The sequence below is a fragment of the Felis catus genome, chromosome D4 (assembly GCF_018350175.1).
Source record: "Felis catus isolate Fca126 chromosome D4, F.catus_Fca126_mat1.0, whole genome shotgun sequence".
In the NCBI taxonomy this organism is placed as follows: domain Eukaryota; kingdom Metazoa; phylum Chordata; class Mammalia; order Carnivora; family Felidae; genus Felis; species Felis catus.
In genome coordinates this window covers 47,295,928-47,440,106 of record NC_058380.1, presented here as the reverse complement: position 1 = coordinate 47,440,106, position 144,179 = coordinate 47,295,928, and the positions used below count along the sequence as shown (strand labels likewise).

The window sequence follows — 144,179 nt, the reverse complement described above, 5'->3', positions numbered from 1 at the left end:
CCCACGGATGTCACTGGTCTTTTTGGAGAGACACAGGAGCCATGTGGCAGAAGACAAAACACCCAGGTGAAATTGGCTTAATGAAAAGTGAAACTGGTCACCCAGGTGAAATTGGCTTAATGAAAAGTGAAACTGGTCACAAAACTGAAAGTACACAGCACTTCAGGCCCATGTGGACTCAGGGACTCAGTACTGCTCCATTTCTCCTCTCTGTTGGCTCCATTTTAGGTAGGCTTCCCCTTGGTGAGGCCAGATGTCTGCCTCCAGTTCATGTTTGCTTTCTCACCACTCAGGTCTTCACAGTCTGGAGAAAAGTTTTAGCCTAGGACTCCTAGCTATTCGTCAGAGGGAAACGAAGATGCTGTTAGCAGAAGTTCCTAATACTTATGTAAAGAAAAGAAATATGGGACAGAGGAAAAAGAAACAGTCATAGAAGAAAAGGTGGCACAGTGAAGACAGAAATCAGAAACTACCATAGAGACTAATGCAGAGCAAGTATCCAGATCCTTTAATTGTAGCATATAGAATATGGCTCTATGTACATGTATGGGACACATAACAGCACTTGCAGAATAATAGGGTATGGGTAGGCAGTCTTCCCATGAGAGTTCATTTATTCAACATTCTGGGAGCATCTCTTTGCTAGGCACTGTGACAGTTCATACCACAGTCTCATTTTTTTGTCTTTATATTTAATTGAAGAACAATAAGCTGCATATGTTTAAAGGGTACGATTTAGATCTGACATACGTGTACACCTGTGAACCCATCACCACATCTAGAAGATGAACCTTTCCATCACATCCAGAAATTTCCTAGTGCCTATTTGTAATGGTACCCAGCACCCTCCCTTTGCTCCCCCACCAGGGAACCTCTCTGATCTGCTTTTAGTTATTAGAGATTAGTGATGTGTGTTTTTCTAGAATTTTATGTAAGTAGGAGCATATGGTATGTGCTTTTTTTTGTAGAACTTCTTTCACACAGTGTTTTGAACTCTTTGTGAACTCCTTGTGCACAGAAGGTATTATTTCTATGTGGAATAATGACATATTCCACATAGACACGGAATGTGGGATATGTCATTATATTTAGTCATATAGCATCTTCCTTGACTTATTATATCCATGAAACTCTCTAAAGAAACTAGTTGCTATTGTACCCTCTCAAAATTATTTGACTCTTGAAACCATTGCTTGGAACCAGTGTAGTTGAAGATCATGTAATTTTAGTGAACTGTACCTAGCTCTACTTTTTTTTTAATGTGACTCAAAATTTGCATATAAAAATTTATTAGGGGGGGTGCCTGGGTGGCTCGGTAGGTTGAGCGACTAACTTCGGCTCAGGTCATGATCTCATGGTTTGTGAGTTCAAGCCCCACCTCAGGCTCTGTGCTGACTGCTCAGAGCCTGGAGCCTGCTTCTGATTCTGTGTCTCCCTCTCTCTCTGCCCTTCCCCCACTCATGCCCTGTCTCTGTTTCTGTCTCAGAAATAAATAAACATTTAAAAAAAAATTTAGGAAGTATATCTTTCTATTAGAAATAGTTATCCCTTCTTGGCCTTTTGGCTAAAATCATAAAGTAGTCTAGGGAAAATCTTACTGAGTGTGTCTTCTCTCTGGAAAATTCTGACCTCACAGCTGGAAATGAAGTGACATAGGGAGAGAAAATTTGCATTACTGTCAGATAGTGTAATTACCTTTCCTTCTAGAATTGCTTATATCCACACATCAGCAATATTGAACATTGTCACGAGGTTGGATTTTTTTTTTTTAGAAATAACCACTTGATTACTGTGTGTCCCATAGTTCTGACACTGTATTTTACTTTTTCTAATCTTAATTGAATGCTTCTGATTAAGTCAGTATTTTCCGGTGCACACAAAGCTTTAATTTGAAGGAGGAAATCGGATTATTTATCTTTGTTTTCTGGTTTCCAACCTTTTGGCCTCAAGTCAAAGGCATGCCTTTGAATGGGGTTCCTGGGTTTCTGAGGAAATTATCACTGAATATTCTACCAGCAATCACTCTGCTAACCTCAAAAAATCAATGGTAGTTTTTTTTGTGCTAAGTTGTGGAATGGAAGAGAAAGAGAAAGGGTGAGTGAAGTAAGGGTTTTTAAAAAGATGTCAGGGCTGTGCTAGCAGCACATTTGAAAGACCTCTCAGTTGTAATAATCACTTATTACCTATATTATTTGAGCTAGGCTATTTACTGGCATCCTCTGATTTAATGAGGACAAGCCGTGTCATCCCCATGTTCACAGATGTGGGCGTTGAGGTTCAAAGAATTAAATAATTTGCCGAAGGTCATCGTGTATGTCTTGGCAGAGCCTGGGTTTGAATCTGGGCCTGTGTGTCTGAAACACATTTTAATCACTACAACGTACAGACGTAACTTCGACCAAATGCTTATTGGCTCAGCAGAAAATATGGAAGCAGCTCAGTTTTTATGGCCTTGGTGATATTTGCTCTTCATGTCTCTAAGAAGCTTGTTTTATGCTGGATGGATGATGGGGACTTAACTACAAAACCGCGCCATACCTGGATGTTACGCTGGATATTCCTTGTTAGAAACCTTAGCCCACGGCAAGATTAGGCACAAGCCTTAACAAATCCTACCACTGCCTTTTCTTCTTTTTCAAGTTCCCAAAGCCTTATGCCCTCCCTGATAATTCACCCCTGGGATCTAAGATTTGGAAATGGCCTTAAAATGTCATTTCATCAAAATCTTGTGTTGGTTAATTTTGTGTGTCTACTTGACTTGGTGACAGGGGTGCCAAGATATTTGTCAGATATTACTCAAGGCGTGTCTATCAGTATTCTGTATGACACTAATGTTTCATTAGGTTGACTGCAAACCTTTGGACTGGAACTATCCTCACTCTGCAAATGTTGGGACTTGTCAGTCTCCACAATCGTACGAACCATTTCTTTATGACAAATATTTATAGTACACACATACATACACACACCCTCTCTGTGTCTCTCCTCTCTCGTGCTGTGCTGACTCTGTTTCTCTAGAGAACCCTAATAAAGGGCATCTCCTCAGGAGGAGATGCCTTCTACATACCTCTGTGCCAAGTGACCATTCAGGTCTGTGCGTAATCACGAAGTCTTTTCGACTCTCCTGGGTCAGAGGGAGGTGGGGCTGGGCCTGTTCAGCACTACCAAAGTACAGTGGTTAGACCTTGCCTTTTAGCACAGATCGTCTTGCTAGGTGTTCAGGGTTCCACCTTCTACCCTTAAATCTCTGGAGTTTACAACATGTAGGACCTTGTAAATTTGCAGTGGGGGCTGGGCAAAGTCTGTGGACGTGTGCGTGTGCGAGCTCTTCTCCTGGGCAGCAATGTGACTTCAGGGGCTGGTGCTGTCAGGGTCGGTGAATCAGGCCCCTGGCAGCACCCCGAGGCACAGGCTGTGCGTGCACCTTTTCCGGGGCAACTTGGACCATCTGCAAAGGTAGACTCAGTTCTTGCCTACAGGGTCTCTCCGGGTAAGGGATGCATAAACTCTCTCCAGTGTCAGTGTCTATCTCTAATTTCTACCCCAGAAGAGGGATTTGTTGTCTTGTGTGGTAGGTGATTTTTGTTCGTTTGTAACCCCTTCTCATTCCCTGAAGATTCTGGGCTTTTGGAATGGAAATGCAAGATAAGGCTCCATTTTTCTCTGTGTTTGTCCATTCCCTGAGGCAGTGAGCACAGGCATCCTGGCTAAGAAGGAAACATAGAAGGAAGGGGATAAGAGGGAAAAGAAAACTCCTGGGGATTGGTGAAAGGAGTCAATTGACATTTCAAAAGTAATATCTGTTGCATTTACTTTAATGTTTCCAGGGGTAAATAAGTAACTCTCTTAACCCAACCCAAGGAAGACCCATTCAGTTTTTGGTCTGTGGTGTTAGCATGAAGTTGGTTTCTCCAGGTCCTTTCTTCATTCGTTCTTCAACTATTCATACCCATGGGACATTTTTTGAGTGTGCCTCATGTCCTGCTGACTTTCTTTAAATGCACTTCATGCCTTTTTAAAGGTTTGTGACTGAGACTGGGTATCACCTGTGGTCTGACCAGGACACTTGCGTAGCTGAATGTCTCTGTTTTAAGTGATCAAAATCACCCAGCCGCTAGAGCAAAAGTTAGTTGCAGGATATCTTCCGGGGGGGGGGGGGGTGCAACCAGTAACATTGTCTGCTTAAAGTCATGTCTCGCAGGATCCAAGAAGCTTAATTTTGTGCTGGGCCAGAGTCGCTTTATATTATGTCTTTCATCGCCATTCAGAAATAATTTACACAATCAGTAAAATCTCTCTGCTTAATTCTTCTATTTTAAAACAAAGTCTCTCTGCTTGATTCTTCTATTTTAAGAGGATCCATGCAAACTTTAGGCTCTGCTGGTTATTGAACTAAGCTCGTGCCAGAGGGTTCCATCCTCATCTGGGGAGGAAGGCAGGCAGAGAGTAGGCCTTTCTAAGCTGTCTCCTTTTGCCCTCAGCTCTCCAGCCTCATAGAAAGCCCATTTATTCACAGCACATTATGTAGAGCTGTATAGCACATTATCACACGGTAACAGTGGCTTCACCTGGTTGCGGAGAGGTTTGCTCTGTGCAGGGTAGTGCTAGACCTGGCTTTGGCTGAGAGCACAGAACATAAAGCTGTTTTCCTGTATTTTCCCCATCCCTTATCCCATAGTGCCCAGAGTTTAAGAGTATAAAATTTCTGATTTTCAGGGCGCCTGGGTAGCTCAGTCAGTTAAGCGTCCGACTTCGGCTCAGGTCATGATCTCACAGTTCGTGAGTTTGAGCCCCGCGTCAGGCTCTGTGCTGACCGCTTAGAGCCTGGAGCCTGTTTCAGATTCTGTGTCTCCCTCTTTCTCTGCCCCTCCTTCACTTGCACTCTTTTTCTCAAAAATAAATAAACGTTAAAAAAATTTTTTTTTTTAGTTAAAAAAACTTGATTTTCTGGAGGAGTGACAACGTACCTGGGCAGAGTATCTCTGTTTGTGTGGAAAAAAGAGTAGGCCCACCTCCCGCTCTGGAATAGTAACAGCTGATGAGAGATTAAATGCAAAAAGAGACAGTGCCCAGACCATACATAACGATGGATCCCTGACACACAGCCTCCCCAGCAACTGGCCCTCTAAAGTCAGCACTTGGTCAGTGACTGCCAGATCCCCTATTTTTGCCCCCTCTTTCAATTCCAGTTCACCCATAGAAAGTCCAATGTGCTTCTCAAACCAATCGTTAAGATGCTCTGCTTCTAGTTAGTTCACCTCCAGCCTCCCCATGCCAGCAACCACCAGTCAAATCTACCTGCAGCCTTCCCTTTTTCTCATGATAAACATCTCTCACTCTCTGCCTGTCTTTGAGTCTCTACCAAACATAAGTGATGGTTGTCTGACTCCTTGTTATAGTAAACCTCTCTTTGTTCTCATTCAGATGGTCTTTATGTATATACAGTCCACCATTTAATCCCCATGCCAACCCTATGAATGAATTATCTCCACAAGGTCACACCGCTGCCAAGGGATGGGCCCGGATTTGAATCTAGGTCTTTCTGCTTCCTAAGCACATGCTTTTAAGCTGGTACCTCTTGCCGGTCTCAGGTCTCACTGGGATCCCAAACTTAGTACCCGTGCATTGATATCTGCTATAGTATCAGTAGGAGCTGAGATTTGGTATGAGATCACATGGACTTTTTATATACATATGTCTGCTTTGATCCGCAGGCTGGAGATGCCTAGCTGATCACCAGCCTGTGCTCCCCTTCCACCACGTAGACTATAAAGTGCCATTCGACTAGGTTTACGTTTATTTCTCAAGGCTCTGTGTCTAGCTGGAGACTGTGCGGCTACTTCTGGTTAATGGAATGTGAGTCTAAATCATGTGTGTAATTTTGGAAGAAATCGGTAAGTTTATGATAGGCCATGCCCACATTCTCTTACTTGTCCATGGAAATTGTGGAGGGTCATGTTGCAGGCTCATGTTGGAAGGAAACTGAATCCCTAAATTTGTACTTAAAGGAGCACCACCCAAGAGGGCTGCCAGATCAGGATATCCCTGCTGGACTTTGCATAAAAGAGAAAGGAATGTTCATTATGTTAAGTCATTGACCACTTCTCCTGTCCTGACTAATATACTTCTATTTAAAAATACTTTCGAGGTGGGGAGGGGGGGTGGTGGTAGGCCCCAGATCATCTTCTGGTAAAAATTAGTTTTCACCTGGGTAACTAAGATGTACATGCTAATGTTTTTTTAAAAGTATTTGTGGACCTTTTGGCTTGTAGAGCTAGAAATGCAGGCACAGTAGACTGTTGTACGAGGAGTTGACATTGAACGCAATTGATTGCTGCCACACTGGGAGCAGGACAGACAAGGTAAATAAATTATGAATTCCGGGGGAAAGGAGCTTTGCAGTAGCTGCTGTTTCATTTCCCTCTTAACCCCCTGTGACTATAAACACGCTTATAGATATATTTTATTAATCATTGTTTTGATGTATTTGGATTTTGCAAGTGGCTATTGTTGCTGAGGGATTTCTGGACACCCTTCTAGCTAATCAGATTAGGGTCATGAGTGCTACGGTGACAAACCGGTGTATGTAGGAAAAGACAAATGGAAAAGCTCTCCCTTACCAGCACTTGTAACTAGCTGTTTGTTTAAAATAACAGCTTTAGACCTCTTTCCAACTGTGCTGGCCTCACTTCTGTCTACAGATGATGGACGTTAGCCTGAAAATGACACGAGAGATGCTTAATAAATGGATATCTTTGAAGGGACAGCATCCGAATATAACACTTCAAAATTCACTCCATGCTGCTTGAGGAAAGATAGTATTGATATGATATATTGCAAGAACGGTAGCTGCCAGAACTCTGAAGCACCTGTTCATTTCATAAAGAAGGCAAGGCAACATATGTATATCATTAACAGTGTAGCAGGCTACATCTTAAGAGGACAAGATAGTCTTTGCATGAGCTCCAAACTTACCCAGTCGTGCACGTGCGCGCGCGCGCGTGTGTGTGTGTGTGTGTGTGTGTGTGTGTGTGTGAGAGAGAGAGAGAGAGAGAGAGAGAGAGAGAGAGAGAGAACTCCTGGTTCTTTTCAAGGACAGCTTACAGTGAAGCGTGACGAATCCTGCATCACCCTGAGATCTCAGGGAACCTGGGGAGATCATTTTTCGTTGTGATAGTCCTCCCTTAATAGTAATCTTGAAATAGTACCTTTTGCTATGGAAATATCTTTTTTAGTTTTGTAAGCTTTTTTACTTTCTTCTTTACCACTTGTCTGTTTTGTTCACTGCTGTAACTCTAGTGTGTAGCACCCTTCCTGGCAGATAGAATACATTCAGTATTTGTGGAATATATACAAGTATGAGCTTGGGGACTGGAGATGGCAGGAATTGGGGAAGTCTTAACATTTAGACATAAGATGGGACTTGGGATAAAATGTGAAGATTGGGTGACTTGTGATTACATGAAGACGAGGAAAAGTATTCCAGGTGGGGAATAGAGCAAGCGTGGGCTAAATCTAGGAGTCAGGAATGAGTTCAATATGTTTTTAGAACTGTAAGAAAACAGTTGGGGGAGACAGTGTAGTGAAATGGAAGATGTGTTTCATGGCTGAGTACTGCTTTAGAATGCCAAACGTGAATATAAGTGTGGAGAAATTCTTCATTGGAAGTTTTAGGATAGCCTTGTTCTAACTCAAAAGTTATTGTAAAACGTCTTTTATGGGCTGGTTATACAAGTTAAAGCCACACGCTGTAGTTCCTATTAGCCTGTGTGGTGCTTCTGTGTTAAACTGTCTTTAATACCACACGTATAAAACCCGAATGTGAGACCATTTACTGGTTTTATGTTCCCAAGTAGAAATCCATTTGTCACTCAGCCATTGCCCTGTCCCATCCCCAGCCCCAGGATTGAAGATTCTTAGGCGTTAGGGAAGAATTCCCGGGTGGATTTGGTTACATCAGTGTTGGTGCTTCCTCATGGACCAGAGTTCAGTGGCTGGGTTCCTGTGTGTCCAGCCAGGGCAGAGCTGGAGGAACAGAACTGGATCTGGGATCCATTCCAGTGGGTGTAAAGCCAGCTGTAGCAACTCTAATCTGTCTGGGGACTCTCATGCTTTATGGTCTCCTGTGCCTCCTGCCCATAGACTCCAAGTTGTCAGAGTCACGCGTGTCATTGGTCACTCTCCCATAAAGTGCTTACATAGAAAGCAAAGGTCTTCTCTCTCTGACTCAATTTCCTTCTTATACAGAAGCATAGGAGTTAGGTGGTCTAACTACCTTTGGCTTGGCTGTCTTTTATCATTTAGGGAGACTAATCAGTCAGATCATTCCTCTGGCTCACACCTGTTTTCCGGCGACAGTAATAACGGAAATTACTAATACTTTAGTTGTTAGTCGTTACTCAATGCTTAGAACCACACTAAATACTTTGCCTATGTTGTTTAATTTATTGTCCAAGAACACAAGTATTTTTACAATCCTCGTTTTACGGGTCAGGGCACTATGCCCTGAGAACTTACAGAATGTCCCCAACATTAGATAGCCCCAACTGTGAGTGACACAGTTATCTGTGGATTCATGATATATTTTGATCAAAAATGTAGTCACTATCTAATGCTGGCTTTTGCCTCCATTTATTTAAAGGGAATGATTCTCCTATTTAGGCTGAGGTCTTCCCAGTTTTCTGTCAGACCTCGAGATTAGATCATTGCAAACATAACCTTAGGAGAGATCCTTTGCAGGAGTCATTCAGGTGGAGCTAGGAACACTACAAGAATGCAGTCATCTCAATACCTGCTTACCCAGTGGCCTGGGCTGAAATCCCAGTGTACCATTTACAAGCTGCATGTCGTAAGCCTGTTTTCTCATCTGTAAAAATGGGGATATTGCTTGCTTCTCAAGGGGGGTGAGGCTTAATTAAGATACTACATGTAAACTACTTAGCACTGTGCCTGGCACGTGTGAGGGCTCTGTAGATGCTATTAATAATTTCTTCCGAAATGTACATGGTGTGAATTGATAACGGCAGGACCATCTTCCTAGCTCACAGATGTGCCCTGCCTCACCTTCTTCACTTCTTTCAGAGAGTGTGTGTAGGAGGACCTGGTGTTCTAGGCAATGAAGGAAGGAAACAGAGTGGACAGGGGCGTCTAAGCTGTACAGAAGACTGTAGAACTGGCTAAGTGTATTTATTGTCATATATACTTGGGTGAGGAAGTTAAAAATAAAGTATACTTGGGAACTGAGATGAAAAGACAGATCACCAGTGCTGAAAGGACCCCTGTTTGAATCCTGACATTCTCTGGCAATACTCTTGAACTTTTAGGGTCACAGAGCATTTGATAATTGTAGGAAAGCCAGGAAGCCTCTACCCTCCAAATGCCCAGACACACAAAATTACACACATGGTTTTGGGGTTCACAGAAAACATCCTGGAAATCTGGGAGTCTGCCCTCAGGCTAAGAGCACATGTCCTGTTATAAAGGCCTCAGAGGCATTGATGATGCTTTTCCATCAGGCGCTTGCTTCAGTGATGATGACAGGGTTGGAGGTTGAAGGTTGAGGAGGAGTCTTATTGACAGGAAAGAGGGAAGGACACCACAGTGAAGGGAATTCATGGAGAAGTTTACAAAGAGTGAAAGTGAGTGGCTGGCAGGGGCCCTCTCTGGGGAGGAGCAGACAGGCTGGGACTAGATGAAGGGGTTTTTGTGACACCGTGCTAAGGGTTTTGTTTTATCTTTCGAGACTGACAATGTCAGAGCATCAGGACTGGGATGGGGCACTTGGGGGGTGGAGGTCTCAATGCTCAGCTGGCACAGGTACATTTTATGATTTAAATATAAGATTTAGTTTGAATTAAGGATTTTATAGCTTTAAAATGTTGAAAAAGGTCCATTACATGCAACGGAGACCAAAGAAAATTCTAAAGCAGGAAATGGCTGTGAGCCGGTCTGTATTTGGAAGGAGAATCCCGGCCGCCAGCGCTCCACCAGGCCAGGACAAATCTTGCCTCTGGATCTGTACCATCCAGTAGTGCTTCCAGCAGCGATGGGAATGTTTCATGTCTTTGCTGTCCAGTAAAGAAGCCACTAGCCACATGTGCCTGTTGAACACTGGAAATGTATCTAGAGCGATGGAACTGGATTTGTAATATTATTCCATTTCGATTAATTGGGATTTGAATAGTCCTATACAGCTAACAGCTGCGACATCAGACAGTGTGAGTCTAGATCAGTGGTCTCTGATGTCCTGAATGGAGCACAGCCCTGTCCGCACCTTGAATCTAGCACAGCGAGATCCATGTGGGACGTCAGACCTGTGCGGCTGTAAGAGAACAGACGTATGGTGTCTTAAGCCACTAAGGTTTTGGCAGTTTCTTACACCAGCAGTAGAAGAGTAACAGTTATGAACCTCAAATGGCATTATTAAAGGGGCTTTTGAACAAACGTGATTTCAGGATAAGAGTCACCAACTAAGACCATCTTGTTTGTTTGTTTGCATTTCGAAAGCTTATTCTCTTTTTTTGATCACTTGAGTAGTCTGTGGTCATTGTACAGAATTTGGAGAGAACAAAGGGCATTATAAAACGGAAGAAAGCAGGTATCCATGTCTCACTTGCCAGAGGCAGACACTAATAAAATTTGGCTCTCTTCCCTTCTGGTTTTTTGGAATATTTTAATGGTGGAGAGAATAATGAGCTTGGAGGTGTTAAGTGATTAGTATGTGCCAGGCCCTGTTCTATATACTTTATTAATACGAACTCATTTAATCCTCATTATAATCTATAAGATAGGCAGTCCCATCTCACAGACAAAGCAACTGAGGCAAGAAGATACATTGCCTGTATAGCTATTATGGGACATGGCAGAGGAGTGTCTCTCAGCTCAGGCACTGAGTTTCTGAGCACAGCTCAGTCCTGTGCTATACTGTCTATATTCTCAATACATTATTTTTAAGCTTGCTTTTTTTCACTTACCCTTTAAACTGAAGATTTTCTCATGTTATTGATGGACTCCTCAGTGCCAATATGGGGAGCACAAGTATCACCTGTTTGGGGCCACATTTATGCCAAAATAATTGCAGTGAGCTCCTTTGTCATTGAAAAGAAGCATGTTGGACTAGAAGTCCCTTTCCTCAAAAGTGAAATTAGCTTGGTGCTACGTTATGAATGGAGGCAAGAGGTGAGGGCAGGTGCCAAATAAATTTGTAAAGTCATTTATTTGGAACTTGGGAATTAGTTTTCCTTGAAAATAATGTGATACATTATTGGATCTTCAACATCACTCCGCCTCCCACATGCCTATTTTTCACGTAATATAATGGAGCTACTGAATGTTGTCAGTATGTTGAGGCTTATCCTAAAAGCTTGTACATGAGAGAAAGAAAAGGTCCCCGAGCGAGGGCAGCTGCAACATTAGTGTAAAATTGATCAGAGTCAGATACGCGAAGTTATCTTTAAAAAGCGGTATAGAGCCTGGGCCTCTCAGATTTTAGCAAGAAAGAAAGAAGACAGAAATAGCCCTAGAAGAACTAAGAAAGGGGTGCCCCAAAGAGCCAAGGGGCAGAGTCCATGCTGGCTCTGAGCTTAGCTAATGACAAAGAGAGGTACACCAGGTTATTTCCCGTGATCCAGTTAACATAAAATTAAGTCTCTTGTTTTTGTCTGTTTTTGCATATCCAAACTTTTGTTTAAAAGGTAGCATCTCATATAGGTCCGCCTCCAGGGAGAGGCTTCTCCGGTCATGCCAGCACTAGTATTCTAACCCTGCCACACTTCTATTTATCTTTGTAAATTAAAAGCTAGTTTCTGGAGTTTGATTAATTCCAATATACCCCACAGCTATGGCTCCATTCTGGGCAAGCTGACCAAAATCAGGTCTTCTAAAGAGCCTGTGAGGCTGATGGTCAGTCACTGAACCAAGGACTCACCAGGGAGCCTGGGTCACCCCCTCGCTCACCTCCTTTGACATTATCATTGGCCAAGCTTAGGCTCCCATCGTTAATTTAAGCAATCCCAGTGTATGCTTGTAATAAAACAATAGGAAAAATACAGTTGCCATCTTAGTAATTACTACCAGCAGGATGGGAAGGTCAAATAAGAACAGTTTAATTAGAGAAAAATGTAGGTGCTGCTAATAATGACAAATAACATTAATTGGGACTTAAAAATGTGTCAGGCATTACGTTATGCGCTTTAAATGAATCCTTTCATTTAATCCCAACAACCCCGTGAGGAAGGCACATTATTATGTACAATTTACCATGGAGGAAATTGAAGGCTCTAGAGGTCAAATGCCTCACCCAGCCATCCGGTAAGCATAGAGCCAGGATTACAGTCCAAGCAGCGCGAGTCTTTTGCCAAACCCTTAACCACAATGCTACGTGAAGGAGCTGAAAGCTGGCTCTGGGGAGACACTAAGGAGGACTTGTGTTACAGCTTCAGGAGTCAGGGCCACCGATTCATGGTTACACTTGCCTCTTTTTGATCCAGGCATGTCATTAACTTTTCATACTGACAACTCAGGGTTCAGCTCCATTCTTGGCTCACCACTTAAACAGGAGAGGAGAGAATCTTCTAAGAAAACTAGATACGAATTGGAAGCGGCTAGGGCACAGTGATGAGGGAGGGGTCAAAGATGATGTATGTGTATGGAAAAGATGGCCAGATAAAAAGAATTAAGCCGTGAACATTAACAGAAAAAAAGAGAGAAGGTTTGATGCCCTATCATCTTTTTGAGGGAGGGGGGAAAAAAAAGAGCATCAGATACCAGTTACTAGAAGAGTCTTTGTTTCTGTCTGGAGAGGAGGTGAGGGGTAAGGGAAGAATACTCAGCTGGACATCAGGCTGCATGTTCCCTGGTTTGTAACTGGAAGTCCTTGCTCTTGCCTTTGAGCTCTGGAACTGTTTTATTGCTTTTATAAACTACTAAGCTATCTTCTTTTAGGGGGAAATAACAGATGGTCATGCTGGAACTGAGCTTTTTATCTGAATCTTCAAAACCTTTTTGTGCACAATTTATGAGGTTCAGTTCTTTGCAAATTCAGTGCTTTCTTGTAGCTTTTCCTTTTGAGATGAGCCACAAGAGCCTCATTTTCGCTGGGCATTGCCTATTAGTGGCAAAACTCCTTTCTTATTTAATCAGCTTCTCCAAAGGAATAAGGCTGAGTCCAGATACGTTCTATTTATGAGGGTGAAGAGATTTTGGCGGTTCTGACTAAAAATAACACATGGAATCTGCCACCTGGGTCTCCCTTCCATATTCATCTTGTATTTTTATGCGTTTTGCTCATGGAGTTCAAGCTAATAGGTCAGCCCCTGTGAGCATGGAAGAAATTTGACGGGGTCAAGTGTTTGTGGCTGGGTACCAACACTGATGCAGTGCTGTGGAGACGCTGACCCTGAACCTGGCTGCGTGTTTGTTTGGTGAGGCTCGTGCAGCTCTGCATCCTGACCCCTCTTGGACTCCGTGTAAAAGGATTCTTGCACACACCCTGTGTTGAGTGAAGAAAAGAAAACAAGTAAAATAATATTGCCGATGAAAAAAAACCCTAGGAAATGATATATTTTTTCATAATTAGTAAAAATCTGCAAAATAGTTGCATGCACGCTAGGCTCAGAAGACAAACAACCATACCAAAACGGAATCAACTTTGCAGAGTTAAGCATATTCATAGTTCATTTTGTTCTACAGGCTTATTTCCCAAATCACTTGGAATTAATACTGTTCTGATTTATTATTCAAATCCCCAGGTCTACCGGAGAGACTCTTAGAGCCAGCTTTTGTGCAATCTCTGAATACTGCCTAAATTTCAGGACAGCAGTGTAGCTTAGTGGCTATGAACACGGGCTCTGGAGTCAAAGTCTGCGTGTAAGTCTAGAGTCTGCCACTTACAAGCTGCATGACTTTGGGCTAATAAGATTCTTTAAGCCCTTCAGTTTTCCTCAACTACAAAATAGAGACAACAACTATTTTCCAGGGTGGTTCTGAAGATGAAATCATATACATGTATATATGCATCTATACCCACATAATGCATTAATGTTATGCACCAACCCTAGTCTTAGTGTTGGTTATTGTTTAATTATATTGGCTTAAGGGAGAAAGCTTAATCTATGGTAAAAAAAAAAAAAAAATTCTTTTGGAAATTCTGTATACCATATTTCTATTCTGGGAAGTCAGGAAGGCTCTGAAAAGTCCTGCAATAAAGAAACATGTTAATATTTTTATATACTGAATGTTCACAAAACTTATTTGATTGCTAAAGCCATTTTTTCCAGTTACACCTATTAATATCCCATGGATTTACTACTCTGCAGATGCAGTTTAGGAAATTCTGATCAGGTAGATAACCACAGCCTTGAATGTAGAAATGTGTACTCAAATCCTTGTTCTGCACTTCCTGGTTCTATGACTCTGGAAAAGCACTGAACTTGGCCATCTGCTGCTATTGGTTAAGACTCACCTCAGATTTTCTCAATACCAGGACCATCAGATAACTGGGTATGAAACAAGTGCTCATAATTGGTGCCACGCAGAGCAGTACTAGAACCAGGCAAAAGGAGAAGTCAAGTATACTGATACCGTCTTCATTTAAAATGAAGTTCTTCTCTTGCTTCACCCCATTCCTGACCCTGCTCATAATGCCCTGACCATGTATCTATTGTTCTAAAATAATTTATTTACTACGTCTGCACAAATAGACTGAAAGCTCGTGGTGGGTCAAGACCTTCCATATTAATCCTTATATCTATGGTACTTAGCTCAAAGTACTGTCACAAAATTGGTTTCCAATAAATACATCTCAGACTGGAATGTGCATCCTCTAGTGATCCACTTCTTCACTTCCTTCATGTTTCTGCCTAAGTAGCATAATAAGGGAAGGCTTTCCCCTAAAACTCCGTCACCCTCACCACCACCTCAGTATTTATCCCTGTGTTGTGTCATTTTTCTTCATGGTACTTAGCATGGTCTGTGCATCTCTCTTGACTTAACCCTTGGTTGAGCGGAGTCATGGTCCCTTGTTTCCTTGCTGCATCCCCAGTGCCTGGCTTGGCACCAGGTACATACAGTAGATACTCGGTAGATATTGGCTGAGTAAATTAATTATTGGATGGATATATATTTTTCTTCATTGCCTCTTTAGGCAAATGGCAATAATGCAGTCTACCTCCTCTAATAGGAGTAAATAAGAATGTGTATGTAGTGGTACTTAATTCTATGCTTTTCCCATTGGTGGTGTTCCATAAATGTTTGTTAAACAAATCTCAATCTAGCTGAATCTGAGTGGAAAAAATGGTAACTCATTTGAGGGTGTTCTGGGATTAATGATAACTTCTGTGCTGGAGTTTTCTAATACCATGAAGAGAATGCTAGATGCCATGGATGTCTTTTACTGAGTGGTATTTTTACAAGCAAAATATTAATGAAGCAACAGTCACATTCCTTTTTTTTTTTTTTTTTTTTAAACAGAGTGTCTGTTTTTCATCTTAGGATTCTACACATTGGAGGAGAATCAAGGGAAGACCTGGGGTACTACAGTCCTAGTGTGTGGGCTTGAATTCTGACTCTGCCCTTCACTGATTGTGGGTGATTTCAGACAGATCACTTAACCCCACCCCTCTTTTTTGAGCCTTTACTTCTTTGTAGAAAATGATTGTAAATAGCTGTATCTCAGACTTGATACAAGAATCTCATGTGCTCATTTTATAAAATAGAAAAAGGTGCTGCTGTCCTTCTCACTACTGTTACTTCTCCAGCCACGACTGCTGCTGCGGGCACCACTACTCTGACCAGGTCACACCTCCTGGGAATTTCCAATCCAAGCTGTAAGGAAAAATGCTACCACTATTTATTTCTCTCATAAACTCTTAGCAGATCTCAAAGTCCAAAGGGAAGCTGGGACCTGGGCGAATTGAAGGAACTGATTCTATGCAGTGATAGAATCTAGAAGCTGCTGTCCCCATCAGTAAGCTGTCTGTTGGGTCCTAGAATTCTGTCTTCCACATCCCCTTAGACTTCTCTAACACCTCACGGAGGTTCCAACACAGTCTGACAAATCTTTAGGACAGTGGCCCCTAGCTAACAAGAAGGTCATGGACTTCCACATGAAGAAATGGAAATGATGTACGTTGTTGGTCTGTTAATATGCCATTTCTGTTTCCTGTCTATGTGTTTTTCAGAAGGTCAGCAGCAGTTTTACACAGATTACTCTTTGAGCTGGGACCATGGCCAGAAAAAGTCTAAGGGTGCCTGGGTGGCTTAGTCAGTTGAGTGTCTGACTCTTGATTTTGCCTCAGGTCACCATCTCATGGTTTGTGGGGTTGAGCCCTGCTTGGGATTCTCTCTCGCCCCTTCTCTCTCTGTGCCTCATCCTTTCTCTCTCTCTCTCTCTCTCTCTCTCTCTCTCTCTCTCTCTCTCTCTCTCTAAGTAAATAAACTTAAAAAAAAAATAAAGTCTAAAGGTGTGACCACCTCAGTCCTCCTTGGGCATAGGAGTCCATAAGGCAGTGGCCCCCTGGCCACAAAGTAGAGTATAAGGAGCTGTTCTTGAAAGTGAATTGTGAATGTTTCCGATTATTTAAAGATTACAGTCCTAAAAAAGTGTATTTGTTTATGCTGTGTTTTCCCGAGGACTTGAGAAGAGCTAGCAGCCTCCCTTGGGTGTGCTTCCTTATCCAACTCCCTTTCTTTTACTATTCATTTCTTTTTGGAGAGATCACAGCAAACTCTGTGTGTGTGTGTGTGTGTGTGTGTGTGTGTGTGTGTGTGTGTGTGTGTGTTCTCTGTAAGCACTAGAAAGAAAAGATAGCCTTCCTTAAAATAGAATCACTGGGAACATATCTTCTGAAAAGAAGCTGAGATAACAGATTTCATTAAAACTGTGCTTTAATGGAATTGAAGGGAACTCTATCATTAAGATGTGTTTGCAGAAGGTAAGTAGAAAGTGATTTTAATTATTGAATGTTTCTAAATATATCCACCCACTCCTCCCCAACCAAGTAATGCACATCTGTAGTCCCAGCAGAAACAGTATAATATTGAAGGGTGACTGGAGATACCCAAACTGACCATGATTTCACCAGGCTTCCTCTTTTTTTTTTTTTTTTCCTTAAGTTTATTTATTTTGAGAGACAGAGAGAGCAGAGGAGGGGCAGAGAGAGAGAGAGGGAGAGAGAGAATCCCAGGCAGGCTCCGTGTTGTCAGCTCGGAGCCCAAGGTGGGGCTTGAACTCAGCGAACCGTGAGATCATGACCCAAGCCGAAACCAAGATTTGGACGCTTAACCTACTGAGCCACCCAGGCACCCCAACCAGGCCTTTTCTTAATTTACCAAGGCAGAAACAAACACAGAATTTTCTACTTGTTTTGTGGAATAATATTTTGAAATATTACAACTATGTTTCATATTTTCTACTGATTTTACCATGTTCCCTTTCCGGCAGTAGTGAAATTTTCATGTTCCCACTCCTCAGGGTAGGTTTGCTACAGCCTATACGTAGAACTATAGAAGAGGCAATGTTCCAATTTGGGGTTTCCTGACTGAATTTTGAAACTTTGAGACACAGACCTCCATACAGCCTTGGGGATTTTCCTTTATGGGAATCCTGCTTTCCAGGAAGTAGGAAATCTTACAGAGAAGCTATGGCCAGTATGGGTTGGGGTTGTAGGCTAGAGGAGCTGCAGGAAGGGCCACCTCAGAGTTCCCTACCCCCTCATAGTCTGGGTTTCAGGGCAATGGAGTGTTTGCCTGAGTGGCTGCAGTGGTGCAGAGGTGGCCCAAGAGCTTGGAGCTGGAGAACCTTTCCAGTTGAGTAAGAAAGAGGGTGGTAGATACCAGATGGGAACATCCAAGTCTTAGCAAGAGGGATGGCCATAGCATAATCTTGGGTATTTAAAGCTCCCTTTAAAAAAAAAAAAAATCATCATCACATGAATATGTGACAGTTGTAGCATTATTTCGGAAATAATGGAAGATGATTAGTTAAGTTAATATGATAGAACTTTGAGCGCTTGACATGAGATTTTGACTTGATCCATGTAGCAACTAGGAATGATTGCAGCTTTTCTGGAGGGGAATGGCAAGGCGAAAATTCTATTACATTGGAAGAATGCAAAAAATATTAGGTGGAACAAAGACATTTCAATATTTAAGGGTAAGGTCTGGGTCTTACTCATTTTTAAACCCCTACTGCCTACGAGTACAAGGTTTGGAACACAATTGGTATTCAATAAATGCTTGTTGAATGAGAGAAAGGACAGTTCTCTCTTGTTTTCTCATAGAACTCCAAGTGGATTCCACCAAGTTAGGGTAGATACAAAGAAGGGGTGGTTTGGTTTTGGTTTTGGTGGGAAGTTATTACCCCTTGAACTAGAAACTGAGGGGAATGTGTAGCATCTTGAGAGGTTTCTGTGGTTTAGACTTGTTTTAGCCTAAATGTCAGAGGCAACTGTGCCAGCTTTTCAACACTAACATGTACATGACTTAGTCAACTCTGTCATGCATATGAAGAGTGCTAAAAACCCCACAACTAGCCATGAGAAGGCATGGAGGAAACTTAAATGCTTAAACTAAGTCAAAGGAGCCAGTCTACATCTGCTGTAGAATTCCAGCTATATGACATTATGGAAAAGACAAATCTCAAAAGATCTTAAAAAATATCAGGGTTTAGGGGGAAGGAAAGAGTGTTAAATATTTGGGCACCGAGGGTTTTGAGGGCGGCTAAAGTATCTGTATGACACTGTGATGGTGCTATGTGATAATACGTATTTGTCAAAATGCACAGTACTGCACAGCTCAGAGTGAACTCTGATGTACACTCTGGACTTCATGTAATAATCTGTCCATTGGCTCATCGGTTGTAACAAATGTATCGCATTAATGCCAGATATTAATGATAGGGGAGGCTCTGGGGTGGGGCGAGAGGAGGTATCGGAGAATTCTCTGTACTTTCTGCTCAATTCATAAACTTAAAACCACTTTAAAAAATAGTCAATTAGTAGTTTTTTAAAAACCCCATAAATCATCAAGACTTAGAGAAATGAGAATTCTTTTAATTTGGGGGACTATTTTTTCTTTACTGAAATGTCAGAACTGGTATACCTCTCTTTTCCTAGTTAGAAAGGACTCGGAGGAATTGAGAAAAGAACCATTATTCTCCTCTATCAGGCAAAAATAAAAGTGAATTGTAGCAATCAGTTCCTTTCTGCATACTCCAAACTGGAAGATAGGAGAAAAAAAGATCCTTCTTTGACTTTTCTCCCTGGCAATTGATGGCTTATGTTCTTGGCAGTTAAAAGCAGCAGACATGTGAGCAGGCATATGGAAATCAAAGGGTAGAATGTAGTTGAGTCCAGTCCTCATTCAACATTTTATAAAAGCAGGGGCCAGTATTCAAAAGGAAGTGGCAAATCCCATTCCTATAACTCTGATCGTGCCTCCTACTCCAGCGTTTCCCTGGGGTTTGTGTCAGGTTACCCTCATTTCTGGGCACACGTTGGCTCTCTGGGTGTCACCCTAGCCTGCATTAGGATGCCAAATGGTATTTCCAGTTTGTATTTAATTCTTATCCAGCTATTAAAGCGGACCTAGCCTTCTGTTGAATTTTTTTTAACTTTCTCGGAAATTGAGCAGATGGATTTGAATTCCTAATTTTCTTAAAAAAATGTGCCAAGCACTTGTTCCTTTGTTCTTATTTTCCCCTTGACCAATTCCTTGTGGCTTTGCATTTTTCCTCTTTACAGACATCCCACTGGTTAGTCTTGTCTGCCTTTGTTTGGGGCATCTCACTGGTAGCTAAGTTCTCTAGACTCCATTCCCTTCTGTTTTGATAACGTTATCCACCTCGTTCCACACACCTAGTGTATGTTACCACCAAAATATTACCACTGAAACTATTGAAAATCATATTAAATTGCTAAAATATAACTCATACTTCTTGTGATTGCTTGAGAAAAAGAAAGAAAAAACATTCATCTAGTGTTTCATAGAGTACTGTGAACCAGTTAATTTGCAAATTGTTCACATTATCTTAATTTAATCTCCATGCATGCCCCCCCCCCAACCCATTCCCTCCTCAAGAAGTAGGCTAATAGTCCCATTTGGCAGAATAGGGTCGTGTGACCACAGAAATGGATTGGCCCAAGATCAGATAGCTGGTAAACAGTACGGTCAGGAGGCAAATTCAGATTTATTTTACTGTATTGTCTCCCTTTCTTTTGATTTAAAAAAGCATTGGCTTTGTAATCTGAAGAATTCAGGTTTGAGCTTTTCCTTTTGGGGAGTGGGGACATGCAGGACTGTTAACATAGGTTACTTCAACTTTAGTTTGTCTGTAAAATGGGAATGAGATTCATTTACTTTCGGTGTTGCTCTGAGAATTCAAAGAGATAATGAAAGGAAGTTCCTTGCGTCAAGCCCGGTGTGCAGTAATTTGCAGTGTCAATTATTTTTTTATATGAAAGATACTATTTTTTTGTTGATGCCATTCATCTTGGGACAGAAAAGTAAACTGTGCTAAGCTGACATGTATAAATGATGTGTTACTGGATCTGTGCCCTTTAACCACGCCACATGAGCCCAGTGACTGAAGCCAGTTCTTGGAAATGTAGTTCTCTGCTGACGTCTGCAATCCCATTCCCCAGCCCTGTGGCTGGAAAGTTATTTGTAGACCTGATTGTTTTGCTCCCTTTTCGTAGAGGCTGTGTTTTTCCGGTGTGCAGCTACCTACACAATTTAATGCCAGCCTTTTTTCTTCCATCAGCACACCTGCCTGAAACCTTCCTGCTAGACTGAAGTGATGTATTTTCCATCCTTAGTGTGACTCTTTTTGGACTAAAGGTCAGACGTCCACATCTGTACCTCTCGCCTTCCTTTCTCAGCTACCTGTGCAAATAGCAGTGCTACACTGACTTGTTTTTTGCCATTCTCCTCCTCTTTTTCTTGCTACCACTCAGATATTAAAGGCTTGCCTCGGCTGGGTGCTTCCTTGCCTTTGCCACAAGTTTTCAGACTTGAAATGCAGACCCCTGGATTCTCAAAATGAAACAAAAGTAATAGCGAACACAACACAAAGCAACCAGTGACCTTTCCCTGTATAACAAATGGCATATATGTTGTTTTAAATTAAACACATCTTGAAATTGCTTTTTGTTGCTATAGTGTGGGGTTGCCTTCTCTTTTTGTTTTCTTCAAAACATCCATTTCAACCTTGGAGAGTCTGCCTCGTTTCCAGGAAACAGAATCCAAGTTGGCCTATGACAGTTTACCGGTATGAGTAGGGGGGAGTGGGCTGATAGTGTCCTATATCTTGGTACTTTGTTGGTACAGTGTCTGCGGTGAACCAAATTAAACTTGCATGGCACTGGGCACAAATAAGCCAAATAGAAAAGGTCTAGGAGTATAGGTGGCTGGGGAGTTTAGAGCATGAAAAAGGAAACAAGGACCCTACACTTCAGCCCGATGGGAGACCAGCTTCTAGTTCTGATCAGCCAGGAAGCTTAGTACCCACCAAAGAGCTAGCAAGTGAAGACCTCCCTCCCAGCAACCGCTGTGGCACAAATAACACAGGGTAGCTGAGTAAAGAATGCCTAGACAGGGGGATGAAACAGAGTGCCATTTTTCAAATGGGTTTGGTGGAAAGCAAAGTGTCCTTAGTGGTATAATTGGCGTGTTGTTGATTTAAAACCAGAACTTTGGTTCCTTGCAAACAGAGACAGAAATAGTTTTTGCAATTAGAACTCTGAGCTCTGATACAGTGAAACAACATCGGAGTGTGCTCTGTGGTGGGATGAGGACAGACTGGGAGTGCAAAAGACCGTCAGCCATCCCAACTGGACCAGGCTGATGCTACTTTTACATATACTGGTCCAAGTTCGACGACTTCTCACTAAGAAGTTGGAAGTTGATACCAGAATCTTACTAAATGGAAATTGAATTTTTGCTCTCCCCTAACTATGTATAAGCTAGCTATAGTGAATGGCAAATAAAAATCCCTCAGTGGAAACACTCCTCGACTTTTGGGTTGGATGGCCATTTGGACCGGGTGGTTCTACCTGACCATTGAAGTCAAGGGCTCACAGAGGGCGGTAACAGATACATGGAAATGTTTATGGCACGTGGCTTATCAGAGTGGGCTTCTATTTTCAAGACCTTTTATCACAACAGCATTGTGAAGAATATGAAAGACAAAAATCTCTTCGTTGGAAGAATTTATAATCTAGGGGAAAGGCAGGATATATTAGAATATAACAAATACACAAAAGGATTTATATTTCATTATCAAAGTACTGTGTGCATGGTAAAAGCAAGACAAACACGAAAGACTATAATTGTAAAATACAGTCCGCTGACCTGCCAGGCCTTCCTTCCAGTCTCACTGCCCGGAGTCACCTTCCTTTAACTGCTTTTATTTTTAGACCTTCTGGTAGTTATGATCTCAGCACTAAAAAATATGTTTACTACTTTATCTTTATTGATAAACATTATATATTATTTATTGCTCCATATGGACATAAGATTTAGCTCACTTCCCCACTTCCTCCTATCTAAATTTATAATTGTACTGCTGTGTTTATTTCTTCTATTGATTACTTCTATAATTAATTAAATCTGTATTTTTTTATTCTGTCCACTTTTGATGGAATCTCCTTTCATTCATTTTCTCTCCTTCAAGCCTGCTTCGTTTCCTTGCTCAGCTCCATTGTCAGAGCCTAAATTTTACAGTGTAAAGGCCGATAATTTTACCTTCTGTTCTGTAAGGACACTTAAGTTTATCTTGCTTCGTATGCAAATTCTTTAAATAGCAACATAAACTTCTTTACAATGAAATGCAATATTCATGTTCCATGTTATTTTAGTTCCTTTAGCAGTTCAGAGACCTGAGACGTGAGTAAAGGTAAAATAGGTGGAGAATGATCCATGGAGGCATTAGGCATGAGTCTTGGAAAATGCAGAAGACTCACACGGGCAGGGAGGTCAGAGGTGTGGAGGGGACGAGGAAGCGGGATGTGTAAATTGCGTCCCGTGTGGTCAGGTGATAGACAAGTGACAAGGCTATATGGAGAAAATTATTTCTTGGAGCAAAATGGTAGATAAAGTTGGAAAGGTAGTTTAGAACCAGATGGTTGGCTATGAGCCTCAGGCTGTCTGCTTCCCAAAAGTTGTAGCCTACACTTTCCCTGCCTCCACTTCCTGCTTGCTCTCTCTCTCTGCAACCTCTTTCAATCTGGTGTAAGCCCACACAGCTCTATTAAAACTGCTCTCAAAGACCACCAGAAACTTCTCTAATAGTTTAGCCTCCTTTATGTCTATGGGAACGGTTATGATGGGCCATCACCTGCTTCTTGATACTTCTCATTCTTTTTATCCTGTGGCATTGAATTCTTCAAATTCTTCTCCTTTCCCTCTTAGTGTTATTCCATTATCTCTTTCAACATGTTCTCTTTAAGGGTCTGTTGGGTTTCTGCATTTGACTCTTGTCTCTCTCCATTGGCTGTTCTGTCTACTTCTGTCTACCCTATGCTTTGACTCTCTTCCCACGTTCTAGACCTACCTCACATCTCAATCTGAATAATCAGTTAAAACTGTTTACACTCAGCTTGAACAAAACTTAACCATATTCCCTTCCACAGCAGTGTATTCCTCCTGTTTTCCTTGTCTTCCTTAGTTTTGCGTTATCCTTTGTATCAGCTGGTTTCAGGCCATCATGGTAACTCTTGATATCAACCCCCCACCTCACCTTCATACCTAGTCACTCACCGGGTTCTGTTGGTTTTCTACCTATGTCCCTTCTTTGGCATTTCTCCCGACCTGTACATGCCCAGTGTGGCACCCCTGCCAGGGCTCCCTTTTTCTCTTATCTGTATTGAAGCAAATGTTTCCTAAATACTAACGTCTCCCCATTTCAACCAGCCCGTTGTAAGAATCCCAGACTTGGACAGGTCAGACCATTTGATCCCTTGCTCAGAATCTTCGCTGGTTCCACATCACCGGCAGAGTAAAGGCCTAATGCTTTTTATCCAGCTTGGCCATTCAGGACCATCTAGTCAACCTTGCCAGGCTATCATCCACTCTTTGCTCTCATGCAACCTGTAGTCCAACAGATTTCTGATTTCCCCCAACCTGCCTTTTCCACAAATCTGCCTGATTCCTGATTTGAACTCTTGATGTCTTTTGCACAGAACTCAGTTCAGTTGCAACCTATGTCACACTGTCTGTGTAGTACCACTTCCTTTCTTGCCTTTTCTTCCTTTGGGGTAAAAGGATTTGTATCTTTTTCCTCCATTTTACCTCATCGGACTGAAATCTCAGGGTAAGACAATGGCTTACCTTTATATCACTTCCCCCCTTCATGTAGAGCTGGTAGGAGTTTTTTATCTAACATAATTAGAGAGTGGTATTTTAATGAGAAAGAATGGTGTTTTGAAGTCAGAATATCTAGCAAAGCATGGTTTCTATACCATTTTATCTTGAGCAAGTCACTGAACCTCTTGGGCTTCTGTGAAATGGGGATAAATTTGTATCTCCAATTCTGTGAGAACAAGAGTTCTGTAAGTTGATATCTTTGGAAGCTGCAGGGTTCTGTGTTTCTTTTCGTTTTCAAAGAGTTTATAGTTCTTTCATTGAAACACTGTCCACCAGCATGGTTACTATTGTAAGATGGATGTTACCACTAATTCTGTTTTATGGAGAAGACTATGAGAAAAGAAGGAAGACTTACATTTATCTAAATAGATATTCTTTTTATCTTGAAAGGATTTGTGTTCTTAAAGAATAGGAATTTTGGGGGCACCTGGGTGGCTCAGTCGGTTGACCATCTGACCTTGGCTCAGGTCATGATCTCACGGTTTTTGAGTTTGAGCCCCACATCGGGCTCTGTGTTGACAGCTTGGAGCCTGGAGCCTATTTAGGATTCTGTGTCTCCCTCTCTCTCTCTCTCTGACTCTCCCCCACTGATGTTATCTCTCTCTCTCTCTCTCTCTCTCTCTCTCTCTCAAAAATAAACATTAAAAAAAAAAAAAGAATAGAATTTTTGCCCAGTGTACTAGAGTACTTAGAACCACTGAGGCTGGTCCAGAAATCCTCAGCTACCTCAATGTGCCTTTGAAACCCAGGCACATTTAAGGTGGGTTATTAAACCCTGGCCTATTTAAGGTGGGACAGGTCTTTTCAGGGTCTCTAGAGAAAAGGGTCTAGAGAAGGCATTCAGGTTAGCTGTCCCCCTGACCACCAGAGGGCACTCTATGCAGTGTCAGTGAACCATAGTAATGGAAAGACTTGGAGTAGACTTTGGAGCCCTAGCTGTCGATCTCAGCTTAATTTTTACTTTAGCCAAGTTACCCAGAATTTCGTAACAGGAAAATGTATAATGCCTCCATACATAGTTGCTAAGATTAAATGAGGTCATGTAGGTAAGAGCGCAAAGCTCTAGTATTGGCATGGTGTTGAGAATGTATGAGGTGACTCTTTCCCTTCCTTCTTCCCATCTTCCCATCCCTATACCCCAACATTGAGTTTACTCTCTTGGCCTGTGTCTAGACAGGCTTCCTCTAAGGTGACTGTTGATCACAGGAATACAATATCTCTTGACCCATCTCAGGGTCCCCCAAGTCTCCCAGGGTTGTCACTCTAAATATAGCTTTTGGATGAACAAGGAAATGCAGCCAGTCAGCAGCTCCTAGTGGCTTCACAAAAGCAGTTATTGGCAGGGAGCCCACAGTTAGAGAGCGTGGAGACAAGAATAGTACTCAAGGCTAGTTCAGGGCTCTTTCTGCCGGTTTCTGCTGCCACTGCACATGTGGGCACAATCGGGGATTAACTCTTCCCTTCTTTCTGCAGCACGGCTAAGTAGGAGCTGAATTCCAGCTCCTTCCAGAAAAATCATTTTCCTATGCTTAAAAAAGTGGCACGTTGAACTCATCTCATATACAATACCTTTGTTTACCATTCCCGAATTACAAATACTGATTTCAGGCTCTTCACGTTGATTACCAGGCTGACCTTGTGTATCCACTCAAGTGGGTTTTGTATAAATCACCACCAGACTGAGACTTAGGCCTCTTGAAAAAGCACAGACTCTATTTTGGCAGACACTTAGTCAGTCATTCTTCTGGTTACTTTTAGGCATGATGACTGCCTTGCCATGTTTTCCCTAACCACTTAGTTTTATTGTAGCTGATTGCACAGACCTAAGATATCAGATTGCATTTGGTCTGTTTCAGTGCCTAATTCATTAGTGTGCCCTTGACAGAACAGGGAAGATACCTGTTCACTTACCCTGATGGCCAGTGGCAGGTGATATAGGTCATTGACTTTCTGTATCCATGTCTGGCCTGTGCATCCCAGAATAATACCTGCTTTCTGGAATAGTGTCAGAGTGTTAGGAAAGAGAAATCTGTCCATGAATCTTATGGAAAAATATGAATCCGAAGCACATACATAAAAGATCGAGTGTTCTTTTCTTCATTCAGTAAAGTGGAAGTTTGGTTCCAGATGTTAGCTGGTTCCTCTTCAGCAGGCTTGAGGAAAATGAACAACACTGAGGTCAAGATAGCTTGGAAGTCAGGCCGTTAGATGGTCCACGTGCCAGCAGCAAAGACCAGAAGAGGGATTCGTGAATGGCTGTCATAATTAAAAGCTTCGAGTCAAAGAGCGTTTGCCATGTTCCAGGCACCGGGCCAGATGCTTTATGTACGTCATTCTACACTGATCCACAAAACAACCCTGTGAGGCAGGTATTATAAACCCTGTTTCACAGATGAGAAAATTGGAAGTTGAGAGAGAGAGAGAGAGACTAAGTGACTTGACCAAGGTCATTCAGTAATAAATTCAAGGCTCCATTAAGGTCATTGTAGAGATCATTTTTACTAGTTAAGAATGTAAGAGTATATTTTGCTTGATTGTCACTTCTTAGATGTAGAATCAGTCAGTCACACTGATTCAGCATTCACTACTCTGCCCTAGTCTCTGACCAGGTTCAGTACTGGATTTGCTTCAAGAAAGACTTTTCTTAAGCCCTAAGGCTGGTCTGCCGCCATATCCCCTCCACCCTACACCATATGCACCACATCCCCTTGTACTTTAGTCTTGCCCACATGGTACTATGATTGCCTGTGTGTGTGTGACAACCCCATTAGATTGTGAACAGCCTAATGGTGGGGTGGGATCTGGGTCCTGTTCATCTGTCTGTCCTAACACTGGGCACAAGGCCTACTTTATAGTAGCTGCTCAGTAAATGTTTGTTGGATGAAAACAAAGTACACAGAGAGCCAGCCAGCTAAGTCTGATGATGAATGAATTCTAGATGATTTAAGTACAGAGGGGGCCAATAGGAATCTGGCACAGAGTATTAGGAGAAGGAAATTTCTCCTTGAGTTTTGTGAAACTGTATGGACCTACACGCGCCCATACAGAAAAGATCATTTAGTGTTTTAAGAATGGACTTTCATGGAAGTATATGAAGGCAAAGTTCACATTGTGTCGTTCTTTATCTGACACCTTCTCTAAGGGAATGTTGCTCTGTAGCCCCAATCAGGAAGCATTCACTGTATGCTAGGAGATCCAGGACACTGAGGGGATTACTGGTCCTCCTTGAGATGCGTACTAGGTTGCTATCTTAGCCTGGTCTGGCTGCAATGACAGAATACCATAGATCAGATGGCTTATAAACAGCAGAAAGTTACGGCGCATGGTTCTGGAGGCCGGAAGTCCGAGATCAGGGGGCCAGCATGGTCAGGTTCTGGGGAGGAGGGCCCAGTTCTGGGTTGCAGACCGCCAACTTTTCCTTATATCCTCACATGGCATTGGAGGCAAGGGAGCTCTCTAGGCCTCTTTCATAAGGACACTAATCCCTTTCATGAGGGCTTTCTTTACTCCTTTCTTTACTCCTTATGACCTACTAATCATCTCCCAAAGACCCACCTCCTAATACTCACCTTGGGTGTTAGAATGTCAACATACGAATGTTGGAGGGATACAAACATTCAGACCATAGCAGTATTTTTCAAAGCAGTCTAAAATGGCTAAAATCATTTGTGTCTGTCCGAAAGGGACCTGAACAAAAGATGTCCTTCTGTGGGTTTGCACAACTGTTCTTAGAATTGGGGTTTTAAAGATCAACGTAAACCTTGCTAGATTCAGCTCTTGTGTGGGTTTGTTCCTGTCAGCTGCAAAACCATGTGGAAGACCTTCTCGGGATGGTAATTGGAGCCTTTTTGTGGTGCTCTGCTCCAGACCCATGGGGAGGTTTCAGTTCAGCCATTTCCCATGTGAGTGTCTGCATCCTGTCACCTTGTTTTAGAAACAGATATGGAGGCCTCAGGAATTGGAATATCAAGAAATCATTTATGGTAATGAAGTGTGACTTTATCGTCAATATCGTTTTTGCCAGGTGCCTGCTACTGTGCTGTGGGAACAGAAGCAGACATTAATCCACTCTTTGGCCCCTGATCTGGATATATATCCAGTTATATATCTGATAAATCTTAAGATACATACATATATAGTGCACATACATATATAAGTGCAGAGGACTGTACCTAGAATGTTTCATTATCAGCAAGGGATTCAGGGTTTGAAGTGAGAGTAACATGTTTAGGACCAAGATCAACTACCTTGCTAAGAGGCCACAGGAAGAACTTCTCGTTATTCTTAATGGTGTCGAAGTGGAGTCCACCATGTCTGTGTGTAGATGAGCACCATGTAAAATAAAGAACATTCAGTGTTTATTATTCTTTTTGCTCTCTTTGCAAATGCAGATTGGTTAGCAAAGAAGACTCTGTCTTCTGGATGAGTCTGTCCAACTCATGCACTCCTGTTTTCTGGCTTCGTAGCTGGGGTTAGAGGCGTCTGTCCTTTAGGCATTATGGGGAAGTCTCCTACTACTCCATGCAGATTGTGAGTTCCATAAGGGAGACAGCTTATCTTCGATTACTTATATATTTTCCCCACCTATTATGATATTTGAATACGGAGAAGTGCTCGATAAATGTGGTGACCAAATAAGCAAGATATTTGGAAACGCTATTTGAGTAGAGATGCAATGTCAATATGACCTTTGTTGTGTAGTGAGGAACAGATGAGAAATGTAGCTATTTCTCCAGATGTTCTGGTTTAGAGTAGTTGTTTTGCCCTGTCCTGCCCTGCCTTCCATTCCCTTCTCTTTCTAATATTTCCCTTCCCTCCACTCACTTCCCCTCCCTTTCCTTTCCCTGGTCTTTCTTCACCTTCCCTTCCCTTTCTCTCCTTTCCTTTCCTTTTTAAGAAAATATATTTGAAGTGATTGGGGAAGATTTTTTTTTAAGTTTATTTATTTATTTTTGAGAGAGACAGAGCAAGCGGGGGAGGGGTATGTCAGCACAGAGCCTGAAGCGGGGCATAAACCCACGAACCGTGAGAGATCATGACCTGAGCTGAAATCAAGAGTCAGACACTCAATGGACCGAGCCACCCAGGCGCCCTGGGGAAGATTTCTTAAGGATCTGAGTATTGAGAGTATAGAATACAAGATGCAGTAAAAAGACACCGATTCCGTGTTGTTTGCCTCTCAACCTTTGAGTCTGCTTTCTTATTTGTAAAAATGTGGATATGACCTCTGTCATGGGGAGTTGGTAGCAAGAATTAAAGATTTGCAAAGGGCCTGCCTCATTAGTAATTGGCATCAAAGGAACTCAACAAATGGCATAAATTACATTGTTGCTGAAAAACTTGGAAATTTATAACCCATTTTTATTGCCCAACTGGATACTATGTTAGTCCTTCTACCAAACTCTTAGAAAACGGGAGTACCATAAAAAGGCTCTAATTCCCATCTCAAGAATATCTTCCACACAGTTTTACAGCTAACAGGAGCAGACCCACATCAAGCTCTTTGTATTTTTTGGTACTCAAGTAATGCAATCTCTAACCATCTGTTTCCCCACATTATTCATTAAGTGTTTAAATTTGTGTGTGTGTGTGTGAGAAACGTATTTCCTTTTTGCTTTTAAATAAATGTTTGTGGGACACCTGGGTGGCAGAGTCGGCTAAGTGTCCGACTTCAGCCAGGTCACGATCTCGCGGTCCGTGGGTTCGAGCCCCGCGTCAGGCTCTGGGCTGATGGCTCAGAGCCTGGAGCCTGTTTCCGATTCTGTGTCTCCCTCTCTCTCTGCCCCTCCCCCGTTCATGCTCTGTCTCTCTCTGTCCCAAAAATAAATAAACGTTGAAAAAAAAAATTTTTTTTTTTTTTAAATAAATGTTTGCAAGGCACAGTATTTAAACCTCCGATATGGAGTGTCTGTGCTTGGATCAGTGGGTGAATGATAAATCTGAAAATTAATGTGAAATATTAGCTGGATCCTCAACCTACAGTTACAAACAAACAATTGGTGAAGAACAAAGGCCTTACCTGTTTGGCATGCTTCAGCCACCAAAGGGTAAACATGACAATGAAAATGCTGAGCATGATTATTCAGAATAAGAAAAACAAATTTCTCAAGCCTCATTTTCTTGATTACCATTTTTCAGATGATGTGACTTTGACACAGGATATTTCTACTTGGTGCACATCCTAAAATATCTCGCACTAATATAGCCTTTCATTCAAATTTTTTTAAAAATTTGATTCATCAGAAGGAAGTTTGTTGTAAGAGAAGGATATGGAATTCAGCGATAGGCAGACCTGAGTCTGTCTGTCTATATATATATATATATATATATATATATATATATATATACACACACACACACACACACACACACACACACCCATACATATACACATACATATATATTTATATATGCACACACATACATATATATATATATATATATATGTGGGTTTTGTCCACTGTTTCTAACCAGAGCTCCTAAAACCCTTGGAATTTACTGTCTTTTGTATGCTAATGAGGTGACTCTGCAGGAAGGGAGGCTGTAGACAGTCTTATGATTGGAGGGCTAAAACTTTCATCCACACCCCCTTGACTTCCTGGACAGGGAGAGGGGCTAGAGGTTGGGTTCAGTTGTAAATGGCTAGTGATTTAATCAGTCAATGCACACATAATGAAACCTCCATAAAAATCCCTAGATAATGGGGTTCAGGGAGCTTCTGGGTTGGTAAGCACATTGATGTCCTAGGAAGATAGCACACCCGGAGAGGGCATGGAAGCTTGGCACCGCCCTCCCCTGGCACTCCATTCCTTGTCTCATGCATCCCTTCCATTTGGCTGTCCTTGAGTGGTATCCTTTTAGTGTTTTCCTGAGTTCTGTGAGTTGTTCTAGGGAGTTATCAAACTTGATGAAGAAGTGATGAGGACTCTTGCATCTGTAATTGGCCTGCCAGAAATGTGGGTAGCCTGAGTACCCCATTTGTTGGCTGGCTTCTGAAGCGGGGGCAGTGGGACTGAGCCCTTAAGCTGTGGGGGCTGTGCTAACTCTGGGTATTTCGTGTCAAAACTGAATTGTTGGACACCTAATTGATGTGGGAGGATTGGAGAAGTGGGGTGGAAAAATCACATGTGTTTGGTTAGAAAAAAAAAAAAAAAAACAACCCACAGAGATCTTAAGGAAGTTTTAACTACAATGAACTTTGTTTTGTAATCTGTCTAGAAAATGGAGGGAAGGGGCATTATAAAACCTCAAAGGGTAATTAGGAGGAATGAAGAAAATGATGTATAATAGATCTGAATAACATACATGTTAAGGCCCCTCCCTCGTCTTTCCAGCTAATTTTTAAAGAAGTGCCAGCCATCTGTGCGGTAGTGTTTAGAATGTGATGGAAAACATGGCAAATCACTGACTTAATGATGGCTTTAAATTACCTGGTGAAGATATGGAAACTCTTATCTTCCAGGAACTCTGCATGAAATGGAAAAATGTGGAGCTATCTTTTGGAGCATATTAACAGTTTAACAACAGATTCATCCAAATATTAATAGCTTGATTACCTGAAGGGAAAGCTCCCATAGCATATTATCCCAGTGTTGTTGAACCTTCTCTTTCTTTTTCTAAAGACTTGAAGAGGACTTGCCTAGCAAAAATAGTGGGAGAGAAAACTTGTGTGCTTGATCAGTGAGGGTCTCAAGTAGTTTTCCTTAGGCTTAGGGCTGTGGACCAGAACCAAAAGGGTAAATTTTCCCAGCAAAAAATTTAATGCATGTCTTGACAACGAGGTTGGTTGCAGACTCCCACTCAGGAATGGCCAGAGCCCATCCCAACTAATTCTCATCGCAGGGACTATACTCCAAGTCATAGTGCCCAGAGAAGGACAGCTAGGTTCTCCACCAGAGAAGAAGAGGTGGAGGAGGAGGGCTATGGCAGGTAGGCCAACTTAGGAGTAGTGTGAGGGCCTGTGTTTTTTCACTAAGAGAACAGGTGTCGTAGCTTTGTTGATATATGTAAAGTTCTGTCATGTGTGAGGAGAGACAGGCTAATTCTAGTCACTGTAGAAAATTGTATTAGAACCAATGGGTTTGTAACACCAAGAGGTAAAATACAGTTCGAATTAGGAAAGACGTTTCTGTTAATTAGAGGAATTCAAGAGTTGAATAGGCCACCTTATGGAGTAGAAGAGTCCTCTTTGCTAAAAATTTCAAGCACAGGCTGCATGATACAGTGAAAAGGGGTTAAACAGTGGCTCCTCCAATTCCCACTCAACAAATCCTCTAGATTATTTTTAAAATCTCGAATCACAGGGCACCTGAATGGCTCAGTCGGTTAAGCATATGACTCTTGATTTTTGCTCTGGTCATGAGCTCACAGTTTGGTGAGTTTGAGCCCCATGTCAAGCTCTGTGATGACAGTGTGAAACCTGCTTGGGATTCTCTCTCTCTCCCTCTCTCTCTCTGCCCCTCCCCCACTCTTACTGTCTCAATAAATAAGTAATACATAAATACTTAAAAAAATAAAAAAAATATCGAATCCCATCAAAACCAAAGAAATACATTCATAATTCAGCTAACTTAGACAAATCAAACTTAAGTTTTATTCTGTTTTAGGTCCCCTTCCAAAGAGAAGAAATGCTGACATATTATGGGATTGATTGTACCCCTAGAGACCTGCACATTCTTGGGTTTCTCCATTGACCTCTCCATTGAACTACCCACTAGCTCGGGTTCACCGAATCACAGTCATCAAAAGTGCCGGTCACTGAGGTCACTTTCTTTCTTACCTAAAGAAATTTGCAGTGAAAAGTGTGTTTTCTTGAATATCTTACACTGTTTTCAGTGTATACTTCTCTTATCATTTAGACGTTAAGAAGATGGGGGAACAGTATTTGTTGAGACAGACGCTGCTAGATGCCTAGCCAGTATTTATTTCTCCCTTCTTCCTTGCTAACAGAATCCAGACTGTATGCCCAGCTCAAGGAAAAAGGATCACCTTGCCAGGCTCTCTTGCAAGTAGGGGCAGTCAGGTGATACTGCTAATGATGTTTAACTGGAAGTCAGCCAGGGGCTTTTCAAGCCCCATTCATGCCTTCTACATGGATTCAGGACTGGAGCAAATACAGTTGTCTTGGGACTATTAAGAGAAGGCCTAGAGAATTTTAGAGACATCAAGCTTGGCATTGGTGAGCCATTGAACAAACACCGACAGCTGCCTTGCCCTGGACTTCTTGCTGTATCAGTGGACTTCTTGCTTCATTTATCATCGATTGATGGATGGATGGATAGATAGATAAAATACCTATTTGTTTGTTTAAAGCACTGCATTTGTGTTGTCTGCTACTTGGAATTGAGAGTATTCCTAATTGGTCATTTGCCCACGGCCTTGATTTACCAGTCAACAAATACCGATAGAGCTTTGGCCATGTACCATGTGAAGTTTTAGTCACAGGATACAAAGGTAAGTGAGGCATGGGTCCTTCCTTCAGAGAGATCACCTCAGTCCTGAAGCCCAAAAGAATCTTAGGCAGCAGCCTAACAGGAAAAGTTAGATGCTCTGTTTCTTCTTTTCATTTCTTTTCCTGGAGGCTAGAACGGCAAGACGCTTCCACTGGAATGATGGGAGGACAGCTGTGTTGGGAAGCGTGGCCGGGGATGACCTAACGCCTGAGCTCCGCTCTCATCATGTGCTTCTCTGAGGCTGAGGTGCTGACGTGGTGGTGGCATCTGTGTTTGGTGATTTAGCTGTTGAGAGAGAAGAGGTGTGAGTATAGTGTTTACATCGATTTGATAGGAATGTTAAATGGCATTAATTTCCTGAGTACTTTATTTAGCTTTATTTGTTGAAGAGGTACATTACCACTGTAAACTGGGAATAAGGTATTTACAGACTTTTGTTGAAAAACCTTGTGAATGCTCTCTGTAAGAGGTGTTTTTGAAGTGACAGTTTATCCCCAAATACCTTTAGGATCACGTATTAATATTCTCCGGGAAGAGGATACATGTGTTCTTCTTAAAAACTACATATAAACTATATGCTTAAATAATGTCTGTAAAACAAAAAACTTTAAGAGAATTGCTGAAAAGGAAATACACCGAAGTGATCATCTAATGCCACTGAATGTTGGGACTCGGTGTGATAAAGATCTTCTTTCTACTTCTCTGACTTTATTCTAATGTTATTTTAATTAGGAAGTATTATTTTTATATTCTAAAAAGAATGAGTGTAGGGAATTATGTACTGAGCCATGACAAATGAATTGACATAGAAACAGCAGAACCATCTTTAATGTGTTTATATAAATAGATCTGCATAATTATCATTAAGCATCATAAGCAGATACTGCTAAAAAGAACAGTTCTATTTACTCAAATTGAAGTTGGATTTTATTACAGTATAAAGCATAATAAGTTAGATCGCATTCTAGAGAGAATGAGATAATGGCAACACCAAAGCCGATCCATTTATCATCTATGTAATGTGTATCTGTGCATTAATACCTATCTCTTTATGAAGGAGACGGTGTTACATACACAAAGCTTTGGTATCAGTAACCCAAAACTGCAGATGCCTTGCTTTGGGGACCTTGGTAAGAGAGAGAAGACAATATTCTCACTTATCCTTTTCATGTAACAGATTCTAGAATCTTCTGCCGAGTGAGTCTTTTCCCCTAATGAGGATATTTGATTCTTGAGTCCACCAAGCCACTGTGAGAAGATCACACAGCCATATGTTTTAGAGTTTGAAAAGATGAAGAAATAGAGACTTAGTGATAAAGGTATTTTATTCAATTATTTTTTTTTAAGGGTCATGATTCTCTTGAGGTCCACAGATGATTACTGATGGATCCTACCTCACCAGCATTTAGTTCTGGTGGTGGTTCCAGTGGAGGAGAAGCAGTAAACTGGGTTCATGGGAAACCGAGGGATGAAGAGAATGCCTTGCTAAGACTGAAAGTATCCACCTGTGTCAGGACAGAGTCATGGGTGACCTTCGCTTGAGTAGATTTGTCAGAAGGGTGGGGGCAGAGATCAGCTTGTGGAGGGGAGGCAAGGTGATTCCAGGAAGGCAAGTGTTGACTTTGACAGTTTTCTCCTTCAAGGGTGAGTAGGGGTGCTGGGACCAGAATTCACATCTCCGAACTTTTGGATTATTACTCATTCGACTAAAGCACACTGAGAGCTCAGTGAATGGCAGAATTCCATCAGTGTCAAAAGCTTAGTAATACACCATTCTGTACTCCTCAGCAGGAGCAGCACACTTGATCTCTCTAAGCCCTTGTTAGAGCTCGTTGACCTGATTGCCCGACCTGGGCCAGGCCCCAGTGGGGCAGGCTCCTGTTCTTTGGCATGGAAGGGCTCAGTGGAAGCAGGGAATCTGGCCTTATGTACATACAGTAAAAAAAAAAAAAAAAATTAACACTTATCTCTGAGAGTGAGAGAGACAGAGCGTAAGCAGGGGAGGGGCAGAGAGAGAGAGGTAGACACAGAATCCGAAGCAGGCTCCAGGCTCTGAGCTGTCAGCACAGAACCCGATGGGGCTGGAACTCACGAACCGCGAGACCATGACCTGAGCTGAAGCCAGACGCATAACTGACTGAGCCACCCAGGCGTCCCTGTACATACATGTTTATGGGCATAATCCTCTCCTTCCAACCCCAACTAGTGTTTTATTTTCTAAAAATAAACCAGAGACATCTTTGCTGCCTTGCCAGTGGCATGGTGGTGCTACCTCCGTCTCTGTTGAACTTTAGAAAGTTCAGCTAATTAGTCAGGCCAGTTACAGCTAGTCACTTCCAAGAAAGCTCTGCTCCTCCATTTCTGTCAAATTGTCTGTCTCTCTGAAGTCCAAATTCCTTGATTATTTCACAATTCTTTTACTCTGGTTCCGCCAACAATTAGTGCTGCTCCAGATCCTTTCCATTGTGCACACAAAAGCATTCTTTGTTTTGTTAACAATTTCCATACACCCTCAACTGTTCATCAAAATGCTCTTCAGCCAGAATTTAACACCTTCCTCTTCCTCAGGATATTGTTTCCCCAAATTGTTCTTCATCGAAGGCCGATCTTCCCCTAAACTCCACATTTCTGTGAGACCAGGAAGGAAGCTTGCCATTCTCCCAAATTCCCAAAGAATTCCCAGCCCATTAGCCATCCCCCTCATTTAAAACATCTCCTGCTTTGAAAGCCTCCCGGTTCTAGCCCCTCAACCCTTCTCCTCCACCGTTGTCCACCAGCTTCCCTCTCTCTTCCATGGGTACAGAGTTTCCTTCTTTGTGCTAACTCCCTGTGTATCAGTGTGTCCCTTGCTACTGAATAAACCTAACTCATGAACGTGCTCATTTCACTTGGCCTCTTTGGCATTTTCCTTCCCATTTTGAGCAGGACTGTGAGGAGGAAAGCCAATTCTGGGCAAGCAGTGTGTGCTTTCAAAAGCAAACCGTATGCCGAGTGGCAGGTCCCAGGTCACTGTCTCTCTAAAACAGCTCTGGGGCGCCAGGGAAACAGGAGACTTTTTAAATAATTCCAGTGCTATTCCTGCAGGATCTTAAACTCCTGGACCACAATGAGAAAAAGAAGCTGTTTGTTTCAGGTTGCCCCCAGGGCTCAGGTAGAATGCTATAGTATGACAGCAGGTTTTAAAGACAGCCAGAATATTCCAGCTAATCAGGGAATAGCTTGTCGGCAAGTGGAAAAAAAAAAATCTTTCAATAACAATAATATTAATAAAGAGAAGCCAGAGAGTTCCGGGAGGCTCGGATAACAAAGCACAAATATGTTACAATTTTTGGTGAAAGGAACTCAGAATAGTTTCCTCCCTAGTTTCCTTTGCTTGTGAGTCTGCCTTTTCTCCTGTAGCTTAGCTTTATCTGTGTTGTGTCAGTTAGACTTGACCTGTGAGGGAAGATCTTTGCTTTTCATTTCTGCCAGCTACACGAGTTTCTTGCTGGGCAGTGCTTTTGCTTCATCCCTTTTAATGGTTGACCAAAGAGATAAGTGCTGGGGGTGAAGGAGGGAATCGTCTAATTCAGAAACCGGAATAATTCTGAGAGTCCATTGAATGGAGAGGCTGGTCTAAGTGTCTGCCTTGGGCCTACCCTATCTTGGCCTTTATTAGGGATTGAGGTGGGGGACTGAAGACTGAGGCAGGGGTCAGGGGGAGGGAGAGTGGCAAAGCAAGGAAGAGACAGAATGTTATTTTCTTGGGTATTGAATTGATCTCTCAGGTACATAAAACTATTGCAGAGAAAACAGCTATTTAGAATGTCCTAAGCAGGGGCACCTGGATGGCTCGGTCAGTTAAGTGTCCGACTTTGGCTCAGGTCATGATCTCGCGGTTCAAGAGTTTGTGCCCCACATCAGGCTCTGTGCTGACAGCCTGGAGCCTGGTCCGGGTTCTGTGTCTCCCTCTCTCTGCCCCTTTCTCTCTCTCTCTCTCTCTCTCTCTCTCTCTCTCTCTCTCTCCCTCTCCCTCTCCCTCTCCCTCTCCCTCTCTCTCTGTCTCTCAAAAATAAACATTAAAAAAATTTTTTTAATTACACAAAAATGTCCTAAGCAGACAACTAAAAATCTTAAACTCTGAGTTCTAAATTTGATTCTGATTTAATTCATGAATGTTATGGCCAGAAAGAGACTTAGGGATATTTACAAAGCTGTACCCCTCTATTTTACAGATGAGCAGATTGAGGCCCTAGGAGAATATATCTACTTGCTCAAGGCAATGTAGCCATGCTCTTATCAGTATCATCTTTACAGCATTTTCCCCCCAAAAACAAACTCCAGTGCCCTAAGATCCGTCCCTCTTAAACGGTAAAATTTTTTTATTGCTACTAAAACCCTTAAAAATTTTATAGACTAATTTTTTCTGAGAAGTCAGTACACCTTATAGCCCTGATCTCTCATTTCACATCACTCTTATTAAATAAGGGACATGGGTTCCTGGGGACGGTTAATACTCAGAAGGTGTGTAGGACTTGTTCTAGATAAAAAGGAATTGAGAACAAAAGCTGGAAGTGACTTAGAAACCAAATCTATATTTAACAGAAGAAGTGACTTTCCAGAGTATACTCAGCAGGAAGGAGGCTTTAGATGTGGGGAATCACTATTATTAATCACACTGTCATGTAGGGCATTGAAGGTCATGACCTATTTGACTCGATGGAACCCTGAGCCAGTTTATTTCCTTACCCTAATCTTCCTGCTTCCTGGTCAAATCAAGGCTAAGCCACACCATGCATCTTTTTGCTTGTATTTTTTTTTTTCCTTTTCAGATTTTTATGTAAATTCTGGTTAGGTAACATACAGTGCAATATTAGTTTCAGGAGTAGAATTCAGTGATTCATCACATACATATAACACCCAGTGCTCATCACAAGTGCCCTCTTTAATACCCATCACCCATATAGCTCATCCCCCACCTACCTCCCTCCATCAACCTTCAATTTGTTCTCTAAGAGTCTCCCATGGTTTGTTTCCCTCTTTCCCCCCCTCCCATATGTTTATATGTTTTGTTTCTTAAATTCCACATACGAATGAAATCATATGGTATTTGTCTTTTTCTGACTGACTTATTTTCCACTTTGGCTCCATCCATGTTCTGCAAATGACAAGATTTCATTCTTTTTGATAGCTGAGTAATATATCAATACTGTATATATCATCCTTTTGCTTTTAAATGATTTCAGTGTTCTGACTTAATACTTCTTTTTTTTAAAATTGTTTTTATGTTTATTTGTTTTTGAGGAAGAGAGAGAGCATGAACGGGGGAAGGCAGAGAGAGAGGGAGATACAGAAGCTGAAGTAGGCTCTAGGCTCTGAGCTGTCAGCACAGAGGCCCGACTTGGGGCTCATACTCATGAACCACGAGATCATGACCTTAGCCGAAGTTGGACGCTTACCTGACTGAGCCACCCAGGTGCCCTTGACTTAATACTTCTATTTGCCATCTTGTATCATACAAACAAACAGAAAGGCCAGTCTCTAACTCATGTCTTTTGCTATGATGTCAGTCCCTTCTTCTGTTATGTCTTCAGTTGAACAGGTAATAGGGTCTCCATAAACCATTTAGTCTTGGCTGGACATGGCCAGGACAGAGTGCAGGTTCCCTTGTTAGAGAAAGAACATTACTTTGTACTTTTATTGACAATTCCTTGATGGACTACATTTCTTTATTCTTTCTATTTTACCCCATATCTTAGCGTTGGACCACAAGAGCCAGTGTTTTCTGGTCTTTGCTTTATGATTCCTCTTAACAGCTTCCTCTTGGTCCGAATGGAGAATGTCATGGGATTAAAACCAGTGGGGGTTGAGATGAAAACATCAGTTATGGGACCTGGAAGAATTCATAATTGTAGGTAGAAAGCAACATGAAAACCTTGCTGTGAAGAAAAAATAACAACAACAATCCGAGAAAAGTCATACAATGATTTAATATTTGTGAAACCACAGCAATGTGAGTAGACATTCCACTTGAAGAGAAGGTTATTGACTGGCAAATCTGAGTGGTACCCACTCAGTGGATATGATATATCAAATAATGCTTTGCTTTTCACTGAAATTGTAATTTCTGGGGCATCTGGTTGGCTCAAGTCAGTTAACATATGACTTTGGCTCAGGTCATGATCTTGTGGTTCGTGAGTTTGAGCCCCATGTTGGACTCTGTGCTGTCAGCTCAGAGCCTGGAGACAGCTTAAGATTCTGTGTCTCCCTCTCTCTCTGCCCCTCCCTGCTCACACTCTGTCTCTGTCTCTGTCTCTCTCTCAAAAATAAATAAACATTAAAAAAAATTTAAATTGTAATTTCCTCTAGCACACCCGTCCAAGTAGTAATATGCTGGTGGTGGTTTCTGTTGAGAGAGCAGTTTGGGTTTTTCCCTACCTCACTCTTGTATGAAAAGGTCACTTCCTACCACTAGAGGTGAAAATATTTAAATGGCAGTCTCTTGTTTTCAATAGTGTATCTATGAGCTTTCCAAACGATTCATGAAAAGTAAAACATCAACATGACGGGATGGGGAATTTTCTTTCTTTCCTTTTTGAAGAGTTTTAAGTAGCAGCGGCTCTCAATTCTGCAGTGTGACTTTGGGTGGATAATTACTGTAGAATACTGCAGACCTTTCTTCCCCCTGTAGGGTGATTGATTTTAACCTTTCTCCTCTGCCAAACCTTTGTTCTGTGCATGACATTTCAACCCCCACCACTTCCTATGTTCTATTTTGCTAAAGAAAATTGCATTTTCTATTTCTGGATAAAGCATGGTTGTTTGTGTCAGTCAATTTAACACAATACACCAGTTCTTATTTGTACAGAGGAAGCATTAATAAGATTCTAGCAGGAGATGGGTCCTGAGCCCATGGCCAAGCCTCCTGTTGGTCCCGGAAGACAGAAACCGCAATAATCCATTACTGACGAAGCTACTTAATGGTGATATAGCACCTTTTTGTCGCCAAGACCTCCAGGTAGTATGAAGTCCCATTTCCTGCCCTACCTACTCATCCTGCAAATGATACATGAATGGATAAGAAAATGGTTGTGTGGCATAGTGGAAAGGACAAGCATTTCGGAGAGTCTGACCCAACTTTTGATCCCTGCTTTGCCATTTGCCAGCTCTGAGCTGTGAAATGTACTACATATCCTTTCTGAGCCTCTGGTTCCTCACCAAAAATGGGGATAAAGATGTAGTTTCTAACTCACAGGGTTGGTGGGGGAACGAACTAAGATAATGAACACAAAGCTCTTAGCACAGTGCATGTTCCATGGGAGGCACTCAGTAAGTAGCTATTATAATGAGATAGCTCCTATAGGGAAGAACATATTGCATTTTGATGAAGTAAGCTGTTGTTATTATACGCTGTCTTCTGGTTAAAAACATGGGTATAGGCCTCCCACCTTTTTGTTTCATAGAATAGATCAGCTATGGGAAAAGTTTAAAATGTTTGATTTCACTGCTGTTTATGCCTTAAGTTCATTTGGGATTTAATGATTGCCTGCTGGATGCTCTGCCCTGTTCTAGGTGCCTGAGTCTAGAAGTAAAAACAAAGAGCAAAGAGGCGGTGTGATGGAAAGGAGAGAGCACAGGGTCTGGCTTTGGGAGACATAGCTTCACATTCTGGCTCTGTTAGTTACTATGTGATTTAGGCGGGTTCTTTAGCTTCTGTGATAATACATACCAATGGTGATAATCAGGGATGGTACTCAAAATGTTGACTAACCAGTAAGGTAAGGGCATTAAGTCAGAAAGCACCAGCTTTCTGGTGGTCTACCAGCACAGTAGGAAACTGGTAAACTAGTACATTATCAGCTTCTCAGTGTAATATGAGCCCTGCTCTGAGTCTTGCCAGAACAGGGTCAAGAATGGAGCAGGGAAGAGCCCAGGCTTTAGTTTGGTGGTTGGGAGTTGTTTATATTTTTATTTTTTTCTGTGTGTTGTGATATTTTGACATCTTAAAATCTTCCTGGCTTTTTTACTGACTGGCCCTTCAGGGACTGGCCAACTCTTAAGAGTTGACAAAGGGCTCAGCCTCTGGGAGCATGCCTTTGAGCAGCAGACTAACCAATCCAGAGCCTGCACGCTCCAGGATGCAATACTCCTCTTCCCTAACCAGCTCAGAGTCCAGGACAGGTAGCTAGGGACCACCTAAATAGCCTAAAGTGTAAAGAGATAATCCAAACTAGCCAATCCTGAAATGTTTACCGTGCCCCACCTTGCCTTATCCAAGGGTCTGTCCTAGACTTTCCCCTGCCCATCTTCTGCCTCCTGACTAAAACCTGGCACGTCCCCTGGCACCGCGTGTGACGTGCAGTGCCTCCTGCTTCTAGGACCTGTGGGTAAAGGACACGTTGTTTTCCTGAGCCTCTCCTGTGTCTCTTCTTATGGCCGCATTTACATCACATAAAGCACAGTGAACAGGAGTGGACAGGGAGACAGGGAGATGATTGCCATGTAGTACGAAACACGCTATGATGAGAGTCCACGCAAGAACAGAGAACACAGTGTAGGGAGCCGCTGAGGCTAGCTAGGGGTGGGAGGGATCCAGGAAGGATAAGGAAAGAAGAGAGAACATCTGCACAGAGTGCTGAAGTGTGCATACAAGGGTTTACAGGGCTGAGGTAGCCCTATGCAGAGGGAAAAGCACGTCTCACAGCGTGACAACACACACATGCATGACATGGTGGGCTGGGAGGGAGCTTCAGGGGCTGCGCAAAGGATAAAACTAGAATGCGTGTAGGGTCTTGATCTTCAAGGACCTTGCAAGCTGTGCTGTGCTATGTGGGAAGTGGTTGGAAAGGGGAAAACATGAGATAGACAAGAGCCAGTGAGCATTGTGGCTGTGTTGGTCACTGAGAGATAGGAGGACCTGAGCTGCAGAGGGGTGTCCCAGGCAAGGAGACATGTCAGATATGGAATAGATGAAACGACATCAGTGACTGGTTATGGGGGTGAGGGGAGGAAGCAGCTGAAGACAACTCCTGGGTCTTTAACTCGAATGACAGGTGCATAGAGGGATCCCAGAACAGGGAATGGTTTAGGGTGAAGTGCTTCTCTGTTGTTTATGTAACTGAATCAGTCCCTTGCCTCCCAGGTCAAGTAAGGCTTTCTTGCTTTTCTTTCTTTCTCTTTCTTTCTTTCTTTCTTTCTTTCTTTCTTTCTTTCTTTCTTTCTTCTTCTTCTTCATTTTTTTTTTGGGGGGGTCTCACAGCTGTAAATATTTCATGCCAGTGGCCACGTTTCTGTTTTATTTTGGGAATGGTACTTTAACTGGTTTTTCAGTTTAAACGACTCAGGAACTGAAGGGCCATTTTTGTCTTCAGGGATATGTTTGGTGCCGAAGATGGTAGACAGTTGGGTGTGGGTGAGGACAGATAGCGCCTGAGGTCTTGCAGCTTAGAAGTAACATCTTGTCTTTTGAGGATAACACTGCCAAAGGTGCGTGGGTGTATCTTTGAAGAAACAAAACAAAAAAAGCATGACCAGCAATCTGATCTGTGCTAGGTGTCTATAATAAAGTCATTACTTTAGTTATTGCTTTAACTCTTACGGAGCTGCCTGACTGGCCTCGCTGATGGCCCCATTGTTCAAAGTGAAACGCTCCCCCCACCCATTGCTTTCAGGGGGTGGCTGGCCAGCCTGTCAGTTGACTTTTTTTTTTTTTTTTTTTTTTTTTTTTTTTTGGCACTGTCCCGTTATACCGATTCATTTAGATTTTGCTTTTGTGTTTCCTCTCCCCACCATTTTTGGCAGTAACTAGTAATCGCCCACCCCCAGGGCTGTGGAGCACAACAAGCCCCTGGTCCATGTGTTCCAGCAGGCATCATTTCAGAACCAGGAAGGCTGTGTGTGAGCCAGGCCTCACAGTCTCCATACTGCTCTGCAGCACTGAAACAATTTCAGTGCGAGGCTGGATTTAGAAGATGACTCCTTTCTTATCGAAACAGGTGCCTTTCCAACTTCCTGATTCTAAAGAGGTTTGCAGTGTCTGGAATTTTCTAGACAGCACACTTTTCAGGTGGTTTAAGTTTCCAGTTTTTTAAAAAACCTGAGAACCAGGCTCTTTAGATCCATCATCTCATTTACTACTATAAACACCACTATGGGCTACATTTATCAAGCTCTCTTTCATGTGTTAGGCCCTATGCTAAGCACTTTACATAGATAATCTGAGCTCATCTTGGCAACAGCCCCATAAAGTAGGACGTGGGCATCTCCAGTTCTCAGATGAGGAAACTGGGGCTTTGAGAGGCCATGTCACTGGTTCCCGGCTCACCCATTTCTAAGTGGTGAGATCAAGAGTCCAACCCAGACACTTATAACTGTAGGATTTGCACTCTTGGCTATCACATTCTATAACCCTGCATGGTAAATAAATACACCTTACCCATTTTAAAGCAAACAAGACGTAGTCTTAAAAAGGCTTTGGATCCAGAACCTAGATCTCTCTGTCTTTAAAGCCATGTTGCTCTCCGAGGCCCCAGGTGCCTCTGGTCATACCTTGTGAACAAAGCATTACCTTCAATGAATTACTTTATCGTCATCTGACCCTGAAACCTGGGATCTTCAGAGTGAGCTCGCGAAAGTGGTATTGCTTTACAGTGTGGTAGCTCTTCTGGGCTCACACCTGGCTGTGCCATTCTTTCTCACCCTCGAGGGTGAAAAGTACATAAAATGAGAATATTTGCATCATAAATTATTACTATTAAATCCCAGAGTCAGTTTGGGCTGGCGACATTGCTGACTCTTCACTGTGTACCAAGCTCCATGCTGTTAAGGCCAGTATGTGGGAAGGTTTCTACCTCTTTCGTTGGAGTTTACAATCTTCAGAGAAATACAGGACAGCTATTTATTTTTGTATTTATGCAAATTATATATACATATACAATGTTAAAACATAAAAACAACATATGGTTTAGAAAATTTCCATCAGTGCTCCAGGCACCTCCCGATACAGAAATAGCATGGTTGCTAATAACATGGGTTCATCAGCGAGTAGATCTCATAGCCTCAGCCACACTCAGAACATGGGAAGTGAGGGCCTCTTCTGGGGATGGGTCCAATTTCTGTACTCACACTCTAGTTTCCAGCTTCATTCATGATAAACAATTGGATTTTAAAGAAGGTTGATCGGTGGTCAAGGAGAGAAACCTAGTCAGAGGAAAACTCACTTGTAGGACCCAGCCTGGCCTTTTGGGTTGAAACCAGCCAAAAGCACTGATCTATTTCATACAGCAGATTTGACACACCTAGCAAAAATTTGGGCTCAAGCTCCTAAACCAGAAACAGAGGACAGCATAGAGTCCTCTAATGAGCCTAATCACCTCTCTTGCTAATCAGGCAGAAAGGAGAAGGCATTAAAGAAAACTGAAGAGGGAAGATAAGAAGGAAGAAAGGAACAGAGTTCTCTTTGTGCCAGGGTTGTGGTTTCCTACAGTCTTCGCAACAACTAGGTGGAGCAGATACTGTGCTTAATTCCATGTTTGTTGGTGGGGAAACCGAGGTTTCAGAGTTCAAGGGATTTGCCCAAGACCATGCAGCCAGGAGATGGTATACTCAGAATCTGTATCCAGCTCTTTCTGACGCAAGGAAAAGCTTGTTCTTTTTCCACCCTGGCGAAAAGCTTTCCTGAAAAACTCCAAATCACTGCCAAATGGCATTTGCAGTCTTTGGGTACATCCTGCATTGATACTTGGCAGAAAGCGCGGAAAGCAAAGGTGAGCAGTGTGGCGAGAGCACAGCTGGGGACTCTTCAGTTGTCTCTCCTCCCAGGCTGCTGGACAGTAAGCACAGTCCTCGCTTTACACACCAGTCTTCATTTGTTCTTTGTGCCACAGTGCGGTCCTAGGGCCTATAGTGCAGGAGACAATTAATTTTCCCAATATCCTCTAATTTTTGGCCTGTACTGAATGCATCCAGAGAGGCTAAGCCAGGATCGTATCAAGGACTTCTGCCTGTGTCTATGCAGAGGGATGTGCAGTTGCCATAGCAGCAATCAATCTGCTAAATAACTGGTAACATAAACTGATTCAAAGGCAAAGACTGATTTGGGTCAGAGAATCGCACTCTGTAAAAGACAACTTCTCTGTGACTTCTGAGGACTTTTTTTTTTTTTTTTTAGCTTTTATGGATGACCGTAGAAATGCCTAGTGAGGGACCACTCAGATGCAAGAGGGGTGTGTGCACCTCAAGAGATGAGCGATATGCTGTTCCCAGGCAGTTGGAATGGGAAATTGCAGGGAACATGCCGTAACACTGCCCTGGCACATCAGTTCCCAGAGGCTTAGGATCAGTAGCAGAAATAATAGTATCCATTGATTGAGTTCGGTCCGTGTCCTGGGATGCTTCTCTTTCTTGGTCTTTCATGAAAGGAAAGGATATTTCTGCTTGGCCACCTACATGGAAGGGATTGTGGTGTTCTGATTCTGTTTTATAAATTGTGGAATGCTGCTAATTATTTTTAACCCAACATCAAAACTAGGTATTCAGTCGAGTGGACTTGGCATTCCCAGAAGTAGCACTGACCAGTTTGTGATTCAGGTTGTCGTGCTGAAAGAGGAAAAAACCCAAAAGCTGTTTTTTCTTTTAGAACTGTACGAGGTAATCTATTGTCTCCATTTTGGTCTAGCCTAGTTTTTGAGTAAACTTGGCTAGGGAAAAAGCAATTCTGGTCTATAGTAAGAGGTAGCATGTTGTAAAGCAGAAGCATTCGCTCGATAATCTGTGTTCATTTATGGGCCCTGCCACTTTCTAGCTGTGTGATCTTGAGCATTTTACTTCTGTCCTTTTGGCCTCTGTTGTCAATACTATAAAATGGGAATGGTGATGGTGGTGGTGGTGATGATGGTGGTGGTGACACCACTTAACTTTGAGTTGCCTGAAATAGTTTCTGGAGTGAGACAGAGGTAAAACTTGCCTCGCAAGCTTAAAAAGTAAAGATGCCTGCAGATTCCTTTGCATAAGGGGGTGTATTCTCTAATTCATGTATCTTGATTTTTTATTTTGGTGATTACCCTTAGTGGCTCTGAATTCAATGTGTAACAGAGTACTTGGCATGTGGCTGTGGTTTAGTGACTATTAGTTTCCTGTTTAAACAAAGCCTGGAAATTATTAGATGATCCTTCACCTTTAGATCTTGTTTTCAGTCACCAGACTTGGTGCTGCAAAGGGGTTTAGGCCCCAGCAGCCTAAAAGAAGGAGATTCAGACTCCCCTCTATGTTTTCTGTTCCCTCTTTCTGACCCTGTGACTGAAAGTCAGGAGGCAAGGCAAGCACTGTGGGCTGAATTCCTGTCTAGAAGCCTCAACTTGCCAAAGTGCTCAGCCACAGAGCTGGGTCAGGAAGCTGGAAATGAACTGTATGCAGTGTGCAATTTGACTCAGCCGTGCCAGCTGGAACACACCTCTAGGAGCTGAGTAGGTGAGTTCATTTGGGGGATCCTACTGTTTTTCAGCCTTTCAGCGGAAAGGATGGTGATTTCTGATGAAAATGTAGTCTTCAAGCCAGCTCTTTTCGCATGGACTGTCAGTGGGTTATAAACATCATACAGGCAGGACTGGGCTGCATTTTGAGCTTGTGACCTGGAGGTGAAAGTTCTGCCCATCCCTTCCAATCATCCTTCCCCATGAGGTGGTATTTTTGCATTGACCTAGAGCCCCTCTACTGGTTTTCTGTGCATGGCACTGCTGTAATTTGTGGCTTCGAAATAAGTGCTCAATTTTTTCCTGTGTGTAGACATTGATTTTTCTTTTTAAACCTAGAATGCAGAGGGAACGGGTGCCTACTATCTGAATATCTCTAATTAGACTACTTGTGCAAATCTACCAATTGACTTTAATAGGTTGAATCCAGGTCTGCAACTGTTGGAGGGGAAAGGATTTTTCTTTGCCTCCCTAGTTATCTTCAGTACTTTGTCTAAATACAGACAGATTTCCCAAATTCGAGATACTATGGTAGGCAAGAGTTGCCGAGAGCCTGGAAGCAGGATTTAATCATAACACAGGTAAATTATCTCTGCCATGAGAGAATCAGAGCGGTAAATAAAACATTAGTCTACTTCACTAGGAGGTCATGTATGTTACAGTGCCACACCAACCTGCTTCCCTGATTATAGTTACAGTCAAGTCTGACATTCAAGCCATCCTTTTTTTTTCTTTTCCTCTTTATATTCTGCTGAGCTTTGTTTACTTCAGCTTCTCTGCGTTCTACCAATTAAGCCCAAAATTGCCAGTGAAGACAAAATACATATGAAAGAGAGGAGGCGGTGAGAAAATGGACAAAAGCAATGGAGAATAAAGTTGAAAATTGCTCATTTCTTCCTCTATACCTCATTCTCCTGGCAGCTGTGTTAGTAAAGGAGAGACTGAGGGTTGCACGGTGGAGAACCAGTAATTTACCAGGCTTGAATCCCTGGGCAGTCTTAAGTACAGTAGCATCCCCCGTATCTGTGGTGCCACTGTCCATGGTTCTGTTTTCCTTTGTTCTGCTTTCCTTGGTTTCAGGCACCCCATCAACCACGGTCAGGAAGCAGATGATCCTCCTTCTGAGATATCGCCAGAAGGTCAGTAGTAGCCTAATGCTGTGTCACAGTGCTTATGTCATTCTCCTCGCTTCATCTCATCATGTTAGGCATTTTATCATCTCACATCAACCTCAGAGGGAGGGTGAGTGCAGTACAATAAGATATTTTGTGAGACTGCACTCACATGACTTAGTATATTGTAATTGTTGTATTTTTTTATTAGCTGTTGTTTTTAATCTCTTACTGTGCCTAATTTATAAATTTGACTTTATCATAGGTATGTGAATCTAGGAAAAAACATGGTGAATATAAGGTTCTGTAGTATCCTTGATTTGAGGCACCCACCAGGGGTCTTAAGAAATATACCTCGTAGATCAGTGGGTGGAGGGGGGCTCTTGTAAAAGAATGTGGGAGGCAAAGTTTATTGTTTGAGCCTATCCTCTTTCCATCTTTTTTTATTTTTTTTAATTTTTTTTTTCAACATTTATTTATTTTTGGGACAGAGAGAGACAGAGCATGAACGGGGGAGGGGCAGAGAGAGAGGGAGACACAGAATCGGAAACAGGCTCCAGGCTCCGAGCCATCAGCCCAGAGCCCGACGCGGGGCTCGAACTCACGGACCGCGAGATCGTGACCTGGCTGAAGTCGGACGCTTAACCGACTGCGCCACCCAGGCGCCCCTATCCTCTTGCCATCTTACCTCAGTGCCCGCTTCTCAAATTCTGGAGCACACCTGGGCTCCTCCTCGTGTAATATCACTGGATAATGGTTATCAGAGTTTACACCAGCCACTGTTCTAAGCTCTTTAGATGGATCATCTCATGATTATCTTGCAAAAACCCTAAAAGGAAACTCCTACCATTGTCATTTACAGGTGAGTAAGCTGAAGCAACAGGAAAGTGTAATGCTTGTCTGAAGGTCACACGGTTTCCATAGGGAATAGGATTCAAATCTAGGCAGTCTGACTTGCGAGCATTCTTGCATTACTTTCTAATTATAAAAGTATTCTGTGCTCATTGTAGAAGACCTGGAAAATATTTTAGAAACCTAGAGAAGAAAATGAAACCATCCCTTTTTTCAACTAGTCTGATAAAACCACAATTACAACATTTTGTTGCATTTCATCCCATTGTTTCATCTAAGTGTTAAACTGTGCTTTATATACATCGCTGAGATCAGACTTCAGGTAAACAGCATCTTACTCTTTTTTTTTTTTTTTTTTTTTTTTGCAGTCAACATTCTAGTGAATGTTTTCCCATGCTATTGTTGTAAGTTCTTCTCTTAGAATTAACCCTGATGTAATTAACCATTCTTCTATTGTTGGACACAAATAGAATCTCTAATATTTACATTTTAATGTTGGGATAAAGGCCTGTGTTGCTTAAGGGGAAAAATGTATCTTTTTAAAGTACCAAGGCAGGAAGGAGTGGCATTTGGCAGGGTCAACGAAGTCCTTTGATCCAGATTTATTTTCCTATTTCAGATGGTCATTTTCCATTTTTATTTGTATACATTTTCTAAAGCTTCTATTCAAGTCTGCTTTCCTTTTACACCTGTACTTATGGACAAGTGTAATTCAGCCTTAAGATGGACTGACTGACCGTCTGTATAGCAAATCTTAATTCAAGGGCTGCAGTGGGCTTCTTTTGATGGCATATTTCTTGCTTTTCTGGAAAACCTTTAGGGTTCCACTGTATTTGTGCTGCACACCCCAGGAAGCTCCTTATTTTCAACTAATCATGCACCTATTGTTTGATGTATGTGGGGGGTGCGGGACACCAGGTACTCGACTGGCCACAGGGAGTGAACCAAGTCACACATGGTTCTCATCACTGAGGACCTGTGAGTCTAGCCAAGGATGAGAATGAAGAGCCAGGATTATAACTTTGATGATTAAGTGCTGTGATACATACAGTCAGTGGTCATAAAGGGTTATGGGAACCTAGCTTAAGAAGCGGGCTTCCTAAGGAGAACAGATTTCAGCAAAAGCCATGAATGAACAAGATGTCTTTAAGCTTAACCTGGAAGAATGATTATGAATTTTGGAGGCAGATGAGGCAGGCAAAGGGCATACCTTATAGAGGAACAATTATGCATAAAGCCATGGAGGTGGGGCTTGTTTAGGATACACATATAATGCAGGATGGGTCAGCAGAAGATGGATAGTGGTTGAAGATGAAGAGGGAGGCAGAAATGAATCATGGAGAGTTAAGTGCCAGCTTTAGAAGTTTTGATTGTATTCTGTAGATGCTGGTACGTGAATGAAACATTTAAGCTGAGGGCGTGATCTCAACTCTCGCGAACTCACAAGCTTGGAAGGGGCATCTTAGGTACCAGTTGGGCTACCCATGCTCATATTTCCTTCTGTCCTCCTCCTGTTTTATAACCTGATTGCTTTTAAATGCCCTGGCCTCTGGAAGGTCATTTGAAAACTTTACAATATCAGAACATGAAGCTTCTCAACTCTCAGTGGCTGGTGGAACCATTTAGGACACCTGCAGTTAACCCATTCATGGTCTGCAACATTGTAGTCTAGTCTAGAGGACCATTTCATTTCTGCCTTTGGTGTGTATTAGGTTCGATCAGCTGCTGTTAAAACAACACCCAAAGCTCAGTCACTTAATGCACTTGCTCCCATTTTAGTCTCAAGCAGATCAGGGCAGATGTGTGTGGAAGAGTAGCATGACTATGTTCCATGCAGTTGTTCATGGTCCCAGGCTTCCCTAGAAATTCCACTCATGTTGCATTGGCCAAAACTCTGTTGTAAGGCCAAGCCTGCTCTAGGGGAGGCTGGGAATGTGGAGAGGGAAGGTGGCCCCCAGGAGAAAAGAAATGTGGTTTGGCGAACACCCAGTTACAGTGAACATGGATAGGACTATAGTACGAAAAGGTTTTGCTTTGAAAGAAGGCGTCACCAGTACTACAAGTGGGGCTTTCTGGTTTGGGGAAAGCCTATGGTTACAGCTATTTAATCATTTATGAAATTTAGCTAATTCGGTTTGGGCTTATAGTCTGGCTTATGTGCCCAGATTTTCTATTTCTGCTTTTTATCTAGAATTTGTTTTTCGTCTTTGTCTCTACTTGGTAAAGCTCTTACAGAGTAAAAGTGTTTTTACCTTTTACTTTCCCTCTAATGTAGAACTGGTGATTGTGAATCAGCCTTCAAGTTGTAAATGCAAAATTGAATATTCTATCAAAATAGTTTTCTCTATTAATTTAGTGCTACCTTAGAAGGTAAATCAGAAGCCTCTGAAAGCCTGAAAAACAGTAAGACAGTGTGCTCAGGCGACATTTATAACAGAAGAAACTTAAAATTATTTTCAGTTTGATTTTATTTATCTTTATAAAAGTGTGACTCTGTTGTACTTTTTGTCCTAATCTCCATATATAACATTTGCTGTTTTCACCCTGTCCCCCACCAGACGGATCAGTCTGTCATATAAGTCATACTCTGTTTTGTTCCGTCACCTCCACACCTGCCTTATTTAATTCTATGCAATCAGGAATGTGTTATAGAGAACATAATTAGCACTGCCAACAGACCAGCAATGAGGCTGCACGTGTGTGTGTGTGTGTGTGTGTGTGTGTGTGTGTGTGTGTGTGTGTAAGACAGAAGAGATGCTGCTGGGTAAGGAAGTACATTTTAGTTTCAAATTACACAGGAACTGTTCTAAGCCCCAAGGATAGGAGTTAGAACACAAAATATGTTTTGATAATATCATTGACGATTAATAGATTTTTTTTGGTTTCTCCCTTTATCCCTTCCACCTCACCTCTCTCTTGTTCCCTGACAGCCCGCCCATCAGTCTAGGACAGAGTGAGAGATGAGGCTCTGGGCAGCCCCCTTGCCATCAGGTTAACTTCCTCAATAACTTCCCCAACTTCAGGTCTCAACTCAAATGACATTGCCCTAAGGAAGGCTTCCTTGACCAGTGAGGCTAGGCTTGGGACTCCTACAGTCTGCTTCCTTAGCATTCACATGCCTTGTCCAACACTTATCATGCTTCACTGTATCATAGTTCTCTTAAAATTCTCTTCTGGTAAATTATCCACTGTAATCCTGACACTGTAGCACAATTCCTGGCACATAGTTGATACTCAACGACTATCTGTTTGGAGGGAGGGAGGGAGGGATGGATGGATGGGTGGGTGGGTGGGTGGATGGATGGATGGATGGATGGATGGTATAAACAGGAGAGACTGTAGAAACAGGCACACCTGGATTTCTACTTTGACTCTGCTAGTTCCTAGCTTTAGGTTTGTGGGTAATTTATTTAATCTTTTTATGACCCAATTCCCATAGCTGCAAAATAAAGATGGTAGGTCCTAATTGCATGGTTGTTCTGAGGATTAAGCAAGACAACGTACATACAGCCCCAGGAGAATTCCCGTCACGTAGATGCAAACGCAGTGTCAGTTCTGTCATCCATTGGGAACAGCGGAGGACTTGAAACAGGGCAGTGACAGACTTGTGCGTTAGGAAAGATGAATCTGGCGGTGTGGCACAGAAGAGCTGAGGAAGAGAGTAGAGAAACTGCTCATGACCCTTGGTGTGAGATGACAAGGTCTGAACTTGGTGCAGAGTATACTTACAGTCCCAGATGCTGGGTCTGGGTGGAGTGGAACACTTTGTGGCACTATTTCAGTGGTGTACAAATGTGGCAACTACTCACTCTTGGCCATTTTGCCAGCAGGTGCTGGCTTGGGTTAGTCAGGCTCCCAACCAAGTAAGGAACAGTGACTCATTTAGACCCTCTAAAAAATGAGTTTATTTTAAGGATATCCTTCAAATGAAACAGGACGGCTGTGGGGATCCAAGACAGTTCTCCTCTCCTTAATGCTCACCACTTCACTGTTGTGATTTGCTTTTTCTTTCTCCCTGATGACTTTCTAAACTCCTCTAGTCCAAATCCCACAGGGCAGCTCTGTGTTTGTCTTAGTCACCACAACCCCATGTAGAGTGTGTTTCGCGCTAGACCAGCTCATGGGTCCTCAGCCTTGCTGGAAAAGAACATCCTTTGGGCCTTTTCCCTCCCTGAAAATGAAGGCCACTGGGGGGGTAAACTAGAAAGGGGCTCAGGGATGGTAGATATCTTGACTGGCATGCCCAGGGTGGAGCAGTTGAGAGGGCAGCACACCTTCTCTAGTGCTAGTGGAAAAACCCATCCTATCTGTTGGCATAAACAGGCGCCTGGTGTAATGACAGGGGCCCCGTGACATGAGCAAGAAGAGAAACACGGCTTCAGGATCACCTGAAAGAGGAGGTAATAGATCATTGGACAGAATACTCCATGAAAAGTGCATTTAGCAATTCAGGAAGTAATGGGTGGTGACTTCCATGTGCCGAGCACTGTGTCAGGTGGTAAAGATGCAGTGGTGGACAAGACAGAGTTCCTGCCCTTGGGAAGCTTATATTCTGGGATGGGAAGATAATGAAAAGGCAAGCAAATGAATATGTGATGTAATTTGAGGTGGGGATAAACCTATGAAGACACATGTAGTAGTGTAAGGGGCCACTGGATATAGTGGATCACCAATCCCGTTTACTCTTCCACGTGAATGCAGAGATAGACTGTATTTTCCAACCTCCCTTGCACTTCAGCTGTGACTATTTGACTACGTTCTGGGAAGAAACGAAACATTGAAATGTGGGAAGAAGTGATATGTGCCCCTTCCAGGCCTGACCCATAAACACTTCCCGCATGCGGTCCTTTGAGCTTTTCCCATTTTGGCTTTGGACCAGGCTGGCTTGGAAGAAGACCACTCCTGACTTGAAAATAACAGAGCTGTGCATAGGATGGGGTACCTGAATCGCTGCATGGAGGAAAGCTGCCTGCTAGGAATGCCTAGCTGCCTGCTAGGAACAACATTTGTTGTTATATGAGTGAGAAACCAACTTTATTTTGTTAAGCCAGGGATTCCCTTAACCGGCAGTTTCGGCGTCACATGAGATCTTGTTATAGGGGTGCCTGGGTGGCTCAGTCGGTTAAGCAACTGAGATCTTGTTGTAAATGTAAATTCTTGGGCCATACCCCAGACATACTGAATCAGAAACTTGGAGATATCTGTGTTTTAATAAGTCCTCCAGATGACTCTGATGAATGCTCAAGTTTAGAACTGTTCTAAGCTGGGGAGATTCTGGGGTTTATGTGTTACATCTGCTAGCATTATCTTAACTAATTTGAGTGATGTAATTTGAGTGATGGGGTGGGGTTAGCAATTGGAAGTTTATTCATTTTCTTATTTTCTGCACTGTTACCACAGAGCCTGATGTGGGGCTCGAACTCAGGAACCATGAAATCATGACCTGAGCAAAATCTGACCAAAATCAAGAGTTGGACGCTTAACCGACTGAGCCACCCAGGCACCCCAGGGTTAGCAATTTGAAATGGAGTGACCCTGGAAAGCAATTCTGTGAGCATGCCATTTTAATTAAAGGGAGGAGGGAGCCACATGAAGATGTGGGGAAGATTCTTTAAAGCACAGGAAAGCAATTGAAGTGAACTGGAGGAGGGAACAAGTCTAGTGTAGTCACGTAATGAAAAGGAGACCAATCTGGTCAGGGAAGAATGACTATGGGAAAAAGGCAGGAGATGAGATTAGAAGAGAAAACTGGGACCAGATCACGTTGGGTCCAAGAGACCATGGATAGCTTTGGATCTCTTCTAAGTGCAATGCGATTTATTTATTCAAGCTTTTTTTATTGTCGTACAATATACGTAACATAAAGTTCACTACTTTAAGCCATTTTACGTGTACGAGTTAGTATAAGCATTAAGTGCATCCACAGTGCTGGGCAACCATCATCACTATTCATTTCCAAAACTTTTTCATCGTCCCAAATAGAAACTGTACCCATTAAGCAGTACTTCCCCATTCCCCGCTCCCTTCCAGCCCCTGTCATCTCTTTCCTACTTTCTGACTCTATAAATTTGCCTATATGAAGTTCCTCATATAAGTAGAATCTTGTAACATTTGTCCTTTTGTGTCTGCTTATTTCACTTAACACTAGTGTTTTCTTCTCTTTTTTTTTAATTTTTTTTAATGTTTTTATTTATTTTTGAGAGAGAGAGAAAGAGAACTAGCAAGGGAAGGGCAGAGAGAGAGGGAGACACAGGATCCAAGGCAGGCTCCAGGCTCCGAGCTTGTCAGCACAAAGCCCAATGTGGGGCTCAAACTCACAAACTGTGAGATCATGACCTGAGCTGAAGTCGGACGCTTAATCGACTGAGCCACCCAGGTGCCCCAACACTAGTGTTTTCAAGGTTTCTCCGTGTTGTAGCATGTGTCAGAATTTCCTTCCTTAAGGCCAAATAACATTCCACTGTATGGCTATAGCACATTCTGTTAATCCATTCATCTAGCGGTGGACACTTGGCTTCCCCCCTCCCTTTTGGCGATTATGAATAATGCCGCGGTGAACATCAATGCACAGGTATCTCTGTGAGACTGTGCTTTCAGTTGTTCCAGGCCAACAAACTTTGTGAGTGTTCTGCTATTTTGTACTGGGGGTGAGGAGACACAGAGGGGTCTGACCTGGGCAAGGCACTCATTCCAGTCAATGGGAGTCAAGCAAAGATCAGTTGTGATCTGTTGGAGTGATAAAGTCGGCTCAGCAGCACACTGAAGAGGATCACCACATAGTGTCTGGGAAGGTTTCCTAGAGGAGGCGGTGCTGACTCAGTCTGAACGAAAAAAATAGAAATTAGGCAGGTGCAGAAGAGAGGGAGGGGTGTTGTAGGTAGAGGGCTGAGCCCGGAAGCAGGGGCCAAGAGAGTGTATCCCACTAGAGCAGCCCAAACTGGGGCAGAGTGGATGACTGGTGGAGGTGATAGGAGATGAGGCTAAAGAGGTAAGCAGGGGCCTGCCCGCCAAGCACCTGGCAAGAGATGTTAAGGAGCCTGACGCTCATCCCTCAGGGCAGTGGTTCTTTATCTTCACTGCACTTGAGAATCGCTCACCAGCTTTCAAAAGCCTCCAGTGTGGAGCTTGAGTTCCACCCCCATACATTCTGGCTTAATTGGTCTGGGCTGGGGCCAGGGCATTGGCATTTCTGAAATTTCCCCAGGTATTTCCAGTGTGCAGCCAGGGTTGAGAAGTATCGCCTCAGGCAGTGGGAAAGCTCGCGGAAGGTTTTGAGCAAGGGAGTAGCAAGATCAGATTCTTTCTTAGCCACCTGCACATATTTCAGCGTAAAGTGAATTTTCTGGCTGATGAGGCCTCCTTGGGGAAAGAGGCCCTTCTCTGTTCTCCGAGACTCAGTTTGTTCCACTAAACTTCACAAAAATGAAGATACTACTCACATACCTCAAGGGCTGTTGTAAAGATTGCGTTTCATCCCTGCTCAGAGTGGACGGAGGAGACCACGTTTTCTGCTCAGAGGCGAAGGCAGCTGAGGAACCGGAGGCAGGGGCCCCTGGTTCGCAGGGTTCTGAGTGGCCACGGCTGCGGCCTTGGCATTCACCTGAGAAAGGCAAAGGCAGCCTCCCATGTGCGCGGCTGTCTCCTCCCGGGGCCGAGAGAGCTGGCTGGGGGTGCATAGCCTCTCTGGCCTTGGCGCTCTGCTGGGATCAGCCAGAGTCTCATTTCCTTAACGGGAGACTTCCTGATGAGTGCGATGAATTTACAGTTTGTTTGACTGGAATGAAAAGTAAAAGCTGATGCAGCTGTGCGTGGTACGGATGAGGGAGAGAGCGCGGGGCACCTGCCTGCTGACTTCATCGCCGGCTCCGTGCTGTGGCAGCAGAGTCCTGTGGTGTTTGCTTGTTTCCATCTCTGCCTGGAGCAAAAAATCCTATAGCAGAGCCCTTCACCTGCTCCCTTCCACCCCTTCCCAGGAGGGAGGTGTGTGACTGGGTTCAGACAACAAAGAATAAGAAACCGGATTCTGAGCGGTATCTTTTCTTAGGGCACAACAAGCCCTTAATTTTCAGGAGCGGGGGTTGTCTTTTCCTTCGCCTTTACCATCCCTGAGGGCCTGAACCATGCCTTTGGTCATTTGGAGCCTTGAGCACATTAGGTGGACAAAAAAAAAAAAAAAAAAAAAAAAAAATGTGTGTTCAGTTGCCTGAGGGTCAGTTAGGATGGATTGTGCTAGGAAGTGGGGGAATGAGGGTGACTTGTGTAGCCTTGAGACCTAGAGAGAAATGCAAGGGGCAGTGGGTCTCTGTGTATCTCTTTTCTTCTAATGCAAGTAAGCAGAAAGATCTGACCACTGTCCTATGTGCGTGACCATTATATGAAAGTTGCTCCCAGAGAAGTGAAATCCCAAGCCTCTCCTACCCCATTGATAGTAGAGCCACATCTGATGTGAGGTGGGGCCCCCAGGAACCCCCGCACATTGGGAAGAGTACACCAAAGTCTTGTTTGCATATCCTTGACGCTCTGCATTGTGATGTGACATGTAGAATTGAAGTCATTGCACATCTCTGCTCTCTTCCATTCTTGTCGGTAATTTGAGTAGTTGATGTCAATTTTGGGGGATTCTAGATCCAATGGCCTGAATGTTAAAGGCTGCGGTGTTTTTGTTCTCCCCTGATGGGAAGCCTCACCTTCTTAGCTGGATTTATTTTTTGGTTTGGTACTACTCTTTCCCAATAAGCTGGTCCTCTGTTATTTTAAAATAACACCATGGGGTTAATAGTGCATTCAGGGCAAGTGTTCCAGCCTATGGCTGTCTGTGGGACTGTCCTGGAGCCTGGGCCCAGCAGGGGGCCCTGTGATTCCTAACCTCGGTAACAGGGCCTGGCCATGCATGCATGCTCAGATGACGGGCCATCTGTGCCCTGCCTTGCGCCAGCTCGTAAAGGACCTCACTTGACAAATTAAAGGTGAGGAAGCCTTAGGCTTCCTCCCTCCTTGTGAATGTGGAAATCATCCCCTTTTAAGTCAGGAGAGGGTGAAAAATAAAAGAAAGGACCCTCCTGAAAATGTACTGACGTGTCTCACAAATTACTTTATTGAACGCTCACTAACCTTGTGAGGCAGGTATTTGTATCTTTATTTTATAGATGGAGAAATTAAAACTTCAAATGACTGAGCGACCTGCCCAAGATCACACAGCTAGACTGGTGGCACCCAGAATTCAAAGCCAGGCATGATGTGCTGGGCTGTATGCCCGGGTTTCTCAAAATGTCAACTATTAACATTTTGGGATGATAATTCTTCATTATCTGCTCTGTGCCTTGTAGGGTGTCTAGCAGTATTCCTGGCTACTATTCTAGGTGACAGTAATACCCCATTCCCCCCCCCACCCCAAATGTAACAGCCAAAAATGTCCCTAGACATTGCCTTTTGTGAGAAGTTGATGGGCAAAATCATCCCATCCCTAGGTGAGAGCCACTGTTTGATATCAATTTGTATGTTTTCTCAATTCTTACAACAACCCTATATATAATGTATCATTTCCTCCTTGTCTTGCAGATAAATATTCAGAACCTAGAGAAAGCATGAGTTGAACAAGGTCATACAGGTTGTATGAATAGGTTGGAAATATAGCATCTCTGAGTCTCTCATTTTTTTCCTGGTACAGAATGGTGGATCCTGTATTAAGACCAGGCAAGTGTAACGCTAAAGTCGTTTTTCTTTGCCACTTTACCAGACATTTGGAAAGTTTAGTGTTTTTGAAAATAAACCAGAGAGCTTGTTAAAATTCATATTCACAATAGATTCAAATCTAGAGGATCTGTGGGGGGCACAGGAGTGTGTATTATAAAACACACCCACCATGACTTGAGGGCGCCATGGTTTAGAGAACCTGAATTGAGATACACTGAACACTGTACTTTGCTGTGTTTGAAGGGACTCTAAGATAAAAATTTAGGAAAAAGAATGGAGGTGATGACCTAATGTGTGAGTACTTTGCAGAATGCGGTTGAATTGCCAGACGTAGAGGGTGATGAATGTGCATGGTACCAAGTGACCAGCGATGCTGGCTGGGATAAGGGATATCTTCTAGCCCTTGGGATGATACGTCCAATGCTTCGAATCATATCCACCCCCTCATGTTGAATCCTAAGGTTGAGTGGGCTGCCTCGTTTGGAAGCAGTGCATCCTGAAATTCTAAAAATGGTTACAGTTAAACAAAAACAGCTGTGTCAATTTCCAATTTCCGCTCTATTCAGATTCACACCCTGCCTCCTCTCTTCTCTCAGAGGCTCCGGGAGGGACACAGGCTCACATGCACACGCACACGCATGTGCATGCACACACACACACACACACACACACACACACACACACACATACATTCTGTCGCCCTTCTCTCACTCACCCTCAACTTCATTTCTCCATGGTGAGAGAACGTTTCTAGTTTTCCAAAAAGGAATCACAATCAAGAGAAGCCACAAGAGCCCAGACTACAATAAAATGCTACAATATGCTTTCAAGCTGGAGCAGCTACAAAGCTGGGAAGGGAAGGCGGCAGTATAATGCCTATTTTTATCTTCAACTATAATCTACCCACTTGTGGTTTCATAGCTGTCAGGAGCCAGGGAAGGACACGTAATCAGCCCACCGTTCTCCGCTCGCATCCTCCAGCCGTGTGACACAGATGTGGGTGTGTGTGCACATACACAGACATTTTAAAACAACTGTCAGAGGGCTCGATTGAACTCATACCTGAGGCCAGTCTGGGTTTTGGTTTTTTTTTTTTAGAACCTGTCTTTTTGTCCATTATTTCTTGCCAACCAGAAGGTGAAAAGAAGGTGATTAAAACCCATGTTCTAGATGTCAAGGAATAGTGGTTACTAATAGAAGGAACTAATAGAATAGAAGAAAAGATCTCTCTAGTCTTTTTCAGCCTTGGCCAGACTGGGTTATGGGCATGTCCTAATCTCCTGGACACTACACACTAATCTGGAGATTGCCTGTCTCCTTTAGAGAAGGTGAATATGGACCGGAGGAAGTAGACTTGGAATCAAGAGAATGCCATGTATAAGCTCTGTGACCTCCAGCAAGTTACTCAACCTCTGTGGACCTCAGAATCTTTATCTGTACAAATAGGATCAAAACACCTATAGGATGGGTTGTTGAGAGAATCCAGAAATGAATGTAAACACCAAGTGTTAGTTATCACATGGCAGCGGCTAAGAAAATGGTACCTATTAATAGTATTATTTGTGTTACTTCTGTCTTATTTGTATTATTGCCTTAGTCGTTGTAGAAGAAGAGGTCATAGTTTAGGGGTTGGTTTCTGTGTCCCTTCTGTATTCTTTGATGTTTTCAGGGGCTACTCTCCTGTATCACTAGCATAGGGTATTGATGAGGCTACACAGTGTTCCTGCAGCAACGTCACAGTAGGGCCCTCCTTTATGGTGTGATGGTAAGACTTTTTGCAAGTCTGTGATGCCCTAGCATTTTCCCTTTACTTCCTGGCAGATAAGAGACTTAAAATCCTCATGGAGAAGCCCAGTCCCTCGATAGCTCCTTCTCTCAGAGGCTTCCTCTTTAGCTGTTGCAGTGACATCTGTGTGGAAATAGAGGAGCTGGGAGTAAGTTTGGTGATGATTCCTCAGTGAGTCGTGACACCGGCAGTCACAGAGAGCCCGATTCGCGTGCTGCCCTGCCTTTTATTAGCCTCGCGAACTTGTGATTGTTGTTCAGCCTTTCAAGGACTCCATTTCGTCATCTGTGAAATAATAACTTTATTGGGTCAGGGTAAGGTTGAAGGTGTGGAAACAGTCTATAAGCTCTATGGGGCAGAGAACCGCTAGCTAGTGATGGTCATCATTAAAGGCGGCAGAGAGATGATCCCGCCTTTCTAAGAGCTGAAGTCTCAAGGATCATATTAGCTCATTTGGGCGCCAGACCGATTTTTGTAAATTAAGCCCTGTGATTTTCGAGTGTGGTCTTTGCTCTGTGCTTTTACCCACAGCCTGCACGCCGAATCCAAGCCATACGCCACATAGTCAGTTCTTTGTCTGGAAGCTCATTAATGCAGCCACAGCTTCCACAGGAGAGCAGCTGTTTGGTGGCGTCTAGCTCACTGAGAGGGACACACAGGTACTGCTGCTGCTATTAAGCGCTTGCGGGATGACAGATTGCCTCAGTGAAGTGTCCATGTGCTTCTCCATTATAATGCCTCAGGTTGAGGAAAAAAAAAAAAAAAGCCTGGACCCTCCAAAAAGCTTTCACAGATTGGAAAGTGCACAGTTTGGGGGTGTTTAGCACTTCAGCACATGCTCTGTGACTGTGCATTCAAGGCAGCATGTCAGAAGAAATTAGTCTGCAGCAGGCCACATATGTCAGCCAGCCGGTGGGAGCATGTGCCCGACACCCGGGCGAGGGACTCCGAAGAAAAGGCTGCTTACCTTAAAACGCCCTCGAGTTTAGCATGTTGGAGAGATGGGCCAGACTCTCCAGCTCCAGTCAGGTATTGCTGAGAAGCGTGAGTTTGGGCATGGGAGAACCAGGCAGTACCAAGAAAGAAAAAAGGAATCTCTTGTCATTTACTGTGAGCTAGGCAGAGAGAGATTGCACCTGCTAACACGCTTAATACGACAATGCTGCCAGGTGGGCAGTACTGATACCTGAATTTATCGATGGGCGGATCAAAGCTCCAGGAGGTCACGTGGCCTAAGAGTCATCTAATCAGAGAGTCTCCAAGAAGATGTCTTAGCCTCGCACACTCCTCCCCTTATATGGAGCATGTGCCTGGAAGGGCCATGAGGTTGATTTTCTTTTTGAACACACACACTAGCACTTACGTATTTGACTGTCGTGTTCAAAGCAAGAACTCTGGCAAGCCCTACTCTATATCCGGTGCTCATGTGCAGACCTTGTTGTATTCCTGTTTGGGAATCTCCTTCATTCTTTTCAAGAGACTTAAGAACAGTGAGTTATAGCCTCTTGCAGGTGGGTTTGACCAGTGGTCCAGAGAATGATTAGGATTCTGTTGTTAAAGTGTAGTCAGGAGATGAGCAAAAGTCAAGGGCAGCGGCGGTAGAGGCAAGGGCAGGCATGAGAGAGAGCTGAAAAGGTGCGGTGAGCAATTTAATACGAGAGGTGTGGGGAGCAGCGTTTCCAGCTTGGGATGTTGAAAAGACAGTGGTGCAGGTTCCTAACCGATTTCCTTGAGGGAGTTGGGCAGTCAGACTGGGAAGGGATCAGGCAGAATGTGATCCCTTAAGACTTCAGGCATGCAGCTCTAGGTTTGGAAGTCAGCTGTTAGGGTTTTTGCAGTTGGCAAATGAGTGATCAGAGGAACCATGTGTGATGGTTAATTTTATGTGTCCATTTGACTGGGCAGAGGGATGCCTAGATTGCTGGTAAAGCAGAATTTCTGGGTTGCTCTGTGAAGGTGTTTCTGGTAGAGATTAGCGTTTGAATCAGTAGCCTGAGTAATGCTCACCCTCACCAGTGTGGGTGGGCCTCATCTAATCTGTTCAGGGCCTGAATGGAACAAAAAGGTGGAGAAAGGGCAAATTCTCTCTCTCTTTCCCTCTCCCTCTCTCTCTCCCTTTACTTCCTGACCTCGGATGTGCATCTTCTCCTGTTCCCAGGCATTGGAGCCCCTGGTTTTCTGGCCTTCAGATTCCAGAACTTATACCAGCTGCTTGTACCCCCACCATGCACAGTCCTCCTGTGCAGGTTCTAGGTTTGTAGCCTCAGACTGGGAGTAACGTATTAGCAATCTAGTTCATGGGCCTTTGGACTCAGAATGAATTACACCACCGGCTTTCCTGGCTCTCCAGCTTGCAGACGGCAGAACGTGGGTCTTCTCAGCCTCTGTAATCACATGAGGCAATTCCTAGAATAAATCTCCTCTTACCCATATCTATATCTATATCTATATCTATATCTATATCTATATCTATATCTATATATCTACATCTACATCTATATCTATATCTATATCATATCTATATCTATCCTGTTGCTCTGATAGAGTGAAAAGTGAAGAGGAAAGACCACTGGAACTTAATGATGTATAAAGGGTGTGAAGAAGCGGAAGGATGTTAGGGACTCCTGAAGTAGCATCACCTCTGTTTCACCCGTATCCTTGCTGATAGCCAGATTCAAATTGACTTAAATGTGTGAGAAGAGGAAGAAGAACGTGATCATATTGTTTAGGGCGATTATCTCCTCCAGGCTTGACCTAAGACTGTCAAAGGAGGCAGGCTGATACTAAGTGACAAGTCAGATGCTGACAGGCCTGTGTGCACAACACAGGCACATGCACAGTGCACCCCTCAGCCACACTAGATGACTTGGGCTACACTGGATGAACTTTGCTTTGAAGGATAAATTTGGGAGAGAAAAATTCAAGCAAATATTCCATCCTGCTTTGCCTGGTTCCTGACTAGCCTCAAAGTGTGGAAGGAAGGAAGGGTGTGGTATAGGGCAACAGGAATAAGAGACCAGCCCTTGCAGATGGTCCTCCTCTTCGGTTCCCTGGTACCAAGGCAACAGCTCAAAGAGTTCTTCCTCATGCTGAATTAACTGTCTCTTCCTTGGATGGGGATGTCATTTGCCTAGACTATGTGGATTGTTTATGTTCTCAGGGGCCAGTGCTGAAGGAGCTCAGATGGGGGAAGACAAAGACAGAACAAGACCTCTACTCTTAACCACCTTTGCACACTTAGTCCCGAAGTGACTTTGCTTCTCTGCGCCCTAGTTTCCTCCATGTAAAATGAAGGCTCTGGTGTAGATTCCACATTTGTTCCATCTGAGGTGTCAGAAAATACCTGTGAGGCTTACCAGAGTGTGTCCACACGTGCACACATACACACCTGGTCATATATCTATTTCACAGATAACCAGTTCTCACTGATCTGAGGTGACCTACACAAGGTCACAATAAGGCTGTGGTTTCTTTAGTCCCGGAGTCACACAGCATATTACCTCCACCTGTCTTCTTTCCCAGATTTCCACGGGGTTTCCCCAGGCTTGCAACTTTTGTAGAAGGAGTTCTTCTCCTTGACTATTTACTGCCTCTTCCCAGGAGAATGAAAAACTTGATGCAGCCCTTAAGGCTGCCCGCCATATCTGTGGTCGTCTGGGCAAGTAATGAGACTCAGGCCAAACCCCAGAAAGTACCAGAGATTGAGGTTAGCCAGGCTTCATGCCCCTGGTATCCCAGGGCCTTGCTTGAGTCCCCAGAGACCTAAGCATAAGCCTCCACAGCTTCTCTCTGGGATTCTGGCCCTTTTAACCATCCCGCCTCATTTCCAACCTCTGACCCATTCACTGTACCTTAGCTACCCTGGCCTCCTCTTGCTGTTCCTTGACCATGCCAAGCATACTCTCACTGCAGGCCCTTTGGACTTCCTATATATTCTACGTGGAGCATTAACTATTCTTGTCTGGTATCACATAGTAGCTCCTTGATTTCTTTTAGGTCTCGGCTTAAATGTCACTTCCTTAGAGAAGCTTTTGCTGAACACCCCATATACAATACCAACTTAAGTATCTTTTTTGCATACCTGGCTTTATTTTCTTCATCGTATACCTGACGTTATATTTGCTTATTGGCTATGTCTGCATACTGGAATATAAGCTCCAGGAGTTCAGGGATTCTCTTCATTGCTCTGTCCTCAGCACCTAGAATGGTACCTGGCCCAGGGCAGGTGATTAATAAAAGTTTTTCGAATGAATGAGAGAATAAATGAACCAATAGTTGAGGGTGCATGTGTGGCTCCAAGAGTCCTCTTGGTGGTACGTTCTTCCAACTGATTCATGTCATACTTGAGAAAGAAAACATTGCCATTTTCTTTTTGTTTTTTAAACTTTTTTAATGTTTATTCATTTTTGAGAGAGGGAGAGACAGAGCGTGAGCAGAGGAGGAGCAGAGAGAGAGGGAGACACAGAATCTGAAGCAGGCTCCAGGCTATAATTTGTCAGCACAGAGCCTGAGGCAGGGCTTGAACTCAGGAACTGTGAGATCATGACCTGAGCCGAAGTTGGACATTTAACCGACTGAGTGACTCAGGTGCCCTGAAAAGATACCCATTTTCATGGAGTTTATATTCTAGTGGTAGAGGCAGATTTTAAAAGTGTGTACATTCTTTAATTTCAGATGTTGGTAAGTGCTTTGAAGGAAATGAAAGAGAGAAATGGGAAAGAGTGGTTGCGTTAGGATGACCAAAATACTTTCACATAAATTGGTGGGAAACGGTCTCTGGACAGGTGAAAAACTGAGGAAATAGCAGGTGTCAAACTGCTGATATTGGAATGAAGCTGGTGTATATGAGCAACAAGAAGCCAGTGTGGCTGGAGCTTAGTGAGTAGGAAGGAAAACAGTAGGAGCCTGGACTAGTGGGTGGAGGTCCAATCGCGTAAGATCTTGCAGGCCATGGTCAGGGAAATGAGAAGGCAACCCTGGACCCAGGTTGTCAGGTCACAGATGGCTCCCCTTTCAGTATGCACAGTATATACCTTGCCTGGAGCTCCACTCAACTCCACATAATCAAGAGCCCTGCCCCCTGGAGAGTTTCCTTTTTGAGGATGCATGATGTCCTTCTCCATCGTCTGCTTTTGGTTACTAACAAGATAATCCACACAGGTTTTTTTGTTTTTTGTTTTTTGTTTTAATTTTTTTTTTAACGTTTATTTATTTTTGAGACAGAGAGAGACAGAGCATGAATGGGGGAGGGTCAGAGAGAGGGAGACACAGAATCTGAAACAGGCTCCAGGCTCTGAGCTGTCAGCACAGAGCCCGACGCGGGGCTCGAACTCACGGACCGGGAGATCATGACCTGAGCCGAAGTCGGCTGCTTAACCGACAGAGCCACCCAGGCGCCCCTCCACACAGGTTTTTAAATGTGTATTTTTGACATTCACCTGAGAAGAGTCAAGGTCCCATTCCTCCTTGCCGCTTTAATGCCAGTAGATAAGGAAGGGGATGATACTTGAGTGTCTTCACTCCAGACCACGCCCTTGAACTGCTAAAAATGTTAGTGCATGCTCGTATAAAATGTTCTGTCTCTCTGTCTCTCTCTTGCTCTCTCAGCTCTAAATGTCTGTACTTTTTCTGCTTTCCTGGTAGAAGATCCTTTTTGTTTCCTGCATTGGGTTTCTAGTGTAGGATGGCTTACATTTGTCTACTAGTTCAGCAATTTTCTGCGATTTCGAACCACTGATAAGAACTTTCTGGCACAGGAATTCTAGAGAGGCACAGTTTATGGAATCGCAGGTTTAAAAAAAACTCCATAAAGATTTCCACCTTTAAATGTTGTTTTTAGTAGGAACAGGTTATTGGGATAACTGGGCGGCAAGCTATTACCATTTTGCTTACTTCTTAAAATCTTGTTAGGCCTGTGCTCTAATACTCTTTCGCACCGTTGATCCAAATCCATTGCGTATTAGCCGACTGCTCAGTGGATCATTGGGCTGAGGTGGCCTGGCGTTAATCCAGAATAGCCGCAACTCATCCAAAATCTGCAGGGGAACAATTGTCATTTTGAAGAAAATAATTTCCTCCCAGAATTCCTTCTTAAACTTTGATGCCCCCCACCACGGATCTCGTAGCAAGCTCTAGCAGATGACCAAAGAAACGAACAAACAGCAAATGAATATTAATGGGGAGATTCTGAAACAGTTGATCTTGCCTGCTTTGACAGCTTGTTTTTTTTTGCGGACATGTGGGCTCCCAGTTCCACATATAGAATTTTTCTCCTAGTAAAATTGTGCGTGCTTCCTCTGATGGAGCTCTCACTACGGTGATATTTTAAGGTGGTTGGCAGAGCACGGCATTTTGCAAAGAGCATTCTTTATTCCGGGTTCTTCCCTTTCATAACTTTGAGAGCCATTCAGTTTCAGGGATCAGCTGAGGTCTTTTAGGATGTCCCCAAATAGGATTCTGTCCCTTTGCCACCAGAACTTTAGAATGTTCCTGCCTGGTTTGTAAAAAGCTGTATGTGTGAAGATGTAGCCACTTGACAGTAGTCAGGGGTGGAAGTCCATGTTCGTTTATTCAGCAAGCATGACCTCCACTGTGTTGTGCTGAGCCTTCGGTTGTCAGCTTGAAATCACCTCCATCCACATCTGCCGTCTTGCAGAGGAGACGCTAGGAGCCGTAAGTCCCAGGATCCCCTTCCTTACCCGGTTCCAAGTTGGAGTCTGCCAGTGAGAACTACTCATGTGAGATTTAGGAGGTGGATAGAAAAAGAGGCCATTACACTCCAGAGGCAGTTTAGGCAGATGTGTGGACAGATGGTAGACTCAAGGCTTACAGAAGCTTCTGGCAAGCTCCTGTGAGTTACCTGCTTTGTGCTCTAGGCGGTGGAAATAGTCAGTGCGGCTCTTTCTGAGTCCTCAATCGAGTGTTGCCAGCTGATCTAGGCAGCGGGGGCTTCCAAGAGGTTCTTGACTTTTGCAACAGCTTCTTGGGAACCACCTGTTTTCACTGCTGCAGGCAGAGATCTTCAGCGATGCTTATCTGTTCTTTGCCAGTCGTTCCAATGACTGTGCAAGCCTTTGAACCTCTGTGTTCAAACCCTGCATATTTGGAAGACTTAGAAGTTGGAAGTTTAGAAACTGGAGTGTGGGGTTGGTCCTGTCAGCCACTTTGACTGCAGCTGACCTCCACAATCCCATAGGGTATCATCAGATGGGTCAGATTCATCCCTCAGCCAGCCTAATAATCCCCTTTGACAGCACCATCTTTGTGAAAGACCGTTTCTCTCTATCACATAAATCTCAGAGGACTTGAGAAGACACTAATCTGTTCAGATTTGACATCCTTGGACTTACCAGACCCTCCTTGAACCTGTTTACATCTTCAGTGTTACCAGCGCTTGGGAAATAGTTCCACTTGCCTTGTTTTTCCTTATAACTATCAGCTTTAATATAAAACATGGCGGGTATCACTCTAACGGTCCTTCTGAGACTCCAAGTTAAATATACAAGGCATGGGCGAATCAAACTTTTTCCTAAGAACATACTCTTGCCCAATATCTGGGTCAATTATGGGACTTAAACCTGATGTAACAGACATCCACTACTGCCTCCACGTTTGCTCAACATGCACTTGATCATATAAAAGTGTTTTCATCTTAGCTGTTTCACAGAGAAAAAGCAGCATAGAAGTTCAAACAAAATAAATTTTAAAATAGATAGAAGCAGAGTGAGGGATTAGCTCTGTAGCTTAAATGTTTAATGGGATGTAGGTAGGCTCAGAGAGCCAGCTGGGTCTGTCTCCACCATCGATTAATCCTGCTGAGTAGACCAAGGTCTCTTCTGGATCAGCATCAGGACGGGCACTGATGTGGGTATTTGCCTCCGTAGTCCATGCTCTGTGACTGACAACCCCCCCCCCCCCACTCTTCTGATCAACACACTCTTCTTGACATGTTAAAACATTCAATCAGGTTGTAGTCAAGTTATGCTTTATTCCAGATATAGGGCCAAGGCTCCACTGTTGTATCACTTTTATGGCCCTGCCAGTTTTAACCTTTCTTCCTAGTGAGTGTTCACTGCTCTGAGTCTTTGTTGTGACAGCTGACTTGATCTCAATCCTCTTTTGGCCACTTCAGGCACTGTGACTGTGGGCACTTTCATCTCATCGGGTCTACGTGCACTCATTTAAAAATGGGGATAACTCTTAGGGTGTTTGTGGGGATAAAATGAGCTAAGCATGTAGGCAGAACACATTACCCTGAATTGATAGCTAAACCCAAGACCACAAAATTTCATATTCTAGGCAGTGTGAAGAAAAGGCAGAGAAGAAGATGCTCCGGCACTTTTTATGTTGTGGTATTTTTCTGTTAGTTTCTGTGATGGACTTTTTTTTCTTTTTTTTTAATGTATTAGCATCCTGACTGAGGGTCTTCATATGTTATGAAGGTCATGGCCCAGGAGAAAGGAAATGAGATCCAGTGCTTTCCTGTACCACTTCTAGGAAGAGATGGCCAAGGAGAATGGACTTTTTCTTCCTATCCTGTGGCCCGGGAAACCACTTCCCTGGAAATCGTCCTGGGCCTCCTCAGTTTCCCCAAGGCAGCTGAACCCTTGCCAGTACCACAGAGACACATAGTAGGGCAAGTGCGAGTTTACCAAGTTGCCACCTCTGCAAAAATTCTCCCTCCCGTTGATGACCCCCTACCCCAATTCCACAAGCTGTATTCCATGGCTTCTTAGAGAACTCAGCCGTGGTAAACAATGCCCTTTTAATAGTAAAGGTTGCATCATGTGGTCTTCTAAGTGCTTCTTGAACAATGAGGCTCATTTCCCTATACTTAAATGCTTAGAATATATGATTCTTGTCTTTAAAGTCAAAGTGACAAATCAGAGTAACCTCAAGTAGCAGCACAGATTCCTTGGTAGAAGCTGCTGATCTGTCATACTTTATTAGGGTTCTGAGGCGACAATCAAGGCCTTGATTGATTAACAATATCTGTAAGTGGGTATGGGAAGGGGTAAGTGCAGCGTACCTATAATGCATTTTCCTATCCTGTTTTACAGTCCCTTTGATTCTTGTTCAAACAATAACTTTTTTTGTAAAGGTACAAAATGGCAGACTGAATGGATTAGAGGAGCTTTTCTTAGGAAAATGATAGGACACAAACTAAAGAGTTACCCGTTCCTAAGCAGAGTGTTTTATGATTTCAAATTGGAGGGTGCATTGTTGTATGTGCAAGATGGCTTTTCTGGTGCTTATGTCTACAGGCAATGAAAAGAAAAATATGTGTTCAAGTGTACATAATCAATATGTCGTAGCTTTTACCTCTGTCTGCTAAAGTAGGGGATGTAAGCTTAAAATTTTCAATGTTTTATTTTCCGTGGGGGTGTTTGCACAGTGTCCTCTCCCACAATGGGATGCATTCATTTCCTCCTTTCCTTTTCTCTCCAGCCCTCCACCAACATTGATGTGCTGGGAAGCCACTTAATGGTGTCTTGCTGCTACAGGTACCCACAGAAGAAGTTTGATATTGGTACCAAGGATCCCATCTCCTGATGCTCCAAAAGTGTGAATCCTCCAGGGCCAGTAGCGGTGCTGTTCGGTGGGGAAATGGCCCCTTCTGTCTGTGTCCTATTTTATATCCTGGGCATTAAGGCAGCACTGAACTTAATGAACCCCTAACTTCTGCTTCCGCGTGCAGACCCTGTCACACAGGGGATTGATCACCCATGGGACTGGGTGTGGTCTAGAGGCCACTTGAGGCTCCTGTCCCATGGATATGCCCACTGTATTTCTCGCAAACCTACTTGTGCAAATTTCCAGTTGATGGGTCTGTCTCCACGGGACATTAGCCCTTGGATAGTTAGAGTCCTTTGATGTTTTGGATCATGAGTATTTAGTGATTTCAGGTTTTCTAATTCCTCACAGCCATTTTACTTTCAAGTAAAATGTAGTTTTTATATAGCATACTGGAATATCTGGAATAGCTGGGGTATGGAGAAAGGTTTGGCATTTAGATTAGACAGTCTTCTTTCAGATTTCACTATATTCCCTTTTGTTAATTTCTACCATTTGTTAATTTTTTATTCATACACGTATTCCGCATTTATTGAGCTGCTGTGATGTATCAGGGAGTAATATTGAATCCTGAACTGATAAATATGAATAGTACAATCTTTGCCTTCAGAAGGCTTTCACAATTTGGCAGAGAACGGGAGATAAACGTGAACTTGAAATTCTATCGATGAGTGAAAAATGAAACATGAAAGCATCTGTGTCTAGAGAACAGCCCTAGGGAGGAAAAGATTAATCTCAGGCAGATGAGGGGGGGAATAAGTGACTTTAACTTTGCCACCCAGCCCCGGACACCAGTCTCTCTGGGCTGGTGTTGACTTTTCCCAGCTCACAGAGACATCATTAGCAGGCACCGGACTGCCAGGATGGTTTAAAAACTAAAACAAATTTAACAACATCCTGAGCTGGAGGAAATCTTAACTGAAAACTGCAAGGAATAGCTGCCTTAGCATAAGCTGTGCAGAATCTTAAAAGGGAGCAGGTTTTGAGGCCAAGATTTATGTTCAACAGCTAATGCTTTAGAGACAGAGTTATATGTAGAAAAGCTGACTCTGTGTTTGTCCCTTATGGATGCAAATAAGAGGCGCATCTGTAATCCATGCTTTATTTATTTATTTATTTATTTATTTATTTAGATCCTGACATGTTATAAAAGGTGAGCATAAGGTAAACCAAGGGCCTGTCTGCTCACCCAAGACTGAAATACAGGGAAAGGAGGAACAAGGACCATCAAAGTCAGTTACCACATCGCCCCTAACTGTAGGGGTTGGTTAGCTGTAAATGTCAATAGTCCTAATGAGGACTGTGGAGTAATTTGTTAAATAACTGAGTGAGCCTGCCAGTCAGAAGCTGCTGGGTGAGCTTGCAGCATCAGTTAGAGACAAAGGAAGTCTTGCTTTTCTCTGCATCAAGTGGGCCCTTGGAGGCTCAGAACGAGCTGGTCCAGAAAACACAGAGAAAGCAGAAGAAGGAGTGGGGGTGGTATGAGACAACTCAGCCTCCTGAAGTCTGCAGGGTGGTGAAGAAAGAGACCCCTCACTCACACTGGGAAAACACAGAGGACCTGAGCTGAGGGTGGAAAGAAAGGCCCACGGTCCCTGGGGAACTTGATAGAGCGCGTCTGACAGCCAGACTGAGTGACCAGCCTCACCATCTGCTCCCACACGTCTCCCCCCAACAATGGGGACTCGGGCAGACCTACTGCCCCTTCCCCTCCCCCACCTTCAGCATGCATTTAAATGAGGCCCCACTACTGGGAGGTGGCTGCTCCCGTGGTGATCCCTCACACACGGAGGGAGCCAGCCCTGCGCCCAGAATGGGAGGCCTGAGGGGAGAGGTTAAAATCTCAGCTGCCCAGAGAGATGATTACGGAGCTGCTCCCAAATTAAGCTGCTTCACTGCTGGTACTTGGGCATGTGTTGGGATAATTGTGCTTGAATACTTAATGCTTGATTGACTTGGCTGTTTTGTGTTTGACCATATTTTGAAATGCGATCTCACTGTTGGGGTAGGCAATTAGCATCGAGCCCACGGGGTTGGAAAGAGTGAAACTGAGTTGCTTCTATGGTGATTTCTGCTTCTTTCCTGGATGCAGCACAGAAAGCTGAGTGTTCTGCTGGGGCTCATTTGCCTATATTTGGATCATCTGGAATTTTGATCTTAAAGAGGAAGTCTCTTAATCCTGAACTTCAGTGTAGCTGCCAGCTTTGATCTTTGCGCCTGTGGTTACAGCTAAGCTTTGCTTCCATTCCAAGTGACCTTTGTTCCAGTTCAGCAGGGGAGGAAGAGAATAGGAGAGGAGAGGTCAGGGCTCTGAAAAGGGAGATTCATGCCTGGTATCAGAGAGGCTGGGACAGAATGTGAGTGATAAGTTATGACACAGAATCCAGAATTTCTAGATGGCAGTCAGCTGAGTGGCTTTCGTGCTCTGTCTTGTTCAGTTCTTTGTAACTATGTCTTAATCATCTTCGTATCCCCAGCACATAGCACAAAGCCTGGGCTTTTAGTAAGCATTTAGTAGTTATGTTTGCGAAACATGTATATTAAAGCTAGCACAATTTCTAGGAAAACAGAGAAAGGGCAATTAGCTAATTTTTACAAATCTGTTTAATTTTATTTTCAAATGCCAACTTTGAGCACCACTCAGACAGTGTGTCCTGCTTTATTGGAATGAAGTGTTCCAGTTAAGAATGATAAAAGGCAGACAATGGATCTCACAGATTCAAGAACACTTTTGGGATATCTGAAACTACTGACTCCCTATTATAAAGGAAGGCCAGGCTTCTACTCATTTAACCTCATTAACAGCTGCATAAGCAGGTACCGATTTATTTAAAGAGAAGAAGAAAGTTAACTATGGAATAGTCAGATAACTTAATGTGTATCACTTATCCCTCAGAGGAATGTGCCCAGTCCATACATGAATGTATCACAACCCATTTATTGAGTCTTATGAGAAAAAATAAGAACCAGGGACAGATCACATTTATTATGAAACCTAGGTGATGGGTCTTATAAAATAATTCCAGAAATACAGAAATGTGTGGGCCAGGTCTAAGGCCAAATGTTGATATATGCATGTGGCCGCAATGTCTTTGTTACCTTGCAGGCCAGGCAGTAGCAAAATAGGCCTCTGCGGACTGGGTATGAGCAAAATAAGAGCGGTCGTGGACTTTGGCTCAGTGATGTGGAGTTCAACATATGTGGCATATACAAACTTAATTTATTTCTAAATTGGTTATGAACACTCCTTAATCAAGGCACAACTCTTATATTCTCATTGTTGTCACTGTTTTGAATTAAACATTAAGAAAGATTCTTGGATTTGCATTTGCTCTGGGCTCTTCACTCTTTAAAGCCTTTTTCCTGTCCTGGATATTTAATCAACTCTTTCAAAATTAGTTACTGATACTGCTTCTCTTTTTGTTTCCTCATCTGGAATTGGGGATTTTAATAGTACCTACTGTGTAGAATTGTTGTGAAGAGTAATAAATTTAATAATATATCGAAAATGTTTATAATTGTGTCTATCATGTAATTTTTACATATATTTGTGGTGATAGTATTTGCAACTATGATGTAATTTGAGCACCTTCTTGTTTGTCGAGGATATAGCCTCGTTCATATTTTTTTCTCTTGAAGTACGTGTGACTCTGCTTAAGAAGACTACAGCCTTCTCCAAAAGATGGTGCAGACACATTTATTATAGTAAATACTTTTGTAAGGTCACATAATGAAGTATAATAATTCTCAGTCACTGCCCTAAATTTGAAATTCTAATTATACAATTATCATAAATTCCTAGCAGCTGGGGAGTCTGGGTTAAGTATTAACAAGGCTAAGTATTTTAGTGCATCACGTAAGGCAGAATAGAGTAGTGAATAAGCAAGTGGGTTTGAATCTTGGCTCTTTCAGTTATTAACCTCTTTGTGCCTTGAGATTCTTATCTTTTAATGGAATAATCATATCTACCTCACAAAATCGACGAAAAGATTAAATAATATATGTAAAGGACTTAGCACAGTGTTTGGCTTATATAGAAAGGACCCAATAAATGAATAAGTGATAATGCTGCTGGTGGTAGTGATGAAGAAGATGGTGATGTTGAAGAAGATGATGGTGGTGGTGATCATCATCGTAGGTCACAGAAATTGAAACGTGGGTTTTTTTGTTTTTTTTTTTTACTCCTCACGAAGAAACAGTCAAGAGAAGCTTAAGGGGGGCAATTTGGCATCTTAGAAAGCATGTTATGGTTTATTGCAAAGAAGCCAGAGGACATGGATTGGAATTCTCAAAATGAATGCCAGGCTCCCAGTCCCTCTTGGAAGGTTCGACAGAGCTGAGGATGGCTTTGCTGCTATAGTAGCAAAGGATGATCTCCTTCTACCCCTTCTCCCTGCCCTCAGTAATCCCAACTACCATCAGAATAAAGGCACCATTTATTGACTTCCTTATAGGTGCAAGGACTTTATTTGCATCATTTTTTTTAATTTTTTTTTTTTTACATTTTTATTTATTTTTGAGAGACAGAGACAGAGCACACGTGGGGGAGGAGGAGGAAGAGAGAGAATGAGACACAGAATCCGAAGCAGGCTCCAGGCTCTGAGCTGTCAGCACAGAGCCCCATGCAGGGCTCGAACTCTCAAACTGAGACCATGACCTGAGCCGAAGTCAGATGCCCAACCGACTGAGCCACCCAGGTGCCCCTATTTGCATTATTTTTAATCGCCGTAGAAAATCCTATCTGCAAGTTAGATGTTATCCCAATTTACAATTGTAAAAAAGTCACTTAGCCAGTGGGGTGGCAGAACCAAGGATTTAGCTGGGGTCTTGCTGACTGCTGACCCTGAGATTTTACCATTGTTTTCTGGCACATGTTACCACTTTAGCACCATCGCAAACGTTACCCTTAACAAAGGTCTCTAAAAACAGTTATAAAGAAACATTTTTGAGGATAATTTTTTTTTTCTCAACTTGAGTTGTGTTTCTCTTCCTCCCCTACAGAGTACAAAATTATCAGAATCCACACATATACACACTTGTGAAACTATAGTGTGAGTCACTACTCTGAGTGGTGTTACATGTAGTTTGGCTGCAAGAAAATGAAACTATCAGGAAACAGTTCCTAAGACCAGTATTTCTATTTTTTACTATTTTGTATAAAAGCAGATGCCAACGAAGAGTGAATCTGAACAAAGTATCCCAGCCCCAGATAGTAAATACATATAATATTAGTTCAGTGTTCTAAAGAGGTTGCTCAAGGTTGGTCCCACAGTAAGTTAGTAATGGAATCAAATTAGAATCCACCCTTGGGGTATTCTTTCCAGCACTCTTTCATGACACCTCTGCAGCTGTTCACGTATTGGAGTTCTAGAACAGAGAACAACTTTTTAACAAAAGCGGATTGTGCGGGGAAAGTGTTTAACACACTACAGGAATGTGTTAACTAAAGAGAGTGTCTAATTTTTGAGCACTTTTGGAGGTTGCCCACATCTTTGGATATGTGTATCATGTGCATAAACAGCATGTTTACCTCCAGGCCACCACTACACTGGGCATGTTGCAAGGACCATTCATTCCAACTAAACATCTCTGCAGGTGTCAGATGTAGCATACTGTCCCTGGTGGCCTCTCTCTTTTTCTCTCATGGTCTTCTAACTCCTTTTGATATGTCTACTAGCCACCCCCCCTCCCCTGCCCCGGCAGCCTCTGAATTCCTATTTTGTATGTTTTGTTACTGAACAGTTTGTTCTGACATGAGAACTATTTTTAATGAAATTCTACAAAAACTTATCTGCTAATAGTAATCACTTGTATTTGTATAGCTCGTTACACTGTATAAAGTATCCACATATGCATTATTTTATTTGTCTTGTTAACTCTGCCAAGTGGACCAGATAACATGGGTTATCCACATTTTACTACCAGTGAAACAGGGTTGGAGAAGCTTTTTAAGACTTACCCAAAGTCATACTGGGTAGTCAACAGTGGAGTTGATCACACTCCTGTCTTCTGAGACCTAACAGGACATTCATCACTGAGATGCATAAGAGTATTTTCACTTCTAGAAAAAATGCCTGAGAAGATTGAAAAGTTCTTAATGTAAAGACTGTGGCCATGTAATTTCAGGCTTTATGGCAGAAATTGGGCAAAGATACTTTGGCGGTTGTCACCTCTTGATTCATACAAGGGACACCTTAATGAAGGAAGGTCATAGGAAGCATTTCTCTAAGATCTTATCCTGCAGTAAATAACTGATAAATTTTTTGTTCAGAGAAAAGGAAGTACATTTTTATCAGTGTCAAGGTTAAACAGAAGTCAGTATCAAGTCAAAAATACTCAGTATTTCTTCCAGTTATGTTCTAGAACATCTTCATTAGAGGTTTTTAAGTTCTGAAATAGATGTTAACTAAATGAATAGGAACAATGAAATTTATGGGAAATTCAGATGCAACTAACATGAAATGGTGAAATTAACTACTGGCCATATGTTGTGTATCTATTGGGAATTTCCTGGGTGAAATCTGTACTCGCCCTGGTACACGAGGGCATGGAGAGACTCTAAAGAAAGAGGCAGGTGAGTCCAGATTGGTAGGTGGCAGTTTTAATAAGCAAGGGAACTTGTCTTCCCTTCAGCAGCCACAAAAGTTTTGTCTTCAGCAACCACAAGATGAGTAGATCTCTATAGCTGGCCCGCCTCAATCTTAAAAGTCTATATAGAAGCCTTAACTGTGGCCAGTCCTTATGGTTTCAACAGTACCTTACTGTCAAAGATTATGTCCTTGAAACAGCTCCTAGTGGGGGAATGGTGAGTGGAACATACATTCCAAGGATAGGGGAGGGGGTGAGGAGCCCCCACCTGCCTGGATCCAGCAGTCAGGTCAACTGGCAGTCATGTGCTCTCAGTGACCTCTTCACCAGCATCATGTTGGCTGTGGATCCCTCACAAGATTCAGTGGCATCATAATTTCTTAGGTTCTTTAGAAAATGAGGGCAAGCACTATAAATACTTTGAGGTGATAGCTGTATTATTTTGGAGCTGTTTGCTTGTATACCCTGAGGTATACAACTTGTATACCCTGAGGAAGAAAAGGTGGCATAGCCATAGTTACCAGTTATATAAAGCTATTAACAGAAGAGATAACGTTGTTGTTAATTGTTATTTTTTTCATTTGAATTGAGAATTTGGAATTGTTTGTAGGTGCATTTTTATGATGGTTGCTTTAAAATTATAAGATAATTCTAATATCTGATTAATCTTAGTGTTGGTAGGTGATTGCCTTCCACAGATACAAGGCAACTTACAACTTATTTAAGTTGTAATATACCTGGTTCTCAGTATGACGAATTTTTTTTTAATTGTATCTGGGACATTTTGGTTATATTTTATGATACTTTGGATCCTATTTAATCTTTTTTTTTTTTTTTTTTTTTCAGTAGGGAGTCTCCCTGTTGAGATGTAGCTTGAGGGCTGGATTGGTATCTATGTCTGGCTTCCTGATGCTCTGCCAATACCTCTCTTGCAAGAGCGTGGGGTGGAAATTCAGCTCCCCATTTAGTCCTACTGACCGCTTCCTGAAGAAGGTGGGACATCAGCTTGTACTGCCTGCGTTGTCTCCATGTGGTGTGGTAAGATTGAACCCTGCTGACACCACGGAGGGGGAAAGCAGAGGCCTGACTTGCCTACTTTGTTCTGCAGGGCAGGGCAGAAACTCCCTGCTGGCACCCAGAGACAGGAAGCAGGGCAGAGTGCTGAGTGCTAACTAACCACCCGCATCTCCCTCATACTTCCTGCTACCACCTCACTGATGCTGGGTGGGCATAGAGGTTCAGCTGCCCTCTGGGTTCCACTGACATGGGGGCGGAGGGTGCTGGATTCACTACCCAGTAGGGATGGGAGGCTTTGCAGGCCACTGGACCTCACAGACTATCCTGGCAGGGGAATCCGTGTGGCACCGATTACTGATGTGGGGAGGAGAGTGGGGTGCGGCAGAACATCTGCTCCCTACTCAGCCCCCTGAAACCATGGGGGTGGGAGGAATGCAGTTTTTCTTTTCCAATTTCCTAGAGTACGGCAGTATTGCCAAAAAGGTTTTCTGCTGATAGGCTACCCTTTTCCTAGTTTGGCTGGAAGAATAGGCTTTTCTTAGAGTGCTTCCCCCCACCCACCCCCCGGTCTGTGCATGTTGGTGGTTTCTAGTTAGAGGCTTCTGCAGCGCCATATCTGGTGTGTATGGGGGAGCGGGGGTGCCATGTGGTTCTTCAAGTCTGGAGATTCCTAGGAAGTCTGTCTTCTTCTTCCCACCTTTTGGAGTTTTTCAGCTTGTCTGTGCTCTTACATTCACGAATTCTTACCTGTGAGAGAGCGGACCTTTGCCTTTGTAAAAGGGAGAAATGGGACTACTCCATCTTAGAACTAGAGGTCCTGTAACCGTTTTTAAAGAACTCTCTGGCATTCAGTTTGGTCAGAATATCTGCATGACCTTGTCAAAGGAGTCGTGTGTGTGTATGTATGCTCACAAAGACATATTTGAATGACTAAAATTGTCCTTCTTCTAATACCCATTATATTTTGCCTTCCTTTCACACACACACACACACACACACACACACACACACACACACATTTTGTGGTGTTCTTGTTGATCTGTCTTGAAAGTTTACTTGCACTTTTCTTTTACCCCAACTCCAAGCTCTTTCCATATCTTTCCCTGTGATTCCTTGCCTTCGGTTTGATGTAAAAAGTCAAGAGTAATCCCAAGTATCTACCTATTATTTTGCATCTGTTTGCTCATGTGTGGGTATTATAATTTGTCTTAGTGGCCATGCATGGAGCTTAAGCTCAGAACTCTGACTATTCACCTTTGTATCTGTAGCATCTGGGCTCAGTACCTGAGACCTCACAGATTCTCAGTGACTATTTGTTGAATAAAGTACCCATATAAGCACATCATCTATTCACACTTGTATCTCTATGGAAACCCTTCTTTGCATAGCCTTATTTGCAGCTTCTTAATTTATTTGAGAGTGAAAGGTATGGCCTTCCTGATATTGAGCCATCTCACTGTGTAACCTTGGGTAGTTCAGTATTTCAGTTATCTATTGTTGTGTAATAAGATACCTTATCAAAAACTTAATAGCTTTTGGTGCGCCTGAGTGGCTCAGTCAGTTAAGTGCCCAACTTTGGCTCGGGTCATGATCTTGTGGTCTGTGGGTTCGAGCCCTGCACAGAGCCTGGAGCCTGCTTTGGATTCTCTCTCTCTCTCTCTCTCTCTCTCTCTCTCTCTCTCCCTCTCTCTCTCTCTCTCCCTCTCTCTCTCTCTCTCTCTCCCTCTCTCTCTCTCTTTCTCCCTCTCTCTCTCTCTTTCTCCCTCTCTCTCTCTCTTTCTCCCTCTCTCTCTCTCTCTCTTTCTCTCTCTCTCTCTCTCTCTCTCTCTCTCTCTCTCTCTCTCTCTCTGCCCCTCCCTGATGGGCACTCTGTCTTGCTCCATCTCTTAAAAAGAAATAAACATTAAAAAAAAATTTTAAATACCTAATAGCTGTTGTGTTTTGTTTTGTTTTGTTTTTAAGGGAGAGAGAAAATGCGTGAGGAAGGGAAAGGGGCAAAGGAAGATAGAGAATCCTAAGCAGGCTCTATGCTTAGTGTGGAGCCCAATGCACAGTTCAATCCCACAGGGTCATGACCCTGAGATTATGACCTGAGCTGAAGTCAAGAGTTGGATGCTTAACTAATTGAGCCAGCCAGGTGCCCCAAAACTTAGTAGTTTAAAACAATAATGATCTTGCAATTTGAGTAGAGCTTGATGGAAACACCTTATCTCTGTTCCATTTACCATCAGCTGGAGTGTTGTGACTTGCTCTAGAGGATATACTTCCAAGATGGCTCACTCACATAACAAGTCGGTGCTGACTGTTTGCTGGGAACTCAACTGAACCTGTCAGCCAGGGGTCTTGATTATTCTCCACATGAGCCTCTACACATGGTTGCTTGGGCTTCCTCACAGCATGGTGGCTGGATTTCAAGAGGTAGAAGCTGCCTTATTAATCCATGGCTTAGAAGACTTGTAATATTTCTTTCTTTGCACAATATTGCACAAATCATTCTTAGATCTAGCATAAAGTCAATGTAAGGAGGGAATGTAAGCTCCATCTCTTTATGGGAGTTGCAGTTTGTATGTAGAGGGAGAAGCTGAATTATTTGGGGCCATCTTTGGAGACTAACTCCCTTCAGTTTCTTTATCTGTAGAGTGTCAAATGGGCACCAATAATGCATAGATCATAGACTAACTATGAATGTTCTAGGAGAAAATGTATGTATCAAGTTTAGAATGATTCTTGGCACGTGGTAAGTGGTCAGTACATTTTAGCTACTAAGGCTAATTTTTCTTGGTATGAGAATGGAGAATTGCAACAAAATGCTAAGTTAGAGAAGAACATACCTTTTCCTCCATGGAATTTGTGATATCTTCTCATGAAGTCCAGTTAGACAAGTTTAATATTTCCTTTGATCGCTTCAATTAATGCATTTTCTTTGATTTGCTTCTATTTCTTAAAAAACCAATAGAGGTTAAAAAAAAAAAAAAGAGAGACCTCAAATTAGTAGCCATCAATTGGAAGGAATAACCCACAATTTTGTTGTCTAATAACTTTTGGTGTCTTTGTTAGAATTCTTTTTCTTTTCACACTCACTTGCGGGTATTGTTGTTCTTGATATCACTTTTCAGTCCCTCCACATTGCACTTTGAAAAAGCAGTTCTCTCAAGAGATATAATGAAGGATATTGGAATGGCATGCCCTGGGAAGCTGCTCTTGGCCCGGTCTTCGGAAGCACTCATGTACAGAGTTATTCCTTTAGGAAAGTTACGTATCAGCAGAGGTCATCAGCCAGATAAAATCCAAGGAATAACCAGGTAACTTCCAAGTCACGTAATCTCTACGTTTTAGTAATTCCAGGAAAGTAATTTCTTGTTACTATAGACAGGGAGTGATGCAGAGTGCTGCTAAAATTCTTAAGTTCATTATTTCTAGCAGTTGAAATGTCAGCCAGGTCAAAGTGCATGGTGTCTTTGTAACTATCTTGATTTTGTATAAAAAGATCTATCATGTTTGTGCTAGGTTCTAATAGCACTGCTATCCTCTATTCTTGTATTTTGATTCTGTGTCTATACCTGTAATTTTTCCAAGTGATTAAGACCACGAGTTATTCCTTCTACAGCTGACATTTCCTTATGTGATTATTCATCTCTTTAGTTCTTTTAACAGCCACGTTTTATTAATGATCATTTGCTGTGCAGTAATAAACTCTGTATCATTTAGTCCTTCTGGAATTTCCTGATCCTTGATTACAGTGTAACATATCGCCTGATTAATTGCTCATCATTGCTGTTTTCAGCTTCTGCATGAACTAGTTAAGGTTATTTTTTCCCTTTTTGGTTTTACCATCCCCTGAAGATTTTCATTTTCAACAAATGTATTAGTTGTCTTCAACTTCTGTCACTTACTTTTTTGCATTCCCTGATAGCACAGAGCATATACTGACTCCTTGCAAATGGTTACCATTTACTCGTGTTTCAGTCGAGCGCAGTGATTCTCAGATTTTAGTGTGCCTTAGAAGCACTTGGAGGGCTTGTTAAAACATAGATTGCTGGGTCCCACTCCCAGAGTACGTCTGGGTATGGCCAGAGAATTTGTATTTCTAGCAAATTCCCAGGGGTGCCCATGCTGCCTGTCTAGGACCAAGAGTGGAGAACGACTAGCATAGCAGGTTAGAATAGTGGTTAAGGGCCTAAGTTCTGGGTTCAGCTAATATGGGTTCAGACAACAGCTCCCAATCTTGGGAAAGCTAAGGTCTTACAAAACTTCAGTTTCTGCATTAGTAAAATCGGAAGAGGGCCAACCTTTTAGACTCCTTGTAAGGATTAGATGAGATAATCCCCATAAAGCACTTAGTACTGTGGCAAGATGTCAATGCTCAATAACTGTTAGTATTGGTATATTTTACAAGATATAAGGAATTAATGTTCAAGTTTAATTACCAAAATTAAGAAAATGTGCCTCCTTTCACAAATTGGTCACTCTTCTTTGGATCTTGATTTTCTATATTGCTGAGTTAGAAATGCTATTTAAAAAAAAAAAAAGATTAGCCATGTGGACAGAAAGATGCAGTAGAGAGATCATGAGATTTGGAATCAGGAAAACGCCTGGGTTCTAGTCTAGACTCTGCTATTCCTGGCTTTGTGACTCACAGCAATTTTCTTCTCTCTCTGATCCAAGTTTCCTGTAAATATCTTCTAAAGTGGTGACATAAATGGTAAGGATTGTTATATGGATCAAATGAGCTAGATCATTTGGTAAGTTTATTTGAGTTTAATGTTCTATAATATTATTGTCATTTTTATTGAGAATAAGGGGCTAGCACAATTTTTTATTCCACTGATTCATTATCATTGTGGAAAGTCATGCATCTATGGAGTAACAATTATTGAAAAAATTTTTTCATTAGAATTGTTTTGAGGTGGTATTGACTCTAACTGGGAATTGCTAAACGCTTACATATGTGACATGTTATTTTCTATTAGTAACCTAGTTAGATCTCTTGCTTATTGGCTGAAATGCTGGCTCATCTTCCGAACTTTTTACCTGGAGGGAATTGACATCTGAATGACCATATTTTCAAATGATGCTGAGGGAGAGAGAAATAATTATGCTATATCTGATAATGATTGGACCAAAAATGCGCTTAGAGAAAGCTTTGTTCTCATGGTGTGAGTGGCTGAGTTTTGATAATAGATTTTAGAAAAAAAATCAGGGACTTCTTTGCATTGGATACTACAAGATTCTTTCAGAAGAGGAAAGAAGTTACACGTAATCAAAAATTTTAAATGTAGTGTTAAACACTGTGTTTGAAGATACCAAAATGAACCACTCACATTTCATGCTTTCAATGCATTTTTCTGTTGAAGAAAGCAGAACGACATGCAAAAGTCACGACATACGTTCCAAAGAAGGCCGAGTCAGGGGGCAGGGGCGATGCTGAGGGAGACAAAGGCAGGGAGATTGTTTCTGGCTGGGGAACCAGCACCCTCCCATTTTCAGGCTGCGTGCTGAGCCACATTAAGCCAGTGTGTCTGAGTATCATAAGGAGCCTGAAAAGGACTTTGTGAGCCCAATTTATTGACCTTCACAAAGGATTATATTTAAACCATCTCTGACAGATGAGAATCTATCCTCCATTGGGGGAAGAAATCCTTCCCTTGAAGGAGATTTTATAACCTTCCTTATTAACTCATTTCAGTATTTACCATCCTTTGCTTGCTGCAGAGAAACCTGTTTCAGCTGCCACAGGAACATCAGGATTTGTCCTCTCTGGACTTGCTGAACACAAACTTACATCTTTATGTAACCAAGCATCGTCATCTCTCAGGGGCTGCCATGTCACCATCTCATCAGTCGATTACACAATTAAACAATTCTCTAGGAATCAGGATATAGTCATGGGTAAGAGCATCAAGGGTCAGGCAGTTCCAGATTAGAGTATTGGTTCCGTCACTTTCTCGTACCTGTGACCTTGGGAAAAGTTACATAAAACCTCCAAGCCTCAATTTTCTTACCCATACAACTAGGGTAATAAACACAACATGTCTACCTCCTAGGGTTATTGTGAAAATGAGATTAGAAAATGCATGTTTTAGCTTGGGCTACATGAGATCATTAATATGTGCCCATTTTGACCACAAAAATAGCAATCTCAAGTGGTTCACACTAATAAGTGGCTTAGCAAGGTACCTGAATTTTATCAAAGATTTGACATTAATAACAATTTTTAGAAACACAAAACTTTAATAATGTATTAATATATATGATGTTAGTCTAGTATATATAGCGTAATATAATAATCATATTATTATTGGCATCATTGTTATTGCCATGGTGTGCAATATTCAGTGTAGGTGCTGGAGGATATTCCTGCAAACAAACCATTCTGATTCCTGGTGCTGTGTGTGATGCCATAAATGTGTGGAAGATAGAGCGTCTAGGTCGGCCTGCAGAGGTAAGGGAAGGTGCCCAAGAGGCAGCAGCACTTGAACTGGGTTTTCTAGGGTCAGTTAGAGATTTCTGGATAGACAAACCTAGGGAGGAAGATAGAGCAGAAGAAAGAGCATGGGCCTAAGCCACAGAGGTGGGAGGGGATAGGGGACACTCAGTGACTCACGGTGATTCTGTGCGGTGAGAACATAAACTGGGACGTGGGGGTGGAAGGAATTGAGAACGGAGGAAGGAGAAAGAAATGTCTTGAAAGAAAGGTAGATTTTACTGGGGAAGTGTCATGACTGGTTTTGCCAGTTTGGAAGCTTCCTCTGAAGGTTTTTTGGAGCGTGACTGGCCTGGAGCAAGGGTGGACGCAGAGGGATGTGGAAGGAGGCTACTGCAGTGGTCCAGCTGAGCAGTAACAACGTCAGCTGAACCCAGGGCGGTAGCAGTGTGCTTGGAGAGGAGTGGATGCAAATGTTATGTTTATGTTTTAAAGGTCCTAGTGATGTGTGGGCTCAGTCAAGAGGGTGACACACAAGTTGACTTGTGCGTGTGTGGCTTGGGCCCTGGTCACACTGTTCCTGAGATACAGGACATAGGAGGAGCAGGAGGAGAAGACTGGGGCATGGAAACAGGGTGGGAGAGCGCTGAGGACATAATGAAATGAGCTTTGGGCATGTTGTGTTCAGAGTGTATGAGAGCATTCCATCCATGTCCTCTGACTTTCCTAGGGACTGATGTCTCTGATCTTACCGCCACATAAGGTGTCCTTGAGTGCATACCAAAGGACTCATGAGGCTCTTGCCTGGGCAGTTTGGGAAGATTTCACATTAGATCTCAGTTTCGCTGGAGTCTTGCCTCCCTGAGGACATTGGTCATATACCTGTGCTTAGATAATGGTTGAGTACAAAAGGTAGCTAACACTAATAAATAGAACATTTACTATGTGTTAGGCACTATTTCAAGTGCTTTCTGTTAAAACATCATTTAATTTTAGCAACAACTGTATAAGGTGGGTAGTACTCTTTTTTTAAGGTTTATTTATTTTGGGGGGGGGGGATGGGAAGAGAGAGAGGGAGAGAGAGAATCCTGGGCGGGCTCTGCACTGTCAGCACAGAATCCGACACAGGGCTTCATCTCACAAACCATGAGATCATGACCTGAGCCAAAATCAAGAGTCCGACACTTCATGAACAGAGCAGCCCAGGCGCCCCAAGGTGAGTGGTATTCTTAACCTCATTTTGTAAACGAGGAAATTGAGGCTTGTGGTGGTGGAATGACCTATCCAAGGTCTTATAACTAATGAGTGGTAAAGCCGGGGTGCACACTGAGATGGAGGTCTCCAGGGATTGTGTTCCTAGAAAAATGCCTAGGTGTATAATTTGGCCTCGGCTGGAGAATTGAATTGTAAGTTCCCTGTCTGTTGGGGTGATTACAATTGGATTTTAGTGTTGTTAAAGCAAGCCTTATTTGGTCCAAATTACTTCACATAGTGCTCTAAGGTTTGTAGATTCCAAAATCTAGTGTAGGGGTTAAAATTTCCTCTGTCTAATCCACATTTTCCAATGGGAATGATTCTAGGTTTTGGTCCTAATCTTACTGTATCTGGTGTATTATTTCATTTTGCATTCTAGTTTGGGGCTTCTAGTCTTAGGAGTCAGAGAGGAGTTACAATTCCAGGTGATATTTAGTCTCTGCGGTAATTTAAATTCATTGCTTACTTTTAATTTTGATGGAAATAGAGATTTTTGTCTTCTGTTTTCTTTTCTTCTTCCCTGAGCCACCTGTATGATGTGCTGGTGTCCAGCATTGTTACAATCCCTCCATTCATCCTTGCTGTGAACTACGTGTTTGTGTTTCCCCAAAATTCATATGTGAAGCCCTAAAGGTGGGAGGTGGGGTTTTGGGGGAGGTAATTAAGTTTCGATGAGGTCATGAGTAGACAGCCCTCATGATGGAATTATACCCTTAGAAGGAGAAGGATGCCAGAACTTCCATTTTGCCATGTGAGTACACAAGAAGGCAGTATCTGCAAGAGGACCTCACCAGTCCCCAGAACCATGAGAAACATGTTTGTTTGGAGCTGGACACTGCAGCATTTACAGAATGGTACACACAGCTTCTGCAACTCCTTCTACTATGGGCAAATAAGTAGTTAGCTTTTCTGACTACCAAGATAAGAGGGTGTAGGAACCATCTCTGCTTTTCTAGGTGAGAAAGGTGGCTGTTGTTAAATGGTTCCAGGTCTTTTGTAATGACTCTTAAAACTTTGATAGTAGTAGAAAACTTCAGGAGAATCCTCTAAGTGAGAAGCTGTTAAGAGCCTAAGGGGCATGAACGGGTCTGGGAGAATTAGCCATGGAAGACTTACCCATTCCTAGAATCCATGTTGATCAGTAACATTGGTTCTGAAAATGGCTTAGAGATAAAAATATCTTTCATAGAAAGATGAAGGTCTCCTTTCATGAGAAAAGGAAGATGCCACGTTTTTCTACAAGCTTTGTAATGGCCTCAGCTAATATAAATCATGGATGGGTGTGGGAATAGGAATAAAAAAGGCATGGTTGCTAGATTCCTTTCAAAGAACAATCTTCATGAGTCATAGTGACTGATTACTATGTGTAATGAAAGATAGGAATGTCAGTGATGATGGAGTTTTCAAGCCTGCCTAAGTGGGGAAATGTTGGTGTTATTGATGAAGGAAAGGAATTAAGCATGCTGAGCCCAGTGTGGATGGAAGGAAAAGGACGAGATCAGTTTGGCAAGTGTTCATTTGAGGGGAGAAAATGGAACAGCCAAGTAGGCATGTTCAGCAGGAATCAAAGACAACACAGCAGGAACTCGAGTGAGAGAACAAGGTGGAAGGTATAAATTTGGGTGTCATTTATACAGGCATGATCCAAGAAGCAGACAGAACATTTGCAGCAGAAGAAAGAGCTCAGCACCGAGGCTGAATTTTCAGAAATGCTGAGAATTCAGAGTTAGGGGACAGCAAGGAGAAGAAAATCCGGGGGTGGAGACAGATCAAGCAAGGAGGTAGAATGACTTACCTTGGAAGTGGGTGGAGGCCATTTCAAGGCCTCAAGACAGGTGATCAATATGTCCTTGAGCTTCTTATTCAAGAAATGTGTCAGTAAAGGAGGAGTAATAAAAGGTGGTGGCTAGAGAAGACACCAAGATCATACTGAAATTTTCTTTCAAGGTGAAGGAGAAACACACAGGTTGGGACTATGCAGAGGGAAAGTTTGAAGATGCCAGTGAGGGGGAATAAATATAGCAACAGTATCTCTCAGATGGGATCTAGCTTTAGAGAAAAAGAACATAGATTCCTTTGAGCTGGAGAGAAGGACAAGAAGGGTAAAAATGAAGGTTGAAAAAGATCTTTTTAAAATGAAAGTGTTAAAGAAGGGACTCTCTAAAGTTGCTCCTTAAAAATAGAATGCAGAGTTATTTATCAAGTAAGAATGTGGATTTCAGAAGAAGTAAGAGATTTTGGAGTAGCTATTGGTAGATGTTAACTAATCACCCACAAATGAGGAAAGAACTTTCAGCTAAGTAGTGAGTTGCTGAATTTGAGTAGCAATCACAAAATAAATATTTGTTGAGTTCCTTCTAAGTACCAGGCACGTGTACTTGAAGCCAGAATATAGGCTTACATCTTTTACTAGCAATTCTCTGTGACCAAGGCTCAGGGATACAGAGAATCAAGGGAGAGGACTCTAGAGTAGAAGGAAGGACCATCCTGAAGAACATGGTGGGCAGGCATCCAGAGTGCCAGGCCACTCATAACATATTCTTCCAGATTCTGATACTGTTTCTTCTTGTATATGGACAAAACTCACCACCTTCAACATTCCTTAGAAAATTACATCTGGATGTGGGGTCCCTGGGTGGCTCAGTCAGTTAAGCATCCTACTTCAGCTCAGGTCATGATCCCACAGTTTGTGAATTCAAGCCCCACATCAGGCTCTCTGCTGTCAGCACAGAGCCCACTTTGAATCCTCTGCTCCCCTCTCTCTCTGTCCCTCCCCCACTCTCTCTCTTAAAAAAAAAAGAATATTAAAAAAAAATTACATCTGGATGTTAATAAGCTGGAGACAGGAATAAGGAATAGTTCCCAGAAAGGGGGGAGAAAATTAGCATTCTTTGGAAAAACAAATAAATGAGTAATTTTTAATAGTGATGTTTGATCTTTTCAGCAGTTTTATTAGGACTCACTAGGTATGGCTTTCTTTGTATTTGTCCAGAATATTCATGAATAGTAGAATGGATAAGTAAAGTGTTGGCAAGTGTTCATTTGCCAGTGGAATACTATACAGCTAGGAAATGCTATACACAGTGGAATACTATACAGCTAGGAAAATGAATAAACTACAGTTATACACAACAGCATGGGTGAAGTTCACAAACATTCTGTCGAGTGAGAGAAGACTTACACAAAAGAATACATATTTTTTTCATTTATTAGGAAGTTGATATGTGATGTTAGAAGTCAGGAGAGCTTTACATTTGACTAGGAGTGATAGTATGAGAAGTCTGCTAATGTTCTATTTCTTCATCTAGGTGGTTTCATTTGATCTAGCTGGTTTCACCTAAACTAGGTATTTACCTTGTGATAATTCATCGGGTTATATACTTTGAGTTTGTATGCTCTCTGTAGTATGTTACACTTAAAAGGTTTGTTTTTTTTCTACAGATATGCTTGTTATCAATGGGAAGAAAAAAAGAAACCCATTTGAATTTAGTTTGAAGAAAGCAAACTGAAAATCTATTGAATATCACAGATATAATATTCCACTCTTTATTTTACAGACTAGGAAACAAACATTTAGATCTAGTAAATGCCCGATTTTAGGTCTCAGAGATAGTACAGGGTTAGAACTGAAGGCCATTCTTGAATTCCAAATCAAAATCCAGAGCCTTTCACCAATCTCCCATAATATACACATAATATACATAAATCCTTTTAGCTCTCGAACCAAAGACTGCATTCATTCATTCATTCATTCGTTCAGCATCTATTGTGGGCCAGTCATTGTGCTAGGCTCAGGGTCTCTTGTCTGCTTCCCTGTAGCCCAGTGAGCATTGTAATACAAAAATAAACAGCTTCTAAGGAACACATGTCGGGAGCTATTAGAGCCCAAGTAGATCAGGGATGTTGTCCTAGAGGTGTATTTCATGTGTGTTAGATATTCTGGGAGGCAAGTGTTCAGTGGTTAGGTGGGTAAACTGGGGTAACACTGCCTGGGTTGAAGCTTTGGCCATATCACTTACCTGCTAGGCATTATGACCAAGCTGCATAACTTCAGCTTAGTCACACAATCGCTCTGTGCTTCAGTCCTCTCAGCTTTAAATTGGGGTCAAATTCTGGAAGTTAATACACATAAGTGCTTAGGAAGGTTCTGGGCACATAACAGCAGGTGCCAAGGATGAAGGGAGGCTCATTGGGAAAAGTCTGCCTCAGTGGATAGGAGCATTTTCTTACTGACATTGTTTAGAATTGTCAACACATGGTAGTCAAAAAAGCAGACTTGTTTTTGTTTGGGGGGTGGTATTACTGTTTTTTAAATTCTCTGTAGATGATTCAACTCTTATTGCTTGCATCTGAAGCAGATCCTCCCACTACCCACCCCCCCCCCCCCCCGCCACTCCCAGCCTCTATATCCCCAGGTACATAGTAAGCACTACATAAATGCGTGCTAGTATTATTCTTTAGGTTTGGAAGGCCACGGAGCAATTCCCCCAGAAGAACTGGGCTGGGGGGGGGGGGGGGTGGTAGGATGTGAGGAGGAGGCCATCCTGACAGAGGGAAACAGCACTTGCAAAGGCAAGTAGGTGAAAAGATTGTGTTCATTCAAACCATCAGTTAATACTCAAACCAGGAAGAGAGCAGGGCTTTCCTGAGGATAGTGGTTCCATTATTGGAAAGGAAAGCGAATCCCTGTGAATTTTACTTTGACAGGCATCAATGAAGGCCACTCACAGTTTCACATGAGATCCTTCTCCCTTCAGTTCAACATTTTCCCCACTCCTCGGCATTGTACTGGGTTGCCTTTCTGCTCTAGAGAGTCAAGGATGGCTTGAAGATATTCACCCTTGAGAGTGTAATTCTGCCAACAAGCTATTTCTGTGCAGTGCTTCTTACTGCACCCAATGTGAGAGCCTACTTTGACGGTAAGAATAATCAACTGCTTTGTCTTCTAGAGGGTTCTTAATGCCAACAGTCCGTACTTCTCTATGAGTGCAATTAAATAAAGGGAGGTACAAAGCCCAGTTAAATAATTCATAAAAGCACAACTATAGAGAGAAAAATTTAGCTTGGTTTTTCCATCAGTCAGTGACTGGGCCACTACCAAGGCAAGGGACTCCTTTACACTGAGGACTGTCATACCATCATGGGAGCCCACAGCAGAAATTGAAGTCATCTTACTGAAGAGCCCTAGGGAGGACAGTCTTACCCTGCCTGAGCAGCTATAACAGAATACCACGGGCCATAACAAACAAGAAAGCACCTCATACCTGTTAGAATGGTTATCATCAAAAAGAGAAGAGAAAACAAATATTGGTGAGAAGGTGGAGGGGAAAAAACCCTGTGCACCGTCGGTGGGGATGTAAATTGGTGCAGCCGCTATGGAAAACAGTATAGGTGTTTCTCAGGAAATTAAAAATAAACTTACCATCTGACCCGGAAATTCCACTTGTGGGTATAGATCCAACGGAAGGAAAGCAGGATTTAGAAGAGATATCTGCACCCCAAGTTCACTGCAGCATATTAGTCACAATAGCAAAAATATGCAAACAGCCTAATAGTATATAGAATATTGTTGAGCTGTGAGAAGGAAGTACATTCTGCCATTTGTGACAACGTGGATGGACCTTGAGGGCATTATGGTAAATGATATCAATCAGGTAAAGACAAATACTGTGTATGTGGAACCTAAAAAAAGCTGAACTCATAGAAATAGTGATTAGAATAGTAGTTACCAGGGGCTGGGATGGGAGTGGTATAGGGAAAAGTGGAGATGTTGGTCAAACAGTACCAACTTCCAGTTATAAGACGGATGAATTCTGGGGTGCCTGGGTGACTCAGTCGGTTAAGCAGTGACTCTTGATTTCAGTTCAGGTCATGATCTCACGGTTCATGAGACTGAGCCCCGCTTAGGGCATGGAACCTGCTTGAGATTCTCTCTCTCCCTCTCCCTTTCCCTCTCTTTCCCCCTCTCAAAAAAATAAATAAATAAACTTAAAAAAATACGAATACATTTTGGGGTTTAATGTACAGGATAGTGCTTATAGGCAATAATACTCTGTTATTTACTTGAAAGTTACTAAAATAGTAGATTTTAAATGTTCTCACCACAAAAAAAGAATAGGTGACATGAGGCAGGTGTTAGCAACAATATGGTGGTAATTACTTTACAGTGTATACAAGTGTGTCAAGTCAACACATTATATACCTTAAATTTACACAGTGTTAGATGTCAATTGTATCTCAGTAAAGGTGGGAAAATATGTAGGGGGTTGGTAAAATTGACGTATTTATTAGAGAAATTGTAGAGAGTGCAATTGTTCCAAATAATTGGTACACAGCACCTGAATCTACCTGGAACTTTTTGGAACATCTGGAAAGGAAGCAAAGTGTCATTTGCATAATGTCAGCGCATTCCCTCTGGAAAGTGCCCCTGCTCTCCCATCATTGGATGTGGGATATTATCACAGTGAGGGCTACTGTTTGAGGATACCATGAAATCTTTGCAAGTGTAGGAAGAGGTTTTTGTCTTTAAAAGGTTGTGTCAAGATACCGTTCTCTGGTCTGGGCTTTGGCTCTTGTCTTGCCAGCTTCTGTGATCATTGGCAGGTACTGTGAGGCCTCTCCACCTTCCTAAGGTTTTATGAGTCCAGCAGGTCTCTGTCCTTATCTTTGTTACCGTGGTCCCCAAGGAGGCTGAGATTGTGTTTTGTTTTGGTGGTGGAGGTTCCTATGACATTTAATCTTCGGAACAACCCTGGCACCATAGGTATTATTAAGACCAGTTTTCACACTAAAGGAACAGATGTAGAGACAGTACACAACTTGGCCAGGGTCCTGCTGCCAGGATGTGGTGGGCTCGGGATTTAAACCTCCATCTATCAGCTACTAAATCTTACGTATGCTGTTATGTGGCAGCATTCAGCAGCATCCCCGTTTGTGGAGATGAGTTCACTATTTCTAATCTGTTATTGATTAGCTTAAATTGTTGGAAACCTATTTCAGATGCTGAACTAGAATCGGTTTCTTTTTATTTATTTCTATATAAAATTGCCCTGTAGGAGCTGTACAGAATGTCCACTTTTTTTTTTTTTTTCTGACAATCACTTTCAAATACTTGAAGGAAACTCTCATATATAGTTGGGGATGGATCCATAAAGAGGCGGAACATGAAGAAGAGCCATAGCATTTGAATTGATGGAAATGAGAGAGATGGACATTATATAGATAATCAAATATGATGACAATAGAATGATTTGTTGAATGTTTATCATGTCCAGTATTGTGGTAGTCACATGCTACACATCATCCTTAGTCATTCTCATGATGCTGTAGGTGGATGCTGTTTTCACTTTATAGATGCAAAAACATACTCAAGAGAGTGGTGTAATCCAGTTCACCCAGGTATTAAGTGACAGAGGTTTGAAACTGGGCTTCTGTGATTCCAAAAACTATGTTTTCTTCACTAGCCTGGGCTTGGGTCTTGGCTATGCAAATTAAGTTACAAAAACAGCGTAATCTGTTTATCAGTCTGAATTCAGTGGAGTACAAGGCTGGGAAGGCCTTACTGTTTTTCGGTCACCAACTTAAACACGCTCTGCCAATTGACTCCATTCTTGTCCTCCACTAACATCTTATGAGGATTCCATTGCTTTTTTAGGCCTTTTTAGTTAGGACAAAGCCCAGCCCAGGTAAGTCTCAAGTTCCAGTCTCATTTCTTTCCCTTTGTCCAACTCAGACCCAACAACCCAAGCCAGGTAACCTGCAGTGCACTCATTTAATCTTTTTTTTTTTTTCCCTAACTCTTTCACAGGCACTTGAAGCAGAGAGCAGAGAAATGGTGAAGGTCAAGTGACTATTTACTGATGATGTTGGAAACGTCTTTGACAGTTGCTGCTTCTCAAGGTAACTCTGATCAGCTACTGGTGCTGTCGGTAAGGCCACCATCCCCCAATGGGTTAGATGTCAGGAAATGAAGGAGAAAGGGGAAGCCAAGTTAAGGTTTGGATGGCAGGAAAGATGGCGTTTATGGAAATGGGCAGGCTGGAAGGAAGTGAGCTGATTGAGGATAGGCATAATCCAAAGGGCATGGTAGAAGCTTCTACATGATGACTTAAATTGGAAAGACAGCTTTTGCTTTATGGAACTGGTGTGTTCCAGCTGTTGGTTCTAAAATGAACTCAACTGTTCTTGTTAACTGTTATTATAAAATCAAGGATGTATCCCCACAAGGAAAAAGGAATATTCTCAATAGACTCAATTAAAAACTTTTGGTGAGGGTATAGTTGAAATGGTGGCCAGTTTTCCTAGCTCCTGTGGGACTATTGTCCCACTTAGTGGTTCACTTCTCCTTCGCTGTGATTTTTTGACTCCTCAGTCTCCCCTAGGCTGTCAAGCCCAATCCTGATCCCTTTGGGATAGAATGTAGTGTGGTGTCTATTACTGGACGAATGACTGCACAGTTTTAAAGCACCTGGAATTTTCTGGCTGGCTACAGAAGATGTCACATTTGCATTCAGGTTTTACATGCTTACTCCACTGCCATTTCTTACCTTTGGAACATCTCTAAAAATAAAACAACCTACTCAGAGCACCCATGAGGGTAACTCTGACCTGCATCCCTTTATCTTTACATGAACAAAAATCCTCCCAAAAAATGGTCTGTAGACATGGCATCCATATTTCATCAGACCCTTAGTTGTCGTGTAGATTTAACATTCTTTGTGTCTGTATGACATTTATTGGTCTATTATGAGAGAACTCTCTTTTGAACCAGTTATAAGAAAACCCAATTTGGCAAATGGTAACTTATGTCCCTATCTTTGCCCCCTGAGTGATTTGATCTCAGGCACCACAGGAAGTTATGGAGGTTTGGAAGGAGAGCATGAACAGGAGACGCCAGGAGATCGAAGAACTTAGGGACACCTTGGGAAAGAGAAGAGACATAAGGAGGGAGGAAAGGGCTACTGGCAAAGATGAAATTACTTCAGAAATATTTCTACACTGGTTTCTATGCGGGAAACCTATAATACCAATCCCATTGAAAAGACTGGGTCAATAGAGTTACCTCCTGAACTCTCAATTTATAGCACCAACATTTTCTCTAACTTTGTTACAGCTGAAGGCAGGAGTCATGTTGATACAAAACACTATTACAACTCTTCTTGAAAAGAAGAAAAGGATTTTCACAAATGCTTCCCTTCTCGTTTATTGTCACTACCGTTTTTCCCCAGACTACTCTCATTCTCGGCCCACGTAGGAAATCAGAAGATAATTTAAAATTAAATGATGATGGCTCAGAGCTTCAAGCACTTAAAAAGAGAGAGGAAAGAAACGCATCACATCTTGACAGGGCTGCGAGTGAGGGCTGGAAGACTGCCAAGGAAGCCCAGAAGAGCCATTGGCAAGAGGGGCTTTGGTACTTTGTGTGACCAGAGGGGACCTGTGCGACATTCTCCCTCATGCCCTGGGATGGGCATTTGAAGTCATGAAAACCTAGGGAAGAGTTGAGAAAGAATGGAAAGCCGGTGTACACAGAGCATTAGTGAGTTGGGAAAATCAGGTTGAACGCTTGATTTACTAGTTACCGTCTTGTAATATAAACTTTCTAGGCATTTCTTCCTGTACCTAAAATAGCCTCACAGAATATGAAGAAATAAAATAAAATTATATGTATATATACACACATATACTTATATCCATATATATATATATATCCATATATATATATATATATGGATATATATATACAAACATACATGCACCTATATATGTGCATGTGATGTGTATATATCACACACCCCACATGCACATAGTTTTTAATCAGTACAGGGGTTGACATATAAAACACTTCTTCTAGTAATGGTATTAACTATTTTTATTATAGGATATAAAGCCAGCTCTTCAGCTTACTTTAGCATGAGTTCTACTTGCCCATATGTGATGATATGCAAATCACAAAAAGGGCCCTCCCGTTTAGCATTTTCCATATCTTTGCAAGGTTCTCTGACTGTTAGAAGTAAAAAAAGCATAGGTGTCAGAGTCTGACAAGTCAGAATTCAAATTTGTGCTCTGCCACTCACGAGCCATAAAACCTGGGACAAGTTACCTTTCTGGGTCTCAGAGTCCACATCTGGATAATGGCGTTATTTATTATTTCACAACATGGCTGGGAAATTTAATGAGGTGAAAAGTATGTAACAGTGCTGAGCAGATTGCCTGGCATATAACATACACTAAATCAGGGGTTGGCAGACTTCTGCCCAGGACCAGATAGTAAATATTTTAGGCTGTGCAGGCCTAACTACTCAAGTTAGTCATCATAGCATGAAAGCAGCCAGAGACAATATGTAAAAGAATGAGTGTGGCTGTGTTCCAATAAAACTTTATTTAAAAAAGACCTGTGGGTCACTCTGGGCCTGTGATCTGTAGTTTGCAAATCCAAGCACTTAACCAATATTAGTTTCTTCCTCTTTCCCCACTTGTCTTCTCGGAGATTTAGGTTTTCCATATGTGTAATGTTGAAAATGTTAGTTTATTTATTCAGCATCTGTTGTGTACCAAGGACCGCATAAAGCACAATGAAGAACAGAATGAATAAATTTTGCTTTTACCCGTGAGGGGCTTAAGGAATAACAGAAAATGTTTAACTTATCTAAGTTTGGTCTTTCTTCTTAGCCAGAAAGTGATTTAAAAGTATTTATTTCATGGAGCTTTCATGACAAAGAATTATGTTTAAGTGTAGATGCAGTGGCAGCCATTGTGGAGAAATGGTTATGGGACTTAGCCTTTCTTCTCTGAAGAACTGTAAAACTGGGCAAAGCGTATGAATAAACTGTTTTCAGACGTTGGACAACAGATAGCACAGGACTGCGATGCTTGAGATAGGGAAAACACCATATTTTACTACAGCTTTCTGCCTGGGGCCACCATCCAAACCTCAGCTCAAATAAGTGAAGCCCAAATGAAAACAAGTTGAGCCCAATTTTTTTAAAAAGTGTGTTTGTTTCTTTTTGAGCAGTGGTATCACTGACTAGAGGCAGGAGAGAGTAGAGTTTGGGGCTGCTGATGTAGCAGGAAGTTACAGATCAGGTTACTGAGGAGTAGATAGATACATAAGATGGCTTCAGAAATCTGCATCCGGGTCTCCTTCAGTTTTGGGGTGAATAGAAAGCTGAGTATGCATAGATCAAGATTCAGTAAGATGAGTCAGAAAATAGCTATTGGGTAACAACTGAGCAGAATCTTGGAGGTTGCATAGTACAGGAAGATGGAGTTACAACCATCCAACATGGAGGGACCTCATAAACACCCTGGGCATTCAGTTGAGACCCCACAAAATTTATAACTGAAGAGTAGGGCTACTCTAGATTCATCATTAAAAAAGCTTAAAACCAAACCCTAATAGAATAAAGCTGATCTGTCAATAAATTAAACGCCATAACAAAATACAATAGTCTTAAAATTCAGACTTATATAACAGCATAGAATCCATAATTGAGTATACATAATATATGAGAAGATATGCAAGGAAGTAGGAAAATGTGACACTTAAGTAGGAGAAAAATGAGTCAATAGCAACAGACCCAGAAATAAGCACAGATCTTGAAATCAGCCGATCTGTTGCTCTTTTTTTTTCTTTTGCCACACCCACCTCCCTTCCAGTCCCCGATCCCTAACCCCTAGCAACCACTAATCTGTTCTCTATTTCTATGATTTTTTCATCGCAAGAATATAATAAATTAAATTACATAGTAGTCAACCTTTGGGGATTTGCTTTTTGCACTTGATTTAATTCCCTGGAGATACATTCAAGTTGTTGCATGTATTGATAATTTGTTCCTTTTATTACTGAGTAATAGTCTATGATGTGGATGTACCATTGTTTCACTGCTCATCCATTGAAGGGCCTCTGGATTGTCCCCACTTTTTGGCTATTACAAATAAATCTATGTACATATGTGGACAGGTTTTTTTGTACGGACATAAGTTTTCACTTCTCTGGGATAAATGCCCAACAGTACAACTGCTGAGTTCTATGGTAATCACAATGTTTAGTTTTGTAAGAAACTCTTTTCCAGAGTAGCTTTATCATTTTATAATCCGCTAGCAGTATATGAGTGATCCAGTTTTACTGAGTCTTTGTCAGTATTTAGTGTTGTCACTGTTTTTTTACTTCAGCCATTCCAATAAGTTACATGAGATGCATTTTAATTTTTTTAATGTTTATTATTATTTTTGAAAGAGAGAGACTGAGCACAAGTGGGGGAGGGGCAGAGAGAGAAGGAGACACAGAATCCAAATCAGGCTCCAGGCTCTGAGCTGTCAGCACAGAACCCCATGCAGGGCTTGAACTCACAAACTGTGAGATCACGACCTGAGCCAAAGTAGGACGCTTAACCAACTGAGCCACCCAGGGACCCCATATGAGTTGTATTTTAAACATAAAGACATAGACGGTTAAAAGAGGAAAAAAAACCATTGATCATGATAAAGATGCAATAATTACATCAAGGATAGACAAAGTAGAGTTCAAGGAAAAGAGTATTACTAGAGATAAAAAGGACTGTTTCATAATGATATAAATAATGAATTATTATTCATCAAGAAGACAAAACAATCTTAAATGTGAATGCAACTGTGACAGAGCCTCAAAACGTGTAAGTCAAAAAGTGATAGGACTAAAAGCAAAAATAGACACATCCAGTATCAGAGTTGGACATTTTAACACTTTTCTCAGTAACTGATTTGACAAATAGACTAGAAACTCTGAAGATATAGATTTAAACACTGCTATCAGCCAACTTGACCCAATAGATAATTATAGCACACTATTCAACAATTTAGGACATTTTCTTTTGAAGTGTACATCGGATATTTATCAAGAGAGACTATTTGCTGAACCATTAAAATGTGTTCACAAATTTAACATTATTGAAATCTTTTAGAGCATATTTTCTGTCAAAAAATTAAATTAGAAATCAATAACAAAATAATTGACACAGTTCTCAAATATTTAGAATAAGAAACACACTTCTAAATAATACATTCACCAAATAAAAAATTACAAAGATAATTAAGGACTATTTTAGTAAATGGTAATAAAAACATAAAGCATCGAAGTTTGTGGGGTACAGGGAAAACATTGTTTAGATGGAAATTTATAATGGCAAATCTTAGAAAGAAGAATGATTTTAAATCAACCATATATATATTTGTACCTTAGGAAGATAGAAGAAGCAAAGGAAATTATACCCAAAGTGAACAGAGGGAAGGAAATAATAAGGAATAGAAATTGATGAAACCTAAAATGAACAGACAATAAAACAAATCAATGAAATAAAAAATTGATTATCAGAAAAGATGAATAAAATTGAGAATTGATCTTTCTCAGCTGGGGTTCTGCAAGAGAATTAGACTTAATAGTATTAGATTGTCTATTTTCTCTATTCTAAGTTACACAGCCAATACATTTTAGATCAGTAGAAAAAAGTTTATTTCATATTATACAATAGATGCTTTAGAGCATCAGGGCTTAATTCTTTTATGCAGTCCTACTTGGGAAGAGTTGTCCCAGCTATACTGATAAAATTTTTAAAAGAAAATAGGAATTTCAAACTATCAATACCGTAAATATAAAAGGGGCCATCACTATAGATGATGTGGACATTAAAGATGAGGAAGAAAAATGCTATGAATGACTATGCCATGAAATTAAAAAACTTAATAACAGGGGCGCCTGGGTGGCGCAGTCGGTTAAGCGTCCGACTTCAGCCAGGTCACGATCTTGTGGTCCGTGAGTTCGAGCACCGCGTCGGGCTCTGGGCTGATGGCTTAGAGCCTGGAGCCTGTTTCCGTTTCTGTGTCTCCCTCTCTCTCTGCCCCTCGCCCGTTCATGCTCTGTCTCTCTCTGTCCCAAAAATAAAATAAACGTTGAAAAAAAAATTAAAAAAAAAACAACTTAATAACATTATAACTGTGTTGAATTTAAATAAGTTAAATTTATAACTTAAGGGTGTTTGGGTGGCTCACTTGGTTGAGCAACCAACTCTTGATTTCAGCTCAGGTCATGACCCCAGGGTTCTGGGGTAGAATCCCCATGTCAGGCTCCACTTAAGATTCTCTGTCTCCCTCTCCCATTCTTCCCTGCTCACACACTCTCTTTCTCTAAAATTAAAATATAAATATATTTGAATTTAGAATAACTGAATTTAGAAATATATAATCAGATAATATATTTGACAAAGTGGGATTTGTCCAAGTGAATACAATATTGTTTCAACATTTGAAAATCAATTAATTGAATCAATTTAATAAAATTAATGAAATCAATTAAGGTACAATATCACATTAACAGATTAAAAAGAAAAATTATGTGATTAGCTAAAACGCAGAAAAATTACAAAATTTAACACTTCTTATGGTAAAAACTTTCAACATAGTAGGAATAGCAGGGAGTCTCTCAATCCAACAACACCTGCAGCAAATTAATGGTGAAATACTGAATGTTTTCCATATGATATTGGAACAAGACAAAGAAGGCTACTTCTATTACTTCTATTCAACATTGTGCTCCAAGTAGTGGCTAGTGTAGTAAAGCAAAAATAAAAAAACATACAAAAGGAAAAATGGCAATATAAATGTATACATAGAAAATTTTATGAGATTTATCAAAAAAGATCCTAGAACCAACATATGAATTTAGTAAGGCCACAGAATACAGTGTTGATATACAAAAATTCATTGCATTTCTATGTAACAGCAACACAATTTGAAGATTGAATTTTAAAAACCCATTGCTTGCACTAGCTTCAAAACATTAAATAAATATACCCAAGAACTCCTCATTGAAAACTAAAAAATACTACTGAAGACAACTAAAGATCTACATAAGGGAATAAATAAACAGTATTCATGGATTGGAAGAATATGTCAATGTAAATTTAATGTAAGATGTAAAATTTCCAAAATTTATGTATAGATTTTCAATGCAATCTCAAAATCCCAAGGCTTTTTTCTTCTAAAAATTGGCAAGTTAATTCTAAGGTTACTTGGAAATGCAAAGGACCTACCTAGAACAGTTTAAAAAAAAAAAATCTTGAAGAGGAGAAACAAATTAAAAGATATATACTAGCTGATTTCAGGACACACCATGAAGTTACACTAATGAAGTAAGTGTGATCATTGTGATAGTGACTAACAATAGATCTTTAAGCTTGATGAAACAGAATAGAGAGTTTGGAAATAGACAATTAGTTATATAGTCAATGTGATTTTTAACACAAGAGTCAAAGCTATATTCAGTGGGAAAAAAATTCTTTTCAAGAAATGATGCTCAATCACTGGATATTCACAGCGAGGAGGACAAAAACCTCCAAACCAACTCAGCCCTAACTTCGCATTTCACTCAAAAATTATTTCAAGATAGGTTATGGAGGGTGCCTGGGTGGCTCAGTAAGTTAAGCATCCTACTCTTAATTTTGGCTCAGGTCATGATCTCACAGTTGTGAGATCAAGCCCCACATCGGGCTTTACACTGAGCATGGAGCCTGCTTGGAATTCTCCTCTCTCCCCTTCTCTCTGCCCCTCCCCTGCTCATTCTCTCTCTCTCTCTCAACCCTTCCTCCCTACCCCGCCCTCCCTCCTTCTCTCTCTCTCTCTCCCTCTTTCTCTCTCTCAAAATAGATAAACGTTAAAAAAAAAAAAAAAAAAAAAAAGATGGGTTGTGGACCTGACACAAAAGCTGAAAGTACGAAGTTTCTAACAGTATATAATGGAATATCTTCATAACCCTGAGATAGGTAAAGTCTTCTTGGAAAATAATAATCATAAAGGAAAGAATTGATACATTGTTATTCAAAATCATGAACTTCTGTTCATTAAGAGTATTCATTAAGAAAGTGAATAGGTTATTGTGGGAACAAATATTCATAATACTATACAAGTATATGGCAAAGGACTTGTATGTAGAGTATATAAAGAACACCTTCAATTCAACAGTGAGAAGAGAGATCAATAACAAATAGGCAAACTAGACACTTTGTAAAGGAAGATATATAAATGACCAATAAACACTTGAAAAGTTATACATTATTGGTTATTGGGGAATGCAAATTAGTATTAAAATATCACTATATTTATAGAATGGCTTAAATTTAAAAAGGCTGACAACACTAAATGTTGGCTGGGATGTGAAGCAATTAGAGTCTCTCACATCACTGGTAAGAGTACAAGTGGTACAACCAACTTGGAAACTGGCAATTTCTTATAAAATAAAACATGTTTCTACCTTATAACCAAATAATTCCACTCCTAAGTATTTTACCAAGATAAATATGTCCACATATTGGACATATGTCCACAAGAAGCCTTTTATATGAATATTCATTGCCACTCTATTAATGGCCCCAAACTGAAACAACCCAAATGGCCACCAACAAGAGAATGAAAAGACATATTATAGCCATCAAAGGAAACTGTACTTAGCAATTAAAAGGAGGGGATAGATTTAGACATCTCTAAGGTAGAATCAGCATCAGTTAGTGACTGAAGATGGCCTTGAGAGGATTAGGAGAAAGGAAAAAAAATATATAAAGGGAAGAAAAGCCTTAGGGATGAGAATAAGTGTATAGATTAAGATTCTCTGAGATTTGCTTAGAAACATTTTTTTCCAGTGTGAAAATAAGTTTCTTTATTAATTGAATGTTCCAGGTGGTTAGAATTCATTTGTTGCCATGTTTCAACCTCTTTTGTCCCTTTCCTGAGCCAATTTTCAGTGACTTCAAAGGATGTTTTAGCACTGTGAGTGTACCAAGAATGGTCTTGAAGAGTACTTAGTGTGCTTTAGTACTCTCCTCTTTTCTTTTTTTCCACAGTAGGCTTCACGCCCAGCGCTGAGCCCAATGAAGGGCTTGAACTCAAGACCCTGAGATCAAGACTCAGCTCAAGCTGAGATCAAGAGTTGGACGCTTAACCGACTGAGCCTCCCAGGTGCCTTCCCCCCTTTTCTTTAAGATTTTATTTTTAAGCAGTCTCCACACTCAACTTGGGGCTCAAACTCACAACCCTAACATAAAGAGTCATATCTTCCACCATCTGAGCCAGCCAGGTGCCTCTCCCTATTCTTTCTGTTGATGTTTTTGAAGTTCGGGTACTTGTGGGACAGTGGTGGAGTGGATGCCTGCTTAGTTACCTTTCTCTTAGGTTGTGTTGCAGCTACAGGGATTTGGGGCTGAGATGCACTATTCTGAGTGTTCCAGAATGATGATAAGAATGGAGGGGAAGAGCATACAATGCTCTTGTATGAGGAGTGTATATACCTCAAGTCCTTCAGGAGTCGGTCATCACATTCCTTGAGTTATTTTCTGTAATAGGGTTGTTTTCTTCTTTACTAGTGGGTGAATTTCTTGAGGGTAATGGCTGCCTTATTCATCTTTTTCCTCCCTGAAGTTTATCATGAAGTAAGGTGGCATTCAATGAAAAGATGCTGACAGAGGGAGTAAATTTGCCTCTGGACATTTTATTATCACTACTTCTTCTGAGATACAAAGTTTTGTTATTAAAAACAACAACAATAAAAGTAAATGACAGTTACAAAGTGAATTTTTAAAGAACTTTCCTCTCACAGAAAGGGGAAATAAGACAAGCCCAGTATAAAAACAGAAAGACCCTTGACTAAAAGTGACATTTAAAAACTAGATTGGAAAGATAAGAGAGAAAAAGGAGAGGGAAATCAGATACTCAGGCTTTCTGAACTCAGAAAAGAAAAAAGCAGAAGAGATAGATCAAAAAATCAAAACTCCATTAAGGGAAACAAATGGGAAGTAAAGGGAATAGTATATCCCTGCAAGAGACAGAAGCATTTTGATTTAGCTGTTGAAACAGAGGAAGGTCGCACAAAAAGAGAGAGAGGTCACACAAAAACACAGGGAGGTTACGTGAAAACTGCCCACTGGTACTCGGGAGTGAAGCTGGGGTTGACATTCGCCTTGATCTCACCCTGTACTTCATGATCTGCTCTCTAGATTATGCACCTCTTGATATTTACCCAAAGACGTGATAAGCAGCTTAGAATAATGCCTGCCCATGAAGGATCCCTGCTACCACAACTCAGCCACCTTGCATTTTTCTAGCCACTGTCCTGTCCTGTCAAACTCTTTGACCTTGAAACCACTTTGGCTTTACTGTTCAGTCAGTGTGTTCCATTCAAAACATGGTATAATTTCTGATATCTTCCACGTCTAACAAAGGGGGTTAGTATGAAATGTATTCTTTTGAGTATACAAGAATGAATATGAAGAAGGAAAGTAAAATAATTACGTTAATAGCAGGATGTGTGGCTTTCTTCCTTGACTGTTATTGGGCATTTGAAGTCCACAAAGTAGACACTGTGGTCTGAGAAGCAAGTTTCTTCTGGTCCAGTGTCACCTTCTACAAAACCAAAATAGGTTTAGATTTTATTTTTAAATATAAATATTCAACGAGAGTTGCTATTTGAGAATGAAGGAGGATACATTAACAGAAAATGCTTTCAGAATGAGGTTGTCATGAATTATATATTAGACACGCAAATGTTTCAACCAAAACATCGGCTGAACCTGGATAAGTCATTGAGTGTTTGCCTCCATGTTAAGCAAAACTTTGGGTGAAGAAAATCTGGGAAGAAAGCAGCAATAATTTTATGCTTTGGGAGTTTGGTCATTAGTTTCATATTTGCCGCTGTAAAAAACTGTCACAAATGTAGTGGTTTCAAGACCCACCAATGCATTATCATATAGTTCTGTAGGTCAGAAGTGCATTATTAAGTGTCGTGGGTCTAACACCAGGTCAGCTGCAGGGCACCACTCCTTTCTGAAGGCTCCATGGGAGAAAGCGTTCCCTTGCCTTTTCAGCATCTAGAGGCTGCCCACACTCCTTAGGTCTTGGCCCTTCCCCATTTCCCTCTCCGAAGCCTGCCTGGTGGGTGAAGCCCTCCTCCCTTCTCATCACTTTGACTTCCCCTCTGTCTCCCTGGACTGCTTTTACTTACCCTTGTGATTCCACTGGGCCCACCTGGGTAATCTATTTTAAAGTCAGTTGATTAGCAATCTTAATTCCAGCTGCAGCCTTAATTTCCCTTGTCAAGTAATTTTCCTCGTCAGGTAGCATACTCACTGGGGATTAGGGTGGGGACATCTGTGGGGCATTCTTACTCTGTCACAGCTAGCTTTTGATTTCCGCCTCTGACACAGCATGCTATATGGTGGCAGCCCTTCCTGAACTTGGACAGTCCCAGCTACTTTGCTTTTAAAAATATGGAGGGGCTCCTGGGTGGCTCAGTCGGTTGAGTGTCTGACTTCTGCTCAGGTCATGGTCCCATGGTTCGTGGGTTCGTGCCCCACGTCTGGCTCTGTGCTGACAGCTCAGAGCCTGGAGCCTGTTTCAGGTTCTGTGTCTCCGTCTTTCTCTCCCCCTCCCCAGCTTGGACTTTGTCTGTCTGTCTGTCTCTCTCTCTCTCTCTCTCTGTCTCAAGAATAAATAAACATTAAAAAAAATTTTTTAAATAAAAATATAGATGTCCTAGCCAGCCCAAGTACACAATTGACCCCAACACATCATAGGAAAACATTTGAGGCTATTAAAATATGCAAAGTGTTTGTGAGTTGCTTTTTCAAAAAGTTTTTTGGTCTTTTACCCACCAAAAACTAAGTTATAAAAACTTGATAATCCTGCCAAGAGACTTCTGATAAACTATTTTGTAATTATGTTTATAGTTAGCGCAAGTAGGGGTTAGGTTCGCTTTTGTTAAACACTTCCTGTGATACTTTATTGATATTTTAGTTGCCTTTAAATGACATGTGATGCTCTCCTAAATTTCGGCTGGATTCTCTCCTTCCATGGACAGCTGCGTGTAAGAGTTTTCTAAAAAAAAAAAAAAAAATTGTCTTGATCCAGTTTTGAGGCCCTGGTTACAGGCATGCCCCGTTCTTGAGCAGCTTTATGAAGTCTGTACCTCAGTCACTTCCCTTATCAGGTTCTCACACTCTGAGGCCCCTAGGCCATTATGCACTAGCCTTAATTACCGAGGGGGGCCCCGGTGCCAGACCACCAGTCCCTGTGACCTAGAGCCTCCGGAACTATTCAAATTAGCCAACCCGCAGGGAGTCCAGGACGCCTGGACGGAGCTGCGTTCCATTTGCCATCCATAAGCTGCTCCCTCTAGCCCCAGCTTGCTGTTACCTTGTCCTGGGTGGAACCCCCTGTTTGACCCTGCCTGACAGCCTTCTCTCATTTGGAACCCTAAGTTACAAAGAGTTCTGCCTCTCATCTCTCCGAGTGCCAGCGTGTCATGTCCCACCATCAAAGAATCTTTAAATCTTATAAAACAGTGAGCTTTTCATCCATCTACCTATTCTTCCACACCACTACTATTTATGGCACGTTCAGTGTGGGCAGGCCCTGTGCCAGGCCACAGGGGTGATTACCGTGTGGTCCCTGTATCCAAAAGCTATTAAAGATGCAGATTTCTTTTCTACCTGGGCTCTAGCATATTGCCAAGAGTTTCCTGCCCTACCCCACTTTGGAAAATCATTTGCTGCGGAAATTAATAGCTATGCATTGCTTTTGCACAACCCAATCAAGGTAGTTGGAAATGTGTTTGCATAAGAATTTTAGGAATGAGACATTCCATCTCAGCTTACATGGATTTCATTTGCCACAACACTGATTGGATATACTCTTTTAAGCACTTAGGGCCACTTGAAGACACTGACTCTTGCCAACACTTCTCTGCAAGATGCCTTTGATGCATGAACTGCTGAGGAGAAGAAAAAACAGAAAACCTACCGTAGTTAACACTGTGAACCAGCTGTGTAAGAAAAGAAATTCAAGCAACGTTTTACCAAATGGTGCCCTCTGTAAAGAGTTTTTTTTTTTTTTTTCTATCAGAGGCAGCAAGGATAGCATTTGTTTGAATGACCACTTCCTTATCTTGCTTTTGTAGGGCAGCCAGAGCCATTTTAGCAGGATGGGAGACATGTCGCCAGCTCATTTGAAACATGTCTCTGGTGGACAGGGAACCGTATGATTCACGCTTAAAGTTCTCTGTTGTTAGGAAGGGATGAAACCGCTTTGACTTCGGGAGGACCGGAGGTGTTAGGAGCTGCTTGGCATTTTGACTGTGTTTTTGAGACGAATGTGTATGTATGGCTGCCTCGGGAGAAACCACACACAACAGAACGTGCAGTGAGTTAACTCTGGGTGATATATTGCCCCTCGCCATTAGTCGTATCACATGCAAGGTAAACAGAGTGGAGTAATTTGCTACTTTCCTGGGTTCCATTAGGTATATGTGTTTATTTAATCAGAACTAAATGATATTACGTGAGGTTCCCCTTGCCCTCCTGAGGAATCCAGATTCAACACTTTCAGCGCTGTTCAGTGCTGGAGAGCGAAGAAAGTGTAACCATAGTGATGGAATGGAAATGATTTTCTTTGTTCAGAGGCTTCAATATCCAACAGACATTACAGTTTTCAAGGTCAAAAATATATTAGGATGAGATAAAAATTAAAGAAAAATGTGCTGGCTTAGCTACAAAAGCTAATTTAGTTTATGCATTATAAATTATGTTAAAATGAGTAAAATGAGATTTCTCAGCAAGAACTAAATGTGTGGTTTCACAAAACTAATTTCCAAAGATGAACATGATTACAGAATTTAGCTTTAAAAGCTTTTCAGGCCATCAGAAAAAACAGCAAAGCTATCAATTATCAGACTTTAGTGGTGCCTCTGTCAGAAATATAATGGTATTTTTAGCATTCTGCTCAGCATTTACTAAATTAAGAATGTCTACAAACAAATCAATTAATTGGGACATTATTTAATTAAGTAAAACATGTGATCTGCCAAAGAACCTTAAGCAGACAATTGTAACAAATATCCCAGTAGCCTTCTTCTCCTATTGAGGGAGATAGCAGGCCAGCAGTAAGAAGGTGGAAGCTACAGAAAATGAAATGTTGATCAAACAACTAAAGACAGCCTCTTTTCTGATTCGTACTGCATACTTATGTAATTTTAAAAAGTGCTTGTTTTGAAAATCTGTGATTTCCTGGGAGAAGGTCAGTGCTATCTGCCAGTCATTCCTGTTCTGTTAGGTGGATGTGTGGCATTTTTTAGGTGTAGCAATGCGTATATAAACATAAAAGAATCCGCATTCTCACGCAGGGCACCCTGGATGCCAGGAAGTTACTGGGTTCCTAGTTTTTGATTCCATATTTCTGGAAAGCTAAAGAGTTCAGATCCAGTGAAAGTTTCTTTTGGGCCCCACTAGAAGCCAGGCACTTTCCAGCCAATCATCTCATTCCGCCTTTTAAGGGTCCTGTGAGTCAGGTATCCAGACCCCAGTTTTAAACAAGAGACTGAGGGTCAAGGAGGCTAAGTACTTTGGGGGCGCCTGGGTGGCTCAGTCGTTTAAGTGTCTGACTTTGGCTCAGGTCATGATCTTGTGGTTCATGGGTTCGAGCCCCGTGCCGGGCTCTTTGCTGAAAGCTGAGAGCCTGGAGCCTCTCTCTCTGTCCCTCCTGGGCTCAACACTCTGCCTGTCTCCCTCTCAAAACTAAACATTGAAAAAAAATTTTTTTTTTAAAAAGAGGTTAAGTACTTTCCCTATACTCATACCCCTGGTAATTTCAGAGCTAGGATTTAGATCCATGGCATGTGGCACCCAGTCCTGAACACTGTCCATTATTCCAGAAAACCTTCTCTTCAGGAAAGCCAGTGTGGACTAGCCTGGATTTAAATGCAGTTGCACAATAAAATGCCACCTTGTTTGCCAACAGAGTCCTCTGAAATAACATTGTCTTAAAAGAGAGTTAAGCAATGATTTGGTTGGGGAAGGAGGGATCAGAGGCTGTCATCAAATACTGCTTGAACAAGTCAAAGTATCTAATTGCCTAATCCCATGAGGCAACATGGAAAAGATAAGACTGCCTCTTCACCTACAAACAACCCAGACTAGAGTTCTCACCTTATGGGAAGTAATTGCAAGTATGGACCGAGAGTAAGTTAAATGCAGTGAGGTGGAGAGCAGTGACATGATACTGGGTGTCCCATAGCAATGTTGTGACCTGTTAGAAACTTTAAAAATCTAATTCCTCCCTTTTTGTTAATGAGCATTATCTCCTCACACATATCAGAAGAATGAGCTTGTGTGTTGGGGAATATCTCATGAGCTCTATCAACTATCCTTTGAAATAATTTTCAGAAATCATTTGATCTGAGCCATTATTACTGGTTGTACCCAGGTAACTGTCACTATCCAGCTATCCAGGCAAGTCGGTCTCCTAGTGCCCTTTGTTCTTTCTTTGTTCCCTTTTCTTTTCTCAGATCAGGGTGTGTCCCTGCCACGATTATACATCTGAGCTTTCTTACCCTGCTGGGTTTATCTTTCTGAAAACCTCTCAAATAAGACATGAATGTAAGTCTACAAATCATGGGATACCTGATAACCTGCAAATGATCAAGAAACCATGAGAACATGAAAGTGCTTCCAAATTATTGTCTCCCGAAATATTAATTTTTAAGTCAAAGCTTTGTTACTTGTTATTCTCCACATTTTTATTACGAAGTAATAGATTAAACTTTTAATGACATGCCGTGTGGGAAATTTATAACTTTCCCACTCAATTCTAAAAATAACTTACTATGTTCATCGTCAAATTGTAGAGAAAACATCCTAATTCTCAACCCATACCTGATGACTGAGGTGGGTGCCAGATGCCACGGCTGGAGCTACCGGAAGGGGCACAGACGGACTTTACTCTTGGCTCAGGATAGACAGCGGGTGAGCAAAATGCTTGGCTATAATTAGAGTAATTTTGTATGCGATGGGGAGAAACAACTCCTGAAATATCAGTGTGGGATTCAATAGCAAAATATGTCTAGACATCTGAAGTCTTCCACACTGAAAGAAGTTATTGAAAAATGATTCATTTTTACATCCTCCACCTGCTGCCTTATTCTTCATAATATTGATTTGTGAGAGAAAGAACTTTTCCAAATGATAGTACTGAGATGTGTTGCTAATAAGATACATAATTTAACCACTCAGCCTTATTGAGCATCAACTATGTGTTAGATGCTGTTTAGAAAAATCAGAGTAACTGTCTTTATCTTAATTCAATTTTCATAAAAATTTTCTTTTGTCATTCATATTCTTCAGAGTTTAGGATCAACTGAACATGGATGATATTTGATTTTTTTTTCAGAGCAGGAAATTATGACTTTGAAAATATGGTTTTCATGTACGGATAGATATTTATCATTATAAAATTAGAGTTGTTCTTCTCTGTTGGCTCCCTAATCTGGATACTTTAGAGAGTGCTTTAGACATTCTTCTGCATCAGTTGTTGTTTTTAACTGTAAGTACAAGAATAAGGTCTAAGAGTACCTAAACAAGTAGTTTGGTTTTCTCACACATCAAGGAGTCAGAATACAGGTGGCTACTCTTGTTTGAGCAGCTTGGTGTCAAGGGCAGCATCTCTGTAATTTTCCTGATCATATCAATATGGCTGCTGCTGCGCCAGACATCATGCCTGTATTCCTGAAGGACGTAGAGGGGCAGGCGTAGTGTTAGAGATATATGCTTCTTTTATCATAAAGCATAATTTTCTGGGTACTCCAGCAAACTTCAGCTTACAAATCGTTTGGCTAAAAGTCAGGTTTCCGGCCCTTCCTAGATTCAAGGAATGTGAGACAATGGGTGTTCAGGTATTTGGGAATGGATCTCAGGTTACCTATGCAAAAGTCCCTGGCACCTCTTGCAACCAAATTTTTATTTTAATGACTAGGATTGATACTGTGGCTGAGTGAATTCAGCTATAACTTGAGGCTTTTTGTATAGGAAAAGAAAATGGACTTAAAATATATCACTTGGATGTAAATCTCAACTCTTTAGTTCCCATGTTAGGATCCTAAGCAAGCTCCTTACTTTCTGTAAGCTTCAGTTTCCTCGTGTACAAAGGGAGAGAAGAATTCCCTTCTGTAGGCATGCTGAGGATTGAATGTATAAAATGTCTTAGGGTATCAAGTATAGATTTGAATAGATAGAAATTCACTGAATTGCCCATTTATTCATTATTTCGTTCATTCACATATTCAGTTGGCCAAAATAAATTTTATTTAGGAGAAGCAGTCAAGAAGAGGCCACCACTGGTCAGGTTTGCATCAATGAGGCCAAAGATGCAACAGTTGGTCATTTCAGGATCTTGTTCCTGAGGTGTGTGTGTGTGTGTGTGTATGTGTGTGAGCACGTGCATGCACGAGCATGTTGTGCGTGTGTGTGTGTACACATGCATGCTTACGTGCAGGTGTTTGTGGTTATTCCTGCCTCTAGAATGGCGATGAGGCAGAGAAGGAGGGAGAAAGGAAATTAAATTTTATTGACCGCCTCCTACATGCCTCTCTTATCCTCATATTGTTTTTACCTGATGAAGCTGATATTTCTTTTCCTCAATGTTCAACCAGGCCATTAAGCTACAAGCAGAATGGCTTTGACCTCTCATATTTCTAAGTTGCACATATTATACAGATTTTTCATCTTATTCAGTCTTTTATTTCCCTGGGAGTCCATCAGAAGTTCCTGGGGGCTGAGCAGAAACACAAAGACGGTTTTGTTAAACACTGTTCAAGGTCGCACCCCAAATCTTTCCTTACTTTCAACCTCCAACGAATATTCCACAAATAGATTGGTACCTAATTATCTCTCTCCTGAGAGTATATTCCTTTCCTATCTAGGATTCTTCCATCCAGTTCCTATCAGAGATAAAGAGTAGCCACTACTCAAGACTAATTTGGGGTCTGAACTTTAGGAACTACTGTCCACTTTTTCAAGTATTGCGTCTTTTCTGAAGTTCACTGCACCATCTTTGCTTCCATGCCGGTCTGCCCAGATGTAGCCTACATGGCATATCCAAATTTGCTATGGGTTTATTCCCCAGACCCATGATCTGGAAACCTTGCCACATACAGATTATGTAACATTGTCACGTGCAGTAATTTCTAAATATGAACATGTGAACATATGAATAAATATGTCTTCTGAACAGGGTAACACATTCTCTTTTTTTCCTTTACTCATCCTTCTGTCCATTTATCCATTCTTCCCTTCCTTCCTCCCTCCATCCTTGTTTGTCTCTATTTCTCTCCTTTTCCCTCTCTCTCTGCCTCTACCTCTCTCTCATCAGAATAATCTGCAAAAGAGGGGCACTCTGAGGGATGACAAGCAATCTGTATGTAACACACTGATGTGTTCATCACAGATTGAGAAAGGATCCCTCCTGAAGGATGGTCCATGGGATCAAAACAGTCATTGAATTGTTGCCAGAGATGCTCTGATCAGCCTCTGTAAAAGATAAAAATAGACGTGATGATTAGAGTTAAGTAGTAATTCCTGACTTTCCTCTAGAGGGAGCTAATGGTCAGGCTAGAGAAAACCAAGTGAGCTTGGTCAAAAACTAGTGAGAAAGCTCAAAGGGAGGCAGCATCACAAGACTGAGTGGAGCTGAGCAACTAATCCTAAACCTGTGGACTTAAAAGACATCAGACACTCCCAGGAAAATATCTGAGAAACAACTGTTGTGAACCTCATCTTAATACTATTTGCTCATGCTATAGTGCTAATATCTTGATTTCAGTCCTAGAGACTAAATCAAAGATAGTATGAACTTTCAGCCACCTGTCTATTTATCTGTCAACTTCCTGTTAAAATTTGTTGAGCTCATATTATGTACCTAATGTTGTCCCAGATTCTGGCCATGCCAAATCAAATGGTCATTGTCCCTAACCTTAAGGAATTCACAATCTAATGGCGAAAATAAATATAGAAGCAGAGAGTTAGAGTTTAGTGCAAAAGTGCTCATTTGAAGATATAGATGTTACATAATATTAGGGAAGAAAGCAGATGGGGGATTAGCATCAGGAATTGATCAACCTACCTATAGCCATCTCAGAAACCAGGAGATAGGCTGACAAGGCATGAGACAAGGTCATCGTAAAAACCCTTGGGTCAGGAGCTTCCCATCATCTACCATATAACTTCTTCACCTGACATGCAAGGCTCACCACTTCACAGTTGGCTCTCAACTCCCACTGGTGGTTTGCAGAACATGTCTTATTATTTTATATGTTCATTTCATTGTATATGCTGTTTCTACCACTTGATATCCTCTCTTCTTTCATTCTGCCCTCTTATCCATCTGATATTTAGACTGAACCACCCTAGTCAATTTTGGATTGACTTCATGCTTCATTGGGTGTCAGCTCAGTTATTACCTATTCAGAGATATCTTTCCTTCTCACTCAGTCTAAAGTGGCAACTCCATCCACATTCACCATCACATCACTCTTTTTTATTTTCCTCAAGGCACTTTCCTATATCTGAATTTCTAGTTCATTTATTTCTTTACAGTCTGTGTAGATCTTGATTAAGAAGTAAATGCCATGAGACAGGGGCTTTGATGGTCTTAGTCACTGCTGTATCTTACGGTCTAGAATCAAGCCTGGTGCATAACAGGTGTGTACTAAACATATGTTGAATTGATGAAATAATTAACCAGTAGATCAATTTTTTCCACTAGGGTGCATGCCTCTTGGGAAAAGGGATCATCACTTTCTTTTTGTGTATTCTATGTCCTTGGTATATTCTCTGACACATAGTAGATAGTCAGTAAATATTTATTGACAATGAATGGGGGCCAAAAGAGTTCTTTCCATCACCAATGAATTCCATCATTTCCTCCCAAAACAATTAAATAAAGATTATTCAACACCACTTGGCACACAAATTATATGATTCCTGTTGAAAATCAAATCAATATGTAGAGAATCTTTTGGGGCAAATCTATTTTGAGGAGCCATTTTTATTGTTAATAATTTTATCAAATAATTTTATCCTTGTATCTGAAGAGAGCTCACTTAGTATCAGATTTCCTGGTGGAAGAAGCTCCATTATTTAGTTCTCATTTCTCCAAAGGCTCAAGGGGAGAGTGGGTGGTGAGGAAGTCATTTTCTCTCTAAAACAATGCCTTCTGAAACTTTCCCTTGAACAGAAAGTAGTGAACATTTTTTTCCAAGTTAATCACACATTTTAATGTATAAGAACCTTGGAGATATTTTGAAAATATGTTATAAATCTGAATGAATCAAATTATCTGGACCTTAATTTATTCAAAACATTGCCTTGGGTCATTTGGAGGGAAAGAATACTGAATCTTTGCCCCCAGGCAGTGTATAATCTGTTGATGCAGACAGGATAGTTGGCACACAAAAGGTAGTAAACTGCCCAATGAAGGGATCGCTTGTGAAATGATAGAGGAATTCAAAAAGAATGGCTAGCATGTCTAGGTCTCACGCTGAACAAAATTGAAGAATCACTCAGGGGGCCTTTGGGTAGCTCAGTCAGTTAAACTTCTGACTCTTGATTTTGGCTCTGGGTCATAATCTCAAGGTTACATGAGCCCAAACTCTGTGTTGGGCTCTGCATACTGACCTTGGAGCCTGCTTGAAATTCTCCCTCTCTCTGCCCCTCCCACTCTTGTGCTGTCTCTGTCTCTCTCCAAATAAATAAATGAACTTAAAAAAAAAAAAAATCAGTCCGTGCAACCTGCCTTTCCTGCAAACTTTTCACACATATTCCCATTTGGAGTAGAAGTGTTGGAATTGGAGAATGTATATTTCAACCTTTGGAATGATTTGAATTATCTAATGTTTCAAGATTTATTATTTTAAGGTAACATAAATGATTTTCCACAAGAAAATTGTATATTATGAGGATAGTGATGTTAAAAAGAAATATCCTGGAAAGAACCTACCCCAACTCCTTGTATGTTCCAAAGGCTTGCAGTACCTCTCCCAAATCAACTTACAGTGACACATCATGAGTATTTATCTCCCTCACTTGGACAAAGCTGCATGGGGACCGTTTGTCTTCTTCTAATAAAGTGTTTGATGGAGTAGGTGGAGTGTTCATTAAATTAAGGAATGAAAACTTTTTTATCCTCTCTTGTGCTACACTTGGCTTAAGCTATTGGATCTCTCTGACCATGTTGGCTTCTCTTCAGTTTTTTGGATTTACCAATCTCTTTCCTGCCTCAGACCTTTGCAAATTCCTTCTCTTTTCTGAGAAAGTTTTCCGTGTTCTCATTCTCTAGCCGTGTCCTCTGGCACTATCACCTGCTCAGAAAGAACCACTCTATTTAAAGTAGGTACTCTCTGCTACAGGGTGCCTGGGTGCTTCAGTCGGTTAAGCGTCCGACTCTTGGTTTTGGCTCAGGTCAGGATCTCACTGCTTGTGGGTTCAAGCCTTGTGTCAGGCTCCATGCTGGCAGTACAGAGCCTGCTTGGGATTCTCTCTCTCCTTGTCTCACTGCTCCCCACCTACCATGCTCTCTCTCTCTCTCTAAATAAACAAACAAACAAAAAAGTGGGTACTCTCTGATACTAGCTCAGCTCCTTGTTTTTCCCCCCTAGTAATATAGCTAATGTTTCATTATTATCTATTTCCTTCTCCACCCCGACCAGTACCTGCTGTTTTGTAACCTTCATGATGGCAGGCATATGTCTTATTGTCCGTTCCTGCACTTCCAGCTCCTAGCACGGTGCTGGGTACACAGAAGTCACAAATCTTTGATTGAAGAAAGAAGAAATGCTCCTGTATCAGACCCACCTGTTAGTAACATTTTCTGTCAGGCTGCAGTACACATATAAATGTAGTGGTTTGTGATTTAGGCATAGCTTCCTATGCACAGATGTAACCCCACATCTTTTTTCACTGATTTAGCAACGCGGTGTATTGACACAGCATGGTAGGAGATCATTTGGATGTAGTGTACAGTTTCGGAAGGAACAGGAGAGCATGAGTTCTTTGAGAGTGAATATCTCATTTGGGAAGGTGAAGTATGTGATAGGCTCTGGAAAGCACGTATGTTGATAACTTCCTATGGTTTACTGTTTGGGATTTCTTGGCCACCCGAACTCTTCATGCATTCTGTCTCTGTCTCTGTCTCTCTCTTTCTCTTTCTCTTTTTTTCTCAGAATGTGGTTCGTGGATCAGTAGAGTAGGCATTATCTGAAAGCTTGTTAGAACGATGATTAGATTAGCTTCCTACCTTCTTCCTGTTATTGCCACCAAATTAGCTTTTCCATCACCAGCCACTCTCTTTTGCCTCAGTGGTTATGCATAATGGAGTTTCTTAGTGTCTCAAAGGTCTTAGTTCTCTGGACAGCTGTAAGCCCTCTGTGATGCGTGTGAGGCTTCCAGGTGCCCGTGAACTTGCCTGAATGTGAAACAGATCTTCTATGAGCCCTTGCATTGGAGCTTCGGCCACATAAATTGCAATCAAAAAGAAAGATAGTAACACCAGCAATAATACACGCGTTACATTTCCATGGTGTTTCTCTCTTTTTAAAGCACTTGAATGTGTTATATTCACTGTGTTCTCTGAAAACTCAGGGATGGGGTAGAACTGGTGTTACTACACCTGTTTTGCAGATGAAGAAACAAAGCTCATAGAGACGAATCTAATTCCCAGATAGCATACTTGGCACATCTTTGGACTTCAGTTCTCTTTGCACTGCGCAAATCAAATCAAGTAAAAACCAAATGTGGGGATGCCGTTATGACAAAACATGGCTGCTGTTTTAAAGATTTGTGAAGTCATCGGGAAAAGCTTAATATAAGCTTTAAGGCCCCAAGAATAGGTCTTCATGCCTTGTGGGCTTTTAATGCTAAAATATTTTATTAAACAGAAAAAACCTGAGAAAAATATTTCAGATGAGAGATGCCATTTGAAAGCAGCTGAAAGCCTTACCAGCAACATTTTGACAAGTTTGCTTGGGTTGAGGCCATCACTCTCTTCTTCTGTTGTGTTTGAAAATGCTCGAGGAATGCCACCTCTGTGTTTGCATCTCTTCAATTTATGACCGCAAATGAATTTTAGTTCAAATGGGATTGTTTCAGGATCAGGTGTTTTATGCCAGCTTCGGAATAAATCCTCAGGTATACCTCTAAGATGGCTGCACTCTTTCGTGATGAGACTGACTGTTGACTGGAAACCATGGCATTTGAAATTCCTACTCAGAATAAGCAGAAGATGAATTGTTTTATTTAAAAAAAAATTTTTTTTCCCCTTTCTCAAGGAGAGATTGGTTTCACACCTTTGGAAAAGACTAAATGTGCTTTCTCCTATTCTCTTCAGGACACTTGGGTTACTTTGTGTGTCCAGTGTAATAAACCTCTTCCCATGTGTGGGAAGGGGCGCCTGCCTGACTGCTCAGGGCCACGCATTCTCTTGGCTGTGAAACACTAGGAGCCGAAAGACAAATAGGGCACTGGCTTAGCCGGGAGATCTTTCCTAGAGAGCTTTCTCTGCTCTGGGTACCCTGATGCAGCCACCTACAGTCTTCCTATTCCCAGGCCGGACCTTATTGCCTGCACCCCCCAAAACCCTGAACGCCCCTGCTTCCGGCTGCCTCGGCCCCTATTTGGGTCCTGTCCCTCGGCTCTCTCAGCAGTGTCCCTAATTTGGTCTTCAGATTTCCCAGAACTGATGAAGCTTTTCTTTCCTTTGAATTTTTTTTTTTAGACATTCGTCTCTTTTCCTTTACCGTCTCCCCTTCCTTCTGCTCTGCTTCTTCTTCCTCCTCCTCCTTTTTCCTTCTTCTTTGGGACAATCCTGTACTCCTTTTGGCTTCTCTGCGATCAGTTTTTCATGTGAGATGAAGACCAGTCTTTTCTGGTGAAATCATGGAAGTCCCAGGATATTGACAATCCGAAGCAATCACTGTAGAAACGCGTCCATTATACTAAGAGAGTAGCATTGTCCAAATGGTAGGACACCGTTTGCCTAATACCTATGTATTTAACCTGGACCCCTGATAAAAGAAAGTCCCATTTTCTCTGCTCTGTTCACGACAGGAAAAGCCTGTACCTTCTCATCTTGTTGCTACACCAGGTCAGCATTTTTATTTAGCTGCAGTTGTGCAATTACCTACATTTTATCACTTTCCCTACTGTTCCTGACTTTACCTTCACCATGATCATAGATTTAGTCTCTGTGATTTTTGATAATTTGAGATTTACTCTTCAGTTCCCTCTGTATGTAACATAATTAAGTCCTGACCCTTGTGACCCAACCCAGGGGCTGCTTGATGCAGTTGGTTTTTCACTCCTCCTGCAGCCTTCAAGAAGTGCTCAGTTGACAGACCCAAGTCTTAAACTTCTGTTTCATAATTAAATAGAGCTGATAATCCGTGTTTAAGAAATCCTTGCCTGGGAGTGCCTGGGTGGCTCAGTCAGTTAAGTGTCTGACTTCGGCTCAGGTCATGATCTCACAGTTTGTGACTCTGAGCCCCACATTGGGCCCCATGCTGACAAAGTGGAGCCTGCTTGGGATTCTGTCTCTCCCTCCCTCTCTCTCTGCCCCTCTGCCACTCATACTCACTCTCTCAAAATAAATAAATAAACTATAACAACAACAACAAAAATCTTTGCCTGATTAATGCGATGAAGGGCAGGGCTATCCCAGATATAATTAATCTGATTTTCCTACAAACTCTTCTCCTCTTTATCACTGTTACATATTTATTGAAATGCATATAAGTGAAGAAGGCAACAGGGAAGATACAGCTTACTTTCTCTAATAGGTGTACTCTAAGAACATGTTGTATAAACAGAACGGGCCTGTATGTGAATTCTTACTGAAATATCTTAGGGGATGTTTAAAGATACATCAGGATAAAACTTTTACAAAGTAAAACCAAAAAGTCTTTGTATTCTGTATCAGTCAGGATAGGCTGGTTTATGTTGCAGTAGCAATTAACTTCCCAGTCATCACAAACATATTTATTCCTCAAATTATTTGTCCAAAGTGGGTTGGTCAGGAAAGTCTGGAAGTTTGGTAGAAGCTCGGTCTTCACACATGCTTCTAGGATCACTCCAGCATGGGGAAGAGAACTCAGGAGACACTTGGACAAGAAATTAAGTATGCTGACCTGGAAATGGAGATCCAGTGTTCGGAACTACTCCTGTTGTCCTGCCCAACCAAAAAGGGCTGAGACGATCAATCTTCTGTATGGGTGGAAGGAAATAAGAACTGGATATTAGTGAGCAGCACTAATGATGATCACATTCTGCCCTTTCAGTTACCAAACTTTTGCTCCTCTCTCCTCCCCGCAGGTAAAATACACTCTCTGTCCCTGCTCCTTTAAGGGAGACAACCCAAAATCCATCCAGTCATAGCACCAATCACAAAGTCCAGAATCTCTGGTAGTTTCATATCAAGAATGATGCAACATATAGTCCAGATATAGCTCCTGGTGATCTAGAGACCTGTACCTAAAATTGCAGGTTATCAACCTCTTTACTCACCCACCTACCCACACCCAGTGACAGTGATAAAACAGGACCTGGATAATTTCAATGAACACTCTTGCTTGGGTAGTGAACAGACAGGAGGCATACCTCAATTACTGGGTTGTTGCCACTCAGAAGTCTCACTGGGTAGATGTTATCAAGTGCCTCTTCTGGTAGAAGAGGGGCTTCCTGGTTCATTATACTTATGGTCCTTGGCTCAGTCCAGTCTCACTTTCTATGACCTTCCATGGCCACGTTTGAAGTGGGTATCAGGGACTATACGGCCCTTGGGGTTAGGCAGACTTCTTAGCTTACATTCTAACAAATGATGGCAAAAGTCTCAGTGTTACCTTAAGTCATGAACTGTCATGTTCTCTTTTATTTCAGGTTGATTTGGGGGGGCAAGATAATTCTCTCAAGAACTTCATTGGATTTCTTTCTCTTTGATTTCAGTGTCATGTACCAAAACACATGACAGTTCCTTTCCTATTTGATGAGTGTCTTTGCTTCCTCACTCCCATGCCTTTCCCTTCTTTCACGCATTCACTTCCCTGATGTCAGTGTGTGTGTCTTATGCTGGTCAGGTGTTCAGAACAACACTTTTTATCTCTCTGCTCTAAACAATGTTGTTCATTTTAAAGGATATTCTAGATGTCAGTGTGTGGTAGGTATAATAAGTGTCCCCCAAGGATGTTTACATCCTAATCCCTACACTTGTAACTATGCTGTTATGTGGTAAAGGAGAATTAAGTTTGTGAATCAGCTGACCTTAAAACAGGAAGAGTATCCTAAATTATCCAGGTGGGTCCAATGTAATCAGGTGGGTCCTTAAAAGCAGAATAGGCTGTATGGCAACTAACTTAAAAATAAATAATAATTTTAAAAAAAGCAGAATTGGGAGGCAGAAGGAAAGTCAGTGTCAGAGTCCGAGTCATGTGATAGGAGAAAGACCTGACCAGCCATGGCTGGCTTTGAAAGTGGAAGGGGGCCATGAGGCAAGGAATGTGGGCAGCCTTTAGAAACTAGACAAGGTAAGAAAATGGATTGTCCCCATGAGCCTCCAGAAAGGAACACAGTATTGCCAACCCTTTGATTTTAGCCCAGAAAGAGCCATTTAAACTATCAGAACTATACAAGTAGATCTGCATTATTTTAAGCCATCAAGTTTGTAGTCATTTGTCACAGAAGCAACAGGAAATGGGTACACACGTTAAACCCGCTCAGAGCTTTTACCACTACCTTTTAACCCTGTTGCCATTATCCTTAATTTAGTTTTAGATGCACGGCAGAGTTTGAATCAACCTTTGTTGCTCAAAACCCCTTCTCAATTACATATTTTACTATTTAAGTATGGGGAGTAGCCATTTCTTCTAACACCACAAGCCCTTGAATTTGTGACCTATTTCCTTTTTAGTCTAGCTTGTAAACCAACCAATTCATTCCGTAGCATACCTCTACCATAAGCTGATCTCGCCTTGTCACATAGAGCCGGTAGCAGCCAGCACGTTCCTAACATTCTGTTTTCCAACTTCCTCCCTTAGTTCTCCAGTTTTGTTCGGTATACAGTATGCATTCTGAGATATCGCACATGAAAACATACCAAAAAACATGGATCACCGTTCTTCCAGCTCCATGGATGGTTTCCTCAACAGTTTCTAGTTAATGCTACATTTTTGTTATGGTAGGAGCTCATTTCTGTGTACTAATTTTTGTTGGTTATCTACTCATAATGGAGATTATGGGGAGAGATTACGCTATGCAACAAACAATCCTAAAATCCTGGTGGACTAAAGAAGGAAGGTGTATTTCTCTTTCACACTATGTCTTTTCAAGGGGCTCTGCTACCTTGTACCATCTCCAGATCCTAAACTAGGAGAATAACCACAGTCTGGAGCATAGCAAATCTCTAAGGGACAAGTAAAGAGTGTAAGGCTAATCACATAGTAGCTCTTAAGCTTTCAACCAATAAGTGACACACTTGTTCAGTTACATTATCTGTAATCGGCCAAATCAAATAGCTCACTACCTCAAACCCAAGGGAACAGAGAAATGAAATCTTATGATATGCCTCTAAAGAGAGCAGGCAATATTTGGTGAACAGAAATAATGACTACCACATCCTTTAGTGGCTTTTGTAAATCGAGGTTTATTATAGTAGGTCTCAAGTATATTCAGAAATGGGAGCTATATTATGAGAAAAGATGACTCTGCAGAAATATTTTTTTTGCATCTTTGCAATGGAATTGTAAGTGATAGACATATAATCATAATTATATAGTCATAATCAGCTGCTTATTCTGACTTCATATGTTAAAAACCTGTTGGTTTACAAGCATATTTTAGAATATAAGGAATACTTTTTAAAAAGACTGACATAATACCCCAACTCAACACTTCAGTATATATCCAGGAAAAAATCCAAAATTCCAACAAAGTAAAAATGTGTAATTCAATGTTATTTATAACGAGAAATTTGCAACATCCCATGCACTTTTAAAAAGTACAGTATAGGGGCACCTGGGTAGCTCAGTTGGTTGAGCACCTGACTCTTGATTTTGGCATAGGTCCCAAAATTGTGGGATTGAGCCCCATTTCTGGCTCTGTGCTGAGCATTGAGCCTGCTTAAGATTCTCTCTCTCTCTCTCTCTCTCCCTCTCCCTCTCCCTCCCTCCCTCTCTCCCTCTCCCTCCCTCTCCCTCTCCCTCCCTCTCCCTCTCCCTCCCTCTCCCTCTCCCTCTCCCTCTCCCTCTCCCCTCTCCCTCTCTCTCCCCCCACTCTGTCTCTCTCCCCTGCTCATGCTCTCTTTCTCTCTCTAAAAAAATAATAAAAAATAAAGTATATATACTCACTATAATATTGTGTGGCAATTATGTAAGTATTAAATGCTAGAAATTGCTCCCAACCTGACATTAACTTAAGAAGTAGAATACTACACATGTAGTTTGAACTTCAGCTTTTATGAATATGAGAAGAAGAAAATGAGACAGAAAATATAAATACTAACAGTGGCCATATATAGGTGATGGGTTTATGGTTGGTTGTGATTGATTTTTTCCATTTTTATTTTCCAAACTTTCTGCAGTAACAATATTTACTTTTATTTCCAAAAGAGTCAACATAATAAAGAAGAATAAAAAATTTATTCCTTTCTAAAAAAGGCTTATGATGCCTTTTATCAAGGCCCTTCAATAAAACTGTTGAAATGGAAATCAAAAACTAAAACCATGTTTGGTATTGATGTCCCTCCAAAATCCCCATTACCTGGAATTTAATTAAACAGTAATCTGAGTATGCTGTGAGGAGGCTTTGAAGATGGAGTTGAAGTTCTGAATCCACTGACTTCTAAACACAGTGAGTATCCTGAGTTACCTGATGGGCTTGGTGTAATCACATGAGCCCTTAAAAAGAGAAGAGGCAGGGAGAAGGGTCAGAGAGACGTGGCAGAAGGTGGGGGGGTGGGGAGGTCAGAGATACTCAAAGCACAAGAAGGACCCCAACCCGCTGTTGATGGCTTCGGAAGGGGACCACGCATCAAGGAATGCAGGTAGGGATTTGAAGACTGAGAACCAACCCCGGGCTTACAGTTAGCAAGGAAGCTGGGACCTCACTTCTACTACTGTGTGGAAACTGAATGAGTTTGGAAGCAGATCATTCCCCAGAGCCTCTAATGAGGAACACAGCCCTGAGACACCTTGATTTTAGCCCAGTGAGACCTGTCATAGACTTCAGACACATGGAGATAGTGAGATTACCCATTTATGTCATCTTTAGCTGCTAAATAAGTTGTAATTTGTTACAGCAGCAATCGAAAACAATTACACCATGAAATGGAGGTGAAAAAACTATACTCATTCAGAGGGCTCATACAGTTACTGTAAATGAGGATTAAATATGGCTTTGAACTTCTTGACAGTCAAGGCAGAAAGGGAAACAGCAGGTGACAGTTTTATTCAGGAGAGCTCCAAACATTCCTGCGACAATTGCTTTAATCGGGACCTCCTCACAGACCTCTTTGCCTTTAGTCGTAGGCCATCCCAAGTCCAACTTTTATATTTATTGCATAGAATGATCTTTCCACAATCAAACTGGATTGTCATTTTCCTGCTTAATATCCTTTGGTTGTTCCCCATCATTTACAGGATGAGTTTCAGGCTCCTCAACATGACACAAAAGCTCCTTCAAAATATGACCCCTGCTTCCACTTCCAAATTCACCTTCTGCTGTGGCCATAAAAGCACCTGCACTCCAGCCACATACTTACAGTTTTCTCACACCGACACTGCTTTTACTCCTGGTGTTTACAGATGTTCCTTGGGCCCAGAATGGCTTTTCCTTCTTATTCTCCTGGGAAATGGTTCATACATCATGACTCAACTAAAGTGTTTTCTCTTTGGTGAAGCCTTCCTCACTACCTCCTCACTCATCCCCTGCATGAATACTAAGTCACTCCTCTCTCTGTCCCCCTAGTGTGCCCTGTTCCTTGTTCTGTTGCAGTATTTAGGTATTGCAACAAAATCACTGCCTTACATATCAGCCACTTGATGGTGACTCACCAGAAATACATATTATCTGAGTCTCGCTTTCCTCATCTGTGAAGCAGAATAATTGCTTTCATAGGTTCTTGTAAGAATTAGTTATAATGTCTGTAAAATGGACAGCACAGGCCCTGGCACACTATAGATATTTGAGAAATGGTAGTGTGACATAGAAAAAAAAAAAAGCATCTATGAATATGGTTGTTACTTAAGAGACGAATTTTATTTTATTTAAAAGGTTGAAGGAAAATACCAAAATAACTTTTGAGATAAAAACAAATATAGAGGTGCCTGAATGGCTCAGTTGGTTGACCATGTGACTCTTGATATCAGCTCAGATCTTGATCTCAGGGTCATGAGTTTGAGCCCTGTGTTGGGCTCTGCACTAGGTGTGGAGCCTACAGAAAAGAAAAAGTTAACTGACCTAGAAAGAATGGCAATGAGTTAGCTCTAAGTTCTCACATTCAGTAACAAAGACTGGGAAAAATATGTGGTTAGTAGTGAGAGGAACTTAAAAGCTCACAAAATGCCTTCTCTCACCTAGAGAGGAGTCATAGCTAGCATTTCAATTTTTAATTTCTTATGAAAAATAGGTTAATAATTACCTTAATCTTCAGTAGATCGGGCAAGTTAATTCATACATTTTACATTGCTTTTTTTCAACCAAAGGCAAAAAAATAGTGAACTTAGCAAGAAAGAGGAAAAAGAGAAATTAAGAAGATAATGCAGAAGTGTCAAACATATTTACTATAAACACTGGCAAACAACCCTACTACAAAAGCAAGTACATGATATTAGTGATATACCTAAAATAAATGAACTTGGAAAGGTAGAAGATAACTCTTTGGGCAAGGCCTCACCCTGCCAATGAAACCTAATGGAAGTAGGAGCAGCAAAGATGTTAAGTCAAAAAACAGAAATAAAGTAAAAGGCATTTTAGTAGGAAAAAAAAATAATTTAACATTATAAAAGATACAGTCACTGGTGAAATGTGTCAGTGTATAACATAAAATATGTGTGCGCAAAGCACCAGAAGAAATCATCAGTGACACAAGTGTACAAAATGTTGTTAGATCTCTTAGATCTCTTTGGACATTCACATATTAAGTTGGCAAAAGGATTGAATCAATATGAACATAGAGAATTTGATCACTATCTTAAGATTGGTATTTGTTTAGAATTTAGGAGCCTTTGTGTATCACAGAAAATTTAAAAAAATTAATTTCAAGTGTAAAAGTTCACTGGTCAAATTCTCTGAATACAACAGTTAAAGAAAGACAATTCCACTAGAAATTATAAAAGGGGATGCTTGGTTAAGCGTCTGACTCTTGATCTCAGCTCAGGTCTTGATCTCAGGGGTCATGAGCCCCTGTGTTGGGCTCCATGCTGGGTGTGAAGCCTATATAAAAAAAAAAAAGAAATTGTAAAAGAACTTTCTATGTAACTATTGGATTAAAAGGGAGATCAAAACTATCATTATAAATTGTTAATATATATCAAAACTTGAGGATATATCCACATCTATACTTATAGATACATCTTTAATGCTATGATTAAATAAGAAAAATGAAAATGAATGAATGAGGATTAAATGGAGAAATCAGAAAAACCAAGAATAAGTTCATGGAAAAGAAGATAATTATAAAAGTAAAATCAGCAATTGATGAATTAGGGTTATAAAACAGTAGAACTCATGAATGATTTCAAAATCTGGTCCTTTTGGAGAGAAATTCCTCTTTTAAATAGCTTAACGCATACATAGCATTATCAATAAAAAACTAATGAGATGAAAAAAAACAAATAGTGAATGTAAAACTAGGACCAAGTAAGCATATAAAAGCACATGTGTCAGCCATTTTCAGAGAAATGATGAATTACCAAAATGATGTAGAAGTAGCAAACTTAAGTTCATAAAAAACCATGAAGAAACAGGAGAAAAATGTTTGGCCACAGTTTTATGAACAAATATTCTTTTAAGGACCATATAATTTCTGTGTTTTTGTACTATGTTAGAAAAGTTTTGCTGTTTGCTTATTCATTGCCGCTAATAATTCAGTTTGATAAAGGCACTCTTCCCACATAAGCACACTGAACTATACATAATTTCACTCATGAATAAACACAAAACAAAAGATCTAACTAAAATGCTAACAAATCCTATACAGATATATATTAAAAGAATAATAGATTATGACCAAATGGAATTTATTATAAGAACATAAAAATACAGTGTTGTCTGATATAAGAATAATGACCCCAGAACTATGACCCTGAAAAAATCTGCAAATAAAGAAGAATTTGGTATATAATAAAGTGATGAAAGAAACCAGAAGGGGGGTCTAGGAGTTATTCAAGAGTTAGTGCATACATACTATTGGTTTACTATTTTGGCAAAATAGAAGTGTTCATCCTTATCTCATGATTTATATCAATATCAGATAAAAGTTAAATGATAAAATAATAGGGTGCCTGGGTGGCTTAGTTAAGCACCCGACTCTTGATTTCAGCTCAGGTCACAATCTCACAGTTCATGAGTTTGAACCTCACATTGGGCTCTGCGCTGACAGTGCAGAACCTGCTTGGGATTCTCTGTCTCAGTGTCTCTCTCTCAAAAATAAACTTTAAAAAAAATGATAAGAGAATAGGAAGAGAATAAGGGAAGGAGAGAGAGGGAGGGAAAAAGATAAATGATGACTAGGGAGAGAGAGTGGCTGGAGGAAGGGACAGGGAAGGAAGGATAAGCAAAAAGAACATAGAAATCACTAAAGACAGTGTGGGCAGATTCTCTCTGAGGGATAGGAAAGGACTTTCTAAGCATAACAGCAATGGTGAAAAGCATGAAGAAAAATATCAATTGATTTAATTCCATAAACATTAAAATTTTGGTACATACAAACCCATCAGTAATCAGTGTCAACTAACAAACTGTTTTTAAAAGGTGCCATGAGTAAGAGACTGGGTTAGTCTTTTTGATGTATAAAATATATTCAAATGGAAAAATATACAAATCAAAAAAAGAAATACAATTGATGAAGTGTTACGAAAATACCCTTGGTAGCTTTGGTACTAAGCAGAAAAACTATGGTTTAGGCGAGAATGTCCTGGAACCATGATAAACCTATAAAATTAGAAAGAATTAGGAATCCAAAGTTGTATGAACAAAACAACACCACTCATTACAAAATGTTTGTAGGGAAAATATATTTAATATTTTAGTTAAGGAATTCTCAGGTGGAAAAATGTGTAAATAAAATCTGAGTAATGAAAAAAGAATTTGGTCAAATGATAGATTCAAAACTATAAAGCATAATTTAAATGCATTTTCAAGTTATTAAGTAATTTTTGTGTTGGATTTAACTGTTGTAGGAACAACCCAAATTATAGGGCCATCTCTGGTTACTGGCACAAAGCTTAAAGAATCCAGGGGCCGAGGAGGCAGATAGTTGAGAGCACAGGTGTTTATAGCCCTTCTCTGTTCACTTGGCATCACTGAGTTACCCTGGGCTGGTAATTTAATATCTGCAAGTTTCATGTTTATTCATTTGAAAAATGGGCAACTGTGGCTATTGAGAGAATCGAATTATATAACCCATGCAGAATGCTTACCATGGTTCCTGACACTTAGAAAGTACTCAAGAAATGTTGACCATGATCCTTCTAATCACACTGGCACAATGCATCAGGAAATGTAATTTGGTGTTTTCTGAGTGGTTGTGGAAAAGAGACGAAGTGAAACCAGCTGAGGTGCTTTGGGACCCAGTTTGAACTATCAAATGAAGTTGTACCTTAGCTGAGTCATGTTATCTCTGTAATCAATCTTTAGTTTCCTTCCCTTTAAAATGGCGTTATTGCCTGCTTTGCCTCCCTCCTAGAGCAGCATATCAAAGTGCTTTGGAAGCAGAGCACAGTGGAATTTACCACTATTAACCACCATTACTATGGCCAGAGTCCCTCTTTTTCTTATATTACTGACATCATTTCCCAGCTGGTGAAGGGAACTCACAGTGATCTTGGAAAACCTTCGTTTGGCATCTCCCCAGTGTGAGGTCTAGTACAAGGGGTCCAGGGCTGAAGAAGATAGGCTGTATGATAGGAACTCTGACCTCAGGCAGAAAGATTGGTCTGCTAGCCATATTGATAGAGAAGAAAGACCAGACTTGGGGAGACCAGCCTGGAGGAGTTTGCAATAACACAAGTAGGAAGTAATGAGGGCCTGTGCTAGGCAGAAATGATAAGGGAAGTGGGTGAGCCCTCTGAGTTATCGTCTGAGAATGGGGGTCTGGTTGGTGAGAGTTTAGCTTACATGCCTATTGCATGGTCATCTTTGTTGCTGGAGCTCAGCATATTCCCATCCAGTCACTTCCTGTCACCCCAAATCCTGGATCAGAGATGATGGTCAATAGTGATGACAATCATAATGAGACTAGTTAATATTTATGGAGTGCCAGCTATGTGCCAAGCAAAAGTATTAGTTTACTTACATTGGCTCCTCAGAGAAATCTGATAAAATTGGTGCTGTTATTACCTCTATTTTTCAAACAAATGGAGGAAGAGAAATGTTAAATAGTTTACTCAAGGGTACACTGTAGTAGGTAGTACTTACTAAATTTAAGCCCCAGGCAGTCTGACTCCAGAGTCCATACTCTTATCCATGGTTCCCCAGTGATCATAACGATGACAGTATTAAGACCAAATATTGTGGGCTTTCTGTGTTATACCCAGTACTGAAGGCCGTACGTGAACTCTCCACTTGACTGATCAAGTATCGGCAGCTCAAACCCAGAAATTCTTTTAGCCAAGGCCTCCACTCTTGTACTAAAGAATTAAACCAGGCCAGTGCTCCTGACTGTAGCTACAATTCCTTTGAGTGTATGGTCCACATCCAGGGCATGGAGCATTCAGGGGTGGAAATGGGTCTTGCAGAAAGCACATTTCTATTCTCTAAAGTTCTGCCTGCTGCCAGAAGCCCTCCAGGTCTCATTCATTTACTCCATCTGGAAGGAAGCTTGCCAATGCCTTGACCCAGTATTGTGCCATCCCTAAATCAAGGGAAATACCCTTATGTCAATGCAGAGAGGCTTCCGGGCCACCACCTTACTAACATGAGCCCTGCAGCATATTATGTCACTTATTATTGTTAGTAATTCCCTTTCAAAAGCATTGTTTCTCCTCATTTTCCCTCAAATTTTTTTCCCCTGAATTTTGGCTATCCCACTCTCTTGGGCAGGTTAATGAATTTCTGTGAGCCTTAGTTTCCTCATGTATAAAATGAGGATAATAGTTGTGGGGATTAAATGAGATAGTCCATGCAATACAGTACTTACCTCAGCATTTGACCCATATAGTCAGTGCCCCATAAACGTTAGCTATTACATCATCTTCTGAGTTTTCAACAACCTCACCCCATGGAGAAGGAAGGTATGGTACCCTGGCATCACTGAAAAATATTAATAAGTATAAAGAGTTCCTCAAAGAGCTGCCTTATGTAGAAAAAAATATAAAGAAAGATGGGGTTCTGGTTCCTCATCATACACTTTGGGGTTAAGAATAATTTAGGAACATAGGCTGGTAGGAAATTAACTAGCCTTCTGAAACATAACCTAAATTGCTAGAGAAACACGCTGCGTATTTCCATACAAAAGGCTCAAGGGAGAGCTATAATTATTGAGATACTAAATCATTTCAACCTTGCCCATCCCCAACATTGTCACGTTTGTTTTTCTTTATAGGAGAAAGGAGGTTGAATCTTGGATGGCTGGCGACTTGGAGGATGATGAAGGGGTAGGGAGAGTTTTATAGAAGACCTTCGACCCGCATAGTCTCTAGGAGAAGGCGGATGGAAAGGAAAATCCCAGGAGGAGGAAACACAATGGAAGGAGGAATGTGAGATGCAGGTGGATTAGAAGCAGCATCCCAGGGACATCAGTGTGTTAATGACTGATGGGGAGGGGAGGTTGGAGGCAGGGGTTGGAGGCTTTGAACCCCTCCAACTTTTGGGTTTTCATATACTTTTGGAGCCTCCAAAAGTATATGAAAGGGGATCTTTGGTGGAGCAAGAGAGGAATGGCGAGGCTAAGCCACAACACCAGGCACTGTTTTACCTTTGGAGCCACAGTGCCCCTGGCGGTGTTCCCTTACTGTCAGGACTGAGGAGAGGTCCAGGGGTGGGTGGTAGCTGACCCTGCCTCGTCCCTTTAAACCCTCACATCTCCCCCTGAGGACATGCAGCCAGAGCCAGGGACAAATGCAGGTTATCATCTCAACTTTTTCATGGCCTCTTCCCTAACTGCTGATTCTGACCCGTCTGCGCTCTGTTTCTGAACTCTTTCCATTCTCCTCTGGCTTTGACTACATTACTCTGATGGGTACTTACGACTTCTCTTCGCTCTTGGACCAATAACTCCTGGCTACAGACTGGCACCTCCTTAGTTCACACACGCCTTTGTCCACCCACATTCCCAGGGGACCTGGAGACTCTGTGTAAATAACTGGTTGATATTTACCAGTTATTTCTGGCCCTAGAGTGTGTTCTGGCCCAGCAAGGTGGACCAGATCAGGTGAAAAGCCTCATCTGGTTCAGCCCGAAAGTGCTCAGAGACTGGGAGGAAGAGCACCAGGGAGCTTATGCCTTCACACTGCTTCTCTTTACTTATTTGCTCTAAAGGAATCACTCCTCTCCCTTCTAGGTATGATTGCTCCGGTTCTTTTCACATCTATATGGTTGGTCGTCTGCATATTTGAATTACATTAGTGAAAAAAATTCAAATGAACAAATCCAATAATGTAAAGACTTTCAAAACTGGGCTGAGAAGTATTCTGAAAAATGAATACAAATGATTTCACTATATATATATTTTTGTTAATACAGAATACACTCAGCCTGGAATAATTTTTAGCTTCCCAGGGAACACGAAGTTTGATTAAAGAAAAATATATGCGTTTATGAATCCAAAAGGAACACAAGTTAAATGTGGTAAATGCAGACATTCTTATGAAAGAGGAACAAAGAAAACAGAAATCAAATGAGAAAATAGCCCCAGATATTAACATATGAAGAAATAAAATTAAAAAAAAAAAAAAAAAGAGGCCTCTTTGCTTCTAACTCTTCTTGAAAAGTTTTAGAGTTAAGAGCAAGGGAAAAATCCTGAGCTCATAAATTTATGTTACTTGATTACTTTTTCAAATGTAAAACAAAGAAAATCCTTGAGAGTAGAGAAGATACTGGGAAATGGGAAATGCTTCCATGCAGCATTTTCTATTTTCAAGAGAAAAATCTCAGGCTCAGAAAGAAGTACGTAAGCGTGGATCAATAGCTCTGATATTTACCTTTCCTTGTAGAAGAGATTACAGCAATCTACAGTATCTGATTCATTGTCTAGATAGTACTCTGGTTGCTAGTGCTGAGGCTACAGCATGTAACCCTAAGCAGGACTGACTTTTTAAAGGAAGAAAAGGCCCCCCCCCAAAAAAAACCCAAAAACCAAACCAAACAAACAAAAAAAACCATAAACACCACCACCACCATCACCACCAACTACAAACACACACAAACCCCTCTTGTACTCTAAAACATATCCCTGGCTTTGTCCTCCTGAAAACAATGTGAAGATGATTGCACGGTAGCAAAAAGGTCCCTCGACTTTACTCAAATATAAGAAATGTCGAAATTGAGCTAAAAGATTAGATTGCCTAATAAAACAATTGATAAACACAAACCATTTGAGATAGATACAAAGAATGGACCATGACAACCCTAGAAGATTGTTTAATATAATGTCAAAAGCTACCAATATAAAAGATTCCAATTTACTCCTGTCTCCAGATGCTGGAAAAGCTTTTGACAGTTAATTGGAAGCTTTTATTTTTGACACTGGAAAGCATGGACTTGCCACAAGAATTCATTTCATGGGCAGAAACATTATCTGATCATCCAAAGGCCAAAATTAAGGCTAATGTGTGTAATTGGAGATCTTTTCTTTCTTTCTTTTTTTTTTTTCTTTCCATTTTTGACAAGGAAGCAGCCATAGGCCGTTCACATTTTCCTCTATTATTTGGTTCATCAATAGAATCTCTGGCAGGCAAGATGAAGGAATAAAAATGGGGTACTTAAGGCCCACAATTTTATTGTGAGTAGATAATGCGGTTCAATTCTGGGTTGCATGTAGATTTGTGAAATCCACTTCTGGGGAGTCAAGTGGGAGGCCGAATCCCCTCTCCTGGTAGAGGGGCCTATTTGGTTTAGTTCAAGAGGTATTTTCCTCTTAGGAACAAGCTCTTTATTGCTAAATAAAGATGCGTGTTACAGATGGTGCCTTCTTTGTCCTTGGAAGCAGTAACCTATTCGGAATTCAGCCTATTTCTCCTGTTCTTGCCCAGTTTTTTTTTTTTTTTTTCCAGAATAATCTCCATGCAGCGGAGCAGAACTTCCAGTATTAAGTCATATATTTTTCTAATTTCTCTTTTCTTTCCTAATTGAGTATATAAAGAACTCAGGTTATCTGATGAGGAAATAGGTGCAAGAGTACTACAAATTTTTATATATAAACAGAAGGTACAGATGTTCATTCAACAAATCACAAAGGAAGCAGGGTACAGAATTGCTTTAAACCTAGTTGCACCTAACTGTAAAAAAACAGTGGGAGGTGTGCAGGCCTTATCCTCTCTTTTTAAACAACTTTATTGAGCTGTAATTAATATATCCTGCAGTTTACTCATTTAAGGTGTACAATAAAAAGCGTACAATTCAAGGGTTTTGGTATAGTCACAGAACTGTGAAAGCATTACACAATCAATTTTAGAATATCGTATCATCTCTAAGAGAAATCCCATATGTAATAGCAGCCACTCCCTACTTCTTCCATCTCTAAAAGCCTAAGGCAATTATTAACTCACCTTCTGTTTCTATGTATTTGCTCATTCTGGACATTTCATATGAATGGAATCATACAGTATGTGGCTTTTTGTGCCTGGCTTCTATTATTTGGCATGTTTTCAAGATTCTTCTCTGTCGTAACACAAATCATAACTTACTTTCTTTTTATGGATGGATGACTTTTAGTTGTATGAATGGACCACATTTTATCCATTCATCAGTTGATGGACATTTGACTTTCCACCTTTTGACTATTATGATTAATGCTACTATGAACATTTATGTACAAGTTTTTATGTGAACATGTTTCCATTTCTCTAGGATATATACCCAAGAGTGCAATTCCTGGGTCACTTGGAAACTCTGTATTTAAACAGACTGTTTTCAAAGGAGGGGGTACCATTTTACATTTCTCCCAGCAGTGTATGACAGAGTTTCTTCAGATCCTCATCAACACTTGTTATTATCCGTCCCTATGGTTATAGTCCTCCTAGTGGGTGTGAAGTATCTCATTGTGATTTTGGTTTTCATTAATATCATGCCTTAACATGGCTTAACACGAAATAAAACATCTTTTTAGTTGCCTATTGGTCCTTTATATATCTTTTTGAGAAATGTCTGTTCTTACATTTGCCCATTTTAAAATTCATTGGCTCCTTACTACTGAATTTGAGTCCTTTATATATTCTTGATACAAATTTTTTATCATATATATGATTTGCATATCAAATGTCCCACTCTGTGGGTTTTATAGTTTGTCTTTCCATTTTCGTCATAATGTTCTATAACCCAAAAAAGTTTTTAATTTTCATAAAGTCCAATTTACCTATGTTTAGTTGTCTGTGCATTTAGCGGTATGTGTAAGAAACCACCAACTAATCCAAAGGTATAAAAATTAGTACCTATGTTTCTTTTAGGAGTTTGTAGTTTTAACCCTTACATTTAGGCCTTTGATTCATTTTGAGTTAATTTTTTGTATGTGTTGTGACATAGGAGTTCAACGTCCTTTTGCCTGTGGCTGTCCGATTGTCTTGGTGCCATTTATTGAAAAGACTCTTCATTTCCCATTGGTTGGTACTGGCACTCTTGTCAAAAATCAATTCCCCATAGGTATATGGGTTTATTTATGGGCTCTTGATTCCTTTCCATTGATCTATGTGCCTATTTTTGATATCAGTACCACACTGTCTTGACAACTGTAGTTTTGTAGTGCATTTTGTGTCAGGAATATGAGTCTTCCAGTTTTTTTTTTCTAAGACTGTTTTAATTGATTCATCCAGATGAATCTTGGGAACAGCTTATCAATTTCTGCACAGAAGCCAGCTGGGATTTTGATATTGTGTTAACTCTGTAGATCAAAAGATGTAGGGAATGTGCCATCCTAACAATATTAAGTCTTCTGATCCATGAAACTGGGATGCCTTTAATCTTTACATAGACTCTGAATTTCTTTCAACGACGTTTTGTAGTATCGCAGAACATAATTTTAGCCCTTGCTTTATTAAATTATTCCTAAATATTTTATTATGTTTAATCCTATTGCAAATGGAATTGTTTTCTCAATTTCGTCTTCAAATTCTTTATTGCAAGTGTATGGAAATAGGACTGGTTTTTGTGTATTGATTTTTTTGTTTGTATTCTTGCTGAATTTAATTAGTTCTGGAAGATTTTTGGTGACCTAGAGACTTAGGCTTTTCTTATATACACGTTTGTTGTCAGCAAATAGTCATAGCTTTGCTACTTCTTTCCAATCTGTATGCTCTTGCCTGATTGCCATCACTAGAACATCCAGTGCAAGGTTGAACAAAAGTGGTGAGATCAGACATCCTTGTTTTTCTTGATCTTAGAGAGAAAACATTTGTCCTTCATTGTTAAGTATGATGACTGTGGGATTCTGTGTTGGTTTGTTTGGTAGATGCCCTTCTATCAATAGAAGGAAGTTCCATTTGTACTTTGTTGAATGTTTTTGTTATGAAAAGGTGTTGGATTTTGCCATATACATTTTCTGTGTCTATTGAGATGATTTGTGGGTTTGTTCTTTATTCTCATGATACGGTATATTACATTGATTTATGGATGTTAATGCTACCTCCCATTCCTGAGATTAGTGCCCCTTGGTCATGATTTATATAATCTTTTATGTATATTGTTAGAATCCATTTGCTAGTATTTTGTTGAGCATTTTTGCATTTAATTCATAAGAGATATTGGACTATAGTCTTCTTATCTTGTGATACCTTTTTCTGATTTTGGAACTGGGGTAATACTGGCCTCATACAACGAGTTGGGATGTATTTTCTCATTTTCTGTTTTGGCAGTGTTTGTAAAGAGTTGGCATTAATTCTTCTTTCAGCATTTCATAGAATTCACCAGTGAAGCCATCTAGGCCTGGGCTTCAGTAGTTACAGGCTTATTCAGGTTTTTAAATTTCTTCTTCATGAGTTTCCATAGTTTGTGTCTTTCTAGGAATCTTCCAGTTGCGTCTAAGTTATTTAATTTTTTGGCATATAGTTTTTAATGATATTCTTACATTTTAATTTCTATAATGTCAGTAGAAATTTCTTCTCTTTCATTCTTTAGTAATTTGAGTCTTATGTTTTTCTTTTGGTCAGTTTAACTATGTCAACTTCGTTGATCTTTTTCAAAATTTTTTAATTTAATTTTATTTTTTTAATCTACATCCAAGTTAGTTACATATAGTGCAGCAATGATTTCAGGAGTAGATTCTTTAATGCCCCTTACCCATTTAGCCCATCCCCCCTCCCACAAACCCTCCAGTAACCCTCTGTTTGTTCTCCATATTTGAGTCTATTATGTTTTGTCCCCTTCCCTGTTTTTATATTATTTTTGCTTCCTTTCCCTTGTGATCATCTGTTCTGTGTCTTAAAGTCCTCATATGAGTGAAGTCATATGATATTTGTCTTGCTGTGACTAATTTTGCTTAGCATAATACCCTCTAGTTCCATCCACATAGTTGCAGATGGCAGGATTTCATTCTCTTTGATTGCCGAGTAATACTCCATTGTGTGTGTGTGTGTGTGTGTGTGTGTGTGTGTGTGTGTGTGTGTGTGTATCTTCTTTATCCATTCATCCATCGATGGACATTTGGGCTCTTTCCATGCTTTGGCTATTGTTGATAGTGCTGCTATAAACATTGGGGTGCATGTGCCCCTTCGAAATAGCATCCCTGTATCCCTTGGGTAAATGCCTAGTAGGGCAGTTGCTGGGTTGTAGGGTAGTTCTATTTTTAATTTTTTGAGGAACCTCCATACTGTTTTCCAGAGTGGCTGCACCAGTTTGCATTCCCACCAGCAGTGCAAAAGAGATCCACTTTCTCCGCATCCTTGCCAACATCTTTTGTTGCCTGAGATGTTAATGTTAGCAATTCTGAGGGTGTGAGGTGGTATCTCATTGTGGTTTTGATTTGTATTTCCCTGACGATGAGTGATGTTAAGCATTTTTTCATGTGTCAGTTGGTCATCTAGAGGTCTTCTTTGGAGAAGCGTCTATTCTTTTGCCTATTTTTTCACTGGATTATTTGTTTTTTGGGTATTGAGTTTGATAAGTTCTTTATAGATTTTGGATTCTAACCTTTTATCTGACATGTTGTTTGCTAATATCTTCTCCCATTCTGTCAGTTGCTTTTTGGTTTTGCTGATTGTTAGTTCGTTTTTCTTTTGTTTCCCTTGCCTCTGGAGACATATTGAGTAAGAAGTTGCTGTGGCCAAGATCAAAGAGGTTTTTGCCTGCTTTCTCCTCAAGGATTTTGATGGCTTCCTGTCTTATATTTAGGTCTTTCAACCATTTTGAGTTTATTTTTGTGTCTGGTGTAAGAAGGTGGTCCAGGTTCATTCTTCTGCATGTTGCTGTCTAGTTTCCCCACCACCACTTGCTGAAGAGACTGTCTTTATTCCATTGGGTATTCTTTCCTGCTTTGTCAAAGATTAGTTGGCCATATGTTAGTGGGTCCATTTCTGGGTTCTCTATTCTGTTCCATTGATCTGAGTGTCTGTTTTTTGTGCCAGTACCTTAGTGTCCTGATGATTACCGCTTTGTAATACAACTTGGAAGTCTGTGATTGTGATGCCTCCTGCTTTGGTTTTCTTTTTCAAGATTGTTTTTGGCTATTCACGGTCTTTTCTGATTCCATGCAAATTTTAGGATTGTTTGTTCTAGCTCTGTGAAGAATGTTGGTGTTATTTTGATAGGCATTGCATTGAATATGTAGATTGCTTTGGGTAGTATTGACATTTTAACAATATTTGTTCTTCCTATCCAGGAGCATGGAATCTTTTTCCCTTTTTTTGTATCTCCTTCAATTTCTTTCATAAGCTTTCTATAGTTTTAAGTGTACAGATTTTTCACCTCTTTGGTTACATTTATTCCTAGGTATTTTATGGGTTTTGGTGCAATTGTAAATGGGATCGAGTCCTTGATTTCTCTTTTTGTTGCTTCATTGTTGGTGTATAGGAATGCAACTGATTTCTGTGCATTGATTTTAAATCCTGCAACTTTGCTGAATTCATGAATCACTTCTAGCATTTTTTTGGTGGAATGTTTGGGTTTTGCATATAGAGGATCATGTCATCTGCAAAGAGTGAAAGTTTGACCTTCTGGCCGATTTGGATGCCTTTTATTTCTTTGTGTTGTCTGATTGCTGAGGCTAAGACTTCCAATACTATGTTGAATAACAGTGGTGAGAGTGGGCATCCCTGTCTTCCTGACCTTAGGGGGAAAACTCCGTTTTCCCCCCACTGAGGATGATATTAGCATTGGTTCTTTCATATATGGCTTTTATGATCTCGAGGTATGCTCCTTCTATCCCTTCTTTCTTGAGGGTTTTTATCAAGAAAGGATGCTGTATTTTGTCAAATGCTTCCTCTGCATCTATTGAGAGGATCTCATGTGGTTCTTGTCCTTTCTTTTATTGATGTGACTAATCACATTCATTGTCTTGCGGATATTGAACCAGCCCTGCATCCCAGGTATGAATCCCACTTGGTCGTGGTGAATAATTTTTTTAATGTGTTGTTGGATCCAGTTGGTTAATATCTTATTGAGGATTTTTGCATCCATGTTCATCAGGGAAATTGGTCTATAGTTCTCCTTTTTAGTGGGGTCCCTGGTTTTGGAATCAAGGTGATGCTGGCTTCATAGAAAGAGTTTGGAAGTTTTCCTTCCGTTTCTATTTTTTGGAACAGCTTCAAGAGAATAGGTGTTAACTTCCTTAAATGTTTGGTAGAATTCCCCTGGAAAGCCATCTGGCCCTGGGCTTTTGTTTTTTGGGAGATTTTTTATTACTAATTCGATTTCCTTACTGGCTATGGGTCTGTTCAAATTTTCTGTTTCTTCTGGTTTCAGTTTTGTTAGTGTATATGTTTCTAGGAATTTGTCCATTTCTTCCAGATTGCCCATTTTATTGGCGTATAATTGATCATAATATTCCCTTATTATTTTTATTTCTGCTGTGTTGGCTGTGATCTCTCCTCTTTCATTCTTGATTTTATTTATTTGGGTCCTTTCCTTTTTCTTTTTGATCAAACTGGCTAGTGGTTTACCAATTTTGTTAATTCTTTCAAAGAACCAGCTTCTGGTTTCCTTGATCTGTTCTACTGGTTTTTTGGTTTTGATAGCACTGATTTCTGCTCTAATCTTTATTATTTCCTGTCTTCTGCTGGTTTGGGGTTTTATTTGATGTTCTTTTTTCAGCTCTTTAAGGTATAAGGTTAGGTTATGTATCTGAGACCTTTCTTCCTTCTTTAGGAAGGCCTGGATTGCTATATACTTCCCTCTTATGACTGCCTTTGCTGCATCCCAGAGGTTTTGTGCTGGGGTGTTATCATTTTCATTGGCTTCCATGTACTTTTTAATTTCCTCTTTAACTTCTTGGTTAGCCCATTCATTCTTTAGTAGGATGTTCTTTAGTCTCCAAGTATTTGTTACCTTTCCAAATTTTTTCTTGTGGTTGATTTCGAGTTTCCTGGCATTGTGGTCTGAAAATATGCATGGTATGATCTCGATCTTTTTGTACTTGTTGAGGACTGATTTGTGTCCCAGTATGTGGTCTATTCTGGAGAACTTTCCATGTGCACTGGAGAAGAATGTATATTCTGTGGCTTTAGAAATGTTCTGAATATATGTTAAGTCCATCTGACCTAGTGTGTCATTCAAAGCCATTGTTTCCTTGTTGATGTTCTGATTAGATGATTTGTACACTGTTGTAAGTGGGGTGTTGAAGTCGCCCCCCACCCATGATGGCATTATTATCAATGAGTTTCTTTATGTTTGTGATTAATTGATTTATATATTTGGGTGTTTCACATTTGGAGCATAAATGTTTACAATTGCTAGGTCTTGGTGGATAGATCCCTTAGTTATGATATAATGCCTTTCTTCAACTCTTGTTACAGTCTTTATTTTAAAGTCTAGATTGTCTGATATAAGTATGGCTACTTCGGATTTCTTTTGTTGACCATTAGCATGATAGATGGTTCTCCATCCCCTTACTTTCAATCTGAAGGTGTCTTTAGGTCTCAAGTGGGTCTCTTGTAAATAGCATATAGATAGATCTTGTTTTCTTATCCATTCTGTTACCCTGTGTCTTTTGATTGGAGCATTGAGTCCATTGACGTTTAGAGTGAGTACTGAAAGATATGAATTTATTGCCATTATGTTGCTTGTACAGTTGGAGTTTCTGGTCATATTCTCTGGTCTGTCCTAGTCTTTGTTGCTTTTGGTCTGTCTGTATTCCTTCCCTCCCTCCTTTTTTCCTTCCTTCCTTCCTTCTTCCTTCCTTCCTTCCTTCCATCTTTTCTCCTCTCAGAGAGTCCCCCTTAAAATTTCTTACAGGGCTGGTTTAGTGGTCATGAACTCCTTTAATTTTTTTTTGTCTGGGAAACTTAATCTCTCCTTCTATTTTGAATGATAGCCTTGCTGGATAAAGAATTCTTGGCTGCATATTTTTCTGATTCAGCATATTCAATATATCCTTCCACTCCTTTCTGGCCTGCCAAGTTTCTGTGGATAGGTCTGCTGCAAACCTGATCTGTCTTCTCTTGTAGGTTAAGGACTTTTTTTCCCTTGCTGCTTTCATGAGTCTTTCCTTGTCTGTGTATTTTGTGAATTTGACTATGACATGCCTTTTTGATGGTTGCTTTTTGTTGAATCTAATGGGAGTCCTCTGTGCTTCCTGGATTTTGATGTCTGTGTCTTTCCCCAGGTTGGGAAAATGTTCTGCTATGATTTTCTCCCATAACCCTTCTAACCCCTTTTTCTCTCTCCTCCTCTTCTGGGACCCCCTATGATTCTGATGTTGTTCCTTTTTAATGAGTCACTGATTTCTCTGATTCTTAAATCATGCTCTTTTGCCTCAGTCTCCCTCTTTTATTCTGCTTCATTATTCTCCATAAGTTTGTCCTCTGTTTCACTGATTTTCCACTCTACCACATCCATCCTGGCTGCTGTGGCACCTATTCGAGTTTGCAGCTCAATTATAGCATTTTTTATTTCATCCTGAATAGCTGTTACTTCCTCTATCTCCACATAAAGGGATTCTAATCTATTTTTGACCCAGCTAGTATTCTTATTATCTGATTCTAAATTCTGGTTCAGATATCTTGCTTGTATGTGTGTTGGTTAAGTCCCTGGCTATCGTTTCTTCCTGCTCTTTCTTTTGGGGTGAATTCCTTCATTTCATCATTTTGAAGGAAGAAAATAAATTAATGAGGTAAAAAAAAATTTAAAACAATTAAAATTAAAAAATTATAATTAAAATATTAAAAACAACACACACACACACACACAAATCAAACAAATGATGCTAGGTCCTAGGTGTGTTTTGGTCTGGGTGCTAAAAGGGGTTTGATAGATTAGAGAAAAAAGGGGAAAGAAAAAAAAAAGGAAATCATTTGAAAATTTGAAAAAATGAATACACTGAAATAGAATAAAATGAAATGATGGAAGTAACACAGAATTTGAAAAAAATTACAAAAAAGTAAAAAATATAGTAGAAAAATTAAAGAAAAAAATTTTTTCTTTCTGTATTCAAGAAAAAGAAACGAAAAAGAGGCAAACAAATTTGAATAGATGGATCAGCGAACGGACTGAAATATGATTGAAATTACTTCGTTTTCCCCTAGAAGTCAAACTATGAAGTGCTTTATAGTCCATAAACTAAGCAGGCAGAGAGACTTGTATTCTTGAAGAGCTAGGTTGGCCCAGTTGGGCGGGGCTTAGTGTAATGGCTCCATTCATCACTAGATGGCGCTGCTAGCCTATGGGGGTGAATTGTTGTGGAGCTTGTAGGTGCCTATGCGCATGCGCAGGACCGGTAAAAATGGCGTCACCCAGCTACCCCCTCTCTATTGTTGGAACCTGTCCTCCCTGATCGGGGATCATGCACCTGTCCTTTGTCTTCGGCTTCCATCCACTCCCCGCTTTTACACTGTCCGTGACCCAGCCGCAGGCAGCACCTCCCTCCTGAGTTTTATCTCAGATGCGGCTGTTTTTCCCGACCCCTTACTTCTGAGGGACTGCGGCTTTGACTCGTTCTGCCCCTCTGCGGGTCCTCTCACAGAGACCTGGGGTCTCCGCCCCCGGGAATATTTGTGGGACCGTGCTGCTGTGGACACCCAGAGACTGTAGCTGGGTGCCAGCCCGCCCCAGAAAAACTTCACACGATTGTGTAGTAGCAGCATTTCAGGGATTATGGTATCACAACACTCATCTGGCACCAGGCCTCACCCCCAACTACCGTGTTCCAGCACCAGCGAATGTGGTTTTTCTCCCGGGTCCACTGGGGCCTTTGCCTGTTGTGGGGGGCACACAGCCTCTGCCTGGTGTCCTCCCAGCATTGGAACCACCTCTCCCATGTGGCCCAAAGACCCCCGGACTTCACTCTGCTCCTGGGGATTCGCCTTTCACACCAGAACACCTCCAGGTAACGAGCTGCCGAGTTTCAGACTCTGCACTCCCCCTGTTTATAGAATCTTAATGGAATTTAAACCCTCTCTTTTCCTCTTTCTCCCTTTTTAGTTCAGTCCCTGTAGTTGTTGCCACTTTCCAGCTTTTTTTTTTGCGGGGGGGGGGGTGCTTTTCCCATATTCTCCCCACCCCCCATCTCCGTCCTCTCTTCACAAGCAAAAACAGCTCCGGCCCTGCGGCTTCTCTCTTCCCCGGTTCACCTCTCCGCGCCGCGTACCTGCTGAGTTCTGTGGTTCAGGTTGTGCCGATTGCTGTGCTAATCCTCAAATGGGTTTTCTAGGTGTGCAGGATGGTTAGTGTTGATCTGGCTGTATCCGCCATCTTGGCTCCTCCCCGCTTTGTTGATCTTTTTTAATCTTTTCAAAGTACACACTTGTAGTGCAGCTGATTTCTCTGTTTCACTTTTCATTTCATTAGCTTACGTCGTATTTCTTTTTATCATTTCTTTCTGGTTGCTTTGCTTAATTTTCTCTTTTTCCAGTGCCCTAAGTTGGAAGGTTTTACGTTTGAGTAGTGCATTTGGTGGCTTCTTTTCCTATTTTGACACTGACTTTTCAAATTACATAAGGAAGGAAAACAAACCATTGTAGACATATCCTCTTCTTCTACCCTCAGTCTTTTTCATGTCCACCTGCTCCTTCTACCCCTATTGCATGATAATGTTTATATCTATTTACATGTGTTATTGTCTGTACATGTATCTGGATATGTATTTGTTTATATACATATTATTCTGTCCATGTTTTTCTGCAAGTTGGTTCGACCTCTAACATTATGACTAGGGTCCACATTACATCTTATTAAACAAATTTACTTTTGCTGTTGTATATATTTTACATGTAAATTGGCTATTTGCATATCACCTGTGAATCACCTTTTTTTTATTTAACCTATAAGTCTATTGGTTTACTTTGTTTTATAGATGTTATTTATACGATTGCTAGTCTTGTTTCTGTTACACAAGATGCAAATATTTCTTTTGGTAAAAAGACATTTATTTATTTTTAATTTATTTGTCGTGTCCTCACTCTTGCAGAAGGTTTTAGTTTGGATGTTGCCAAATTTGTCAGCTTTTACCTTCATGATTTTTTCCTTTGTGTTTGTTTTTAAAAGGCCTATCGTATCCTAAAGGATTAAGTATTCCTCAATATTTACTTTAAAACTTTTGTAATTTTCTCTATATTTGTGTAGTTTACCTGAAACTTGATTTTGTGAATCCTGTAAAGTGAAAATCCAGCTTTACTCTTCTCTAAATAGCCAATGACTTCCCTAATTATAGCGATTATTTATCTTTCTTCCACGAGTTTGAAATGTTAAGTCTTAGAATAGTAAAGAGATTTTAATAGATTTTTAATATCCATTCTCATATATTCATGGGTTGGGTTTTGGGCTCTTTAGTTATTTTTAATTTATAATCAAGATGGCAATATTCAAATTACAATAGTTATATACTCTGTCCTGATATTTGGCAGCAAAATGTTATCATTTTGCATCTTTTTTCTTAAAAAAAAAAAGTTTTTTTAATTTTTATTTTTGAGACAGGGAGAGAGACAGAGTGTGAGCCAGGGGAGGGGTAGAGAGAGAGGGAGAAGAATCCAAAGCAGGCTCCAGGCTCTGAGCTGTCAGCACAGAGCCCAACACAGGGCTCGAACTCATGAACTGCGAGATAATGACATGAGGCAAAGTTGGACGCCTAACTGAATGAGCCACCCAGGCACTCTTGAATCTTTTTTCTTTTTAAATATTTTGACGGTTCTTACAAATTTTATTTTCCATAGGAATTTTAGAGTAAACACGTGAGATTATACCTGAAAAAATACTATTGAGGTGTGATTGTAATTTGCATGAATTTAAAGAGTAATTGGTGCAAACTTAACAACTTGTACACTATTGAGTCTTCCCAGGAATGTGAAATATTTCTGTATTAAAGTTTCATTTTATATCATTTAATAAAGTTTTACTTTCTCTGTGATGACCTGAACATTTTTAAAATTTCTAAATATTTTATAATTTTGTTTTCGTTTAGCATCAAGATCAATATACAAAAATCAAAGATGTACGCATTGATTAGAACTAGAAAATGTAGGGGCGCCTGGGTAGCTCAGTCGGTTAAGCGTCCGACTTACTCCCGGGTCACGATCTCGCAGTCCGTGAGTTCGAGCCCCGCGTCAGGCTCTGGGCTGATGGCTCAGACCCTGGAGCCTGCTTCTGATTCTGTGTCTCCCTCTTTCCCTGCCCTTCCACCATTCATGCTCTGTCTCTCTCTGTCTCAAAAATAAATAAACGTTAAAAAAAATTTTTTTTTAGAAGAACTAGAAAATGTAGTGGCACAAAGAAAGTTTTGTGGCCCAATAGATTTGGAAAATGTATAAAACAAAGTCACATATACCTTGTATTTTTTTATTTTTTATTTTTTATTTATGTATATCTTTTTAATGTTTATTTATTTTTGAGAGAGCGTAAGCTGGGGAGGGGCAGAGAGATGGCAACAGAAGATCCGAAGCAGGCTCCGCCACTGACAGGTTGACAGCAGCAAGCCTCACTAACCGTGAGATCATGACCTGAGCTGAAGTCGGACGCTCAACTGAATGAGCCACCTAGGTGCCCCTAAATATGACTTTTTAAATGTAAGAGTACTTGGAACATTTAATATACATATGTGGCGAGTAGAGCTCCACCAGGGGAATGGAGAATCTGGTATATCTTCCAGGAGTGTCTCTTAACCAGTATGTCACTGTACTTTTGTTCAGTGGATGTCTTCATTGTTGCTGTTTGTAAAACCAACAGTCAGGGTTATATGTGCCTAGTTGGGCACAGTTTACTTCAGAAGCCCTGGGCAAGACTAACTTGT

At 41.3% G+C, this 144,179-nt stretch overlaps 3 long non-coding RNA genes across 6 annotated transcripts; all 3 read left to right on the top strand.

The window, feature by feature from the left end:
* The first annotated feature begins 32,824 nt into the window (after positions 1-32,824).
* Positions 32,825-35,813, top strand: LOC123381571. The gene is made up of 4 exons (XR_006588723.1): positions 32,825-33,122; positions 33,310-33,813; positions 33,941-34,114; positions 34,990-35,813. It is a non-coding gene; the product is annotated as an uncharacterized LOC123381571 (long non-coding RNA).
* A 39,100-nt stretch (positions 35,814-74,913) lies between these two features.
* LOC101089970 lies at positions 74,914-97,516 on the top strand. 3 transcript variants are annotated; one of them, XR_006588720.1, is made up of 6 exons: positions 74,914-74,973; positions 77,711-77,857; positions 80,113-80,299; positions 80,998-81,183; positions 93,367-93,458; positions 94,787-97,516. It is a non-coding gene; the product is annotated as an uncharacterized LOC101089970 (long non-coding RNA). The 3 variants fall into 3 exon arrangements; XR_002737539.2 differs by having other exon boundaries at positions 94,672-97,516; XR_006588719.1 differs by having other exon boundaries at positions 77,711-77,902; positions 94,672-97,516.
* A 4,961-nt stretch (positions 97,517-102,477) lies between these two features.
* On the top strand, positions 102,478-132,944 carry LOC123381570. 2 transcript variants are annotated; one of them, XR_006588722.1, is made up of 4 exons: positions 102,478-102,542; positions 120,481-120,620; positions 122,050-122,290; positions 129,204-132,944. It is a non-coding gene; the product is annotated as an uncharacterized LOC123381570 (long non-coding RNA). The 2 variants fall into 2 exon arrangements; XR_006588721.1 differs by lacking the exon at positions 102,478-102,542 and having other exon boundaries at positions 117,969-120,620.
* Positions 132,945-144,179: the final 11,235 nt, after the last annotated feature.